Consider the following 144,179-nt stretch of genomic DNA (forward strand, 5'->3'; position numbering starts at 1 on the left):
TGTTTCAATTCAGACAACTCTTTTTAATCTGTTTAAGCGATCCCGAAGGATTTTGGTATCAGTAAATGGGGTGTGTTCCTACCTAAACATGTGTGTGTGGCAGGGTGCAATCTTACCTTTGAAGCAGGAGAGGAGAGCACAGGTGTCCTTTAAGTTGTCCCAGTCCAAAAGGTGGGATCAGTTTATTTGAAGAAAAATAGGTCCAAACTAATACAGGGTTTTTTCCTTCTGTCTTTACAACATTATAATTATACTAAACAACACACAAAAATGATGCTGTGATCATGTTCACATATGAAACTTTAATTCACAGTCTTACATTTATTACCATGTCAGCCAGAGCTTGTTACAAAAAACATGACTGATAGTGTGTTTAACAAACTTAAACTAGCTTTATTAAATGTCAGGTCTTTGGCAGGAAAAACATTTTTAATCAATGATTTTATCACTGAGCACAATCTTGATTTTATGTTTTTAACAGAAACTTGGATTGAACAAAATAACAGTGCAGCTGTTCTTATCGAATCAACCCCTCCCAACTTTAGTTTTATGAGTCAGGAAAGAATGCATAAGAAAGGGGGTGGAGTTGCTATTCTGTTCAATGATTCCCTTCAATGCAGGAAGACATCTTATGGGAACTTTGCTTCTTTTGAATATGTGGCCCTTCAGCTGAAATGCTCCTCTCGAGCTCTGTTCCTAAATATCTATAGGCCACCCAAATACTGTGCAAGCTTTTTTGATGACTTTACTGAACTGCTGTCTATAGTGTGTATTGACTTTGACCGTCTAGTCATTGTTGGTGATTTTAACATCCATGTTGACAACCCCCAGGACAGAGGGGCTAAAGAACTGTTTTGTGTTCTTGATAGCTATGGACTGACTCAGCATGTGACGGAGCCCACGCACAATAAGGGGCACACTCTGGACTTAATTATCTCAAAGGGTCTGAATATCTCTAAGGTTGTGGTGACTGATGTTGCACTGTCTGACCATTCCTGTGTTTTCTTTGAGAGCTCTATTTCTGTTCACACAAGTGTTCAAAAAGAGGTAACCACAAAGCGATATTTAACTGAAAATACTAGGGAAATGTTTACTCAGAATTTTTCTTCCACACTTGCCCCTGCTAACATCTCAGTAGATGAGCTAGTAGATCATTTTAATTCAAAAATTAAAAATGTTATAGATGCCATTGCTCCAATTAAGGTAAAGGAAGTGACTGGGAAGAAAATATCTCCATGGAGAAAGGCCATGACCGTTAAAACAGAAAAAAGAGAATGTCGAAAAGCTGAACGCAGGTGGCGAAAAACAAATCTCCAGGTTCACTTTGAAATTTATAAAGAGAGACTTGGCCTTTATAATTTGGAATTGAAAAACGCACGACAATCATTCTTCTCTGACATCATTACCAAAAACAAAAACAACGCACGTGCCTTGTTTGCTACCGTCGACAGACTAACTAACCCCCCAGTGTCAGTAGCCTCTGAATTTCTAACCACCACGGCGTGCAATGATTTTGCCTCCTTTTTCACTGACAAAATTCAGAAAATCAGACAAGCAGTCAGTGCCTCTGCATCAGGAACAGCAAATGTGCTGTCTCTGTGTCCACTTAACATCAATTCAGACATCATGACACAATTCCATCAGATTAATGATAAAAACCTAGAGGACATTATACAACTTCTGAAGTCCTCCTCCTGCTGCCTTGATATTATTCCAACAGGATTTTTCAAAGATGTTTTGCCTTGCATGGCCTCAGAACTACTTCATATAGTAAACAAATCTCTTCACTCAGGTATTCTTCCACAGGCCCTGAAAACTGCAGTCATTAAACCGCTCTTAAAAAAGAATAATCTAGATGCATCAGTAATGAACAATTACAGGCCCATATCAAACCTGCCATTTCTAGGTAAGATCATTGAAAAAGTTGTTTTTCAACAGTTGAGTAATTTCTTGCATTTAAATGGTTGTTTCGATGTGTTCCAGTCAGGCTTTCGTCCAAACCACAGCACTGAGACTGCTCTTGTAAAGGTCTTTAACGACATCCACTTAAACACAGACAGTGGCAGAACTTCAGTGTTAGTATTATTAGATCTCAGTGCTGCGTTTGACACTGTCGACCACAACATATTACTAGACCGACTGGAAAACTGGGTGGGACTTTCGGAAACAGTTCTAAATTGGTTTCAATCCTACTTAAAGGATAGAAACAACTTTGTTTCTATAGGTAAATACACATCTGAGTTGACAAATATGACATGTGGGGTTCCTCAAGGCTCCATCTTGGGGCCTCTTCTCTTTAACATCTACATGCTACCACTGGCTCAGATAATGAAGAACAACAAAATAAGTTACCATAGCTATGCAGATGACACACAAATTTACGTAACAATTTCACCAGGAGACTATGCTCCAATTCAAACACTGAGTAAGTGCATTGAACAAATCAATGACTGGATGTGTCAGAACTTTCTCCAATTAAACAAAGATAAAACTGAGGTAATGGTCTTTGGAGCCAAGGCAGAACGTTTAAAAGTTAGCGCTGAGCTTCAGTCTGCAATGTTCAAACCAACAGATAAAGCCAGGAATCTAGGTGTAGTCATGGACTCTGACCTGAGTTTCAACAGTCACATTAAAACAGTTACTAAATCAGCCTACTATCACCTAAAGAATATATCTAGGATTAAAAGACTAATGTCACAGCAGGATTTGGAAAAACTTGTCCATGCCTTTATCTTCAGTAGACTCGACTACTGCAATGGTGTCTTCACAGGTCTCACTAAAAAATCTATTAGAAAGCTGCAGCTGATTCAGAACGCCGCTGCTCGAGTCCTCACTAACACTAAGAAAGTGGACCACATCACTCCTGTTCTGAAGTCTTTACACTGGCTTCCTGTGTGTCAAAGAATAGATTTCAAAATATTGATGCTGGTTTATAAAGCACTGAATGGTTTAGGCCCAAAATACATTACTGACCTCCTGCTAAACTATGAACCATCCAGATCTCTCAGGTCTTCAGGGACTGGTCAGCTTTCTGTCCCCAGAGTCAGAACTAAACATGGTAAAGCAGCGTTCAGTTATTATGCTCCAAATATCTGGAACAAACTCCCAGAAACCTGCAGGTCCGCTGCAACTCTTACTACTTTTAAATCCAGGCTGAAGACTTTTCTTTTTGTCGCTGCTTTTAATTGAACTTTTCATATCTTAAACTGCACTGTAACTTTTATCCATGTACTTTTTCTAAACGTAATTAAACTCCATGACATTTATGAGAGGGACTGCTCGAAAACAGAGATATTTGGAATATCTGGCATCGACGGATGAAAAATAGTGTTTTGGTAACACGGAGTGTTTTGGTAACACTTTAAAGACTTTGTTATGGAAGCAAAGCAGGGGAGGGGGTGTGTACAGCCTCCTGAGGGTCCGATTGTGGATGTCATGCGAGCAAAATATGGTGAAGAAAGTCTGTCTAAATTAAATCATATTTTAGACTGCACTGTAACTTTTATCCATGTATTTTTCCTTAATGTTTATTTTATTAGCACTGTAACTTTTATCCATGTACTTTTTCTTGTATTCATATTTTTATTTTATTAGCTTTTCTTTTTTAATGCTTAATGTCTTTCATTTCTTTTTTGTAAAGCACTTTGAATTACCCTGCGTCGAAAAGTGCTATATAAATAAACTTGCCTTGCCTTGCCTTGCCTTACCAAAATGTTTCCCTTTACCTGGACAATTCAGTTGTGACATTCTCTCATACAAAGACTGGTGATAATAAAAACCCATTCAAAATCCCGCAATGATTCGGAGGGATTTCCTCACGTGGGCAGGTGTCACTAAACCATCAAAATCCCGCAATGATTCGGAGGGATTTCCTCACGTGGGCAGGTGTCACTAAACCATCAAAATCCCGCAATGATTCGGAGGGATTTCCTCACGTGGGCAGGTTTCACTAAACCATCAAAATCCCGCAATGATTCGGAGGGATTTCCTCACGTGGGCAGGTTTCACTAAACCATCAAAATCCCGCAATGATTCGGAGGGATTTCCTCACGTGGGCAGGTATCACTAAACCATCAAAATCCCGCAATGATTCGGAGGGATTTCCTCACGTGGGCAGGTTTCACTAAACCATCAAAATCCCGCAATGATTCGGAGGGATTTCCTCACGTGGGCAGGTTTCACTAAACCATCAAAATCCCGCAATGATTCGGAGGGATTTCCTCACGTGGGCAGGTATCACTAAACCATCAAAATCCCGCAATGATTCGGAGGGATTTCCTCACGTGGGCAGGTGTCACTAAACCATCAAAATCCCGCAGTGATTCGGAGGGATTTCCTCACGTGGGCGGGTGTCACTAAACCATCAAAATCCCGCAATGATTCGGAGGGATTTCCTCACGTGGGCAGGTGTCACTAAACCATCAAAATCCCGCAATGATTCGGAGGGATTTCCTCACGTGGGCGGGTGTCACTAAACCATCAAAATCCCGCAATGATTCGGAGGGATTTCCTCACGTGGGCAGGTGTCACTAAACCATCAAAATCCCGCAATGATTCGGAGGGATTTCCTCACGTGGGCAGGTTTCACTAAACACTCAAAATCCCCTTCATTCCATGCAGCAATCACTCAGCATTCCAACCAAGAAATTCAAGAGATATTCACCAAGTTTGAGAGAACCTTACCGAGAGCTATTAACCCAGCTCTGAAAGACAGAGCCTACCGGGAGAGAGTATACCAGGGGTTTCCCCCCCTCTCCCCGACGAAATCCAAAAAAGCCAGTCTTTTTATGCTAAAAAAACCGGATAGAAAACCCACAACCACCTCCTCTATACCCAACCAACATATTCTATTGGCTCTGGCATAAGACACACCTTCCCAAGTTTGTGTAAAACAAAACATGACTAGACATATTCTATGACTATGACATAACCACCTTTTTGAGGCCTCAATGTGTTTCTGCTTAAGTCTGGAGCCCCCCTCCCTGCTGTGAGAGGAGAGGAAAGAACCTGCCTCCTCTCTTATCAGAGATTAGGGCATAAATCATTTTTAGGCCTTACACTCAACTAAACAAACCACTTTGTTTTGTTTATGCTGTAAATATAGAAAAACCTAAAATATGAAGCATTTTCATTGTGGGTTATACAAGAATATAATTGATTATATTTAATTATAACTAACTTTCGTTTTAAGTATTCAACATACTATGAAGCTGTCAACACCCTGTTTTTAAAACGCAAAGTTATCAAACAGCACCAACTAAAATTGTAAGCATACATACATATTCAAAAACCATCAAGAAGCATTCTCATTATGGGTTCATACAAGAATATGATTGATCATATATGATTTATAATTAACTGTCGTTTTAAGTATTTACTTCATACTATGAAGTTCTCAACAAGAGGGATTTACGGATAAAGGTTTTCCGACCGTGCCTCCTCTGGAGCAGAACCTCACAAAGTTTTTTGGAGCTAAGCAGGCCAGCACGGTTGTCGGACGGTGACCCATGTTGACTGCCTCCAGGGATCAGTTTGTCGCCCGACAGACCGACAGGATGCACCAGTGTGCTTACCAGGCGTCAGCGGTGGAAAACAATATTGCATTGCTGGTAAAGGGGCCCAAGGGGTTGTTATACGCTTTCCCACCAGTCCCTCTGATCCCTCGGTTACTGGACCGAGTGCAGGAGGAGAGACTGACAGCAATCTTAATAGCACCGGAACGCACGGGAGCGTCCTGGTTTCCATGCCTACAGCGGATGCTGTCAGGGAGACCGTGTGTGTGGAAATGCCGTGGCGCAGGGACGCTCTCTCCCAGGTGGAGGGAGCGATCAGCAGTCACCCAGTATTGGGCCAACGTTTGTGGGCATGGCCCCTGAACGGGAACATTTAGAGGGGCTGGGCCTCTCTAAAAATGTTATCAGTACCATTCAGGGTTCAAGAGCGGCGTCCACCAGGGCATCCTACACAGCCAAATGGACAGCGTTCCAGCGTTGGTGTGTAGGGAAAAGCCTGGACCCCGTTAGGTGCCCCCTGCCTCACGTACTGTCGTTCCTCCAGACATTACTGGACATGAATTTGGCTTATAGGACGGTAAAATCGTACGCTGCTGCCATCTCATCTTGCCACGTAGGATTTGGTGTCAGCATGGTGTTTAGTCACCCTCTGACAACACGGTTTCTACGGGGAGTACAGAGACTCAGACAAGTGTCACGCGCTTTGGTGCCTCAATGGGATTTGGCGTTGGTGTTATGCGCACTAAATAAAGCTCCATTCGAACCTTTGGATCAGGTTCCCCTAAAGTTTCTGTCAGCCAAAGTAGCTCTGCTCTTGGCTCTGACATCAGCTAAAAGGGTGAGTGATTTGTCTGCTCTCTCTGTGGCTCCGTCATGTCTACAGATCCAAGGAGATGGCAGCTCAGCTGTTTTGCGCCTTAAAGGGGAAAGGAAACACCAATTACAGTTATAATATTCCGGTAGTTTATTCATTTTACAATGGATATTGATCGTAATATTTATTGCATATGATATTACTCGCCAAAAGAAAATTAATTATCTGCCGGCCGGGTGGGGAATTCCGGGACCAGGCCGTCGCCATTAGGGGAGTCCCAAATGGTGACGTCACTGGATGGGTCTTCGCTCCGGGTATCCATACCGGAAGTCAACACAACGTAGCAGATATGGCAGCGATGGAGGAATTTTCCAATGAGATCGACGTTTTGAACGATGAATTTGACTATTCGTCGGGAGATGACATTGATGTGGAAGCATCTACAGTTACCAGGCATCCCATGGCCTATGCTTATGAACCGATTCGGTCGAATAGAGTGGCATACGATCCGGAATAAAAAAAAACAAAAAACACAATGCTAACAGTGAGCCTCTGAATTAGCCCCGAGCGAAAAATGCTAACCTATTACTGCACCGAAAATCACTCCTAGCTCCCTTATTAATTATCCTAGCTGCACATCCAACACATCGTTTATGATCGCAAGGAGACACAGAATCTAACGGTGCCCACCTCAACACTGAAAGATACAAACTCTAACGCTAGGTACTAACATACGCCAGGCTAATCGCTTACCTTCCTCATTGTCTGGTCTAAACTGGTCTTCAATGGCATTACAACGATAAAAACGATGATGTAGTTAATTTATAGGTTAATATCCAATGGGGCTGTGTCCCCTTTGAAATGTTCTGATAATCTATAAGCAATACAACTGCAATTCCGTTATCTGCTGTCCGTTCTGTGCTCCGTGCGCTCTGGGTCCTTCAATACCATCCATTGAACACCTAGTCCAGCAATACTAGCCTTTTTAGGGCTGTTTTCGACAGATGAGCGTGTGTAGTGCTGCGTACCTGGACTCACATTCAGGTTCAGGTCCGGACTCAAGTCCAGAGGTTCAGGTTCAGGTCCGGACTTATAAGTCCGGACCTGAACCCATGGCTTGTGTCAAGTTGTGTGAGTAACTAAAGTGAACTTATTGTGAGCTAATTATCAATTGAAAATTAACTCATAATCAACTCAAATTCAAACTCGTCAGGTTTATTGTGCTCCCTTCCAACTTGTGTCTACATTTCTCTACAAAGTACAAATGTGCCACTTAGTCTACAAATGACTTATGACAGCAACTACAGTGAACTACTACAAAGTTCAAACATTTATTTCATTTACCAAACTAAAGTAACCAAACAGTCCCTGAGCTGACTGAGCCTAAATCCCTAAAACGTTGCTGAAAGGTAGAGTGTAGAGTAGACTATACGCATCACACTGTTACACACCTAATATACAGTATAGGCTACACTCTAGTGACTGTACAGTCAGAGTGTACTGTACTGTCTGTGCACCATGTATTTTCTACAACTCTACAATACATACTGTTAGAAATTAAAATCAATGTTGATATGGCGTAATTTTGAATTAAAAACACTAATTTAAATCACTTTTATTCTGAAAAAACCGAAAGTTCACACTATTAACTTAAAACTTTTATTCTGAAAATTCTTCACTTCCGGTTAGCATTAGCATGTGGCGAAATTCTACATTTTCAAACCGTAAATCGAAGGTGAAATGACATGTGATGTTGTACACTGAGCACACTGGGATTAGCACTCATTTATTGACGCTGAATAACGTTTATCAGGGAATGTTTAAATAACCACAGACACCAGAATATACGTAAGTGCTAGTTTTTTTGCGAGTCCAAGTACCGGTTCCTGACGTTCCGGTTTTAACCGGACTTGAACCGAAACTTTTTACAAGTCCAGTACCGGTTCGGCGTACCGGTACGCAGCACTAAGCGTGTGTATGCCAGTTTAATTAGTTGAGCTATAGAACACCCCCGAGTCTCTATTGTACGTCATAATAATAGCTATCTGGTAGTGCTGCAATATTTACCTCTCTCTCGGCAGCTGAAGCAGCTCGTTTGGTGGCTCGAACTTCACGTTTGTTGACACTGTCATTGTCTTGCGCGGCCGACGTGCTGGGACGGTCGGTGTACCCGACTGCATACGTTGAGAAATCGAATATTGTGGGAACAGATCCTGGCTTCAAATCCGATGTTTTGTATTGAACCAGGCATCCAGACTGGACTTTGAGCAGCTTCTCATCCTTTAGTGGCAGCCTATGGAAATGTACTTCTTCCTTCTTCGTATAAAATCCATTTGTGCAGCCTGGGGCAATACAATAAACTCCTGACGACGACCGTTTTCTTGTAATGTAAACTACTGGTGCATTGCACGCCATGTTGTTTGTTATTGAGCTTTGGCCCAGGAAGCCATACCCACTCAGTGACGTCACTGGAAAAGTCCCGGAGCAATGGAAGCGCCCATGGTCATTAGGCACGTATTTCAAAAAGTAAATTCGCGTATCTTGATCGTTTACATTGGAAATAGACTAGATAAATACATTTCCTAATGGGAATATTGTCGCATGGAAAGCAGTTTGAAAAGTGTTTCCATTTCCCTTTAACCCGGCTTTTATGCCAAAGGTGATCACAAGCTCTTTTAGATCGAGAGTGATACCTTTGGATGGTTTCTTCCCTCCTCCTCACACATCGGAGGAAGAAGCCACATCTCATCTCCTCTGTCCCGTACGTGCGATGTCATGCTATATTGCACGCACAGCCACGTTGCGCAGGTCCCAGCGCCTGTTTGTGCATTACAGAGAGCACTCAATAGGGCAGCCTCTGTCTGCAAAGTGCCTGTCACACTGGTTGTGTGAGGCTGTGTCACAGGCGTATGTTTACTCTGGGGTGGATCACCCAGAAAACATCAAGGCACACAGCACCAGAGGAATTTCAACCTCTATGGCGTTGCACGGAGGAATGACAGTAGAAGACATTTGCAATGCTGCATCTTGGTCTTCCCCCTGTTCTTTTATTGGTTTTTATTTGAGGGATGTCTCCCATTCCTCTCTTACACATTCAGTATTGAGTGTTCTGTCAGATTGAGTAATGTCAGGGACTAAACGGCGTGCCCTCTCTCCTGCCTATCGGCATTCAGAGAGCTGCCCCTTTCCCCCCTCTTTTATTGTTTTAACAAGTGGGATTTGTTTATCTCTACTTTTTTTAAACGACGGGTATTCACCTTCATTCCCTTAAAGAGAATATTCATTTGGAATAATGGTATGTTTCCAGGGACTGTGATGCTCCTTTCTTTTTCGCATGGGTTATTAATTGAGTAGATGTGTTTTGGTACTTCTGGTTACGGACGGACCAGTGGGGCGTGGACTACATCCTGCTTCGCCCTTAACCCAATAGCGATAGCCTTAGAGGGTGAAGCCTTATACGAAATAGAACTGGTGTTACGTACTGTAACCCAGCTTCTATGAGTATAGGCGCAGCCCTCTAATGGCGCATTTCCACTGCAGCGGGTAGCCCCGTTTAAGCGTCCTGGACCGTCCTCAAGCGGCCAGGCCAGTTTTTGGTGGCATTTCCATATAGCCTAGTACCGGCTAGCGGGTACTTTTTCTCTCTTTTTCCGGCCCCATAAAATCGTGGTTCTATCAGACCAGGCCAGGGCTGTGACGTCAACACTCGACTGCTGATTGGTCAGAGAGAATCGTCACAAGATCGCGCGCGAGATCATCCCTCGCGTCACATATATATCAAGAAGCAAGCTTGCAGCATTTTGTAAACGGAGGAGCTACAAAAATGGCAACGTCGAAGAAAAGCACACCGTGGTCGACCGAGGAGGTGACGACGTTCCTACATCTCATTGGGGATGATAAAATCCAGCGGGAGCTCGACGGAACAACGCGAAATGTGAAAGTGTTCCAGGATGTCTCTGCACAGATGTCCGAGCGCGGATTTTCGAGGACTTTCCTGCGATGTAGGGAAAACGGCAACGGCTTTACTGGAGTCCCTGCAAGGTACGCTCACTTCTAACAAAGAAGTCTATTTTATCCTTACATTAATGTTCGACAACCCGTGCTTTTATGGAGCCCCGAAGAGCTACATAGCTAGCTAAGGCAGATAGCCTAGGCAGATAGCCTTAGCTAGAGCTATTGTTTGCTAACACCATATGTGCCATTGTTTACGTTCAGTTTTTCTTTTCTATAGTTGTTGTTGCTATTTAGTATTGTGCTGCAGTAGTTTGTGGAATTAACAAGTCATTTTGCTGTTCTAGATGATTACATTGCGACTCGTGAGGAGGAACATTCCAGAACAACGGTTGATGGCAGTGTTCCGTCCACATCGTCATCGAATCCAGAACGGACCCCAGCTGAAGAATCGACACCAACTCAACCACCAACACCGAGTGCCATCACGACACCGCAGCGTGTGGTTCTAGGTAAGAAATAGAAATGGCAAAACGACTGGAATTGTTTTTTTGTTTTTTTAAACCGTGGATCATCCATCGTCAGTAATTAAAATAAGCTATATCACTGTGTGGAAATGCTCTGTTACAAGTAAAGTCTTAGCTAGTAAGCAGCTAGTACAGTTGTGTGTGACATCCTATCATATACATATATTTATATTCATTATCAACAGGCTGGACATAATGTAATTCACTTTCACAATCACTGTAAACATCTAGGGCCAGAACTTTCTTTAGTTCACCTTACTGTTGTTCTGTTTATACATGTTATTCTTATATCCTTGTGTGACCTGTACCTGTCCTGTGTGTTTTCCTTATTGCTAATTATTATCTTATTGTCACCCAGGCAAGAGGAAACGAGGAGGAGAGGATCGGGCCCAGCAGGAACGGCACCATGACTGGGCAGCCGACGTGGCCCGTCTCCTCCCTGATACTTCAAAAAACCTTAATAGTTATTGTACATATTATATATTTTTTATCTAGTTAATTTTTAAATGCAACATTTGTACTTCCTTGTTTATTTATTTTCTTTAAAATGTTTATTTTATATTTACAATTCCATGTATATTTATGCCGGCTGCAATACAGTTTTACATTTTTTATTTGTATTGTTTAATGGCATGCCTTTTTGATACAACATTTGTATTTTTATACTGCCATCAATAAAGTACTTCTTTGACTTATCTTATCTCTTGTTGATAATGAATGGCACCCAACATAAAAAATCATAAACATACATGAATGTATAAAGCAATAACAAACACCATCAGTTAGGAAAAAGCCCCTTACTTTTAAGAGATTTAAAGCAAGAAATTGAGTTTGCTAGCTTGAGGTCCTCCTCTAAAACATTATTACATGTTTATTTTGTAATGGTATTAAGAATACATGATAAATACATAATACATGTAGAAATTGCTCAATTGTAATACCCTCGTTCTACTAGACTCAAACAACACATTCCTTATATATTTCAAAGACGAGAGAACAAAATAAACCTATAACCCATTCAAGCAAGCTTTTAACATGTCTAGAAGAAATATTGAGGTTATATTTAATATATTTTATGTTGTGGATACTTTAGCCTCCATCCATGTTTACAATTGTCCACACTATTTTACACTTGCATTTATGAATATAGTTTTGCTGTGTTTTACACTTTAGTATTTATGTTTATAGTTAGCTTTGATATTTGCTTAATTGATTAGAAAGATTTTCTTTTCATGATCTGATATTTCCTCAAATGTTATTATGGGGCAGTACTTACTGGTGCTTGAATTTCAAATATTCAATTCAGATAATATTTGTTTAAAACATTTGACAAACACATGTATATGAAAAAAAAAGGATGTATTTATGTTCAATACAATGAATACAATACAATGCTTGCTGTGATCACTTTCCTTCTTGCTGTGATAACAAGCCACACACCAAGAAACAAGTAAACGATCGCTTCCACATCCTCCATTGTTGTGTGTGTTTTGTGAGTTGTGTCGCATTGAAGATGACGCCACTGCAGTTTTACCCAGCGTCGCTCCGACCAAAAAGCTGATCGCCCCGCCTACACTGCGTTGCTACCCCAGGTCCTAAACTGTAATGGAAATGCGCCACGGCCTCGGCCGGCCAGCGAGGCAGCCCGAGGCCTGAGCGAGGACGCTTAGGGACGCTTAAACGGGGCTACCCCGTTGCAGTGGAAATGCGCCATAAGGTTCGGGCCCCACTGGCTCTGCGAATAGCTGAAGAAAAGCTGTTTGTGTGGGAGCAGTTGGACGGGCCTACTTCCTATTTATACGGAATTGAGGCCGGAGGTGGGGCCCACGTCATAGGTGGGCGTGGATTAAGTCTGTCAGTGCTGCACACGTGCAGTGGGATTACCCAATAGCGATAGCCTTAGAGGGCTGCGCCTATTCTCATAGAAACTGGGTTAGAGTAGGTAACCCCAGTTTTGTAGTGTTTATATAGCTGTTGTGGAGGATATCATGAAGCCTTGTTCAGATTAAAAAAACTGGAGCGTAGTTATAATATAATTTTAACTTGAAAAGGGTCACGGGAGAACCCGAACATAACATAAGGGCTAAGAAGTACAATACAAGACTAGCAAAAGTTTCATCTGTGGGCCGTACTGCATTATACTTTTTGAATTTGCTGCGCTGGCAGCACTGGGAGGGAAAAAAATATTTTTGACCGTTGGTGCTCATCCTCATTTTCGGCCTTAATGTAACACTTTTCATTTGCCCTGTACGATGGGCGCTGCAAGTGATGAAAGTGGGGGATGTTGGCTTATCTGGCGCCCGCAGCTCATAGCCAAAGTACAAGTGAGCGTGGGAGAGAGCAAGGGAGAGATAGAGGACGCACCGGTACCGGCGCTGTTGTTATTAGCATCTGGTGCTAGCTGCGCTAACGGATATAAGAAGAAGATGTTTCTACAACAAGGGTGGAGGCTGAGAGGCTCAGTGAGGTAAAGGACTCTGAGTGTTTAGATAGTTCCCTTTAGTCTAAGTTATCTCAGTGGGTCTCAAACGTTTTGTTCACAATTTATGTAAGCAAATATTTCCAAGGCACTCCTTTATAATTATTGGGATAAACAGGTTTGAAATCATTTCAATGTATACTATAGGACAGTAAACCAGCTAAAATCTCGCCTAGGGCAGCTAATTGGCTAGAACCGGCCCTGTTTATTGATATCCATTTAATCATATTTTGCATCTTGGTTCTCTCTTCGGACGTTGGAATATTATTAATACAGAATTGCTCATTTGCAAAAGTCACATTAGATTGAATTGTATTACATGTTATGACTACTGAGCCAAGTATCTAAAAGAGTTATTTCTAAATCAAATGGAAGTTCTAGATTGTCACCGATGCATTTAATGTTATTAATATCATTTTCACCATTCTTTCACCTCAAGAGTTTCCTTGTGCAAAATTATTTTGTGATATTATGAGGAAGAGAGAAAGTCTAAAGGTTATTTGGTACAATTTAAGTTCATTTTCTCTGTAAAAGATGTAAAATGTGTTTACCATGGGGGTCTGGACGGGGGGGGGGGGAAGTATAAATACATAGAAAATGGTGAAAGGAAAATATTAAATATATGGTAATGATTAAATTATTATACAAAAATCAAGATGATAATTAAAAGTAAGAATATATATTTATTTAATATATTTAAAATATGAGTTTAACTTCCTTTATATATTTATTTAAGTATTCATTTTATTTATTATTCATGCATTTTTTTATTTAGTCTTTCATTATTTATTTCCCTATTTATACATTTATTCCTGAATTTAATATATATATATATATATATATACATATATATACATATATGTATTCATGCATTTATTTATACCTGTGTCAATTTCTTTCCTCCATAACATTCCTGTGGCCCTGGTGAGATAAAGATGATTTAATAGAGGTTACTTCTGCAGGGTTGCATCAGGTTGTATCTGCAGGTCAACAAAGCGCCTCTAGAGGGCTCTGAACCACAAGGAAATCTAGCTTTGCAGGTTAAAGTGGAGCAGCAGAAGTCATGCAACGTGGCATATAAAGTTTAGAGATAATCTGATGCTTATCATCTGTTTTCATGGTTCGTTGTTCGAGGGGTATGATTCTCGCTTAGGGTGCGAGAGTTCCCGGTTTCAAATCCCGGACGAGCCCTCCTTATTGCAAAAGTTGCACCTCAGATGGGTTTGATGCCAATTTATCATAAAATCATTTTAGTTTTACAGTTTCTCAGCCCACAGGTGTTGGTGTTTAACAAAACAGAATAGCACATTTTAGTCTACAATGCATTATAATATTATATTACATCGTTAAATGTATTATCAGCACTATGGGAGTTTCCCTGTGCAACCATGTTTTGTGATATATATATATTTAGGTGATGAATGGAGAGAGTCTACTGGTCAAATGTAAGTCAATTATGTGCTCACTTACCCATGGAGGTTTGAAAATGACATGATATATTAAATACAAAAATAAATGATTAAATAAGATAAGGGAATAAAACAAGAATGTTTGACATTACAGGTTACTTGTTAGTCGCTTTTATCCAAAGGGACTGTCATACTCAATACTGTGGACAATCCCCGGAGCAATTTGGGGTGAAGTGTCTTGCACAGGAACACAATGACTTACTGACTATAGTGGGGTTTGAACCTGTGACCCCCTGAACCCAACACCGACGCAGTAGTCCACTGCACCACACCCCTCTTTATATAAATGCATTAGACGAAATGTCCAAAGGGTGGAAGTAAATACAGAATAAATACATTTTAGTCTACAACACATTATAATAATAAATTACATTTAAAGAATACAATGCAAGAATTGAACCGAGTATCAAAGATATTTATTTATGAATAAATCTCAGCTCCAGAATAACATCCAGTCTATCCAACGTGGTCATGACTATCAATTACACCTTTTTATCCTGTGGTAGGAGGATGCAGAGAGAGGAAGAACCTGTGTTTCAACCGATCAAAGAAACAAACATGGGTAAGAAGCGTTTACCATCAAACATTATTCACAATTGTAAATGTATTATCTCTGCCCAGGTGTTGGGTATTTGTTGTTGTCAGTCCTGAAATATTAAAATAACGTGTTATATCAGAAAGTTTAATACAGCGTATTTCTGGTATATTCATCTTTATGTCACCTGATATATAGTGTAGGAGCCAATTAACTGTGGGTATAAAGGTAGGAACCGTACATGTGTTGGGGAGAGGTTCCGCCGGAAGGCCCATACAGTGTTTGACCACACACACACACACACACACACACACACACACACACACACACACACACACACACACACACACACACACACACACACACACACACACACACACACCACGCACGCACGCACGCACGCACGGGATTACAAGCAACGCAAAGGTATTGTGTAAATGGTAATATCGTGTGGTGAATATGGAAAGAAGCAAGTAAATGTTTCTGATCTTTATTCGGCAGCAAACTTGTGTGCGTCAATTACACCCACCCAGCGGATCCTCAGAGGCTTAAAGCGTTAGCTTAGCCTCTACATATAGTCAAAAGCTAGCCTTTTTTGCAGTAACACAAGAAGAATTTTTTTAGTTGCGTTTATCGAACGCTGAGAGCGGCAACAACTCGTTTGCTCATCTGCCGCACAGGAAGGCGACAGGAGCAACGCGCTGAATGGTACCGGGAAGCTTTTCGTAATTCCAATGCATTGTGAAAGGGATGAACAATAAGCGCTTGTGTTGTACTGATTGATTTGTGACAATCCGTTTGACTTTAAGACATTCAAATATGGAGGAGCGCGCTGCCGACATACCAGCAGCTGGCAGCGCGTCAGATTACGCGCTGCCAGCAGCTGGCATGCTGGATAGCGTGGCCAGCTGTAGTGATGCGCAAAGCACTAAGTGGTAGTTAAACTCTCTGCCAAAGCACTTGCGGAAAAACTTGAGAGGTTGCAAAATGGCAGAAAGGCTAAGCTAAATAAAGCTAGCAAATTAAGAACAAATATAAAATATTTGATGTTAAGTGGTGAACATGCTAAGGTTCAAAATGCTCTTGATGGTTATATTGAATTGTGTGTTGAAGCCAGGTCAATGCATGACACTTTATTGGGTTTATTGCCACATGATGAAAGGGAAAGACATGAAACATGGTTTAAAGCCAAAATGATGTTCAATGATGAATTTATTGTCCAAATCAAGGTGTGGGTTGGTCAAACCAAAGGTACTGGTGATAATAATGATGATATCAATCCTGATGACAGTGTTTCTAATGTTGGTAAATGTTCAAACAAAAGTGACAGCAGTACAAAGTCAAGTACAACTTTATCTGCACAAATTATAGCAGCAGCAGAAAAGGCTGCAATTGTTGCTCGCATGGCAGGTTTAACTGAGAGGCATGCACTGGAGGAACAGGAGCTACAATTAAAGCGGAGAAAGGAACAGCTTGATTTGGAAACTGAGCTAGCTGTATCTACTGCTAGGCTATCAGTTTTACAGGGTTCACATTCACGACGTTCCTCTCTTTCACCAACAAATGGAATGAACTCATACCTGGAAAAGGAAAAAAGGAAACTGGCATCGTTAAACATACTTAACCCCCTGGCAAAGGAGTATGATTCCACATCATGGGAAATATCCTCCAACAAACCAACAAAGATGGACATGGGACCAAAGCAAGCTGAAAGGCAGTTTGCATTTAAGGAAGATGTGTATGTACAAAATCAACATTATCTGGGAATATCACATGGGTTGATAACTGGTGAATCAACTGCATGGGAAAGTCAACAGGAAAATCACCATCAGCAAATCAATCGAATTCCACCTGAAGGTTTATTCACGATAATGAAAAAGCAAAATGAAATAACAGCTGCACTGGTTCACCAGCAACGTTTACTGTCTCTACCAGCAAGAGACATTCCTATCTTTGATGGAGACCTGTTTCAGTACAAGGCTTTCATTAAAGCATTTGAACAAGGAGTGAAAAACAAAGCCAGCAAAGCCGACTGGTTTTACTATTTAGAACAGTTCACAAAAGGACAGGAACTGGTTCGTAGCTGCCAGCACATGGCTCCAGAACGTGGCTACATAGTGGCAAAAGGCCTTTTGCAAGAACATTTTGGGAATGAGTACAAGATGCTGCTTACAGGAAAGGCTCTAGCTTGGCCAAGAATAACAAAGGCAGAAGACATTAAAGCACTACAAAAGCAACATCCTACTGCGCTCCACATAAATACATCTAATGTAGAATTGGGACAAACCGCTAAATCACAAACCCCCCTCAGACATGTGGACGTACAGGGGCCGGAAATGATGGCTGCATTCTTTCAATTATTCCAGTGCAGGTCAAGTCCACAAAAGGAAGTGAGATTATACAGACCTATGCATTTTTAGATCCTGGAAGCACAGCCACATTCTGCTCAGAAGATCTCATGCACAGATTAAACATCACAGGAAAAATAACTAATTTTCTTTTGAAGACTATGGGACAGAAAAAGGTCGTTCCAGCTTACTCCTTATTTGGTCTTGAGGAAAATAACTTTTATCCTCTTCCAGAAGTCCTCACACAGAAGCAAATGCCAGTAACCAAAGAAAACATTGCTACAGCCGCAGATGTGAAGAGGTGGAATCATTTGTCAAAAGTTCATATCCCCAGCATAAATGCCAATGTTGACATGTTGATTGGAACCAACGCTCCCAAGATATTGGAACCTTGGGAAATTGTCAACAGTTGTGGAAATGGCCCATACGCTATAAGAACAGTGTTGGGATGGGCCATCAATGGTCCTTTACATGGAAGCAGCAATGGCAGTGATTTTGACATGGAGCTTTCTTTCTGTTGTGGTGAATAGGATTTCTATTTCCAAATTGGAGCTCATGCTTAGCAGTCAGTATAATCATGACTTTAATGAAAAGCCCTCAGAGGAATAAGAGATGTCAAGGGAAGACCAAAAATGTATGGAAATCATGAATACATCTGCAACACTACAGGACAACAGGTACAGCCTGAAGTTGCCCCTTAAGACACCTGACGTCCTTCTTCCAAACAACTTTGCAGTGGCAAAGCAAAGGCTACTTGGATTGAGGAAAAGATTTGTGAGTAACCCAATATTGCATAAGGAATATGCCAGCTTTCTGAATGGAGTGATTGAAAAGGGTTATGCTGAACAGGTACCAACACAGCAGCACTGTGGCAGTGGAAAATTATGGTACATCCCACACCACAGTGTTTACCATCCACGAAAAGGTTCTCTCCGAGTGGTGTTTGATTGTGGTGCCACATTTAAAGGAACATCATTAAACAATGTACTTTATCAAGGTCCCAATCTCACCAGTTCACTGCTTGGAGTTCTCACTCGTTTCAGGCAGGAACCTGTGGCATTCATGGGCGACATACAGGCTATGTTTCACCAGGTCAAAGTCACAGAAGAAGACCGAGACTTCCTTCGTTTTCTCTGGTGGCCAGAGGGAGACTTCACCAGAGAGATCCAGGAATACAGAATGACGGTGCATCTGTTTGGGGCTGTCTCTTCTCCCAGTTGCGCTAGCTATGCGCTAAGGAAAACTGCTGACGACAACAAGTCTGACTTTTCTGCTGAGACTGTTGAAGCAGTTAAGCGAAATTTCTATGTGGACGACTGTTTGATGGGTTTGGGCTCAGAGAAGGCAGCAATACAAATGGTTGAAGATCTTAATGCTCTCTGTAAAAGAGGAGGTTTTGTGCTGGAAAAATGGATCAGCAATAGTCGGGCAGTTTTGGAGACAATCGCAGAAGAGCAGAAGGCTAAAGAGCTAAAGGACCTGGATCTGGATAGAGACAATCTTCCTCTTGAGAGAGCTTTGGGACTACTCTGGTGCGTCGAGTCAGATTCCTTTAAATTCAAGATGGAAGTGAAACAGCAGGCTCTAACCAGACGTGGCATGCTATCCACAACAAGCTCGGTGTATGATCCTTTGGGTATTTTGGCACCAGTCACTTTGCCAGCCAAGATAATGCAACAAGAGCTTTGCAGGAGAAGCTGTGGATGGGATGATGCCATTCCACCAGATATCGTACACCAGTGGAGACGGTGGTTGGAGGACATTAAGTTGTTGGCATCACTTAAAGTGGACAGGTGTATGAAGCCAAAGGACTTCGGTGAACCCATACACTCTCAACTACATCACTTTGCTGATGCCAGTGGCTACGGGACTGTAACTTGCATCAGGCTAATGAAATGCAAAGGTGATGTTCATGTTGCTTTCCTATTAGGAAAGGCTAGAGTTACACCCATAAAAATGGTGACCATTCCACGACTGGAACTAACAGCTGCTGTTCTGGCTGCCAGAGTGGATATGATGTTAAAATCAGAGCTTCAACTTCATTTGGATGAGTCTGTGTTTTGGACAGACAGTACTTCAGTTCTGAAGTACATTAACAACGAGGACAAGCGTTTCCACACATTTGTGGCAAATAGGATCACAACCATAAGAGAGGTTTCAAGACCATGTCAATGGAAGCATGTAGGAACCAAAGACAACCCAGCTGATGCTGCATCCAGAGGAATGAAGATCCCTGACTTTCTGAAAAGCCGCAGTTGGCTTGAGGGTCCCACGTTTCTTGTCAAATCTGAAGAGGAATGGCCTACATATTATGGCGGTGATGTCATATTGGATTTGGTTGACCCAGAAGTCAGAAAAGATACCTCGGTTAATATCATAGTCAATGGATCACTTGATGCAACAGACCAGCTCATGACTTACTTCTCAGACTGGAAAAAGCTCAAAGTGTCGGTGGCCTGGTTTCTCAGGCTGAAGACAATTCTGTTGGAGTTGAGTCGTAAAAGAAAGGATTTGAATCCCTCTGCACAAGCTGGTCAAGTGAAAAGACTGAAACCCAAAGTCAACCCGGAGAGTCACATCTTGACACCTAAAGATCTCTTGGAAGCTGAGTTGGCTATAATACGCTACGGTCAGCAGCATAGGTTTAAGGATGAAATCACTTCTTTAACATCTGAAACAGGAACAGTGAGCAGACACAGTTCCATCTACAAGCTGGATCCGATTCTGGAAGATGGACTACTAAGAGTTGGAGGCAGGCTAAGCAAAGGAGCAATGCCTTTGGAGGTGAAACATCCACTGATCCTCTCCAAAGAGCAGCATATTTCCACACTCATCCTCAAGGACATTCATCAACTACTATGGCACAGCGGTAGAAACCATACACTGTCTGCTTTGAGAAGAAAATATTGGATAACAAGTGCTAACTCTGCCATAAGGAAGATCATATCATCATGCCACTTTTGCAGACGTTACAATGGAAGAGCTATAGAGCAAAAAATGGCAGATCTTCCAAAGGAGAGAATTATTCCAGATCTACCTCCATTCACCAATGTTGGAGTGGATTATTTTGGACCTGTGGAAATCAGAAGGGGCAGATCTACTTGCAAGCTTTATGGAGTGATATTTACCTGCTTAACAAGTAGAGCAGTTCACTTGGAGGTTGCACCCTCTCTTGACACTGACGCATGCCTAAATGCTATAAGACGTTTCATCAGTAGAAGAGGTCAAGTTGTTCATATGAGGTCAGACAATGGAACCAACTTCATTGGAGCAGAAAGAGAACTAAGAGAGGCCCTCGCTGCATTGAATAATGAGAAGATTCAAGGAGCTCTAATTTCAGCTGAAGTTGAATGGAGTTTTAATCCACCAGCAGGATCTCATCATGGTGGTGTTTGGGAGCGCTTGATATGCATGGTAAAGCGCGTCCTCAATTCAGTTGTGCAGCAACAGATGTTGAATGATGATGGACTCCATACAGTCATGTGTGAAATTGAAGCCATTTTTAACGATCGGCCAATCACCAAGGCGTCTGACGATCCAAATGATTTGGAGCCTGTAACACCAAATCATCTTCTTCTTTTGAAAGGGAAACCAGCTCTGCCACCTGGATTGTTTGAACCATCTGACATGTATGTGAAACGTCGCTGGAGACAAGTTCAGTACATTTCTGATCTATTTTGGAAGCGTTGGGTGCGAGAATACCTGGTGCGCTCTGTAAAGCTACAGACCAAGACCAACATTATTGTGCGACCTATTACTAAACTATGTTTAGTACAGGAAGTGTAGGATGTGCATTTCTATGTATTGAAAAATGATTTTTACATTTGGCTCCTTAATTGTTTTCAATTGATACCTGTACTATCAATTAGGGGCTGGTGTGTAGGAGCCAATTGACTGTGGGTATAAAGGTAGGAACCTGTGTGTGTTGGTGAGAGGTTCCGCCGGAAGGCCCATACAGTTTTTGAGCACACACACACACACACACACACACACACACACACACACACACACACACACACACACACACACACACACACACACACACACACACACACACACACACACACACACACACACACACACACACACACACACACACACACACACACACACACACACACACACACACACACACACAAGGAGCACGCACACAAACACGGGAATAAAAACAAAGCAAAAGGTATTGTGTAAACCATAAATATCGTGTGGTGAATGAAACAAAGAAACCAGTAAAAAAGGGAAATAAATGGACTATTTCTAACTGGAAACGTTGGTTCTGACTTTTATTTGGCAGCAAACAAGGTGTGCGTCAATTACACCCACCAAGCAGATCCTCAGAGGCTTAAAGCGTTGGCTTAGCCTCGACACAGTCATTAAGAAAAAAGGGATGGAGATCTGGCAGAAAAGGTGGGAGAAAGACCAGAAAGGCAAGGACTATCACAAAGTACAATTACAATTACAATTAATATTCATAAAGAGAGAAACAGAAGGGAGGAAATCACGATGGCTAGACTCAGAATAAATCACACGGCTTTGAATAGTACGCTGTATATCATGGGGAAAAGTGACAGTAACAAGTGTGGGAACTGTGCAGTAAAAGCAGATGTAGAACATATCTTGTTACATTGTGACATCTATAAAGCGGAAAGAGAACAATTAAAGGCTAAAGTTTTAGAGGCAGAGAGGGAATGGAGTGTGGTTGGTGTTTTGGGAACAAAAGGAGAGGGAGTAAGGGCTACCAGAAAGGCACTGTTTAAATTATTGAGTGAAACTGGGGTAGGAAAAATAATTTAACATTAGGTCAGGAAAGAACATAGATTTGTATTTTTGTTTTATTTATTTCATGGTTTTATTGATTTATTTTATAAATAATATTATCAGATCATAGGTTAAAGAGTTGGAATGATGTGATGATTCATACTCATGTACAGTAGGTGGCGGTAGGCACCTTTTTAAGTTGTTTGCATTCCGCCAAAAACAAGAGAAGAAGAAGATATCACCAGTTGTTCGTCCCACATTTTATTCCGTAACGGCGTCTCGTCGCTACGGTTCTCTCTCTCTGTGTTCCTGAGAAAGTGTGTGTGAGCTCCAGCACTACTGATCCATCATCTGTGTGTTTGGATAAACCTCTGAATGGACTGTGTGCTATTTTTTCTGGAGCGTTTACCTCGGACTATAGGAGCTAGCTTAGCATGCTAGCTGGAAACACGTTAGCAACGCCAGTTAGATTGAGAGTTTGATGGAGAGAGAAACGGTGTGTTTAACGGAGCTTGATCTAGTAAACATGAGTAAAGTCCAAATGCTGCTCTCGTTGAAGAAGCAGCGACTCACTGCTGCTGCTGAAGAGATATTTGCTTTGTTTGAAAAAACGATAGCCGAGTACGAGGAGGAGCTGTCTCTTTCCAAAGAGGAGAACAAGAGACTCCAGAAACTTCTGGACGCTGTTTTACAGCCTCAGCTTCGGATACCCAGAGCAGGTCTGTTCCCTTTACCCTTAATTAACACTTTACACTCTTCAGTAGCACTTTATTATCACATTAATAACACTTTAGACCCTTTATCAGCACTTGCTGCAGGTAGTAGATCCTGAAGTAAAAGTACAAACACCACACTGTGAAAATACTCCATTATTGTTTTCAAAGCCCTAAATGGGCTGGCTCCGGCCTATATAGCTGAACTCCTCCAGCGCTACAACCCAGCCAGAGCTGCTGATAGTGCCCAAGACCAGGGTCAAAACCCGAGGGCACCGAGCCTTCGCAGCATCTGGCCCTAGGCTCTGGAACACTCTGCCCCTCCATGTGAGGTCGGCCCAGAGCCTAGAGGTGTTTAAATCTACTCTTAAAACACACTTCTTCTCCCTGGCCTTTTAGTCAGAGCGGAGCACGACTCCTGACTTTTCCCTGTGTTTTTTATATATCGGTTGTAATTTATTGTCTTTAATTGTGATTGTAGTAATGTGTTTTTATGTGATTGTAGTATTTATTACATGTACAGCACGTTGGCCCGACCAAAAATCGCTTTTAAATGTGCTTTATAAATAAACTTTGATTGGATTTACAAGTTAAAGTACTGTATGTAAGTATTATTAGACAATGTACTTTATTATGATAATTAAGATGTATTACGGAAGAGCAAACCTACCAAAATAAATATATTTATAAAAATACATACATTGAATAATGTCATTTAATTTACTGATTTAAATATTACCCATACATGTAGGCACTAGTTGGTTAAATGTGACATCATTTGATAATTTAGTTTTAATGTGCTTCTTTATTCACCAAACCAAATACAAATAAATACTTTGGATTAATTCAAATTGCTTGAGGATTATTCATAAAGAAATCAATGAATAAATATGTTCAATAATAAATTAAACACATCTAAAATGTTACTTGTTAAAGAATAGGAGAACTAGTACAAAGGTCATTAAGTAATTAAAATGTTAATATAAATTGATGTAAAATCTCATCAATCAATTATTGCCAACATGTATTTATAATATATTCTCTATATATATATATATATATATATATTAGGGCTGTCAAACGATTAAACATTTTAATCAGATTAATCGCAGCTTAAAAATTAATTAATCATGATTAATCACCATTCGAACTATGTCCAAAATATGCCATTTATTTATGTATATTGTTGTGGGAATGGAAAGATAAATGAAAGAAGGCGGAAATATCCATTTAACATACAGTATCTGTTTATTATAAAAAATTTCTGCGTGTCAAAATGAAAGACAACCCACACACCTATCAATCATCAAACCGTGGGGTCTTAATTCATTACGTGTTGATTTCTATCAACGGGGGAGTACTTCAGGAAAGTCGACAGAGGGGGGGGGGGGGGGGTGGCGGCTAGTGGAGTACTTCGTGACCACAGAAGAGGCTTCTCAATTCTTAAATGTCCCCTCCTCGACTCCCCTCCTCGACTCCCCTCCTCGATACTTAGTCCCGCCCACAGGAGATGCGAGCAGAGGACCGAGGAGGGGAACCGAGGAGAGAGGAGGGGAAGCAGCAGACGTTTAAAGAAATGAGAACTCCTCTCCTCTGAGCGGTCATATTAAAGCGACGTCCGTTCATTATTACATGGCAACAGCTGCATCAGCTGTCGAGTGTTTTGTCATATTTTATAATCTCTGTTAGATCAGCTGAACATTGTTCCCCCACATATTTACTTTGAATTCATTGAGAGTGCGGTATAATGAGACAATACCAGGCTACAGATGCGGAAACACAGACACAAATATATTTATATAAATATATGCAATTTAAAGTATGAGAGCACTCTCATAATAACGTAACACAATCAGAGACTGGATATATCCCCCCCTCTCTCTGGTCGCTGAAATGGGGAATTGAAATTACGGGCCAAAAGTTGTATTTACAAATATTAAAAGTAAGGACATCAAACCAACTGAGACCCATCTGTCCGCCGCATCTACGCACTGTACCACACACACCTACAGCTCCTAAAGCATAATCAGGCTACAGCCGTTGTGTATTTTATTATGTGAAGCACTAAATGGTTTTAGAAAAATATCGACTCTTTGTTTGTAGATATCTACTAAACTAAAGCAAATAAAGAGAGTAGGCATGTTATACTGAGTGATATATATTTTACACACTGCTCTGCTTTCTGCACCTCACAGCTGTTATCACTGTAAACATCGCGTTGCGATGAGAGCAGGTTCTAAAATAATATCCAGGGGTTGCATGCAGAGCTGTCATTGGCTGAGATAAGTCCGGCCGTGCGTCACGCCTCCACCGTTCCCGGAAATGCATCCGCGGAGGAGCCGTGGAGGAACCATCAGTGTATCCTCGGTTATAGCTCCTCCAGAGAGCCTCCTCGACGCTCGATCCTCGGTCCTCGGTGTGCATTTAGAGAAATGAGACGTCCTTCAAAATGGCGCGCTGAAATTCATTTCCGGGTCACTACCGGAGGACCGAGGAGTCGAGGAGGGGAAATTTGAGTATTGAGAAGCCTCTAGAGTGTGAACGTTGTGATCAGCTGTTTTAGCGCAGTTCTCCAGTGAAGGGGGGAGTCTCCCTCCGCAGCCGGTTGGCGTAGTTTTGCCACAAGTCCGTTGTACAGACTGACTTTAACAGCAGCCCTGTCTGTGCACGGAGACCGACTCTGTCGTCCGGTGATCTAACCGCCTTCTGGAAAAGCTTCACAAGTACGTCAGTACGCAAATGCGCTTTGTGACACAAGTGACGGTAGCATTTCAGATTACGCACATAACCTGCGTACCAGTTATGTGCACCCCTGTACTACAGCAAAAGTATTCTCCGTCGGGACTTCCTGCAACAACACCACGCCGTTATCAAAGATGTTCTATTGAGAAGACGATCACTACGTGACAAAAGTTTTCAAAACCGTGGCTACTGAAATCAATCTTACGAACTGCTGTCTGTGCAATTTACTCCGCGAGTTGGCAGACTTTATTTTGCTTACTTTAACATAATTTTTCATGCTGGGGCTAAGCCATTTCTTGGTATGGGTGTAGCCCCAGCCATACCCTGGCGCTGCCACTGGTGGCACGGGGCGGGCCATTCTGCACATGCGTTAAATATTTTAACGCAATTAATTCAAAAAATTAATTACCGCCGTTAACGCGATAATTTTGACAGCACTAATATATATATATTAGGGCTGTCAGTCGATTAAAATATTTAATCGCATGATTGGCCATAGTTAATCGCGATTAATCGCAAATTAATCGCACATTTTATATCTGTTTTTAATACTCTTATCAACATATGAGTGGACACATATGCTTTATATGTGTGTTTATTATCATTTGAACAATGACAAATATTCTCATGAATATTAATACAACAACCTCTGAACATTACAAATATTCAACCTGGAACCTCTCATACTAGTGTGTGTGTGTGTGTGTGTGTGTGTGTGTGTGTGTGTGTGTGTGTGTGTGTGTGTGTGTGTGTGTGTGTGTGTGTGTGTGTGTGTGTGTGTGTGTGTGTGTGTGTATGTGTGTGTGTGTGTGTGTGTGTGTGTGTGTGTGTGTGTGTGTGTGTGTGTGTGTGTGTGTGTGTGTGTGTGTGTGTGTGTGTGTGTGTGTGTGTGTGTGTGTGTGTGTGTGTGTGTGTGTGTGTGTGTGTGTGTGTGTGTGTGTGTGTGTGTGTGTGTGTGTGTGTGTGTGTGTGTGTGTGTGTGTGGAGAGACACTGTGATGGATCGTTGGAGCTATGTGCAACTCAAGGCATATGCTCGAACGGGAGCTGCCTGGACGCTGCAATCATGTTGCATGCACTATCCGTGCTTAGTGTGCTGACTTTTCGTACAATGTCCCACTGTCTGGCTACCTGCATAAAGTCAGGTGCTCGGCGAAATGTCGCTCCTGTTTTCATTGAAACAGCTCCTTATATCCGTTAGCGCAGCTAGCACCAGATGCTAACAACAGCAATACACATACACACACCCTCCCGGTCCTCCCGATGGCCAGTCGGTGCCTGCCGGTGAGCGTGGAAGTGTGGTCTGCCACAAGCGGGCGGCAGGAGCGGGGCTGTCAGCATCAGCTTGTAGAATGTATTTTAAACTTGATGCTCTCTGAAACTACGGGGCGGCCGAGGACAAAAATACACATGCGTTAAAATAATTAGTGGCGTTATTTTTTTTGCGTTAAGGCGTTATTAACGCGTTAACTTGACAGCCCTAATATATATATATATATTATTTTTGTTTTGAGAGAGATATGCACTAGTATTAGACGCAGTCAAAAGTTTGGACACATCTTCTCATTCAAAGTTTTGTATTTATTTAAATTGGTTCTACTTTGTAGATTTATACTGTAGACATCAAAACTATAAAAGAACACATATGGAATTATCTAGTAAACAAAAAGTGTTAACAAATCCAGAATATGATTTATATTCTGCTGGCTACTGCAGAAGGCTGCGGTAGCCATGCTGGTTAAGGGTGCCTTGAATTCTGAATAAATCACCAACAGTGACACCAGCAAAGCCCCCCCCCCACCACCATCTCACCTCCTCCTCCATGCTTCACAGTGGGAACCACTCATGCAGAAACCATCCGCGCATGTTGTGTGCGTGTCACAAAGACTCGGAGGTTGGAACCAAAATTCTCTCATTTGGACCGATCAGACCAAAGTACAGATTTCCACTGGTCTAATGTCCAATTCTTGTGTTTCTTGGCCCAAACAATTCTCCTCTTCTCGTTGTTCATCTTCAGTAGTGGATCTTTGCAGCAATTGGACCATGAAGGCCTAATTAACGCTGTCTCCTCTGAACAGTGCATGTTAAAGGTCCCATGTCATGCTTTTCCTATTTATTACCCATCCCCTTGTGTGTTATGTAGCTTTTTCTGCAAACGGTCTGCAGAGTCACAAACCCTCAAAGTACACCCAGTAGATAGTAAAACTCTAACACAGAAAAAACAGGTCTATTGTTACGACCCCCCACTACTCCGTGGTCGTGGCTCATGGGGAGACCCGCAACATAAAATAATACACGCAAAAACCAGTACTTGATTACGATCATTTATTGAAGTACAGCCGTTTACTCACACAAGCAATCCGGCAAACGAAAAGAGGTCTGGAGGACTGGCCAAAACAAACAAACAGAAGGAGGTAACTAGAGCCAGCCACACCACGGGCCGTAGGACCCAGAGTTTCCCTCACCTAACCAGAAATCAAATAAATACCCTATGGGAAACAAAATAAAGCCATGAAAACTGGACCACCAGAGGCCTGTACTACGAAGCAGGATTTTCGCTTAGCGAGCTAACTTCAGGGAAAACTCTGTTTCCGGTCCTACGATGCTGGTTCTCTTTTTAGCAGGCTAGATCTCCATTAATTTGAATTAATCCAAAGTAGGGCTGAACGATATACCGTGTCATGGCGATAACCGCGATATGCGCATGCGCAATATTCACACCACATGGACGTGCGGTTTTATTCTTTTTTTTTTTTTTATTCTAATGCACTTTAGCACAGAATTCAAAATAAAGATACCCTTATTACTTATCGAAACTGCACATACAATATATCCAATTAAAGCTGAGACTTCACAGATTATTTAAGTATAGTATCTAAGCGATCCGATTTCGCGACAGGGGAAGCAAACACAGACATCACAACACGTACCTTTTACGGGAGATTGTCTCGGTTAATCCATCGGTTCATAATGTATCTGTGGCTTTGAAGCAATTGTTTATAATCCATAATTCCATTTTTATGCAAAAATCGGAGCACAAAAATTAGCTGCTAATGGTAGCCACCAGAGTGTATGCAGCTTCCGGTTTTGGCTACGCGTCACTCTCACTCCTTATTTGATGTGTGTGTGTTAGACTGCGCTGGACTGCCGCATAGCCAAGACCGGAAGCAGCAGCCACTCTGGTGGCTACCATTAGCAGCTAACTTTTGCTCTGCGATTTTTACATAACAATGGAATTATGGATTATAAATGAAATAATTTGTGTATACAGAGACGTTAAAAACCTATGTATTAACCGATTCAGCCGCGTTTTTTCTCGTTTTAATGCCATTGAACATGTCTTTTGATCAGATTGACAGCTACGGTGAGACGATCTCCCCTAGAAGCTCCGTAAAGGTATCTGTTGTGATGTCTGTGTTTGCTTCCCCTGTCGCGAGTTTGGATGACTCAGTGATGATACTATATACCTAAATAATCTGTGGAACCTCAGCTTTAATCGGATATCTTGTATGTGCAGCTACGATAAGTAATAAGGGTACTTTTATCTTGAGTTCTGTGCCAAAGTCCGTTGGCATTGTTCGCTCAGGGGTCATTGAGATGCTTCTTATGAGACTTGTGTTTTTGTTTTGGTAAAAATGGTTTGTATCGTCAGTTAGCTGAGATTATTTCCATTAATCTGGTATAACACATTAATAGGTTCTTAAATATTAAGATCCCCTGAGACACAGTGTCGTGAAAACAAAAGTAAAGTACCCGCCGGGACCTTGGGGCTTAACAGGTTAAAAAAAACGCTATATATATATATATATTAGGGCTGTCAAACGATTAAACATTTTAATCAGATTAATCACATCTTAAAAATGTATTAATCATGATTAATCACCATTCGAACTATGTCCAAAATATGCCATTTATTTATGTATATTGTTGTGGGAATGGAAAGATAAATGAAAGCAGGCGGATATATCCATTTAACATACAGTATGTATGTTTATTATAAATTTTTCTGCATGTCAAAATGAAAGACAACCCACACACCTATCAATCATCAAACCGTGGGGTCTTAATTCATTACGTGTTGATTTCTATCAACGGGGGAGTACTTCAGGAAAGTCGACAGAGGGGGGGGGGGGCTAGTGGAGTACTTCGTGACCACAGAGTGTGAACGTTGTGATCAGCTATTTTAGCGCAGTTCTCCAGTGATGGGGGAGTCTCCCTCCGCAGCCGGTTGGCGTAGTTTTGGCACAGTTCCGTTGTACAGACCGACGTTAACAGCAGCCCTGTCTGTGCACACGGAGACCGACTCTGTCGTCCGGTGATCTAACCGCCTTCTGGAAAAGCTTCACAAGTACGTCGGTACGCAAATACACTTTGTGACACAAGTGACGGTACGCATTTCAGATTACGCACATAACCTGCGTACCAGTTATGTGCACCCCTGTACCAGAGCCATATTATTATATGGCTCTGCCCTGTACTACAGCAAGAGTATTCTCCGTCGGGACTTCCTGCAACAACACCACGCCGTTATCAAAGATGTTCTATTGAGAAGACGATCACTACGTGACAAAAGTTTTCAAAACCGTGGCTACTGAAATCAATCTTACTAACTGCTGTCTGTGCAATTTACTCCGCGAGTTGGCAGACTTTATTTTGCTTACTTTAACATCATTTTTCATGGTGGGGCTAAGCCATTTCTTGGTATGGGTGTAGCCTACCCCAGCCATACCCTGGCGCTGCCACTGGTGGCACGTATGGGGCGGGCCATTCTGCACATGCGTTAAATGCGTTAAATATTTTAACGCAATTAATTCAAAAAATTAATTACCGCCATTAACGCGATCATTTTGACAGCACTACTATATATATATATCGCAGGGGAACAAAAAACCGCAATGTCAGTTTTTTTCAATAAAAACTAACTCCATGGTAATTTATGCTGTGCCTGCCCCGGAGCAGGTTAGGTTGCAGGCTAAGAGCTCAACTCAGTGAAAGCACTGCCTGCTGACCAATCATAGCTCAGTGTGTGGAGTTTAAAGCGATCAAGTCATATTACAGGAGAAAGGAAATACAGAAAAACTGCCGTTGAAGGAAAGACGGCAAATCAACTGACTGTGTGAACGTGAACATTAATAGAATATCACCTCCCATCTTCAGAGCAATCTGACTAATATAACATTAGCGTTTAGAAAGCTTAATTAAATATCTGCCACAACACAAGTAACCGGATCAAAGTAACAGTACAGTCCGCAGCATATCACATCATAATGTATCATATATTTCCTTATCTGAGTCAGCTGGAGCAGCAGGAGCTCCAACAAGGCGTGTAGGACAGAGAGTGAATACACATACTATACAGAGATGCTGTATGAGAAACCAATGTGGTTTTGGAACATTGAACAATGTAAATCTATTCTAGTAGACCTCAACAATGGAATTATGATCAGTAGAAATGGCCATGTCATGGGACCTTTAAGATTGTCTGCTCCTTGAGCTCTTTGATCATCTATGTGGGCTCTAATCTGAGGTGCTTTTAATTTGCGGTTTCTGAGGCTGGTAACTCTGATGTATTTATCCTCTGCAGCAGAGGTAACTCTTGCTCTTCCTTTCCCGGGGGGGTCCTCATGAGTCTCATCATAGCATTCGATGGTTTTTGCGACTGCACTTGAGGATACATTCAAAGTTCTTGACATTTTCCTGATCGACTGACCTTCATTTCTTAAAGTGATGATGGACGGTCGTTTCTCTTTACTGGGTTGAGTCGTTATTGCTATAATATGGATTAAAACAGCAGTCAAATAGGGCTTTCCACTGTGCACTAATTATACCTCTGCACAACACAACTGATGGTCTCAAGCACATTAAGAAGGCAAGTCATTCCACACATTGACTCTTGACAAGGCACACGTGTTCATTGAAAACCATTCCAGGTTTCTACCTCATGAAGCTGACTGAGAGAAGCCAAGAGGGTGCAAAGCTGTCATCAAGGCAAAAGGGAGCTACTTTGAAGAATCTAAAATAAAAATCATATTCTTGATTTTTTTTTAACACTTTTTTGTTAACTAGATAATTCCATGTGTTCTTTCATAGTTTTGATGTCTTCAGTATTAGAAACATATTAAAATAAACAAAAAACATTGAATGAGAAGGTGTGTCCACACTTTGACTGGTACTGTATATAAAACACACACATTTTAATATTTAGCAGGTTCCCTCATCTATAATCATTTATACAAGCGCAACTTTGAACATGGACAGCAGTAAAATGCAACATACAAATAATCAAGAAACATCATACATTAAACACCGACAGGGAATATTTTACTGCACCATCATTACTTTTACATAAGAAGGTGCCGTCAAATGTTCTGTTAACCTGTTAAGCCCCAAGGTCCCCCTCGTGGGGTACTTTTTTTTTTCACTACACTGTGTCTCAGGGGATCTTAATATTTAAGAACCTATTAATGTGTTCTACCAGATTAAAGGGAATAATCTCAGCTAACTGACGATACAAACCATTTTTACCAAAACAAAACACAAGTCTCATAAGAAGCATCTAAATGACTCCTGAGCGAAAAATGCTAACGCACTTTGGCACAGAACTCAAGATAAAAGATACCCTTATTACTTATCGTAGCTGCACATACAAGATATCCGATTAAAGCTGAGGTTTCACAGATTATTTAGGTATAGTATCATCACTGAGTGATCCAAACTCGTGACAGAGGAAGCAAACGCAGACATCACAACACGTACCTTTATGTAGCTTTTACGGGAGATCGTCTCACCTTAGCTGTCAATCTGATCAAAAGACTTGTTCAATGGCATTAAAACGAGAAAAAACGCGGCTGAATCGGTTAATCCATAGGTTGATAATGTTTCTGTGGAATTTTTTTTAATTTATAATCCATAATTCCATTTTTATGTAAAAATCGGAGAGTAAAAGTTAGCTGCTAATGGTAGCCACCAGAGTTATCGCAGCTTCCGGTTTTGGCTATGCGTCAGTCTCACAGAACACACATTACCAAAAAAGGAGTATGAGGGAGTTCCCATTCGGCGCATTCACACTGCGGTACTTTTCCCACAAAGGTTCATGCGAATTTAGTTCATGCAAACTCTTCGAGGTTCAAACTAGTTCGCATGAACTAAATACAGATCGCGTTCACACCGGAAAAAGTCCCTGGGGGTGGATTAGGTAAATGAAGCCGCTGACGTCACTTCTTCTTCTTCTGCTTTGGGCTTACTGGCAGGCCGCAAACCACTTCACGGCGTATACTGCCGCCCAAAGTCCCCGGCCGGAAGTCCCCGGAGTTGGGGACTGGCTTCAGTAGAAGCTGCTGGGACTCCCAGCAGCTTCTACTGAAGCCTTCCGAGTAAATCGCCAGAACGCCGACACCTCCTCATCTCCACCGCTCCCATGTTTTATTTTGTGTTGCCATAAGTTAGTATCTCTGCGTTTCTGCGCTGGGCTAATGCTAATAATGCTAATGCAAGGATAATAAAATGGCGGCTTCACAAAACTTTTTGGGAGTTTTACGGGGCGTGGTTTGCAATCCGCCCAGCCAATCCGAAATATAGCTCTTTTCTCACAAAAGAGCCGCTCGAAAGTCCCCGCTCTCTAGCAGGGACTTTCGAGGGGGTAAAAAGGTTCGCATGAACTAATTTTAGTACCGGCTCTTTTTGGTGTGAACGCGATAAAAGAGTTCTCATGAACTAAGTTCGCATGAACCTTTGTGGGAAAAGTACCGCAGTGTGAATGCGCCTCTTGATTCCAATGGAACTGATGGTTAGAAAGAGATGTCATTCAGCAAAATCGAGCAAGGGGGGCCAGAGATAGGTCAAATCCACCCAATTGACCCCAGAAGTGCGTTTTTTTTGCTAAATCTTTCTAAAAAGGTCAAATTTCACTTGTTTTGCATCAATCTTGATACAGGGTACTCATTATATGTTGTAGTTTGGATTCCTACAGCTTTTAGTCTACCATCCCATCATTCAAGGGTTGTTTTCACTAAGTAATTAATTTTTTTTGGACGGACACAATAATTACAATTATGTTTTACTGTGTTCAATCTGAATTTACTTTAAAATAAAATAAATCTATTGATTCTGACACTTCTACATCCAACTCACAGGTGTACCCTTGCTTTGGGAACAAAGATTATTAATTTAACCCTTTTAGAAGGGAAGATATGGTCATTTGTTCTGGGAATGTCATTTTTGAGCCTGAGACCTGAAAAACAGGCTAGGGGGTTAACAGGTTAATACTTGCATACTTTTACTTAAATAAGGTTTGAATGCAGGATTTTTATTTGTAACAGAGTATTGTAATTCTCTACTGTAGGCGTAGTGTATCTGTGAACGATCCCAAATACAATTCATTGTTTACATTGCAGCTAGTGCTACGCCGAAAACTTTTTCATTTTTAACTGGAAGTGGAAAGGGGCAGGCCTACATAAGGTGAATTGAGCCAACACAAATACACAATAGGTGGGACTAAGAAAGATAATGTGAAAATATAAAAACAAAGGCATTAATTAGGGCTGCAAAATGTCTCCCATTGTAATGGTGATTAGATTTTTAAATGCTAACACTTAACAGTTTGTTCTGACAGTGTGTTTCCTGTTTCCTGCAGATGTCCAGCTGCTGGTGGTGGTTAAAGAAGAGTTTCTCCCTGACCAGCAGGAGTGGAGCACCAGTCTGGACCCGGAGGACCCAGTGCCCCCCCCACACATTAAGCAGGAACAGGAGGAACTCAGGATCAGTCAGGAGGGAGAGCAGCTTCAGGAACTGGAGGAGGCTGAGATCACCGAGTCCACTTTCACTACTGACCCTGTGAAGAGTGAAGATGATAAAGAGAAACCTCAGTCCTCTCAGCCTGATCAAAGACAAACTGAACACATGGAAACAGAAGCTGATGGAGATGACTGTCGAGGACCAGAACCAGCCAGGAGCTCAGATCCAGAGAGCCGTTTACAACCAAAGACTGAGGACGACACTGGAGACTCTTCTGAACCTGGCACTGAAGACAGTGCTGATTGGAAGGAGGCCAGAGAACCTGCATCAGGCTCAAACTCACTGAAAAATAGACATGAATCTGTCAGTGATCCACAACCTAGTGCTGAAAATAAACCATTCAGCTGCACAGTCTGTAAGAAAGCTTTTTTACAGAGTGGGCATTTAAAGGCACACATGAGAGTCCACACAGTAGAGAAACCACACAGCTGCTCAGTCTGTAAGAAAGCTTTTTCACAGAGTGCACATTTAAAGGCACACATGAGAGTCCACACAGGAGAGAAACCACACGGCTGCTCAGTCTGTAAGAAAGCTTTTTCACATTATGGAGATTTAAAGAAACACATGAGAGTCCACACAGGAGAGAAAGCACACAGCTGCTCAGTCTGTAAGAAAGCTTTTTCAAGGAGTGATAGTTTAAAGAACCACATGAGATTCCACACAGGAGAGAAACTACACAGCTGCTCAGTCTGTAAGAAAGCTTTTTCACAGAGTGCAAATTTAAAGAAACACATGAGAGTCCACACAGGAGAGAAAGCACACAGCTGCTCAGTCTGTAAGAAAGCTTTTTCACGGAGTGATAATTTAAAGAACCACATGACATTCCACACAGGAGAGAAACTACACCGCTGCTCAGTCTGTAAGAAAGCTTTTTCACAGAGTGGAAATTTAAAGACACACATGAGAGTCCACACAGGAGAGAAAGCACACAGCTGCTCAGTCTGTAAGAAAGCTTTTTCACAGAGTGGAATTTAAAGACACACATGAGAGTCCACACAGGAGAGGAAAAATAGAGCTGCAATGTTTGTGAGAAAAGATTTAAATGGCATAATCGTTTTAAAAGACATAAGTGTGTTGGTCGTCAGCTGCTTCTGTAACGGTCAGGGAATACATTTGTCTATTTTGTATCCTGATGACCTAATGCCGTTACGTGTAATACGTAACTCCCTAAGCCTGATTTCACCCACCTGCAACCGATTCTCTAATAATCACAAATCTTCATTTTCTTTGACCCCTTGACTCGACTATTTCTTGTTTAATAATCGTTACATCTCCTCAGGACCAAGTTCCCGTGTCCTGCTGTTCACCGACTGCTCATTTAAGGTGGACTCACCTTTACAAGGGACCAGCTAGTCTTAGTGTCTTAATGCAAATGTTTTGTAAAGTGATGCTAGACCAAAAACGTGCTGTTGGGTAGTGTGCTCTCTGCAGGACGGTGTCTGTACTCAAATATTGTTTATGAAATGAGAGCTTCCTTCCGTTTTTGTTGTCTAAACAACGCCAACAGTGCGATATGTCTTCTTTCCAGCAGATGGCATACATGTTACATCATCCAGTTCAACTGTCATCCACATATTAATGATTCAAAACAGCAATGTGTAAGATATGGCTAGTAATTGACCATTTCAACAGAATGTGAAGAGGTTAGTCGATCGCGAGATGTGTCTAAAAATAGAACAACAATATTCTGTTTTATCGTTAATGTCCTGTAACATAATCTTCCTGTGACAGAATAATGCACTTGAACGCATCAAAGCTTTGTGATTGGCCGGCGTGACCCCATTTGTCGGGGCGTGGCTGGTGAGCAGTGGGCAGTGCACTAGTTCGCTAACGTTGTCCGTGTCAACAGGAGTGACAGTCCGCACACACACAAGACCCCAATTATGGCAGAAGCAAAACATATATAATTTTCACTCAGAGTGGGAAGATGATTATGTTTGTATCTATTCCAATTCAAAGTCCATCTGTCTCATCTGCAATGCGAGCGTGGCTTTATCGAAGAAGGGTAATTTAGGAGCGGCATTTCAAAACAGTGCACAAACGCTACGAGACGGAATTCCCTCCTAATTCTGCCCTACGCTCCCAAAAGGCGAGGGGCCTGAAAGGACAGCTAAATGCAGCACAGCAGTCCATTTTCACCAGGCCCAACAACAAGGCTGCTACCATAGCATCTTAACATGTCAGTCACGTTCTTGCGTAACACATGAAGTCTTTCAAAGACGGCGAAGTTGTGAAAGAAGCATTCCTGGAGGCTGCCGACGTGCTTTTGGTGGACAGTAAAAATAACAGTAGCATTAAAACAGGTTTTTGATATGATAAAAACTCAAGTTAGATACACATTATTAATCAGCTGTAAGTTTGAGTTTGTTTGAACTTATTCATTATAATTATTGTACAAAATAGTATAAGAATGCAAACTTAAATTGATTATATATCTATATGTCTATAATCAATTCAGGTTAATTAACTAGTGTTGCTTGCATCCTATTTTAAAGGCATTTCTTTTTATAATCTACTAAAATGCAACAAGATAAAGGATCTGCAGTATTTTATGAAGTATTAATCGTACAAAGGTCAGTTGTATACAACTAGAAGTGTGTATTTACCTGGTAGTAGGCTGTCAGTAATGGCTACGCCTCTCTATTTGGACTGGTAGATATCGGCAGACTGGCAACTTTAAAAGTAGCTCTCGGTTCAAAAAAGGTTGGGCACCCCTGGTATAGAGCCTTCAGGTTCTGATAATGATCAGGGACAGAGCTAGAAAAAACTCCAGAAACCTGAATAGAGCTAGAAGATAGCCAGTACAAAGCCAAGAAAGACCAAGTAGAAAGACAGGAAGGAGCCAAAAGAGTTTGTGTTTTTAATATTCAAGCTCTTCTCTTAAGATATTAGAACTTCCTATCTCAACATGTATCCTTTTATGTCAATTAAAAAAACCTTACATTTTTGCTGCCAATTATTGAGATTGTTTCACAGCTTTATCTTAAATATATAGACTTTTATCTTTACATATAGATTACATAGGATGAACAGCACGGTCCACTCTGCTGGATTCTGCCCAAATCTGCTCAAAATGCATGCACACATCTCGCTGTATCCATACTCCTGCAGTTGTATTGTTCTGGATTCATAGTAAAGTGTATTAGATGTAATGCACTCTTATTGTTATGTATTTAATATAAAGTGAAATACCCATAATGTCAGAAAAGAAAAGAGACTCACTTTAGGAAAAAGGTTCTGAACCAGTGAGAGTTCTTTATTTGCACATAAACAGGGTAACATATTTAAAGTTGTGACCAGATGGTGTCGCCGTAATCCGTGTACCTACGGTCCATTTGTTTTTATTTATTACACCAGTAAGCGGAAGAGCGTCTGAGAGGTCTGTTTTTGTACCTTTCTAAATGGTCTAATGATCATTGGAGCGAGGGGTGGGGCGAAACTCACGGAAGTGATTTAAAGGAGACATGTCATGGCCATTTCCACTGATCATTATTCCATTGTTGAGGTCTACTAGAATATATTTATATCGTGCAATTTTCCAAACTCACATTGGTTTCTCATACAGCATCTCTGTAAACTAGGTGTATTCACTGAATTTCACTCTCTGCCTTTAACGGCTCGTTGTAGTAGCTCCAATAGCTCCAGCCCCCACCCTCCCTGTGAGCACTGTGCTCTGATTGTTCGGGACATTGTGAATCGCGCTGAGCTCCGTGGAGGTGTTGTTTCCTTGTTTAGCGATACACATCGAAACACAGCCAAACTCATCCTGAGCACACACAAACTCACAGCCGAAGTAAAAACAATATGTGTGGCTTGATAATGAGTAAGAAAAAGGTTGATAAACGCTGTGAGAATGCGTCTGCAGAGAGAATGGGTCTGCAGAGAGAATTTCGCCGCGATCCCAACTGTCTGTTATCAGCCTGCAGCCAGGGCAGTAGAGCTGCCTGCACACAGTGTGTGTGTGTGTGTGTGTGTGTGTGTGTGTGTGTGTGTGTGTGTGTGTGTGTGTGTGTGTGTGTGTGTGTGTGTGTGTGTGTGTGTGTGTGTGTGTGTGTGTGTGTGTGTGTGTGTGTGTGTGTGTGTGTGTGTGTGTGTGTGTGTGTGTGTGTGTGTGTGGAAGTCCGTGGATTGGTTGATTTGGACCAATCAGCCTGGTCATAGCTCTGGGCGTGGCTACTTGGTGTTCAGAAGTCAGAATGTCCAGGAAGAACATGAGAAATCTCCAACGAGGCGTTTTGGGGAGGTTTTGTGTTAGAGTTGTACTCCCTACACTGCTACAGGGGGTACTTTGAGGGTTTTTGACTCTGCAGACCGTTTACAAGCATACAAACCTTCATAACACACAAGGGGACGGGTAATAACCGGAAAAGCATGACATATCTCCTTTAAAAACAAAAGCCCTCCTTTGCTTGGAACGGTGATATTATAAACAAGGGGAAACAAGGTGAATTTAGCAATCACACCGAAAACGGCCAAGACACATATTGAGCCCAGAAAATGAATGTTATCGAGAAAATACCCTTAGACTCAGGGGTCTCCAACACGTCGATCGCGAGCTACCGGTAGCTCGCGGGCAGCTTTTCAGTAGCTCGCCGCTCGATTATCGATTATAGCGTTGTAAGGTTGCATCTTGATTTTTCGACCGCGGCTGGACAATAACGTTTTTTGATTTTAGAATTACACGAATATCAAATTGGTCGGTGACGCAGAGATCAAGGAACAGATGTGACAGTGGCACAGCGACACCACACACGGAGCAGTCTGCTTTCTCCAGCAACACCAGTCCAGCAACACCAGTCCAGAACCAACAGCAGAATGACCCGCTCTGAACAACCTGATCTCACCAGATTGCGTGACTCCACCACGACTCCTTAACACCGCATTGCGTGGTGGAGTCACGAACTTTGTTACATTTACGTGTCGGCACCACGCAAACAACCCCAATGTAAAGTGAATGAGGCTCCTTTGTCGTGGTGCACACACGCATTTCTACCACATCCTGCAGTGAGCTTTTATTCTATAAAACGTTTTTAAAATCTACTTTATAGCTTGTAGTAACTCACGGGAGGCTTCTTTTATTTTATTTGTATTCATAATAATTTTTATTTTTTGTCAGAATGTATTATGGTGCATTAGTTACGAATTTTTGGTCTCAAAAAACAGTGCATTGTGTGTAATACAACTGTGATTTTTATTACATTAGTTTGTTTTTAAGGAAGTCCAGAGCTTCAGCTGTGTCCAATAGATTGTTCCCTTTAGTTAACGTTTTTTAAAAGAACATTATATTCCGATTTGATCATGTCTCCTTTATTGTATTACGGAGAGCAATGTGAGCGTCCATTCCCATTGGACAACGGAGGATTTTACACCCGGAAGTAAGTATACTCTTTACTGTAGATTTACAGTGATATCTGCATTACTCATCAACTCAAAAACACCAGATTATCCTTGTTGATTACACAACATTGATTGGTTTAAATTGTGTACAATGCTTTTGTAATTTTCCCCTTCGATTCGGAGAAACAAATATTTGTTCAGTTTAGGATGGCCGAAGACACTACACTACCCAGAATCCTCAGCTATTGTCTGCGTTGCCTCAAGCTCTGTGATTGGTTGACTGCATTCCATATGAAAAAAAACGTTTCGTAAAAGATAAATCATACTTTATTCAGCAGTGCTTGCTTTACTCTTTGAAAGTCATCACATGAATGCATTGTAATAAATGGTTTGGCTGCATTAAATATTACACATCTGTCGTAGTTCTGTATTTTTATTTATCTACAGAGATCTGTCTCAGAATAGACCGGAAACTATTCTTTTACCGTTCTGTTTTAATTTCACAATAAAGTTAGTAGTAATAATTTGTTTTGATATTATTGTTTTTTATTAACTACTCATGTTAAGACCATCTTTTCTGTGTTGCTGTGGAGTTTTTCCATCGCTTTTGTGTTACAAATATCAAAACAATAACTAAATATATCCGTCGTAAACTAAACCAGAAACAGCAGTATATTTTATTTTGTTAACACTGTAAACTTGACAGCTTTTTAACCCAAACCACCTACTGGTTAAAGCACGCTATTACACGTTTGGAGTAATATTGAAATCTTGAAAAGGGATGTCCAAAATAGCAATTATATACAGTTTTTAATTCACTATTTGTAGAGAATAACGAGTAGTGTATACACTTTATAGGGATCTGCAGATAAATATGTAGTCTTCTCAAGCACCAACAATCATTACATTGCATTTAGCTGACGCTTTTATCCAAAGCGACTTACAATAAGTACATTACAATACATACTTTTTTTTTTTTTTTATTGCTTTTTTTTATTAATTCTACCGTGTTGTGTAATGTTTATTTATACTGTTCATGCTCACTACTTGTAGCACTTCGGGATTTGCATTCAAATATGAAGTGCTTTATAAATGGAACTCATTATTATTATTCGACCTACAAAATACAAGCTTGAAGAAAACAGAATCATAAAGTACATCAGGTTTCATAGAGCCAAAACATTTCAAGTGCTTCTCAACTGGCTTTAGATAAGCCAGTCCTCCAATCAAATATCTCTCCTGATTGTTGGCACTTGACAATCACCTTCCCTGAATGTTACTCAGGTGTAACTAAAGTCTGCTTTAGGGGTTGTTTATATTTCACATCATTAATCAGAATTTGTAAAGTAACTAAAATAAATGTGGTGCAGTAAAAATACCAGGTTAACCTTAAAGAAAGCCCTCAGGATTATAAAAGACCCCCATCACCCCAGCCACAAACTGTTCTGTCTGCTGCCGTCTGGCACAACAGCCGCATTCCAGGAGAGGATGTGGCTGTTGTGGAGGACTACAAGTACCTGGGAGTGCACTTATGGGCTGAACTGGAGGATCAACACTGACGCTGTGTACAAGAAGGGGATGAGCAGACTCTATTTTCTGAGGAAGCTGAGATCCTTCCACGTGTGCAGCAAGATGCTGGAGATCTTCTAGTCTGTTGTGGCCAGTGCACTCTTCTTTGCTGCAGTCTGCTGGGGGGGGGGGGGGGGGGGGCAGCATCAGAGCCGGTGACACCAGCAGGATCAATAAAGTGATCAGGAAAGCTGGGTCTGTCATCGGCATCAAGCTGGACCCCTTTGAAGCTGTGGTGGAGAGGAGGACACTGAACAGGCTGTTGTCCATGATGGATAACCCCACCCATCCTCTCCACCTGCAGCTGGACAGTCAACGGAGCACCTTCTCCAACAGACTGCTGCAGCTCCGCTGTCACAAGGACCGATACAGGAACACATTCCTGCCCACTGCAATAACTCTGTACAATAAATCACCTCTGGCTGGAAGAGAACTCTCTGCTCCATAGTTTCTCTAATACAACCTCGCTGTACATTGTACACATATAATCTGTTCAATATTTGATATTCCATATTCCATTGTCATATATTTTTGAATATGTATATTTGCATATATAATATCTACATGTATGTTTTCTATTTCAACACGTATATTTTCTATTTTCTTTTTCTTTCTATTCTTGTTTATTTGTGGTTTTGTTTTATTCTGAAATGCCTTGTCTTTTATGCTGCTGCAACAAAAACAATGTCCCAAATTGGGATCAATAAAGTACCATCTTATCTTATCTTATCTTACATCCGGACTAAACCCACCAGACTCAGGGACAGTTTCATCTCACAGGCCATAAGACTATTAAACACCTGAACTTTGAAATAACATCCATAACATTCATCTGGCTGCTACTTAGAAATGATTTGTCTAATATATCATATATTCCAATCACTTGTATAGACTCTTATTGCACTATTTCACTTTTTACTATTTTTCTTTTTGTATTGACTTGCACTATTTTTTCTGTTTATCTGTTTTATTGTGTTGCACTGTTGGAGGAGCCTGTGACCGGGGGGAGGAGACGTTCGATTCCTGTTTTGAATAGTGTGCCGTCGATGGGTTTCATTCCATTTCAAAATGCTGTTTGTCGCTCAGCGTAAACTTCAGCATTGTCAAGCAAAGCACATGGTGTAGTCCCAAACGATAGCTGAGGATTCTGGGTAGTGTAGTGTCTTCGGCCATCCTAAACTGAACAAATGTTTGTTTCTCCGAATCGAAGGGGAAAATTACAAAAGCATTGCATACAATTTAAACCAATCAATGTTGTGTAATCAACAAGGATAATCTGGTGTTTTTAAGTTGATCAGTAATGCAGATATCACTGTAAAATCAATCGACAGTAAAGAGTATACTTACTTCCGGGTGTAAAATCCTCCGTTGTCCAATGGGAATGGACGCTCACATTGCTCTCCATAATACAATAAAGGGGACATGATCAAATCGGAATATAATGTTCTTTTAAAAAACGTTAACTAAAACGGAACAATCTATTTGCCACAGCTGAAGCTCTGGCCTTCCTTAAAAACTAACTAATGTAATACAAATCACAGTTGTATTACACACAATGCACTGTTTTTTGAGAACAAAAATTCGTAACTAATGCACCATAATACATTCTGACGAAAAATAAAAATTATTATGAATACAAATAAAATAAAAGAAGCCTGCTGTCATTCTGCTGTTGGTTCTGGACTGGTGTTGCTGGACTGGTGTTGCTGGAGAAAGCAGACTGCTCCGTGTGTGGTGTCGCTGTGCCGCTGTCACGTCTGTTCCTTGATCTCTGCGTCACCGACCAATTTGATATTCGTGTAATTCTAAAATCCATCCATCCATCCATCTTCTCCCGCTTATCCGTGGTCGGGTCGCGGGGGTAGCAGTTCTAGCAGAGAGCCCCAAACTTTCTTTTCCCTGGCGACATCAACCAGCTCTGACTGGGGGATCCCAAGGCGCTCCCAGGCCAGCGAAGAGATATAATCCCTCCACCTGGTCCTAGGTCTACCCCTTGGTCTCTTCCCAGCTGGACATGCCTGGAACACCTCCCTAGGGAGGCGCCCAGGTGGCATCCTAACTAGGTGCCCGAACCACCTCAACTGGCTTCTTTCGACGCGAAGGAGGAGCGGCTCAACTCCGAGTCCCTCCCTGATGACCGAACTTCTCACCTTATCTCTAAGGGAGACACCAGCCACCCGGCGGAGGAAACCCATCTCGGCCGCTTGTATCCGCGATCTCGTTCTTTCGGTCATGACCCATCCTTCATGACCATAGGTGAGGGTAGGAACGAAAATGGCCCGGTAGACAGAGAGCTTTGCCTTCTGGCTCAGCTCCCTTTTCGTCACAACGGTGCGGTAAAGCGACTGCAATACCGCTCCCGCTGCTCCGATTCTCCGGCCCATCTCACGCTCCATTGTTCCCTCACTCGAGAACAAGACCCCGAGATACTTGAACTCCTTCACTTGGGGTAAGGACTCATTCCCTACTTGGAGTGGACAGTCCATCGGTTTCCTGCTGAGAACCATGGCCTCAGATTTGGAGGTGCTGATCCTCATCCCAGCCGCTTCACACTCGGTTGCGAACCGATCCAGTGAGTGCTGAAGGTCGCAGACCGATGAAGCCATCAGAACCACATCATCTGCAAAAAGCAGTGGTGCAATCCTTAGTCCACCGAACTGCAGACCCCCCCCCCCACGACTACGCCTCGAAATCCGATCCATGTATATTACAAACAGGATTGGTGACAAAGCGCAGCCCTGGCGGAGGCCAACCCTCACCGGAAATGGGTCCGACTTACTGCCGAGGACCCGGACACAGCTCTCGCTTTGGGAGTACAGAGATTGGATGGCCCTGAGTAGAGACCCCCTCACCCCATACTCCCGCAGCACCTCCCACAGTAACTCCCTGGGAACCCGGTCATACGCCTTCTCCAAGTCTACAAAACACATGTAGACCGGATAAGCGTACTCCCAGGCCCCCTCCAGGATCCTTGCGAGAGTAAAAAGCTGATCCGTCGTTCCACGACCAGGACGGAATCCGCATTGTTCCTCCTCAATCTGAGGTTCGACAATCGGCCTGACCCTCCTTTCGAGTACCTTGGAGTAAACTTTCCCGGGGAGGCTGAGTAGCGTGATGCCTCTGTAATTGGCACACACCCTCTGATCCCCCTTTTTGAAAAGGGGGACCACCACCCCGGTCTGCCACTCCTTCGGTACTGTTTCCGACTTCCACGCAACGTTGATGAGACGTGTCAACCATGACAGTCCCTCAACACCCAGAGCCTTCAGCATTTCCGGGCGGATCTCATCCACCCCCGGGGCTTTGCCACTGTGGAGTTGTTTGACAACCTCAGTGACCTCCCCCCGGGAGATTGGTGTTGATCCCCCGTCATACTCCAGCTCTGCCTCTAACATAGAGGGCGGAGTTGTCGGGTTCAGGAGTTCCTCAAAGTGTTCCTTCCAACGTCCCAACACTCCATCAGTTGAGGTCAACAACGTCCCATCCTTACTGTACACAGCTTGGATGGTTCCCTGCTTCCCCCTCCTGAGGTGTCGGACAGTTTTCCAGAACAACTTTGGTGCCGCCCGAAAGTCCTTCTCCATGTCTTCTCCAAACTTCTCCCACACCCGCTGCTTTGCCTCGGCCACGGATGAGGCTGCTGCCCTTCGGGCCTGTCGGTACCTTGCACCTGCCTCGGGAGTCCCCCGGGATAACAAATCCCTGAAGGCCTCCTTCTTCAGTCGGACGGCTTCCCTGACCACCGGTGTCCACCAGGAGGTTCGAGGGTTACCTCCCCTTGAGGCACCTAGGACCTTGAGACCACAGCTCCCCACCGCGGCTTCGGCAATAGAGGCTTTGAACACCGACCACTCTGGTTCAATGTCCCCAACCTCCACAGGAATGCCCGAAAAGCTCCGCCGGAGGTGTGAGTTGAAGGCCTCCTGAACTTGGGCCTCCTCCAGACGTTCCCAGTTCACCCGAACTACACGTTTGGGCTTACCAGGTCTATCCAGAGGCTTCCCCGCCACTCGACCCAACTCACCACCAGATGGTGATCAGTTGACAACTCCGCCCCTCTCTTTACCCGAGTGTCCAAAACATACGGCCTCAGGTCCGATGATACGATAACGAAATCGATCATGGACCTTCTGCCTAGGGTGCTCTGGTACCACGTACACTTATGAGCATCCTTATGTTCGAACATGGTGTTTGTTATGGCCAATCCATGACTAGCACAGAAGTCCAGTAACAAACCACCACTCCGGTTCAGATCAGGGGGGCCGTTCCTCCCAATCACGCCCCTCCAAGTGTCTCCATCATTGCCCACATGTGCGTTGAAGTCTCCCAGCAAGACTAAGGAGTCCCCTTCAGGAGCCCCATACAGGACTCTTTCCAGGGTCTCCAAGAAGGCCGAATACTCTGAACTGCTGTTGGGTGCATAAGCACACACAACAGTCCGAGTTTTCCCCCCCATAACCCGCAGGCGTAGGGAGGCGACCCTCTCGTCCACTGGGGTAAACTCCAACAACGAAGCACCTAACCGGGGACTTGTGAGTATCCCCACACCCGCCCGGCGCCTCACACCTTGAGCAACTCCGGAGAAGAATAGAGTCCAACCCCTATCCAGAAGTAAGGTTCCAGAGCCGACGCTGTGCGTAGAGGTGAGCCCAACCAGATCCAACTGGTACCGCTCCACCTCCCGCACAAGCTCCGGCTCCTTCCCCCCAGAGAGGTGACGTTCCACGTCCCCAAAGCCAGCTTCTGCCGCCCGGGTCTGGTCCGTCGAGACCCTCCGCTTTCACTGCCACCCTTCTGGCAGCGCACCCGACCCCATCGATGTTTCCCGTAGGTGGTGGGCCCGCGGGACGGAGAAGCGGAGGTGTTGCCCACGTTGCCTTTTCGGGCTGGGCCCGGCCGGGCTCCGTGGCAAGCCCGGCCACCAGACGCTCGCCGACGAGTCCTCCTTCTGGGCCTGGCTCCAGAAGGGGACCCCGGGCTTCCTCCGGGCCGGGTATCCTCACTTCCTGTGTCGTCTTTCATGAGGTCTTTTGAACCAATCTTAGTCTGACCCCTTGCCTGAGATCAATTTGCCATGGGAGACCCTACCAGGAACACAAGGTTCCAGACAACACAGCCCCCAGGTTCATCAGGGCACACAAACCTCTCTACCACGGTAAGGTGCTGGTTCTTCAGAGAGGTAATTCTAAAATCAAAAAACGTTATTGTCCAGCCGCGGCCGAAAAATCAAGAAGCAACCTTACAACGCTATAATCGATAATCGAGCGGCGAGCTACTGAAAAGCTGTGATCGACGTGTTGGAGACCCCTGAGTCTAAGGGTATTTTCTCGATTTTCTCGATAACATTCATTTTCTGGGCTCAATATGTGTCTTGGCCGTTTTCGGTGTGATTGCTAAATTCACCTTGTTTCCCCTTGTTTATAATATCACCGTTCCGAGCAAAGGAGGGCTTTTGTTTTTAAAGGAGATATGTCATGCTTTTCCGGTTATTACCCGTCCCCTTGTGTGTTATGAAGGTTTGTTTGCTTGTAAACGGTCTGCAGAGTCAAAAACCCTCAAAGTACCCCCTGTAGCAGTGTAGGGAGTACAACTCTAACACAAAACCTCCCCAAAACGCCTCGTTGGAGATTTCTCATGTTCTTCCTGGACATTCTGACATCTGAACACACAGTAGCCACGCCCAGAGCTATGACCAGGCTGATTGGTCCAAATCAACCAATCCACGGACTTCCTCACACACACACACACACACACACACACACACACACACACACACACACACACACACACACACACACACACACACACACACACACACACACACACACACACACACACACACACACACACACACACACACACACACACACACGTGTGCAGGCAGCTCTACTGCCCTGGCTGCAGGCTGATAACAGACAGTTGGGATCGCGGCGAAATTCTCTCTGCAGACCCATTCTCTCTGCAGACGCATTCTCACAGCGTTTATCAACCTTTTTCTTACTCATTATCAAGCCACACATATTGTTTTTACTTCGGCTGTGAGTTTGTGTGTGCTCAGGATGAGTTTGGCTGTGTTTCGATGTGTATCGCTAAACAAGGAAACAACACCTCCACGGAGCTCAGCGCGATTCACAATGTCCCGACCAATCAGAGCACAGTGCTCACAGGGAGGGTGGGGGCTGGAGCTATTGGAGCTACTACAACGAGCCGTTAAAGGCAGAGAGTGAAATTCAGTAAATACACCTAGTTTACAGAGATGCTGTATGAGAAACCAATGTGAGTTTGGAAAATTGCACGATATAAATATATTCTAGTAGACCTCAACAATGGAATTATGATCAGTGGAAATGGCCATGACATGTCTCCTTTAAATCACTTCCGTGAGTTTCGCCCCGCCCCTCGCTCCAATGATCATTAGACCATTTAGTAAGGTAAAAAAACAGACCTCTCAGACGCTCTTCCGCTTACTGGTGTAATAAAAAAAACAAATGGACCGTAGGTACACGGATTAGGGCGACACCATCTGGTCACAACTTTAAATATGTTACCCTGTTTATGTGCAAATAAAGAACTCTCACTGGTTCAGAACCTTTTTCCTAAAGTGAGTCTCTTTTCTTTTCTGACATTATGGGTATTTCACTTTATATTAAATACATAACAATAAGAGTGCATTACATCTAATACACTTCACTATGAATCCAGAACAATACAACTGCAGGAGTATGGATACAGCGAGATGTGTGTATGCATTTTGAGCAGATTTGGGCAGAATCCAGCAGAGTGGACCGTGCTGTTCATCCTATGTAATCTATATGTAAAGATAAAAGTCTATATATTTAAGATAAAGCTGTGAAACAATCTCAATAATTGGCAGCAAAAATGTAAGGTTTTTTTAATTGAAATAAAAGGATACATGTTGAGATAGGAAGTTCTAATATCTTAAGAGAAGAGCTTGAATATTAAAAACACAAACTCTTTTGGCTCCTTCCTGTCTTTCTACTTGGTCTTTCTTGGCTTTGTACTGGCTATCTTCTAGCTCTATTCAGGTTTCTGGAATTTTTTTCTAGCCCTGTCCCTGATCATTATCAGAACCTGAAGGCTCTATACCAGGGGTGCCCAACCTTTTTTGAACCGAGAGCTACTTTTAAAGTTGCCAGTCTGCCGATATCTACCAGTCCAAATAGAGAGGCGTAGCCATTACTGACAGCCTACTGCCAGGTGAATACACACTTCTACTTGTATAAAACTGACCTTTGTACGATTAATACTTCATAAAATACTGCAGATCCTTTATCTTGTTGCATTTTAGTAGATTATAAAAAGAAATTCCTTTAAAATAGGATGCAAGCAACACTAGTTAATTAACCTGAATTGATTATAGTCTATAATCAATTTAAGTTTGCATTCTTATACTATTTTGTACAATAATTATAATGAATAAATTCAAACAAACTCAAACTTACAGCTGATTAATAATGGTACTTGAGTTGTTACCATATCAAAAACCTGTTGAAATGCTACTGTTATTTTTACTGTCCACAGAAATGCTTCTTTCACAACTTCGCAGTCTTTGAAAGACTTCATGTGTTACGCAAGAACGTGACTGACACGTTAAGATGCTATGGTAGCAGCCTTGTTGTTGGGCCTGGTGAAAATGGACTGCTGTGCATTTAGCCGTCTTTCAGGCCCTCGTCTTTTGGGAGTGTAGGGCAGAATTACGAGGGAATTCCGTCTCGTAGCATTTGTGCACTGTTTTGAAATGCCGCTCCTAAATTACCCTTCTTCGATAAAGCCACGCTCGCATTGCAGATGAGACAGATGGACTTTGAATTGGAATAGATACAAAAATAATCATCTTCCCACTCGGAGTGAAAATTATATATGTTTTGCTTCTGCCATAATTGCGGTCTTGTGTGTGTGCGGACTGTCACTCCTGTTGACACGGACAACGTTAGCGAACTAGTGCACTGCCCACTGCTCACCAGCCACGCCCCGACAAATGGGGTCACGCCGGCCAATCACAAAGCTTTGATGCGTTCAAGTGCATTATTCTGTCACAGGAAGATTATGTTACAGGACATTAACGATAAAACAGAATATTGTTGTTCTATTTTTAGACACATCTCGCGATCGACTGGTTGGGCACCCCTGCTCTATACGGACTATCTTCTGGTTCTTTTCGGGATCCATCCACTATCTCTTGTCTCTGTCCAGTGAATTACACTTTTGTTAGTGGAGCAGGTAAAGCATACAACAGATACTTTCAGCATTATCGGAGCACGAAGTGGAAGCTTGGAGGAAACACAGCGGACTTCTAAACAATGAACACCCGCAACTTGGAAGAAATAAAGTTGGGTTTTATGTGTTCTAATATTGCAATGCAAACCCATGATGTAATGACAGTAATTAAGAATAATTGAGTCATTGAATGCTCATTTCAGTAGATTTAATCAAACAAAACATAAACATATTGGACATGGCCTCAAGACTGTAACCTCTTCACATTCTGTTGAAATGGTCAATTACTAGCCATATCTTACACATGACTGTTTTGAATCATTAATATCTGGATGACAGTTGAACTGGATGAGGTAACATGTATGCCATCTGCTGGAAAGAAGACGTATCACACTGTTGGCGTGTGATACGGAATGAAGCTCTCATTTCATAAACAATATTTGAGTACAGACACCGTCCTGCAGAGCACACTCCCCAACAGCACGTTTTTGGTCTAGCATCACTTTACAAAACATTTGCATTAAGACACTAAGACTAGCTGGTCCCTTGTAAAGGTGAGTCCACCTTTAATGAGCAGTCGGTGAACAGCAGGTGAAAGGCAGGACACAGGAACTTGGTCCTGAGGAGATGTAACGATTATTAAACAAGAAATAGTCGAGTCAAGAGGTCAAAGAAAATGAAGATTTGTGATTATTAGCGAATCGGTTGCAGGTGGGTGAAATCAGGCTTAGGGAGTTACGTATTACATGTAACGGCATTAGGTCATCAGGATACAAAATAGACAAATGTATTCCCTGACAGTTACAGAAAAAGCTGACGACCAACACACTTATGTCTTTTGAAACGATTATGCCATTTAAATCTTTTATCACAAACATTGCAGCTCTATTTTTGCTCTCCTGTGTGGACTCTCATGTGTGTCTTTACATTTCCACTCAGTGAAAAAGCTTTCTTACAGACTGAGCAGCTGTGTGCTTTCTCTCCTGTGTGGACTCTCGTGTGTGCCTTTAAATGTGCACTCTGTGAAAAAGCTTTCTTACAGACTGAGCAGCTGTGTGGTTTCTCTCCTGTGTGGACTCTCGTGTGTACCTTTAAATGTGCACTCTGTGAAAAAGCTTTCTTACAGACTGAGCAGCTAAATGGTTTCTCTCCTGCGTGGACTCTTGTGTGTTCCTTTAAATCTGCCCTCTGTGAAAAACCTTTCTTACAGACTGAGCAGCTGTGTGCATTCTCTCCTGTGTGGACTCTCATGTGTTTCTTTAAATATCCACTCTGTGAAAAAGCTTTCTTACAGACTGAGCAGCTGTGTGCTTTCTCTCCTGTGTGGACTCTCATGTGTGTCTTTAAATTTGCACTATGTGAAAAAGCTTTCTTACAGACTGAGCAGCTGTGTGGTTTCTCTCCTGTGTGGACTCTCGTGTGTGCCTTTAAATGTGCACTCTGTGAAAAAGCTTCTTACAGACTGAGCAGCTGAATGGTTTCTCTCCTGCGTGGACACTCATGTGTGTCTTTAAATTTGCACTCTGTGAAAAAGCTTTCTTACAGACTGAGCAGCTGTGTGGTTTCTCTCCTGTGTGGACTCTCCTGTGTGCCTTTAAATGTGCACTCTGTGAAAAAGCTTTATTACAGACTGAGCAGCTGAATGGTTTCTCTCCTGAGTGGACTCTCGTGTGTTCCTTTAAATGTGCACTCCGTGAAAAGGCTTTCTTACAGACTGTGCAGCTGAATGGTTTATTTTCAGCACTATGTTGTGGATCACTGACAGATTCATGTCTATTTTTCAGTGAGTTTGAGCCTGATGCATGTTCTCTGGCCTCCTTCCAATCAGCACTGTCTTCAGTTCCAGGTTCAGAAGAGCCTCCAGTGTCGTCCTCAGTCTTTGGTTGTAAACTGCTCTCTGGATCTGAGCTCCCATCAGCTTCTGTTTCCATGTGTTCAGTTTGTCTTTGATGAGGCTGAGAGGACTGAGGTTTCTCTTTATCATCTTCACTCTTCACAGGGTCAGTAGTGAAAGTGGACTTGGTGATCTCAGCCTCCTCCAGTTCCTGAAGCTGCTCTCCCTCCAGACTGATCCTGAGTTCCTCCTGTTCCTGCTTAATGTGTGGGGGGGGCACTGGGTCCTCCGGGTCCAGACTGGTGCTCCACTCCTGCTGGTCAGGGAGAAACTCTTCTTTAACCACCACCAGCAGCTGGACATCTGCAGGAAACAGGAAACACACTGTCAGAACAAACTGTTAAGTGTTAGCATTTAAAAATCTAATCACCATTACAATGAGACATTTTGCAGCCCTAATGAATGCCTTTGTTTTTATATTTTCACATTATCTTTCTTAGTCCCACCTATTGTGTATTTGTGTTGGCTCAATTTACCTTATGTAGGCCTGCCCCTTTCCCACTTCCAGTTAAAAATGAAAACGTTTTTTTTCTTCCGGCGTAGCACTAGCTGCAATGTAAACAATGAATTGTATTTGGGATCGTTCACAGATACACTACAGTAGAGAATTACAATACTCTGTTACAAATAAAAATCCTGCATTCAAACCTTATTTAAGTAAAAGTATGCAAGTATTAACCTGTTAAGCCCCGAGCCTGTTTTTCAGGTCTCAGGCTCGAAAATGACATTCCCAGAACAAATGACCATATCTTCCCTTCTAAAAAGGGTTACATTAATAATCTTTGTTCCCAAAGCAAGGGTACACCTGTGAGTTGGATAGAGAAGTGTCAGAATCAATAGACTTTTTTATTTTAAAGTAAATTCAGATTGAACACAGTAAAAATAAATTAAATTATTGTGTCCGTCCAAAAAACATAAAATTACTTATAGTGAAAACCACCCTTGAATGATGGGATGGTAGACTAAAAGCTTTAGGAATCCAAACTATAACATATAATGAGTACCCTGTATCAAGATTGATGCAAAACAAGTGAAATTTGACCTTTTTAGAAAGATTTAGCAAAAAAAACGCACTTCTGGGGTCAATTGGGTGGATTTGACCTATCTCTGGCCCCCCTTTCTCGATTTTGCTGAATGACATCTCTTTCTAACCGTCAGTGCCATTGGAATCAAGAGGAACTCCCACATACTTTTGGTAATGTGTGTTCTGTGAGACTGACGCACAGCCAAAACTGGAAGCTGCAATAACTCTGGTGGCTACCATTAGCAGCTAACTTTTACTCTCCGATTTTTACATAAAAATGGAATTATGGATTATAAATAAAAAAAAATATTCCACAGAAACATTATCAACCTATGGATTAACCGATTCAGCCGTGTTTTTTCTCGTTTTAATGCAATTGAACAAGTCTTTTGATCAGATTGACAGCTAAGGTGAGACGATCTCCCGTAAAAGCTACGTAAAGGTACGTGTTGTGATGTCTGTGTTTGCTTCCTCTGTCACGAGTTTGGATTACTCAGTGATGATACTATACCTAAATAATCTGTGAAACCTCAGCTTTAATCGGATATCTTGTATGTGCAGCTACGATAAGTAATAAGGGTATCTTTTATCTTGAGTTCTGTGCCAAAGTGCGTTAGCATTTTTCGCTCAGGAGTCATTTAGATGCTTCTTATGAGACTTGTGTTTTGTTTTGATAAAAATGGTTTATATCGTCAGTTAGCTGAGATTATTCCCTTTAATCTGGTAGAACACATTAATAGGTTCTTAAATATTAAGATCCCCTGAGACACAGTGTAGTGAAAAAAAAAGTACCCCACGAGGGGGACCTTGGGGCTTAACAGGTTAACAGAACATTTGACGGCACCTTCTTATGTAAAAGTAATGATGGTGCAGTAAAATGTTCCCTGTCTGTGTTTAATGTATGATGTTTCTTGATTATTTCGTATGTTGCATTTTACTGCTGTCCATGTTCAAAGTTGCGCTTGTATAAATGATTATAGATGAGGGAACCTGCTAAATATTAAAATGTGTGTTTTATATACAGTACCAGTCAAAGTTTGGACACACCTTCTCATTCAATGTTTTTTGTTTATTTTAATATGTTTCTACTTTGTAGATTAATACTGAAGACATCAAAACTATGAAAGAACACATGGAATTATCTAGTTAACAAAAAAGTGTTGAAAAAAATCAAGAATATGATTTTTATTTTAGATTCTTCAAAGTAGCTCCTTTTTGCCTTGATGACAGCTTTGCACCCTCTTGGCTTCTCTCAGTCAGCTTCATGAGGTAGAAACCTGGAATGGTTTTCAATGAACACGTGTGCCTTGTCAAGAGTCAATGTGTGGAATGACTTGCCTTCTTAATGTGCTTGAGACCATCAGTTGTGTTGTGCAGAGGTAGAATTAGTGCACAGTGGAAAGCCCTATTTGACTGCTGTTTTCATCCATATTATAGCAAGAACGACTCAACCCAGTAAAGAGAAACGACCGTCCATCATCACTTTAAGAAATGAAGGTCAGTCGATCCGGAAAATGTCAAGAACTTTGAATGTATCCTCAAGTGCAGTCGCAAAAACCATCGAATGCTATGATGAGACTGGCTCTCATGAGGACCCCCCCGGGAAAGGAAGAGCAAGAGTTACCTCTGCTGCAGAGGATAAATACATCAGAGTTACCAGCCTCAGAAACCGCAAATTAAAAGCACCTCAGATTAGAGCCCACATAGATGATCAAAGAGCTCAAGGAGCAGACAATCTTAAAGGTCCCATGACATGGCCATTTCTACTGATCATAATTCCATTGTTGAGGTCTACTAGAATAGATTTACATTGTTCAATGTTCCAAAACCACATTGGTTTCTCATACAGCATCTCTGTATAGTATGTGTATTCACTCTCTGTCCTACACGCCTTGTTGGAGCTCCTGCTGCTCCAGCTGACTCAGATAAGGAAATATATGATACATTATGATGTGATATGCTGCGGACTGTACTGTTACTTTGATCCGGTTACTTATGTTGTGGCAGATATTTAATTAAGCTTTCTAAACGCTAATGTTATATTAGTCAGATTGCTCTGAAGATGGGAGGTGATATTCTATTAATGTTCACGTTCACAGTCAGTTGATTTGCCGTCTTTCCTGCAACGGCAGTTTTTCTGTATTTCCTTTCTCCTGTAATATGACTTGATCGCTTTAAACTCCACACACTGAGCTATGATTGGTCAGCAGGCAGTGCTTTCACTGAGTTGAGCTCTTAGCCTGCAACCTAACCTGCTCCGGGGCAGGCACAGCATAAGTTACCATGGAGATTAGGGCTGCACGATATTGAAAAAAACTGACATTGCGGTTTTTTGTTCCCCTGCGATATATATATATTGCGTTTTTTTTAACCTGTTAAGCCCCAAGGTCCCGGCGGGTACTTTATTTTTGTTTTCACGACACTGTGTCTCAGGGGATCTTAATATTTAAGAACCTATTAATGTGTTATACCAGATTAACGGAAAGAATCTCAGCTAACTGACGATACAAACCATTTTTACCAAAACAAAAACACAAGTCTCATAAGAAGCATCTCAATGACCCCTGAGCGAACAATGCCAACGGACTTTGGCACAGAACTTAAGATAAAAGTACCCTTATTACTTATCGTAGCTGCACATACAAGATATCCGATTAAAGCTGAGGTTCCACAGATTATTTAGGTATATAGTATCATCACCGAGTCATCTGAACTCGCGACAGGGGAAGCAAACACAGACATCACAACACGTACCTTTACGGATCTCACGGGACGCTTCTTTTATTTTATTTGTATTCATAATTATTTTTCGTCAGAATGTAAAAATTACATTAGTTACGAATTTGTGTTCTCAGCGACACTGCATTGTGTGTAATGCAACTGTGATTTTTATTAAATTAGTTAGTTTTTAAGGAAGGCCAGAGCTTCAGCTGTGTCAAATAGATTGTTCCCTTTAGTTAACGTTATTTAAAAGATAAAGATTATGTCCCCTGTATTTTATTACGAGCGTCCATTCCCATTGGATAACGGAGAATTTTACACCCGGAAGTAAGTAGCCTATTCTCCTTACTGTCGATTGATTTTACAGTGATATCTGCACTACTCATCGACTAAAAAACACCAAATTGTCCTTGTTAATTACACAACATTGATAGGTTTGAATTGTGTACAATGCTTTTGTATTTTCCCCCTTCGATTCGGAGAAACAAATATTTTTTCGGAGTTTTTGGACGGCAGAAGACACTACACTACCCAGAATCCTCAGCTATACATATAGTAATGACCAAAATTGTCCATTGAAACCCATATCAAAAGATGTTGGAATAGCAACTAATTTGATGAGTTTTGAATTTGCTGCCGTGAAATCCGCAGTTGACCTCCGCCTTCGTGGGCGTGGCTTGCGAGCTACTGCGTGACGTCACAAGATGGTCGCCTCCGAAGTGTTTACATTCATCACAGTGTATTGTTTCTCTGTTTCAAAGTCGAATTTATCAAAGTTTTTGAGCGAGTATTTTACTGGAAAGTGTGTCGGAGTCGACTGGAAGTGATTGCCAATCGAGAAAACCTGACAATGGAGGCGACAGTGAAGAAAAAGGGAGGAAAAACACACGGGAAGCGATGCATTGCCGCTGGCTGTAGTAATGTCAAGTCTGCCGAAGTGGCGATGTTTCTGTTCCCAAAAGATGAAGGTGAGTCTGGCTGGTGTCATTGTTTCGTAGATTCGTTGATTGTTCATGACAAATAAAGGCCACTGGTCGATTCGAGAGAGAGAGAAAGAGAGACTGAGAGAGTTACAGGGTTGTTGTTAGCATCTAGTGCTAGCTCGGAGCTAACGGAGATTAGCTGTTTCAAGAGGGAGAGTCCTCTCCTGTTGGACTAAGAGAGATAACGTCAGCTCAGGGAGGTAAAGGACTCTGAGTGATTAGATTGTACACTGTAGCCTAAGTTATCTCAGTTGGTTTGGTCATCTATGTAAACAAATATTTCCATCTATGTTAGTTGTATAAAATAGGTTAAGAAATCCTTCCAATGTTTTTTGATTATTGAAATATATGTTTGATATGAGTGTTGAGAGCTGTATCCATACATCTCTTAATGTTGCCCTCAAAGTGCACCAGATTGATGCCTTTAACTTAAATTTAAAGAAAAACATCTTCCCGGGTGAGGGTGTGAGGTCATCACAAATAAAACAGGTTCACATGGATAGGATACTAGATAAGTGTGCACACTCATTATGTACATTACACATTTTTCTTGGATTTGTTAACACTATAGTCCCTAATATATTTGTAGAAAGGCAGGAAATGGAATTAAATCGAGAAAAACTGTCAAAATCAATCATTTCTCTCACACTTGTATCACTTTCCAAAGTCTCCGCCATGTTTACAATCACAACTGGGCCCATCTTGTGACGTCACCGCCGCTATCGTCTGCAACTTCCGGTAGGCTCAGACGGCCGTTATTATTAAAAATATTTTTTAATTTTTCATAATTAATTAATCAATAATTAAAATTATTTTAGCCATGAACAGGCACAATGATATGTAAGGAATGAAACTGCCATTTCATTTTGGCGCAAAAAAATGCACTTCACTGGCACTTTAAAGTCATCACATGAATGCATTGTAATAAATGGTTTGGCTGAATTAAATATTACACATCCGTCGTAGTTATTTATTTATCTACAGAGATCGGGCTTAGAATAGACCGGAAACTATTCTTTTATACCGTTCTGTTTTAATTTCACAATAAAGTTAGTAGTAATATTTTGTTTTGATATTATTGTTTTTTATTAACTTCTAGACCGCTGATTCATGTTAAGACCATCTTTTCTGTATTGCTGTGGGGTTTTTCCATCGCTTTTGTGTTACAAATATCAAAACAATTAAATATATCTGTCGTAAACTAAACCAGAAACAGCAGTATATTTTATTTTGTTAACACTGTAAACTTGACAGCCTTTTAACCTATGCTTTTAACCCAAACCACCTACTGGTTAAAGCACGGTATTACACGTTTAGAGTAATTGCAATGCAGGAAGATTGTGTTGCTTTTTAATGACTGTTTAAAATGCCTTTTTCTTAATGTCTTTCATTTTTGTAAAGCACTTTTGAATGTGTTATATTTTATGAAAACATTTAAATATTAAGAGTACATACAAAATAGTGGGAAAGTAGAAGGTCAATTATATAAATATAGAATAGAAAATATCAAGAAGATACTCAAATGATATCTAGAGTAAAACAGTTTAGTGCCTGATAGGAGGATGTGCTAACTAATAAGGCTTTATTTAAAGAAATGTGCAGAATACGACAGTGTAATGGTGGAAGTATACACACATTGATAGATGTCTTGTAATGCACTGTTGATGAACCTGTGACCCAAGTTTTTCATTCATTGCATAACTACACTGTTGTGTATAAGATATGTCAATAAACCTTAGAAAATCTTGAAAGGGATGTACAAAATAGCAATTATATACAGTCTTTAATGAACTATTAGAGAATAACGAGTAATGAATATGCTTTAAATGGATCTGCAGATAAATGCTTAGTCTTCTCAAGCACCAACTATCAAATATCTCTCCTGATTGTTGGCACTTGACAATCACCTTCACTGAATTTCACTCAGGTGTAACTAAAGTCTGATTTAAGGGTTGTTTATATATCACATCATTAATCCAAATCTGTAAAGTAACTCAAATAAATGTAGTGGAGTAAAAATACCAGGTTAACCTTAAAGAAAGCCCTCAGGATTATAAAAGACCCCATCACCCCAGCCACAAACTGTTCTGTCTGCTGACATCTGGCAGGCAGTACCGCAGCATCCGGACTAAAACCACCAGACACAGAGACAGCTTCATCCCACAGGCTATACGATTATTAAACACCTGAATTTAGAAATAACATTCATCTGGCTGCTACTTATAAATTATTTATCTAATATATCATATTCCAATCACTTGTATATAGATTCTTATTGCACTATTTCACTATTGTTTCTGTGTATCTGTTTTATTGCGTAGCACTGTTGGAGGAGCCTGTGACCTAAGGGGGGGGGGGGGGGGTAGGACACGTTCGATTCCTGTTTTGAATAGTGTGCCGTCGATGGGTTTCATTCCATTTCAAAGTCTTTTTTGACGCTCTGTGTAAACGTCGCGCATCCAATCACAGAGGTTGAGGACTGATCACGGGGTTTGTCAAGCTAAGTACATGGTGTAGTCCCAAACGATAGCTGAGGATTCTGGGTAGTGTAGTGTTTTCGGCCATCCTAAAACTCCGAAAAAACATTTGTTTCTCCGAATCGAAGGGGGAAAATACAAAAGCATTGTACACAATTCAAACCAATCAATGTTGTGTAATTAACAAGGATAATCTGGTGTTTTCTAGTCGATGAGTAGTGCAGATATCACTGTAAAATCAATCGACAGTAAGGAGAATAAGCTACTTACTTCCGGGTGTAAAATTCTCCGTTATCCAATGGGAATGTACGCTCGTAATACAATACAGGGGACATCATCATTATCTTTTAAATAACGTTAACTAAAAGGGAACAATCTATTTGACACAGCTGAAGCTCTGGCCTTCCTTAAAAACTAAATCATTTAATAAAAATCACACTTGCATTACACACAATGCACTGTTTTTTGAGAACACAAATTCGTAACTAATGTAATTTTTACATTCTGACGAAAAATAAAAATAATTATGAATACAAATAAAATAAAAGAAGCCTCCCGTGAGTTACTACAAGCTATAAAGTAGATTTAAAAAACGTTGTATAGAATAAAAGCTCACTGCGGGACGTTGTAGAAATGCGTGTGTGCACCACGACAAAGGAGCCTCATTCACTTTACATTGGGGTTGTTTGCGTGGTGCCGACACGTAAATGTAACAAAGTTCGTGACTCCACCACGCATTGTGGTGTAAAGGAGTCGTGGTGGAGTCACGCATTCTGGTGAGATCAGGTTGGAGTGGCTGCTGCTTCCGGTCTTGGCTATGCAGCAGTCCAGCGCAGTCTAACACACACACATCAAATGAGGAGTGAGAGTGACGCGTAGCCAAAACCGGAAGCTGCATACACTCTGGTGGCTACCATTAGCAGCTAACTTTTGTGCTCCGATTTTTGCATAAAAATGGAATTATGGATTATATACAATTGCTTCAAAGCCACAGATACATTATTAACCGATGGATTAACCGAGACAATCTCCCGTAAAAAGGTACGTGTTGTGATGTCTGTGTTTGCTTCCCCTGTCGCGAGATCGGATCGCTTAGATACTATACTTAAATAATCTGTGAAGTCTCAGCTTTAATTGGATATATTTTATGTGCAGTTTCGATAAGTAATAAGGGTATCTTTATTTTGAATTCTGTGCTAAAGTGCATTAGCATTTAAAAAAATAAATGAAAAAAAACGCACGTCCCTGCGGTGTGAATATTGCGCATGCGCATATCGCGGTTATCGCCATGACACGGTATATCGTTCAGCCCTACTTTGGATTAATTCAAATTGATGGAGATCTAGCCTGCTAAAAAGAGAACCAGCATCGTAGGACCGGAAACACCGAGTTTTCCCTGAAGTTAGCACGCCAAGCGAAAATCCTGCTTCGTAGTACAGGCCTCTGGTGGTCCAGTTTTCATGGCTTTATTTTGTTTCCCATAGGGTATTTATTTGATTTCTGGTTAGGGGAGGGAAACTCTGGGTCCTACGGCCCGTGGTGTGGCTGGCTCTAGTTACCTCCTTTTGTTTGTTTCTTTTGGCCAGTCCTCCAGACCTCTTTTTGTTTGCCGGATTGCTTGTGTGAGTAAACGGCTGTACTTCAATAAATGATCGTAATCAAGTACTGGTTTTTGCATGTATTATTTTATGTTGTGGGTCTCCCCATGAGCCACGACCACGGAGTAGAGGGTGGGTCGTAACAATAGACACGTTTTTTCTGTGTTAGAGTTTTACTCTCTACTGGGTGTACTTTGAGGGTTTGTGACTCTGCAGACCGTTTGCAGAAAAAGCTACATAACACACAAGGGGACGGGTAATAAATAGGAAAAGCATGACATGGGACCTTTAACATGCACTGTTCAGAGGAGACAGCGTTAATTAGGCCTTCCTGGTCCAATTGCTGCAAAGATCCACTGCTGAAGATGAACAACAAGAAGAGGAGAATTGTTTGGGCCAAGAAACACAAGGATTGGACATCAGACCAGTGGAAATCTGTATTTTGGTCTGATCTGTCCAAATTAGAGATTTTTGGTTCCAACCTCCGAGTCTTTGTGAGACGCACAGAAGATGAGCGGATGGTTTCTGCATGAGTGGTTCCCACTGTGAAGCATGGAGGAGGAGGTGAGATGGTGGTGGGGGGGGCTTTGCTGGTGTCACTGTTGGTGATTTATTCAGAATTCAAGGCACCCTTAACCAGCATGGCTACCGCAGCCTTCTGCAGTAGCCAGCAGAATATAAATCATATTCTGGATTTTTTAACACTTGTTTACTAGATAATTCCATATGTGTTCTTTTATAGTTTTGATGTCTACAGTATAAATCTATAAAGTAGAACCAATTTAAATAAATACAAAACTTTGAATGAGAAGATGTGTCCAAACTTTTGACTGCGTCTAATACTAGTGTACATCTCTCTCAAAATATATATATATATATATATATTAGGGCTGTCAAGTTAACGCGTTAATAACGCCTTCATGCAAAAAAAATTATCACTAATTATTTTAACGCGATTAACGCATGTGTATTTTTTGAGAGCATCAAGTTTAAAATACATTCTACAAGCTGATGCTGACAGCCCCGCTCCTGACGCCCGCTTGTGGCAGACCCGGCAGACCACACTTCCACGCCACATTTCCACGCTCGCCGGCAGGCACGAACTGGCCATCGGGAGGACCGGGAGGGTGTGTGTATGTGAGGACCGGGAGGGTGTGTGTATGTGTGGCACGAGCGAGCGAGCCATACCTTATGTGTATTGCTGTTGTTAGCATCTGATGCTAGCTAGCTGCGCTAACGGATATAAGGAGCTGTTTCAATGAAAACAGGAGCGATATTTCGCCGAGCACTTGACTTTATGCAGGTAGCCAGACAGTGGGACATTGTACGAAAAAAGTCAGCAACATGATTGCAGCGTCCAGGCAGCTCCCGTTCGAGCATATGCCTTGCTCCAACGATCCATCACAGTGTGTGTGTGTCTCTCTCTCTCCACACACACACACACACACACACACACACACACACACACACACACAAATAAAGCATATTTGTCCACTCATATGTTGATAAGAGTATTAAAAACTTGAAAAATATCTCTCTAAGGAACATTTAGAACAGATAAAAAAATGTCGATTAATTTGCGATTAAAGATCAAATGCAAAGCTTCCAAATATGCTACATTTTTATAGAGATGTTGTTTTTAAGACTTCCTGTATTTTTTATTTTATTTAAATCGAGATAATACACCCGAAAAAAAGCTTTTTATTTATACAAAACTCGACCCAAAGCCGTCTGAATTTCTGACATGACATTCCCAGCAGCCTCCGCGCGCGTGACGTCATTGTTGCCAAACAGTCTCTGGACCAAATATCCCAACTCGGCAATCTCGGTCACATGTTTTTCGAAAAGAAAACTGAATTAACATGGGTTATTGTTGTGCTTTTTGTTGTACGAACGGTGCGGGATCTAGGAGAGTTTTCCATGCATTTCCCAAAGACCAAATCATCCGCCAAAAATTGATTATTTTAGTGAATCGTGTTGGCTGGCAACCGACAAAATGGAGCAAGTTGTGTTCTGACCACTTTGCGTGTGATGCATACGACGTTGATCCTGCTATCATCAAGGCTGTTGGGGCAGAAGCATTAATAGTACATCGGAGGCTGAAACCCGGAGCCGTCCCCTCCATATTTCAGCACAAGAAACCACTGAAAGAGCCGGGCGATGGCGAAACGCCAAAGAATTGAGGTAAACAACTTTTGATTAGATTTCAAAGCGCACGGAGCACAGCAGATAACGCAGATAACGGAATTGCAGTTTTATTAAGTTTTATCGCTTATAAAGGTGGGCACCGTTAGATTCTGTGTCTTTACGATCATATGTTGGATGTGGAGCTAGGATAAGTAATAAGGAACTAGGAGTGATTTGGTGCAGTAATAGGTTAGCATTTTTCGCTCGGGGCTAATTCACTGTTAGCATTGAAGTTTATCTGCAGCTCATTCATCGCTCCTCCACTCATAACGGAAAAGTGTGAACAATTAATTAATTTACCCCTTTTACAAGTGAAGATAGTCTTTGTTGTGTTAGTGGCATTTTCGAGCCTGAAACCTGACAAACAGGCTCAGGGCTTAATAGGTTAAAATATTCCTTCAAACAGGTGGTGAAAAGTTTGATGCAGGACGCCAGCACAGACACTGAGGATCCTGACATTGAGGGAGATACTGAAGTCGAGGAGATTGGGACAGAGGAGCCACAGTCTTCTGGAGCCATGCAAACCGAAGTAGAGGTAAACAAAAGAATAAAGAACAAATCATCATGATGTAGTTGTTGTTCACATATATATATATATACTAGTACCAATATCAGCCTTTTTGAATGGACACATGCCCTCTAATTTTACTGCTGTTGTAAAACACAATCAAGATTGTTCATCTTGTAAATGTTCAATTTGTTATTTTCCAATTTTATTACAGCTGCAAAACCGTGCCACTCAAATGTACGAGAGAGAAAAAAGCATCAAGGTCAAGGGGAACCTGTACTTTGGGCCTCAAATATGGTTCGGACTTCGGACAACAGACTGCACTCCTCACCACAACGATCGGGACATCGTACCAGCCTCCTCCCATAGATCTCGATGAAGACAGTGATCATTCCGAAGATCAGTCTGATGATGAGTCAGATGATGATCCTGACTGGCATTTTTCATGTGAAGATGCAACAACAGACCAGGATGATGGAGACACAGATGATGACAATACTGTGTAAGTACATGTAGATGTTCAGCAAATATCGTGTTATGTCTTATACATTGAGATCTTATTGGGATATAAACCCCATGGGGTGATATCAGATATTTAACGGCGCTGATATTGCTACTTATATTATAGCTACATTCACGGGATTTATGACGGATAATACACTGATGACGTTCTGTGTGAGATCACTATTAGATCGAGGCGTAGATCTAATAGTGATATCTATATAATAGTGTAACTGTCCAGTGTCCAGTCTCATTTCCGACGATGCCCTATTTCCACGTTTACAAATTTCAAATCTTATTTCAGGAAGAAAGAACTTTATGCATGCCTCGCCTCTGGAAGACCAAAAGTTCCTGGTCTATGGCAGTTGCCTGCTGAAGTTGCTGGCCATCTGCTCTGTGTGTTTCGCCACTTGTCGGGTCCAGCTCAAGCGCGTCATTGGGAGCATGGTGGTGTTTGAACAGTTGTCTGCACATGGCCACTCTAAGGTATGGGACTCCCAACCATGCTATGGAACATATTAACATTGCTTTTTATTTCAATTAAAGAAATAATATTTCACATCAAAAGAAACAAGAATGTTTTAACAAATGGTATTAAATAATCTGATGACAGAATTGTAAACAGAATAGCTGAAACTTTTACAAAATAAATAACTCAGTTTCCTCTAATCATTAACCCATGTTTGCATAATGTAGTTAACTCTGTGTGTTGCTGCTAGCATACATAACACCTGACGTGGAAACGTTACTCGTGGATGGGGCTGCATATGTCAGACCGACAATGTCCAGTAAATTGACGATGAAAATATTTTTTCCCAAACCCGGCTCCTGGGCTGCAACAAAAAGCAGGGAGGCGAGACGAAGGGTAAGAGAATAACAAGTGTTTATTCTCTTATTTACAATATAATGACAAAAACCAGCCACAGGCTGGCACCGAGAAAGTGCCCAGAGGAGTGAGACCGACGCAACCGCCTGGGCTCCTCCTTTACCCCGCTTCACCAGGTGCAGCTCATCAGATAGCCATCCGCCCACAGGTGTGGCTCATCAGCACCTGCAACAACCTGAACAAACCACACACACGGCACCCCACGTGGTACGGAGGGGTCGTCACAGGATTTATTTTGGTGAATTGTCCTACACAATTTATATTATTATTTTTTGATGCAGAGTACAATTAGCCGGAATACACTTCAATGCAAATTCTGCACGGGCTCAAGCTATGACGCAGACTGGGAAACACATGTGGGGCGTGTCGTTTCCGAAGGCCAGGAGGGGAGAGCCAGTCATCAAAGCAGTCAAAGTTACACCAACTTTCGGTGAGTGTCTGCTCAATGTGCCTATCGCTAAGCTTTCAACAGGGCCCGAATGTGTTGTTTTTGGAATAATATTTTCCCCCTTGTTTGTCTTTTCAGTTTATGTGCAAGAACTGATGGGAGAGGTTGTTGAGCTGCGGAATACTTACCCTACCTACAAGAAGGCCGAAGCTCTGAGGTCAAACAGACAAGTCCCACCCCCAATTGCGTCAGCATTTGTAAAACCTAACAAGCTTGTACTTGTTGGAGTACAGAGGAGCAGGAGTCGCTATAATAAATAAATGGTGACATCTGTGGTGACCACACACACACATACACTGGGTTACATAATCCACACATGGAACTACAGTGGGGGGTTTTGTTTCCACATGGACATGTATGTGGTAGGGATGTCCCGATCACCTTTTTTTGCTCCCGATCCGATTCCGATCATTTGATTTTGACAATCTGCCGATACCGATTTTTCCCGATCCGATCTTTATGCAATGCATTAAGAGAAAAAAAAGGTAACAGATAACGGCTGGTCATCCAATGCGATGAATTCAGCTATCTTGGCTGTTATTGTGTTGGCCTTTTCACTGTTCTGGGGCAGTTTCTCTTTCCTTTTGAAAGTCTCTGAAAGTGTCGGTTGTTTCAGTGCCGTTACCTGAGTGGCCGCTGTGTACTCGCCGTGTTGTTGTTGGTGTTTGTTTCTCAGGTAGCGTATTAGATTGGTCGTGTTGAACGTAGCTCTGTTCTTTCCACCACGCGGAACCTCTGCCTTGCAAACATTGCATCTGGCTGTTGCACTGCCTTCGCTTTCAATTTCATAATACTTCCAAACTCCTGACATTTTCTCTGTCCCGACTCCCGACTCACCAGCTGAACGTAGCCTCTCCTTAGCTTACTGCTACTATTAGACACTGCGCCCACTCTGTTGCCAGATTTCAGAGAAATAAGCAACCAGGTCTATGAAAACAAGCCCAAAGAAAGCAACACATACATGATGTTGTGTAATTTTAAACCAAAACTAAGTCCTCAGGATGACTTTAAGACGTGAACATGGTCATTTTTGTTTTGTAACATTAAATAAAAAAATATATTTTATAAAAAAAAAAAAAAATCCCGATCCCCGATTTTTTTCTCCCGATCCCCGATTTTTTGAAAATCACGTGATCGGCTCCGATCCCCGATCACGTGATCGGCTCCGATCCCCGATCACGTGATCGGATCGGGACATCTCTAGTATGTGGATCTCTCTATATTGTGTGCCCTCCTGTCTTCTCTCTCTTTCTTCTCGGACTGCAACCGGACAACATGTAACAAATAAAGTCAACTTTTGTACCTCCATTGCACCGCCTGCGACTCCCTATCTCTCGGCACTACACATCTTTCTTTTTTGTACTGGTGCTCAAAATCAATTCATTTCATGTTGATCTTGGTTATACTTATGAGGGTTACCAGGGGGATACAATTACAATACAAAGTTTATTTTTGAGAAGACTGCTGTGGTCATGTTAGGTTTGAGGTCTGATATGAGTTATGCATTTAAATCCAGATGATTCAAAAACACTCTTCCGTTGAGCAGCTGGTCACTGGACAATAACTCTGGGGTGTGTTAAGAATTTCTGCTGTGTTTCTTTCAGAGTTCATATGGTGGTAAGCTACAGAGCCCTTGGCACTATTTTGTTCTTATAATAATAATAAATTAATTAAACACTATGTACACTATTTTGTTTGTTTTTATACTTTTGACCATACTGCACATAATGTTTTTCTTCATTGTATGCACAACTATAACAATAAGACAACCATACACAAGTACCTTAAAGTAATTCATGTAATTTATTTTTACTGAATTTCGTGTTACACATTCACTTATTATTATTCACATATAGATAATTGAAACCGTACACAGATCATTCACTGACGGCTGGTTTAAATCCTGTGTAGGCAGCGCTTTCAGGATTAGGAAATGCTTTCCTGATGGCCAGTACAGCGCAACTCGGAATAACACGTCTATTCCCACGGCCAAGTTTTTGCCAAATCAGGAAGCAAAATCGCCGGTACACCAGATGTCTGTAGACTTCATGTTCCGGTTCTTCGTCACCATACGGCCCATTGTGGTGGGCGTACTCATACCGGGACACACGCAGCACATCACGGTCCAGACAGTTTATGTCGAACGTCCTACAGTCGGTGATGCAGACTTCTTCTCCCATCTCTTCCTTCACTTTCCCATAGTTGTGGCAGCACTTGTTTTCTCGGCTTGTAGGCATGGTCTGGCAGTTTCCACATCTACACCAATTCTCAGCACCCTCTGCCTCTTCCTCAGATGGCGAACTTGAATCATCGCCATCAGCACTTTCATCGGTGATATCAGGTGACGTTTTCTTATATTTCCTCTTCGACATCAAAGGCTCGTATAAATATGGTTGGATGTCGACAACATACTCCAGATATTGGGTGGCCTCCGACTCAGAATCAGACATGATAGACGAAACTAAGTTGTACTATCGGCGGGAGCCGCTGTGAGCGATTAGCCAGGGTTTGTTTGTTTGGCAACTCTGACGTCACGCGACGCCATCTTGCGGAGGAGCGGCTGAGAAAATAAATCGTCGGACTTGGTGTTGGGGGTTGAACAAAATAATAAGCGGTAATTAATTTTTTGAATTTATTGCGTTAAAATATTTAACGCATTTAACGCATGTGCAGAATGGCCCGCCCCGTGCCACCAGTGGCAGCGCCAGGGTATGGCTGGGGCTACACCCATACCAAGAAATGGCTTAGCCCCAGCATGAAAAATGATGTTAAAGTCTGCCAACTTGCGCGGAGTAAATTGCACAGACAGCAGTTAGTAAGATTGATTTCAGTAGCCACGGTTTTTAAAACTCTTGTCACGTAGTGATCGTCTTCTCAATAGAACATCTTTGATAACGGCGTGGTGTTGTTGCAGGAAGTCCCGACGGAGAATACTTTTGCTGTAGTACAGGGGTGCACATAACTGGTACACAGGTTATGTGCGTAATCTGAAATGCGTACCGTCACTTGTGTCACTAAGCGCATTCGCATACCGACGTACTTGTGAAGCTTTTCCAGAAGGCGGTTAGATCACCGGACGACAGAGTCGGTCTCCGTGTGCACAGACAGGGCTGCTGTTAACGTCGGTCTGTACAACGGACTTGTGGCAAAACTACGCCAACCGGCTGCGGAGGGAGACTCCCCCTTCACTGGAGAACTGCGCTAAAACAGCTGATCACAACGTTCACACTCTGTGGTCACGAAGTACTCCACTAGCCCCCCCCCCTCTGTCGACTTTCCTGAAGTACTCCCCCGTTGATAGAAATCAACACGTAATGAATTAAGACCCCACGGTTTGATGATTGATAGGTGTGTGGGTTGTCTTTCATTTTGACACGCAGAAAAATGTTATAATAAACATAGATACTGTATGTTAAATGGATATTTCCGCCTTCTTTCATTTATCTTTCTATTCCCACAACAATATACATAAATAAATGGCATATTTTGGACATAGTTCGAATGGTGATTAATCATGATTAATTAATTTTTAAACTGTGATTAATCTGATTAAAAATGTTAATCGTTTGACAGCCCTAATATATATATATATATATAGAGAATATATTATAAATACATGTTGGCAATAATTGATTGATGAGATTTTACATTAATTTATATTAACATTTTAATTACTTAATGACCTTTGTACTAGTTCCCCTATTCTTTAACAAGTAACATTTTAGATGTGTTTAATTTATTATTGAACATATTTATTCATTGATTTCTTTATGAATTATCCTCGAGCAATTTGAATTAATCCAAAGTATTTATTTGTATTTGGTTTGGTGAATAAAGAAGCACATTCAAACTAAATTATCAAATGATGTCACATTTAACCAACTAGTGCCTACATGTATGGGTAATATTTAAATCAGTAAATTAAATGGCATATTATTCAATGTATGTATTTTTATAAATATATTTATTTTGGTAGGTTTGCTCATCCGTAATACATCTTAATTATCATAATAAAGTACATGTGTCTAATAATACTTACATACAGTACTTTAACTTGTAAATCCAATCAAAGTTTATTTATAAAGCACATTTAAAAGCGATTTTTGGTCGGGCCAACGTGCTGTACATGTAATAAATACTAAAATCACAATAAAAGAGAATAAATTACAACCGATATATAAAAAACACAGGGAAAAGTCAGGAGTCGTGCACCGCTCTGACTAAAAGACCAGGGAGAAGAAGTGTGTTTTAAGAGTAGATTTAAAAACCCCTAGGGTCTGGGCCGACATCACATGGAGGGGCAGAGTGTTCCAGAGCCTGGGGCCAGCTGCTGCGAAGGCTCGGTGCCCTCGGGTTTTGACCCTGGTCTTGGGCAATATCAGCAGCTCTGGCTGGGTTGTAGCGCTGGAGGAGTGCAGCTATATAGGCCGGAGCCAGCCCATTTAGGGCTTTGAAAACAATAATGGAGTGTTTGAATTTCACAGTATGGTGTTTGTACTTTTAATTCAGGATCTACTACCTGCAGCAAGTGCTGATAAAGGGTCTAAAGTGTTATTAATGTGATAATAAAGTGCTACTGAAGAGTGTAAAGTGTTAATTAAGGGTAAAGGGAACAGACCTGCTCTGGGTATCCGAAGCTGAGGCTGTAAAACAGCGTCCAGAAGTTTATGGAGTCTCTTGTTCTCCTCTTTGGAAAGAGACAGCTCCTCCTCGTACTCGGCTATCGTTTTTTCAAACAAAGCAAATATCTCTTCAGCAGCAGCAGTGAGTCGCTGCTTCTTCAACGAGAGCAGCATTTGGACTTTACTCATGTTTACTAGATCAAGCTCCGTTAAACACACCGTTTCTCTCTCCATCAAACTCTCAATCTAACTGGCGTTGCTAACGTGTTTCCAGCTAGCATGCTAAGCTAGCTCCTATAGTCCGAGGTAAACGCTCCAGAAAAAATAGCATACAGTCCATTCAGAGGTTTATCCAAACACACAGATGATGGATCAGTAGTGCTGGAGCTCACACACACTTTCTCAGGAACACACAGAGAGAGAGAGAACCATAGCGACGAGACGCCGTTACCGAATAAAATGTGGGACGAACAACTGATGATATCTTCTTCTTCTCTTGTTTTTGGCGGAATGCAAACAACTTAAAAAGGTGCCTACCGCCACCTACTGTGGTAGGCTCATGTACATGAGTATGAATCATCACATCATTCCAACTCTTTAACCTATGATCTGATCTAAATATCAATAAATCAATAAAACCATGAAATAAATAAAACAAAAATACAAATCTATGTTCTTTCCTGACCTAATGTTAAATTATTTTTCCTACCCCAGTTTCAATCAATAATTTAAACAGTGCCTTTCTGGTAGCTCCTACTCCCTCTCCTTTTGTTCCCAAAACACCAACCACACTCCATTCCCTCTCTGCCTCTAACACGTTAGCCTTTAATTGTTCTCTTTCCGCTTTATAGATGTCACAATGTAACAAGATATGTTCTACATCTGCTTTTACTGCACAGTTCCCACACTTGTTACTGTCACTTTTCCCCATGATAGACAGCGTACTATACAAAGCCGTGTGATTTATTCTGAGTCTAGCCATCATGATTTCCTCCCTTCTGTTTCTCTCTTTATGAATATTAATTGTAATTGTACTTTGTGATAGTCCTTGCCTTTCTGGTCTTTCTCCCACCTTTTCTGCCATATCTCCATCCCTTTTTTCTTAATGACAAGAGGCGCGTTCACACTGCGGTACTTTTCCCACAAAGGTTCATGCGAACTTAGTTCATGCGAACTCTTTAGTTCGCATGAACTAAGTACAGATCGCGTTCACACCAGAAAAAGTCCCCGGGGGTGGATTAGGCAAATGAAGCCGCTGACGTCACTTCTTCTTCTTCTGCTTTGGGTTTATTGGCAGGCCGCAAACCACTTCACGGCGAGTACAGTGGTGGCGGTATGCACCTTAAAGTTGCAATCCGCCAAAAACCGAGAGAAGAAGAACCAAGATAAGAACAACAACACACACTTCCGACCGCAGACCTCAAACATGATGGAGTTGACTGATGTTGTGGTTTTTGTGCTCGTGTTATACAGCGTTGTAACTGAGTTATTTAAGCCACAAAAGCAGATCTACACCACCTCAATTGAAATAGCAACGCTGCTTCGGAAGCGAAGACGGTTAAGAAGCGATAGCAAAAGGATTGGACGACGGAATGCACGCTCTCTGGCCTTGTTTGACCGTAGGGCGGCTGAGGATGATGAGCGTTATCACGCCATAAGAACAGCAATGGTAAGTTATCAGTAAATCATAATACTATCTAATGTAGGATTTGTGGAGTTATGTGGGTCATTCCAGAATTGTAGGACATTTCATGTCCCCCATATAAAAAATCTTGGTGACCAACTTGCAAGTCAAATATAACATTTGAAATAGGGATTTTATTTACTTTTTTGGTATTATTCTATTGATATATGTCTCTTGTAATGGTAAAATCAATTTGTTAAATCATAAACATATTTTAAATAACAGTAATTTTGCACAGAAGGTGTGTCCCTCAACATGCGTTTACAATCTTTTCAGTCTTAAAAGAGTGTGGCACTCTGACCCACTCCACCCTGTTACTGATATTTTCAGAATAAAGCATATTAATTTCAAAGTTATCTTTCTTGCATTAGATATCCAAGTTTGTCCTTGCCTTGAAAGTAGCATTACATGCTACATCTAGCAATAATTCCTGAGGTTAAAGCTCAAATTAGCATTGATTTTCAACCCTGTTGCTTTCAACCCTGTTACTATAATTAGAGTAACCGGGGTAATTCTTCATTGGAAAATATACATTTGATGCCTAGCTGGGCAAATCACTTTTTTTGATGGTTTATTATCTGTTTTTCCTAAATACATAACCATTTTTTATCAAATTTTAAAGGTTCATTTTTCAAAAATGTTGGTGTCTAAATTGTCCTCCAATTCTGGAATGACCCATGTTGAGCTAATTTGTGCCTTTGTATGTGTTCCAGATATGCGAATACTACGGTGCGCGCCGTATCCCACGCTCTCTCTGGGTGAACAATAGAACCTCGGCCTGGTGGGAGACGGTGGTGCCAACGTACACCGATGAGCAGTGGATTAAAGATTTCCGAATGTCCAAGCAGTCTTTTCAATACCTCTGTTCTCGCCTGGGAGCAACGTTGGGGAGAAGCGACACAAACTTCCGGGAGTGTGTACCTGTATGTAAAAAAATCGCCATAGCACTGTGGAAACTTGCGACCAACTCTGAGTACAGGACCATCTCTCATTTGTTTGGAGTCGGCAGATCTACGGTGTGTTGCTGTGTGCACGAGTTCTGCTCCTCTGTTGTGACGCTACTCCTTCCTGAGTTTATGCCATGGCCGAACTCTGAGAAGTTAAAGGAGATGGCGTTATTTTTTGAGCGCAGATGGGGTGTGCCACAGTGTGTAGGTGCAGTAGATGGATCACACATCCCCATTCTGAGACCAGAGGAACACCACAACGAGTATTTCAACCGCAAAGGCTGGCACTCGCTCGTCCTGCAGGGTGTTGTGGATGGCAAGGGCCTCTTTTGGAGTGTTTTTGTTGGCTTACCAGGTAGCATGCATGATAGCAGAGTGTTAGGCTTGTCATCACTGGGTAGTTTTGTGGATAGGGGTGGTCTACTTCCTCATGTGACAAGGGATATTGGTGGACATGATGTGGGTTACTATATCCTTGGTGACTCAGCCTACCCCCTGCAAAGATGGCTGATGAAACCGTTCCAAGATAATGGAAGGCTCACACCCGAGCAACATGTGTACAACTTCAAGACAAGCCGAGCACGAGTGGTGGTGGAGAACGCTTTTGGCAGACTGAAGGGCAGATGGAGGTGCTTGATGAAGCGAAACGACTGCAAGATTGACAAGATAAAAATCCAGGTGGCAGCATGTTGCATACTACATAACCTTTGTGAGAGTAATGGCGATGAGTACAGGGCCGAATGGACTGCCTTACCGGCGACCCAGCTTGATGGGCCAGCGCCAGCCATTGGCGAGGCTGGGGGGCAGCCTCCCCAAGACACGCGCACAGCCCTTATGAGGCATCTCAACAGTGTTGACATTTTTTAATTGACAATAAAACTGATATTTCTACAGTGCTTTTGGTTCTCTTTTATTTACCAGTCAAGACAGACACAATTACAATAGTGCAGACACACCAGTTATACGGGTACTTTACAACTATGTACATTTATTTATATAGTGTCCTATAGGATATTAACCCTTGTATTTTCATTATTTATCTCAATGATATGATAAATTATTTGTGTGTATGCGTAAGACTAAGAGAAATAAGCAAGATACAGGATCTGTTTAATCGCTATGTAGGTTCTCTTTTATTTAGCACAGTCAAGACATAATAACGGCATCACGCTGTCCCAGGTGTCGTTAAAGTTTTAGTACCAAAACAATATAGTAACAGTGGCAATATATATATATATATATATAATAACAATACAAAATAAACTGTCCCAGGTGTAGGGATAGGCTCCGCAGCAGACACACACTAGTGCAAAAGTTAAGTGTCAGTATCAAAACAGTGGCAATATATATAACAACAATACAAAATAAACTGTCCCAGGTGTAGGGATAGGCTCCGCAGCAGACACACACTAGTGCAAGTAAAGTGTCAGTATCAAAACAGTGGCAATTACATTACATGTCATTTGTTAGACGCTTTTATCCAAAGCGACTTACATACTCAATACCGTGGACAACCACAGGAGCAATTTGGGGTGAAGTGTCTTGCCCAGGGACACAACGACATGCTGACTGCAGTAGGACTCGAACCGGCTACCCCCCGATTCAAAGTACAGCATAATATCCACTGAGCCACAGCCCCCCCCCCTATATATACACACTACAGCGAAGAAGGCCTGTTGGATTTAACCAGCTCAGAAAGCACTGCCAGAAGCCCAACCTGGAAGGCCTGTTGTTGCTGCGCAGACACCTCAGCCTGGCGCGCCGATGCCTCAGCCTGGCGCGACATCGCGTCAGCCTGGCGCAACATCACCATGACCAGATTGTTGTCCGTTTCCTGGGACTTATGAACAGACAACATCTGTTCGTCGTGCATCTCCCTGCTGGCCATGGCACGTCGGTCCTTGCTGGCCATGGCACGCCGGTCCTCCATCGCCGCGATGGTGTCAAGGAAGCTCTCATCCCGAGCCCGCTTTCCTAAGAGGACAAATAAGCAAGATACAAGATCAGTTTATTCTCCATGTAGTTTTACAACATACAAGGAATTTGTTTACTAGTAGGTTTTTCACGGAGACAACATTGGACAGGGTGCAGGCAGGGACAGTGTAAAAAATGCAGGTGTAAAGTAGAAGGTAAGATAGGATCAAATAGCATAATATATACACACACACACACTTTGTGTGTACATACATACATATATATATACACACTTTGTGTGTACATACATGCATACATACATACATACATACATACATATATATATATATATATATACACTTTGTGTGTACATACATACATATATATATATATACACACACACATACACTGTGTGTGTACATATATATATATATACACACTTTGTGTGTACATACATACAATATATATATATATATATATATACACACACACATACACTGTGTGCAGTGATGTACCTGAACGCGTTCAATGAACGATCGTTCATGAACGCGTTCATATTTTGGGCGAACGTGAACTGAACGTACTGTATTTCCGCTAGATGAACGTAATTGAGAACGCGTTCATTCTCAGCGCTGTATAACGGCGTTCAAAAGTGCGTTCATTCTCAGCACTGTATTATAACGGCGTTCAAAAGTGTGCCAGATTTCATATGCCTTTCAGCCGAAAACCCAGTTAAAACACACCGTAAACAGGATTCAAATAATGCGGAAAACCACCCAATCTGGCAACAGCAAGCTGCCTGTGACGCGCGCCTGTCACCCCTGGCTGTCGCACTATAATATACGTCATCAGACTCCTCACAACAAACAATGTGGAACCGCGGAACCGGCAAGCATTGAATGAATGAATTAGTATGGACGAAGCCGAGAGCAGCTGGAGCAGCACTCGCTCAGAGTGAGACTCTACGGCAGGGGTGGTGAACCTCCGGCCTCCGGGCCGTATACGGCCCGCGAGACAATTTGGTACGGCCCTCGAGGTAATTTATAAACACACGCAAAGAATAAAAAAATGAAAGAAATCTAGACCGCAAAAAAATTAAACAAGCTAGTGCCTGTTTTTCCTGGCCAAGGTCAGGGTCCTTGAACACAACACGAGCCTAACGTGTCATCACGTGGTATATGTCTCGACTGACAGGGGTGCAGTTCTGACTGAGAGCACCAGAACGCCACTCCAGCACTTCAGAAATTGCAGTACCGATAAGTCCATACACATGCCGCAGTTTCTGCGTGTCTGTGTCATTAGTTGAAAGCCCAGTGGCGATCTGCTCATCTGTCATACTGCTCAGACAGTCAATAACTGCTATCATTAGCATCTGGTTAGCTAGCTATGCTAACGAATATAAGAAGCTTTGTCTACAACCAGTGAGGTAAAGGCACATCTTTATATGATCATTATAGTTATAAAAAAAACAAGAGAATAAAGTAAACAGGTATAAAATACTATATGACAGTTATTAATAAAGAAGAATACAGTTTGAAGGGGAGTGATTTGTCAAATATCCATAAATTAAAAGAAAATCTGCTTACAGCTGTGTTTGGGTGTTGAGCGCTGTGTCCATAGATCTCCTAATGTTGCTCTCCAAGTGCAAACAATCTTGCCAGGGGAGCATGCCCCCGGACCCCCCTAGAGGAGGTTAGTTCCCCCCACTTAAATCATGTTCACATGGATAGGAAACTAAATACATTTGCACACATCTTGTGTCCATATCTTTCTGTGTTGGTGGTCACGCCACACCGTGCACGTGCATGCATACGCGAGTCATGGTGAGATATCTGGATTAAGAGGTTGCTTTTTCTTTGCACAGCATGAAATGAATGAGCTGTGATTTTAGTTTTTTTAAGCAGAGGTCAATAACTTGTACGGCCCTCTGAGGATATTGTAAACATTGAAATGGCGCATTAACATCGTACAGGAAACAAATAATAGCTCGCAACAACGTATTGAAAAAAGAACTATGAACTATAAATTAGTTCATTTTTGAAACCATGAACTTTAGTTCAAAATTTTGAATTATGACCTATGAACTGAACTAGTTCATTTTAAAATGTGTGAACTGTGAACTGAACTAGTTCATGTAGAAAGTGAACTTTCCCAACACTGACTGTGTGTGTATATATATATATATACACACACACACACACATACACTGTGTGTGTGTGTGTGTGTGTGTGTGTGTGTGTGTGTGTGTGTGTGTGTGTGTGTGTGTGTGTGTGTGTGTGTGTGTGTGTGTGTGTGTGTGTGTGTGTGTGTGTGTGTGTGTGTGTGTGTGTGTGTGTGTGTGTGTGTGGTGCCCTTATTTATTGTTTTGTATTTGTGAAGAGTGCTTAATGTATGCTTGAACTTAGTTTTTTGTCAAAAAATCTTAGGAGTTTTCTTACCGGAAGTCATGCGACCTCTAGCCCGGAAGTTTACGTTTGTGAGAGAGTGAAAAAAGGCGCTAAAAGTGTAAACGATGTATTTTCACGGTGTTTCATAATTGTACCAAGACGGAAATAAACCTGATTAGTGGACATCAGTTCGATGCATAACGTTCTTTTCAAGACCAGAGTAGTAAATGTGTTTGTATGTACCTTTGCGTTTGGTTGGTGGAAAGGGAGACGAGCGAGGACTGCTGTCCCGATCTGGAGGGGAAAGCTCACTCGTTTCTAGAAAGAGTTGTCCCATCTCTGCCCCTGAAAACACACGATTAGTTAGTGAAGCAAATTACAGAAACATTGCACACTTATTCACAAGTCAAAACGTTTTCACAGTGGACGAGAATAGCTAGCCAGCTAGCTGTTATTAGCCTGCTCGGGGTCGGCAGGCTAACAGTGTTAAGGCCCTGACACACCAAGCAGTCACCAGAGGACTAGCCGACGCTGAAGTCGGCTGTTGCCTGGCCGTGTTCTCCTGCGTTTTGGCCATGTGTCGCACGGGAACACACCGCACCGACTTCAGTGCGTGAGTGGCAATAACTCTCCTTACCAGCAGGCGGCGGTAGTGTGTATTCGTCATTCAAAAGAGGCAACAACCGGAAGACAGAGAAGAAGAAGAGTATATTTTCTCCGTAATATCATACAGAGCTGGCCTCTCCTGGATCAAGGTGATGAGCAGGTCTTCGTTTGCATCATTCCAGATCGCCATGATGAGATGAAAATGAATAGCAGTCTGTGTGTGCCTTCTTAAATCGTTTGTTTACGTCCCTCATTTCCGCTTCGCTTCTCATGCACTGATTTGCTAGCTGAACAGCCAATCAGAGTGATTATTTGGTCTGGCAGTCCAAATAAGGCGTGTCACGGTCGACGGTGCGGGACACACCAACCTGACTACGGCGCCGCGAATGCCCGACAGCCTCTGACGGCCTCTGACTCCCAAAATCGGGTTGGTGTGTCAGGGCCTTTAGCCAGTTCAGCCTAGCATGGCCAGCTCGATCTACTGAGCAAATAAAGTTACATATGAGACCAGTATTGTGCAGATTAAAACAGTGCAGTGCATGTAGTTTATTTTTACCTGCTTCGTCGTCGTCGTCGTTGAACACTGAATCCGCCATTTCAGTGGCCTCCCACACCAGCGCGCCCGAATCGATTGTCGACGCTGTGCCGGAGAATGAGGGCCTGTGGCCGAGCAGAGCATCTAATATATCGTACCATTTGCTCGTCCTCCGGTCGTTACCACTTTTATTATTGTGGTCCTTTATTTTTTTGTAGTCCTGCCTGAGCTTCTTTATTTTGTCCCTACATGAGTTAGCGCTGTGGAAGATTCCCAGGTCGCGTAACTTCAGTGAACAACGGTCGTACAACTTGGCATTGGAAACTGCCTTTAGCAGAAGCCGCTGGGTCGCGTCCTCGGAATAAATCGACAGAAGCGCCGACACATCCTCATCACTCCACCGCTCCGATGACTTCTTTGCAATAACTGCTGCCATAACTGCTTTCAAAAACAGTACTCTCTCCGTTGGTGCGCTGGGCAATAATGCGAGGAAATAAAAATGGCATTCTCAGAGTTTCACGGGGCGTGGTTTGCAATCCGCCCAGCCAATCAGAAATATAGCTCTTTTCTCAAAAAAGAGCCGTTCGAAAGTCCCTGCTCTCTAGCAGGGACTTTCGAGGGGATTAAAAGGTTCGCATTAACTACTTTTAGTACCGGCTCTTTTTGGTGTGAACGCGAGCATGAACTAAGTTCGCATGAACCTTTGTGGGAAAAGTACCGCAGTGTGAACGCGGCTTATGTCGAGGCTAAGCCAACGCTTTAAGCCTCTGAGGATCTGCTTGGTGGGTGTAATTGACGCACCCCTTGTTTGCTGCCAAATAAAAGTCAGTACCAACGTTTCCAGTTTGAAATAGTCCATTTATTTCCCTATTTTACTGGTTTCTTTGTTTCATTCACCACACGATATTTATGGTTTACACAATACCTTTTGCTTTGTTTTTATTCCCGTGTTTGTGTGCGTGCTCCGTGTGTGCTCCTTGTGTGTAGAGGCTTCTCAATACTCAAATTTCCCCTCCTCGACTCCTCGACTCCTCGGTCCTCCGGTAGTGACCCGGAAATGAATTTCAGCGCGCCATTTTGAAGGACGTCTCATTTCTCTAAATGCACACCGAGGACCGAGGATCGAGCGTCGAGGAGGCTCTCTGGAGGAGCTATAACCGAGGATACACTGATGGTTCCTCCACGGCTCCTCCGCGGATGCATTTCCGGGAACGGTGGAGGCGTGACGCACGGCCGGACTTATCTCAGCCAATGACAGCTCTGCATGCATCCCCTGGATATTATTTTAGAAACTGCTCTCATCGCAACGCGATGTTTACAGTGAGAACAGCTGTGAGGTCCTGCAGAAAGCAGAGCAGTGTGTAAAATATATATCACTCAGTATAACAGGCCTACTCTCTTTATTTGCTTTAGTTTAGTAGATATTTACAAACAAAGAGTCGATATTTTTCTAAAACCATTTAGTGCTTCACATAATAAAATACACAACGGCTGTAGCCTGATTATGCTTTAGGAGCTGTATGTGTGTGTGGTACAGTGTGTAGGTGTGTGTGTGGTACAGTGTGTAGGTGTGTGTTGTACAGTGCGTAGATGCGGCGGACAGACAGGTCTCAGTTGGTTTGGTGTCCTCTGCTTACTTTTAATACTTGCAAATACAACTTTTGGCCCGTAATTTCAATTCCCCATTTCAGCGACCAGAGAGAGGGGGGGATATATCCAGTCTCTGATTGTGTTACGTTTTTATTATGAGAGTGCTCTCATACTTTAAATTGCATATATTTATATAAATATATTTGTGTCTGTGTGTCCGCATCTGTAGCCTGTTATTGTCTCATTATACCGCACTCTCAATGAATTCAAAGTAAATATGTGGGGGAACAATGTTCAGATGATCTAACAGAGATTATAAAATATGACAAAACACTCGACAGCTGATGCAGCTGTTGCCACGTAATAATGAACGGACGTCTCTTTAAAATGACCGCTCAGAGGAGAGGAGTTCTCATTTCTTTAAACGTCTGCTGCTTCCCCTCCTCTCTCCTCGGTTCCCATCCTCGGTCCTCCGGTCGCATCTCCTGTGGGCGGGACTAAGTCTCGAGGAGGGGAGTCGAGGAGGGGAAATTTAAGAATTGAGAAGCCTCTTGTGTGTTCCGTGTGTGTGTGCTCAAAAACTGTATGGGCCTTCCGGCGGAACCTCTCACCAACACACACAGGTTCCTACCTTTATACCCACAGTCAATTGGCTCCTACACACCAGCCCCTAATTGATAGTAAATAGAGGCTTCTCAATACTCAAATTTCCCCTCCTCGACTCCCCTCCTCGACTCCCCTCCTCGAGACTTAGACCCGCCCACAGGAGATGCGAGCGGAGGACCGAGGAGGGGAACCGAGGAGAGAGGAGGGGAAGCAGCAGACGTTTAAAGAAATGAGAACTCCTCTCCTCTGAGCGGTCATATTAAAGCGACGTCCGTTCATTATTACGTGGCAACAGCTGCATCAGCTGTCGAGTGTTGTGTCATATTTTATAATCTCTGTTAGATCAGCTGAACATTGTTCCCCCACATATGTACTTTTAATTCATTGAGAGTGTGGTATAATGAGACAATAACAGGCTACAGATGCACACACACACACACACACACACACACACAAATATATTTATATAAATATATACAATTTAAAGTATGAGAGCACTCTCATAATAACGTAACACAATCAGAGACTGGATATATCCCCCCCCCCTCTCTCTGGTCGCATGGGGAATTGAAATTACGGGCCAAAAGTTGTATTTGCAAGTATTAAAAGTAAGGACATCAAACCAACTGAGACCCGTCTGTCCGCGGCATCTGCGCACTGTACAACACACACACCTACACACTGTACAACACACACCTACACACTGTACAACACACACCTACATACTGTACCACACACACACCTACAGCTGCTAAAGCATAATCAGGCTACAGCCGTTGTGTATTTTATTATGTGAAGCACTAAATGGTTTTAGAAAAATATGGACTCTTTGTAGATATCTACTAAACTAAAGCAAATAAAGAGAGTAGGCCTGTTATACTGAGTGATATATATTATACACACTGCTCTGCTTTCTGCACGGACCTCACAGCTGTTCTCACTGTAAACATCGCGTTGCGATGAGAGCAGGTTCTGAAATAATATCCAGGGGATGCATGCAGAGCTGTCATTGGCTGAGATAAGTCCGGCCGTGCGTCCCGCCTCCACCGTTCCCGGAAATGCAACCGCGGAGGAGCCGTGGAGGAACCATCAGTGTATCCTCGGTTATAGCTCCTCCAGAGAGCCTCCTCGATGCTCGATCCTCGGTCCTCGGTGTGCATTTAGAGAAATGAGACGTCCTTCAAAATGGCGCGCTGAAATTCATTTCCGGGTCACTACCGGAGGACCGAGGAGTCGAGGAGTCGAGGAGGGGAAATTTGAGTATTGAGAAGCCTCTCAGGTATCAATTGAAAACAATTAAGGAGCCAAATGTAAAAATCATTTTTCAATACATAGAAATGCACATCCTACACTTCCTGTACTAAACATAGTTTAGTAATAGGTCGCACAATAATGTTGGTCTTGGTCTGTAGCTTGACAGAGCGCACCAGTCCTCCTTTGTCAGGAAAAACCTCCAATACTTTGCCAAGAGGCCAGGAACCGCGGGGAGCTGAGGAATCCATGATGACTACAATATCACCAGCGACTATATTCCTTTTCCTTTGGATCCACTTTTGCCTCTCTTGTAGCAACGGCAGGTATTCTCGCACCCAACGCTTCCAAAATAGATCAGAAATGTACTGAACTTGTCTCCAGCGACGTTTCACATACATGTCAGATGGTTCAAACAATCCAGGTGGCAGAGCTGGTTTCCCTTTCAAAAGAAGAAGATGATTTGGTGTTAGAGGCTCCAAATCATTTGGATCGTCAGACAGCTTGGTGATTGGCCGATCGTTAAGAATGGCTTCAATTTCACACATGACTGTATGGAGTCCATCATCATTCAACATCTGTTGCTGCACAACTGAATTGAGGACGCGCTTTACCATGCGTATCAAGCGCTCCCAAACACCACCATGATGAGATCCTGCTGGTGGATTAAAACTCCATTCAACTCCAGCTGAAATTAGAGCTCCTTGAATCTTCTCATTATTCAATGCAGCGAGGGCCTCTCTTAGTTCTCTTTCTGCTCCAATGAAGTTGGTTCCATTGTCTGACCTCATATGAACAACTTGACCTCTTCTACTGATGAAACGTCTTATAGCATTTATGCATGCGTCAGTGTCAAGAGAGGGTGCAACCTCCAAGTGAACTGCTCTACTTGTTAAGCAGGTAAATATCACTCCATAACGCTTGCAAGTAGATCTGCCCCTTCTGATTTCCACAGGTCCAAAATAATCCACTCCAACATTGGTGAATGGAGGTAGATCTGGAATAATTCTCTCCTTTGGAAGATCTGCCATTTTTTGCTCCATAGCTCTTCCATTGTAACGTCTGCAAAAGTGGCATGACGATATGATCTTCCTTATGGCAGAGTTAGCACTTGTTATCCAATATTTTCTTCTCAAAGCAGACAGTGTATGGTTTCTACCGCTGTGCCCTAGTAGTTGATGAATGTCCTTGAGGATGAGTGTGGAAATATGCTGCTCTTTGGAGAGGATCAGTGGATGTTTCACCTCCAAAGGCATTGCTCCTTTGCTTAGCCTGCCACCAACTCTTAGTAGTCCATCTTCCAGAATCGGATCCAGCTTGTAGATGGAACTGTGTCTGCTAACTGTTCCTGTTTCAGATGTTAAAGAAGTGATTTCATCCTTAAACCTATGCTGCTGACCGTAGCGTATTATAGCCAACTCAGCTTCCAAGAGATCTTTAGGTGTCAAGATGTGACTCTCCGGGTTGACTTTGGGTTTCAGTCTTTTCACTTGACCAGCTTGTGCAGAGGGATTCAAATCCTTTCTTTTACGACACAACTCCAACAGAATTGTCTTCAGCCTGATAAACCAGGCCACCGACACTTTGAGCTTTTTCCAGTCTGAGAAGTAAGTCATGAGCTGGTCTGTTGCATCAAGTGATCCATTGACTATGATATTAACCGAGGTATCTTTTCTGACTTCTGGGTCAACCAAATCCAATATGACATCACCGCCATAATATGTAGGCCATTCCTCTTCAGATTTGACAAGAAACGTGGGACCCTCAAGCCAACTGCGGCTCTTCAGAAAGTCAGGGATCTTCATTCCTCTGGATGCAGCATCAGCTGGGTTGTCTTTGGTTCCTACATGCTTCCATTGACATGGTCTTGAAACCTCTCTTATGGTTGTGATCCTATTTGCCACAAATGTGTGGAAACGCTTGTCCTCGTTGTTAATGTACTTCAGAACTGAAGTACTGTCTGTCCAAAACACAGACTCATCCAAATGAAGTTGAAGCTCTGATTTTAACATCATATCCACTCTGGCAGCCAGAACAGCAGCTGTTAGTTCCAGTCGTGGAATGGTCACCATTTTTATGGGTGTAACTCTAGCCTTTCCTAATAGGAAAGCAACATGAACATCACCTTTGCAGTTCATTAGCCTGATGTAAGTTACAGTCCCGTAGCCACTGGCATCAGCAAAGTGATGTAGTTGAGAGTGTATGGGTTCACCGAAGTCCTTTGGCTTCATACACCTGTCCACTTTGAGTGATGCCAACAGCTTAATGTCCTCCAACCACCGTCTCCACTGGTGTACGATATCTGGTGGAATGGCATCATCCCATCCACAGCTTCTCCTGCAAAGCTCTTGTTGCATTATCTTGGCTGGCAAAGTGACTGGTGCCAAAATACCCAAAGGATCATACACCGAGCTTGTTGTGGATAGCATGCCACGTCTGGTTAGAGCCTGCTGTTTCACTTCCATCTTGAATTTAAAGGAATCTGACTCGACGCACCAGAGTAGTCCCAAAGCTCTCTCAAGAGGAAGATTGTCTCTATCCAGATCCAGGTCCTTTAGCTCTTTAGCCTTCTGCTCTTCCGAGATTGTCTCCAAAACTGCCCGACTATTGCTGATCCATTTTTCCAGCACAAAACCTCCTCTTTTACAGAGAGCATTAAGATCTTCAACCATTTGTATTGCTGCCTTCTCTGAGCCCAAACCCATCAAACAGTCGTCCACATAGAAATTTCGCTTAACTGCTTCAACAGTCTCAGCAGAAAAGTCAGACTTGTTGTCGTCAGCAGTTTTCCTTAGCGCATAGCTAGCGCAACTGGGAGAAGAGACAGCCCCAAACAGATGCACCGTCATTCTGTATTCCTGGATCTCTCTGGTGAAGTCTCCCTCTGGCCACCAGAGAAAACGAAGGAAGTCTCGGTCTTCTTCTGTGACTTTGACCTGGTGAAACATAGCCTGTATGTCGCCCATGAATGCCACAGGTTCCTGCCTGAAACGAGTGAGAACTCCAAGCAGTGAACTGGTGAGATTGGGACCTTGATAAAGTACATTGTTTAATGATGTTCCTTTAAATGTGGCACCACAATCAAACACCACTCGGAGAGAACCTTTTCGTGGATGGTAAACACTGTGGTGTGGGATGTACCATAATTTTCCACTGCCACAGTGCTGCTGTGTTGGTACCTGTTCAGCATAACCCTTTTCAATCACTCCATTCAGAAAGCTGGCATATTCCTTATGCAATATTGGGTTACTCACAAATCTTTTCCTCAATCCAAGTAGCCTTTGCTTTGCCACTGCAAAGTTGTTTGGAAGAAGGACGTCAGGTGTCTTAAGGGGCAACTTCAGGCTGTACCTGTTGTCCTGTAGTGTTGCAGATGTATTCATGATTTCCATAAATGTTTGGTCTTCCCTTGACATCTCTTTTTCCTCTGAGGGCTTTTCATTAAAGTCATGATTATACTGACTGCTAAGCATGAGCTCCAATTTGGAAATAGAAATCCTATTCACCACAACAGAAAGAAAGCTCCATGTCAAAATCGCTGCCATTGCTGCTTCCATGTAAAGGACCATTGATGGCCCATCCCAACACTGTTCTTATAGCGTATGGGCCATTTCCACAACTGTTGACAATTTCCCAAGGTTCCAATATCTTGGGAGCGTTGGTTCCAATCAACATGTCAACATTGGCATTTATGCTGGGGATATGAACTTTTGACAAATGATTCCACCTCTTCACATCTGCGGCTGTAGCATGTTTTCTTTGGTTACTGGCATTTGCTTCTGTGTGAGGACTTCTGGAAGAGAATAAAAGTTATTTCCCTCAAGACCAAATAAGGAGTAAGCTGGAACGACCTTTTTCTGTCCCATAGTCTTCAAAAGAAAATTAGTTATTTTTCCTGTGATGTTTAATCTGTGCATGAGATCTTCTGAGCAGAATGTGGCTGTGCTTCCAGGATCTAAAAATGCATAGGTCTGTATAATCTCACTTCCCTTTGTGGACTTGACCTGCACTGGAATAATTGAAAGAATGCAGCCATCATTTCCGGCCCCTGTACGTCCACATGTCTGAGGGGGGGTTTGTGATTTAGCGGTTTGTCCCAATTCCACATTAGATGTATTTATGTGGAGCGCAGTAGGATGTTGCTTTTGTAGTGCTTTAATGTCTTCTGCCTTTGTTATTCTTGGCCAAGCTAGAGCCTTTCCTGTAAGCAGCATCTTGTACTCATTCCCAAAATGTTCTTGCAAAAGGCCTTTTGCCACAATGTAAACCAGTTCCTGTCCTTTTGTGAACTGTTCTAAATAGTACAAGCAGTCGGCTTTGCTGGCTTTGTTTTTCACTCCTTGTTCAAATGCTTTAATGAAAGCCTTGTACTGAAACAGGTCTCCATCAAAGATAGGAATGTCTCTTGCTGGTAGAGACAGTAAACGTTGCTGGTGAACCAGTGCAGCTGTTATTTCATTTTGATTTTTCATTATCGTGAATAAACCTTCAGGTGGAATTCGATTGATTTGCTGATGGTGATTTTCCTGTTGACTTTCCCATGCAGTTGATTCACCAGTTATCAACCCATGTGATATTCCCAGATAATGTTGATTTTGTACATACACATCTTCCTTAAATGCAAACTGCCTTTCAGCTTGCTTTGGTCCCATGTCCATCTTTGTTGGTTTGTTGGAGGATATTTTCCATGATGTGGAATCATACTCCTTTGCCAGGGGGTTAAGTATGTTTAACGATGCCAGTTTCCTTTTTTCCTTTTCCAGGTATGAGTTCATTCCATTTGTTGGTGAAAGAGAGGAACGTCGTGAATGTGAACCCTGTAAAACTGATAGCCTAGCAGTAGATACAGCTAGCTCAGTTTCCAAATCAAGCTGTTCCTTTCTCCGCTTTAATTGTAGCTCCTGTTCCTCCAGTGCATGCCTCTCAGTTAAACCTGCCATGCGAGCAACAATTGCAGCCTTTTCTGCTGCTGCTATAATTTGTGCAGATGAAGTTGTACTTGACTTTGTACTGCTGTCACTTTTGTTTGAACATTTACCAACATTAGAAACACTGTCATCAGGATTGATATCATCATTGTTATCACCAGTACCTTTGGTTTGACCAACCCACACCTTGATTTGGACAATAAATTCATCATTGAACATCATTTTGGCTTTAAACCATGTTTCATGTCTTTCCCTTTCATCATGTGGCAATAAACCCAATAAAGTGTCATGCATTGACCTGGCTTCAACACACAATTCAATATAACCATCAAGAGCATTTTGAACCTTAGCATTTTCACCACTTAACATCAAATATTTTATATTTGTTCTTAATTTGCTAGCTTTATTTAGCTTAGCCTTTCTGCCATTTTGCAACCTCTCAAGTTTTTCCGCAAGTGCTTTGGCAGAGAGTTTAACTACCCGCTTAGTGCTTTGCGCATCACAGCTGGCCACGCTATCCAGCATGCCAGCTGCTGGCAGCGCGTAATCTGACGCGCTGCCAGCTGCTGGTATGTCCGCAGCGCGCTCCTCCATATTTGAATGTCTTAAAGTCAAACGGATTGTCACAAATCAATCAGTACAACACAAGCGCTTATTGTTCACCCCTTTCACAATGCATTGGAATTACGAAAAGCTTCCCGGTAACATTCAGCGCGTTGCTCCTGTCGCCTTCCTGTGCGGCAGATGAGCAAACGAGTTGTAGCCGCTCTCAGCGTTCGATAAACGCAACTAAAAAAATTCTTCTTGTGTTACTCCAAAAAAGGCTAGCTTTTGACTATATGTAATTGACTTACATTTGACCAGTAGACTCTCTCCATTCATCACCTAAATATATATATATCACAAAACATGGTTGCACAGGGAAACTCCCATAGTGCTGATAATACATTTAAGGATGTAATATAATATTATAATGCATTGTAGACTAAAATGTGCTATTCTGTTTTGTTAAACACCAACACCTGTGGGCTGAGAAACTGTAAAACTAAAATGATTTTATGATAAGTTGGTATCAAACCCATCTGAGGTGCAACTTTTGCAATAAGGAGGGCTCGTCTGGGATTTGAACCCGGGACCTCTCGCACCCTAAGCGAGAATCATACCCCTAGACCAACGAACCATGGAAATACACGATAACCATCAGGTTATCTCTGAACTTTATATGCCACGTTGCATGACTTCTGCTGCTCCCCTTTAACCTGCAAAGCTAGATTTCCTGGTGGTTCAGAGCCCTCTAGAGGCGCTTTGTTGACCTGCAGATACAACCTGATGCAACCCTGCAGAAGTAACCTCTATTAAATCATCTTTATCTCACCAGGGCCACAGGAATGTTATGGAGGAAAGAAATTGACACAGGTATAAATAAATGCATAAATACATATATATATATATATCTATATATATATATATATATATTAAATTCAGGAATAAATGTATAAATAGGGAAATAAATAATGACTAAATAAAAAAATGCATGAATAATAAATAAAATGAATACTTAAATAAATACATAAAGGAAATGAAACTCACATTTTAAATATATTAAATAAATATATATTCTTACTTTTAATTATCATCTTGATTTTTGTATAATAATGTAATCATTACCATATATTTAATATTTTCCTTTCACCATTTTCTATGTATTTATACTCCCCCCCCATCCAGACCCCCATGGTAAACACATTCTACATATTTTAAAGAAAAAAATGAACTTAAATTGTACCAAATAACCTTTAGACTTTCTCTCTTCCTCATAATATCCCAAAATAATTTTGCACAAGGAAACTCCTGAGGTGAAAGAATCGTGAAAATGATATTAACAACATTAAACGCATCAGTGACAATCTAGAGCTTCCATTTGATTTAGAAATAACTCTTTTAGATACTTGGCTCAGTAGTCATAACATGTAATACAATTCAATCTAATGTGACTTTTGCAAATGAGCAATTCTGTATTAATAATATTCCAACGTCCGAAGAGAGAACCAAGATGTAAAATATGATTAAATGGATATCAATAAACAGGGCCGGTTCTTGCCAATTAGCTGCCCTAGGCGAGATTTTAGCTGGTTTACTGTCCTATAGTATAAGCCAATGTCCCCCACTGTCATCACTTGCAGCGCCCATCGTACAGGGCAAATGAAAAGTGTAACTGGGATGAAAAGGGTGTTACATTTATTTAATTATGAATGTTGTTACATCAAAGCCGAAAATGAGGATGAGCACCAACGGTCAAAAATGTTTTTTTCCCTCCCAGAGCTGCCAGCGCAGCGACCCCCCCCCCCCCAGATCTGGCGCCCTAGGTGACCGCCTATGCCGCCTATGACAAAGACCGGCCCTGTCAGGAGTTACCCATATATATATATATTTATGTAGCATTGTTGAGATTTTCATTGCCATATCTACACTGTAGCTATAAGACAATAACGCCTCTTGAACCCTCGAGTATCTAAACCAGGGGTGTCCAAACTATGGCTCGGGGGCCATTTTGAATCGGCCTTCAACAAATTCAAATGCAGTACGGCCCACAGATGAAACTTTTGCTAGTCTTGTGTTGTACTTCTTAACCCTTATGTTGTGTTCGGGTTCTCTCGTGACCCGTTTCAAGTTAAAATTATATAATAACTACGCTCTAGTTTTTTAATCTGAACAAGGCTTCATGATATCCTCCACAACAGCTATATAAACACTACAATACCGATTTTGACAATTCTAGCCAAGTCTGAAGGTCTCTAAAAAATGTGGTGTTCGGGAAGACCCAGCAGAATTGTTTTGGGTGAGTCGAGGTAAAATTTGGCCCAATCAAGATTCATCTTTGACTTTAGATAAAGCCCAGCCCCACCCCCTTCATACACTGTACACAGCAAATTCTGTAGTGTGAAATAGTGTTAATGTTTCAGTGTCAATTATTTCGAGTTGATAAGTGTTGATTTGGGTGTTCTTTTAGACTTGCAGTGCTGACAAAGCTCTAAGGCCGTGTTATTTAAGGCAGTTGATTGCATGCACTCTAGTTGGAGTTAATTACACTTCCGGTTTTAGTGCGCCTTTTTTCTTTATCTCATGGCGGAGAACAACCTGTGTCTGGAAGGGGAGCCTACATTATTTCAAAAAGGTGTTACGACCCTGGGTCGTTATGTTGTTTGTGTGCAGGTATTTTCTTCCTCCTCCTGTGTCTGTGGCTGCGTATGAGTGAACAGGTGGTGCCCGGTAGCTGATTGGAGGCCCTCGACAGGCTGATTGGTCCACCTGGGGAGACGGGAGGATATTTAACTGCAGCCGTGCAGTTCCTCGGCCGCTCTCACTGACTCCACTTCTCCTACTCAGCGCTTTTTGATATTTTGTTCTATGGTACTGTGAGCGCACCTTGGTATTGTTTTGTCCTTCTCCTCTGGCTGCGGGCCAGTGTCACTTTACCTGTCTTTGCAAGACAGATTTACGTTCTCAGGAGTGCTAACCCTTTTGTTTTCTTTTCCCTTTTAGATTGATAATTTTCTCCTGTTTAAGTTAGTGTAGGTAAGAAGCCTGTATATTTATTTTCTCGGTTAGGTAAGATTTTGAGTTGTAAGGTTTGTTTATTTTTTGTTGGTTTTGCTACTCCCGTTTATATTTTTGGTAAATACATTTACAAAACGCTTTCTCTGACTCGGTGTCTGTGTTCTTGGGTGTGGGAAGAGTGGGGAGAGCGCAAATGGTCCTGCTCCTAGGTAAAATAATGCCCCTAGACCTGTGCGTAACAAAGGTAAGGACCACGTATATTCAATCATTTATGCTGATAATTTTTGTATTAAAAGTATGTGTAAACATCACGTAGGGTGTGACTCAAACGTGTCAAGGCTGGTGTGGAGGCTTTGCTGGTATGACTCTCACTAGTATTACATTGCGCAAAGTCATGTGTATTTTCCATGCAGCCAGCGGGAAATCAGGTGGAAATGAGTGTTAGCCAAAACGTTCCAAAAACTCCATTGAGTTCAGTCAGCACGAGTGACTAAGGTAAAGATAGGTAGCTACTGATGTTGGAAAGGTTATTATCATTTTCAATAATATTCGTTTTACTTTGTCTTCTCTGGTTATTACCACTCATGGTCTAGCTGCTATCGTTAGCTCTATGATAATGCTAGCTTTATGCTAACATTATGCTAAATTAGCATATAATGGAAATACTCGAGTAAAGTACAAGTACCACAACAACTCAAATCCAAAGTGAGCCACAGACGCTTCACTTTCACATTAAAGAACAAAGAATTCACTTTTGTCTTCCTGTTATCCTCAAGTTCACTTTACACCTTTGATCCTTGGGGGTCATATTGATTAACGAACGAACTAGCGGCAGAGGAATAATTATATATTAAAAGACAGCAGCATCATAAGAGGGCAACCAGAGTCACTTTGCTGAATGACCAGCTATCCAGGCCAGACTCTAAAGACTTTCCATGAGGTAAATGCTGCTGCTGGAGTACTGACTGGAAATATTGCTGATATCATGTCCAATATCCTCTTAAAATACTCTGTCCAACAATATCAGTCTCAGGAAGAAATGTTTTTTAACGCTTATTAAAAGAAAAACATGCATTCTTGTACTCAGGAGGGGACATTGACAGACGATTACTGGAAAAGTACACAGTAAGTAGTACTTCATAGTAGCCTACTTGTGGGGGTAGTTTCACTGAGTCCGACAGGATCAATCTCACGAAGAACTAATGGCAACAAAAAATAATTCCTTCATCAAACTTAGCAGAAGTGGCTTGATTTTGTTCTCAGCAGGGGACTTTGACAGAGGATTGCTCAATGAATACACAGTAAAAGTACTTCAATGTATTGTTAGTAGTAGGCTAACTAATACAAAGTCAAACAGTATCAAGAACTAATGGTAAAATTGTATTTTTATCACTCATCAAAGATGGCAGAAAACATGCATTCTGTACTATGGAGGGGACTCACAAAGTACACAGTAAAAGTACTTCATTTCATTTATGGTAGCAGTCAAACTAGTACCGAGTCCAACAGTGTCAGTTTTATTAAGAACTTGTGGTAAACTCATTACCACACTCATTGAATATAGCAGGGGAAAAAACAAACTCGAGAGACGGCTGAGTTGACCGCAGTGCAGAATCGCTTTAAATCTCCTAACAATATTGTCCATTTTAGACATAAGCCGATTATACTTACAGCCCTTAACCCTCTGGAGTCTAAGGGTATTTCCTCGATAACATTCATTTTCTGGGCTCAATATGTGTCTTGGCCGTTTTCGTTGTGATCGCTAAATTCACCTTGTTTCCCCTTGTTTATAATATCACCGTTCCAAGCAAAGGAGGGCTTTTGTTTTGAAAGGAGACATGTCATGCTTTTCCGGTTATTACCCGGTCCCCTTGTGTGTTATGAAGGTTGTTATGCTTGTAAACGGTCTGCAGAGTCAAAAACCCTCAAAGTACACTCTGTAGCAGTGTAGGGAGTACAACTCTAACACAAAACCTCCCCAAAACGCCTCGTTGGAGATTTCTCATGATCTTCCTGGACATTCTGACTTCTGAACACCAAGTAGCCACGCCCAGAGCTATGACCAGGCTGATTGGTCCAAATCAACCAATCCACGGACTCACGCACACGTGTGCAGGCAGCTCGACTGCCCTGGCTGCAGGCTGATAGCAGACAGTTGGGATCGCGGCGAAATTCTCTCTGAAGACCCATTCTCACAGCGTTTATCACCTTTCTCTTACTCAATATCAAGCCACACTTATTTTTTTTACTTCGGCCGTGAGTTTGTGTGTTTCGCTGTGTATCGCTAAACAAGGAAACAACATCTCCACGGAGCTCAGCGCGATTCACAATGTTCCGACCAATCAGAGCACACTGTGCTCACAGGGAGGGTGGGGGCTGGAGCTATTGGAGCTACTACAACGAGCCGTTAAAGGCAGAGAGTGAAATTCAGTAAATACACCTAGTTTACAGAGATGCTGTATGAGAAACCAATGTGAGTTTGGAAAATTGCACAATATAAATATATTCTAGTAGACCTCAACAATGGAATTATGGTCAGTGGAAATGGCCATGACATGTCTCTTTTAAATCACTTCTGTGAGTTTCGCCCCGCCCCTCGCTCCAATGATCATTAGACCATTTAATAAGGTAAAAAAACAGACCTCTCAGACGCTCTTCCGCTTACTGGTGTAATAAATAAAAACAAATGGACCGTAGGTACACGGATTAGGGCGACACCATCTGGTCACAACTTTAAATATGTTACCCTGTTTATGTGCAAATAAAGAACTCTCACTGGTTCAGAACCTTTTTCCTAAAGTGAGTCTCTTTTCTTTTCTGACATTATGGGTATTTCACTTTATATTAAATACATAACAATAAGAGTGCATTACATCTAATACACTTTACTATGAATCCAGAACAATACAACTGCAGGAGTATGGATACAGCGAGATGTGTGCATGCATTTTGAGCAGATTTGGGCAGAATCCAGCAGAGTGGACCGTGCTGTTCATCCTATGTAATCTATATGTAAAGATAAAAGTCTATATATTTAAGATAAAGCTGTGAAACAATCTCAATAATTGGCAGCAAAAATGTAAGGTTTTTTTAATTGACATAAAAGGATACATGTTGAGATAGGAAGTTCTAATATCTTAAGAGAAGAGCTTGAATATTAAAAACACAAACTCTTTTGGCTCCTTCCTGTCTTTCTACTTGGTCTTTCTTGGCTTTGTACTGGCTATCTTCTAGCTCTATTCAGGTTTCTGGAGTTTTTTTCTAGCTCTGTCCCTGATCATTATCAGAACCTGAAGGCTCTATACCAGGGGTGCCCAACCTTTTTTGAACCGAGAGCTACTTTTAAAGTTGCCAGTCTGCCGATATCTACCAGTCCAAATAGAGAGGCGTAGCCATTACTGACAGCCTACTACCAGGTAAATACACACTTCTACTTGTATAAAACTGACCTTTGTACGATTAATACTTCATAAAATACTGCAGATCCTTTATCTTGTTGCATTTTAGTAGATTATAAAAAGAAATGCCTTTAAAATAGGATGCAAGCAACACTAGTTAATTAACCTGAATTGATTATAGACTATAATCAATTTAAGTTTGCATTCTTATACTATTTTGTACAATAATTATAATGAATAAGTTCAAACAAACTCAAACTTACAGCTGATTAATAATGGTATCTAACTTGAGTTTTTATCATATCAAAAACCTGTTGAAATGCTACTGTTATTTTTACTGTCCACCAAAAGCACGTCGGCAGCCTCCAGGAATGCTTCTTTCACAACTTCGCCGTCTTTGAAAGACTTCATGTGTTACGCAAGAACGTGACTGACATGTTAAGATGCTATGGTAGCAGCCTTGTTGTTGGGCCTGGTGAAAATGGACTGCTGTGCATTTAGCTGTCCTTTCAGGCCCCTCGCCTTTTGGGAGCGTAGGGCAGAATTAGGAGGGAATTCCGTCTCGTAGCGTTTGTGCACTGTTTTGAAATGCCGCTCCTAAATTACCCTTCTTCGATAAAGCCACGCTCATTGCACATGAGACAGATGGACTTTGAATTGGAATAGATACAAACATAATCATCTTCCCACTCTGAGTGAAAATTATATATGTTTTGCTTCTGCCATAATTGGGGTCTTGTGTGTGCGGACTGTCACTCCTGTTGACACGGACAACGTTAGCGAACTAGTGCACTGCCCACTGCTCACCAGCCACGCCCCGACAAATGGGGTCACGCCGGCCAATCACAAAGCTTTGATGCGTTCAAGTGCATTATTCTGTCACAGGAAGATTATGTTACAGGACATTAACGATAAAACAGAATATTGTTGTTCTATTTTTAGACACATCTCGCGATCGACTAACCTCTTCACATTCTGTTGAAATGGTCAATTACTAGCCATATCTTACACATTGCTGTTTTGAATCATTAATATGTGGACGACAGTTGAACTGGATGATGTAACATGTATGCCATCTGCTGGAAAGAAGACATATCGCACTGTTGGCGTTGTTTAGACAACAAAAACGGAAGGAAGCTCTCATTTCATAAACAATATTTGAGTACAGACACCGTCCTGCAGAGAGCACCCTACCCAACAGCACGTTTTTGGTCTAGCATCACTTTACAAAACATTTGCATTAAGACACTAAGACTAGCTGGTCCCTTGTAAAGGTGAGTCCACCTTAAAGAGCCTGTGACACCATCCCAACAACTGTTGTGCAATGAAATATTGGGCTACTAGTAATCTCGAACCGTCAGTTTAAAAAAGAAAAAGCGATACCGTTTCGTTAAATATCAATAATTTCGAACATCGCGGGGAAATTCCTTCACTCATTTTGAAGTTTTGGGGGAAGCCGGAAGTGACGTCAATGCGGGAACGCTTCGAGAGCCAAACACAGACAAAGTGTGTTGTGTCATGCGTAGAAATGGTGAATTACTGAGTTTAGGCACGTTAATAACGTTTTAATGAAGTTGACTACAGTATATTCATATTTGTCAGTGCTTTCATGTCAATTCGGCGACATAAACATAAATGATCGTGGTGAAGATGATGATTACATTAGGATTAAAAATCGGGAGTGAGAGCTGCTGAATTTCCTCCCGTCGGATGTGATATAAAAACAAATCGATTATTTTTGTGGTTATAAACTCAAGTGGATGAAACTACATTTATTAGTGCTTTCATGTCAATTCGGCGAACATATGATACACTAAATGATGAGTGAGGATGATGATTAAAAATCGTTTGTTTGAGCCGGTCTGCATTTCCTGATGAGAAAACAAACCGATGCTTTTTGTAGTTGTAGTACACCAACAACATGGATTAAACGTGTGTTTTTTTTACCACAATGTTGGGGAAATTAATGGATAAAATGCACGGATTATTATTATTATTCCCACTCCGATCGGGACACTAGGTCCACCGTTTCCCCGCAGCGAGGCTCCCCCCGTTGACAGTTTACGTGGGCTGGGTGCAGTGGCGGACTGGCCATCGGGACGAATCCCGATGGGCCGGTACCGAAGTGGGCCGGTCGGATAAGTAACTAGCACATCCCCCATAGGCGGCGCGTGAGGCTCAGGTTTGAGAAGGCTAAATAACTTATTTTACCTGACGCTGCCCGCCTCCGGCGTCTATAGAAAAGAGATCCACTCAGTGTGCGGAGTTTAAATCTCTCAAGTCATATTACAGGATAAAGAAAATACAGTTTAAACTGCCGTATGCAGAGAAGACGCCGACGTGTCGCACTTATCATTCATATTACATCATCAATCAGATCATCGATCATATAATATCATAATATATCATATATTTCCTTATCTGAGTCAGCTTCTCCAGCCTCATCTGGCCGTGCAACACTCAGTGTCACAGACTGGATGCAGAAGTATTATTTAACACATTATGTTGACGAAACACTCGAGACAAATGTAATTAAAGTCAGATCCACTCGTGTCTTAGACGTGAACGCGCTCTCAGCTGGAGAGAGAAACCCTGGCTTGATTTACCGAGTTGATAACCAGCGTCGTAGGACCGCTTAGCGCAGCATTTCTCAAAGTGTGGGGCGCGCCCCACTGGTGGGGCGCAGAGATGTGATAGTTGATCGCGAAAAAAAAAAAAAAAAAAAAAAAATTAAAAAAAAAAAAGTACATTTTTTTTTCACATTTATTTATTATTTATACACTGGTGGAATATCAAAACAACGGCCCGCCCGGGGTGCAAAACGTATCAATGAAAAGCGACCCTCTACCACACAAAACAACACCTGTAGAGAACCCAATTTGTGTTCTTTAAAATTGAAAAGGATATTGCATTGTGTTTGTTACTTTCGTTGCAGTTGTATGTCTTAAGTGTAATTTGGCATGCTTTTATTTTGAAGGCAAGTTTACGCTGTTGACAGTTGTCGTTGCTATGGAAACAAGAAACGTTTCACAGCGGGCGGAACTTGTCATAAAGTCCGCGATAATAAAGCCCACCCATTTAGACGGAAGATATGATTGGTCAATTGTACTGTCATTTGACATTACTCTCGTTCAGTTACTATAGCTGGCCCTCTGTGAATTCACAGCTGGACGTCCAATCAGCTCCTGTCTTCACAGACTCGCAGAGAGGAGCTTCTTTCATTTAACCCTTCACATTCAAACAGAAACTGAATAGGCAGATTCAAAGGATTTATTTCTTTGGAAATGTTATTTTAAAAACAATTTAATCAAGTTATTTTTGGTAAAACTAATGACAAATATTACTAAAAACATATTTAAAAAAAATATATAAAGAAAAATATAATTTGTTTTAATGTTTTTAAATATTATTTTGTAGAATATCTTAGGCCCTCAGAGACAGGCTCGCCACTGGTAAAAATCTCTCACACACACACGTGTGAAACGCTCTCACAGACACACACAACAGCGTTGCAGTCGGGAAGAAAAGCAATGTGGAGCGAGAGAGCAAGAGAGAGAGAGCACACCTTTATCTATTTAATAAAGTTGTACAAAATAAAGTAAGAAATCATTCCAATGTGTACTAGAGGACAGTAAAACGTTTAAAAGGGGAGTGATTAGTCAAATATGCATAAATAAAAAGAAAGAATGCTAATAGGTAACATAAGATTAGAATAAACAAGTTTAAATGATTTGTTGTGATCACATTCTAAAGATGTTTGGATTATTGAAAAGTAGACAGCTCCCTTTCATCTGAGTGTTGAGAGCTGTATCCATAAATTCATGTTGGGCTCAAAGTAGGGCTGCTCGATTATGGCAAAAATCATAATCTCGATTATTTGGGTCAATAATTTATATCACGATTATTAAAAACGATTAACCATTTACTTTGAAAAACATCAATTTATTGAAGAAAATAATTTGAAAAGTATGTTTTTAACAGTTGATTACCCTGAACTTTAAGTATAATTCAACAATTTAAAAAATAAATAAAATCGTTTTATTTCGATTATGTTGTTTTCATAATCGTTGCAAGCCAAAATCGTAATTGCAATTAAAATACGATTTAATTGAGCAGCCCTAGTTCAAAGTGCACCAGATTGATGCATTCAACTTCAACATTTAAAAAAAATCTTCCTGGGGGTGCATGCCCCCGGACCCTCGAGGATGTGACGTCCACCACCAAATAAAGCAGGTTAAAATAATTAAATTGCATACATTTTATTTTAGTAAACACTGCAAATGGGTCCCACAGACCCAAACAGCACTCAAAGGTTAAAGGTAGCATATAATAATGTTAAAATGTGCTAAATATATACACTGCAAAAAAACAAAAAAGAGGAGTAAAAGTAGCTCACGACTTGTTTTATTTTTTGAAAGTAACCCTCATCCTAAAAAAAGTTGGAGACCCCTGTTATAGAACGATACATTTGACAATTTTAAGCTTGGCCTACCATTTTATTGGAGCGATGAGGAACAGGTGGGGCTTGAAAAGGCCCACCTGTTCAAAGTGGGGAATGACAGAAAAAGTTTGAGAACCACTGGCGAGATCTCGTTTGTTAGTTTGTTGTTGTTAGTTTGTTTGTTACTCAAACATATCCAGGGTCTGTTGAACTGGCTTCGTAGTACAGGGCACAGGTGGCTAGCAGCGCTAATGTCAAAGACACAGACATTATACATTATATTTGTATTTTACATCCCCCACTCCCCCCGTTGACAGCTTACTAGCAGTACCGAAGTGGGCCGGTCGAGAGTCCCGGGATGATTTGTAGTCCCATTCCACCACTGGCTACATGACCATATGATCGCCCATATTGACGCACCTCATTCCTAAACTTCTAACAGATACAACATAAACCGATCCTTCAGCCTCATATGAGCTCTCAGACACGTTCAACATTAACCTGTCATCGCTGTCTGAGCTTGCTGCTGTGTGCGCCGTCGTGCGTTTACATCTGACTGTATATATATAAAGGTTTACATGCAGATGCTGGGATCCTGGACAGTGCAGCTGGAGCGCTGTGCCCGCAATGACGTCACCCATCATTTGGCGGGACTTGAAGAATCCGAGAGAAGATCCAGAAAATTGTCAATATTGAAGGCAGATTAATGGTTATCAAAGTACAAATATCCAAAATCAGTTCAGTAACGGTTTTCAAGGGGACAATATGTACTCAAATTGATGGGTTTGGATGATGGGGGAAAACCGTGTCACAGGCTCTTTAAATGAGCAGTCGGTGAACAGCAGGACACGGGAACTTGGTCCTGAGGAGATGTAACGATTATTAAGAAATAGTCGAGTCAAGGGGTCAAAGAAAATGAAGATTTGTGATTATTAGCGAATCGGTTGCAGGTGGGTGAAATCAGGCTTAGGGAGTTACGTATTACACGTAACGGCATTAGGTCATCAGGATACAAAATAGACAAATGTATTCCCTGACCCTTACAGAAGCAGCTGACGACCAACACACTTATGCCATTTAAATCTTTTCTCTAAACATTGCAGCTCTATTTTTCCTCTCCTGTGTGGACTCTCATGTGTGTCTTTAAATGTCCATTCTGTGAAAAAGCTTTCTTACAGACTGAGCAGCTGTGTGCTTTCTCTCCTGTGTGGACTCTCATGTGTGTCTTTAAATTTCCCCTATGTGAAAAAGCTTTCTTACAGACTGAGCAGCGGTGTAGTTTCTCTCCTGTGTGGACTCTCATGTGTTTCTTTAAATCTCCATTCTGTGAAAAAGCTTTCTTACAGACTGAGCAGCTGTGTGCTTTCTCTCCTGTGTGGACTCTCATGTGTTTCTTTAAATTTGCACTCTGTGAAAAAGCTTTCTTACAGACTGAGCAGCTGTGTAGTTTCTCTCCTGTGTGGAATCTCATGTGGTTCTTTAAACTATCACTCCTTGAAAAAGCTTTCTTACAGACTGAGCAGCTGTGTGCTTTCTCTCCTGTGTGGACTCTCATGTGTTTCTTTAAATCTCCATAATGTGAAAAAGCTTTCTTACAGACTGAGCAGCCGTGTGGTTTCTCTCCTGTGTGGACTCTCATGTGTGCCTTTAAATGTGCACTCTGTGAAAAAGCTTTCTTACAGACTGAGCAGCTGTGTGGTTTATCTACTGTGTGGACTCTCATGTGTGCCTTTAAATGCCCACTCTGTAAAAAAGCTTTCTTACAGACTGTGCAGCTGAATGGTTTATTTTCAGCACTAGGTTGTGGATCACTGACAGATTCATGTCTATTTTTCAGTGAGTTTGAGCCTGATGCAGGTTCTCTGGCCTCCTTCCAATCAGCACTGTCTTCAGTGCCAGGTTCAGAAGAGTCTCCAGTGTCGTCCTCAGTCTTTGGTTGTAAACGGCTCTCTGGATCTGAGCTCCTGGCTGGTTCTGGTCCTCGACAGTCATCTCCATCAGCTTCTGTTTCCATGTGTTCAGTTTGTCTTTGATCAGGCTGAGAGGACTGAGGTTTCTCTTTATCATCTTCACTCTTCACAGGGTCAGTAGTGAAAGTGGACTCGGTGATCTCAGCCTCCTCCAGTTCCTGAAGCTGCTCTCCCTCCTGACTGATCCTGAGTTCCTCCTGTTCCTGCTTAATGTGTGGGGGGGGCACTGGGTCCTCCGGGTCCAGACTGGTGCTCCACTCCTGCTGGTCAGGGAGAAACTCTTCTTTAACCACCACCAGCAGCTGGACATCTGCAGGAAACAGGAAACACACTGTCAGAACAAACTGTTAAGTGTTAGCATTTAAAAATCTAATCACCATTACAATGGGAGACATTTTGCAGCCCTAATTAATGCCTTTGTTTTTATATTTTCACATTATCTTTCTTAGTCCCACCTATTGTGTATTTGTGTTGGCTCAATTCACCCTATGTAGGCCTGCCCCTTTCCACTTCCAGTTAAAAATGAAAAAGTTTTCGGCGTAGCACTAGCTGCAATGTAAACAATGAATTGTATTTGGGATCGTTCACAGATACACTACGCCTACAGTAGAGAATTACAATACTCTGTTACAAATAAAAATCCTGCATTCAAACCTTATTTAAGTAAAAGTATGCAAGTATTAACCTGTTAACCCCCTAGCCTGTTTTTCAGGTCTCAGGCTCAAAAATGACATTCCCAGAACAAATGACCATATCTTCCCTTCTAAAAGGGTTAAATTAATAATCTTTGTTCCCAAAGCAAGGGTACACCTGTGAGTTGGATGTAGAAGTGTCAGAATCAATAGATTTATTTTTATTTTAAAGTAAATTTAGATTGAACACAGTAAAAAATCAATTTAATTATTGTGTCCGTCCAAAAAAAAAAAAAGATTACTTAGTGAAAACAACCCTTGAATGATGGGATGGTAGACTAAAAGCTGTAGGAATCCAAACTACAACATATAATGAGTACCCTGTATCAAGATTGATGCAAAACAAGTGAAATTTGACCTTTTTAGAAAGATTTAGCAAAAAAAACGCACTTCTGGGGTCAATTGGGTGGATTTGACCTATCTCTGGCCCCCCTTGCTCGATTTTGCTGAATGACATCTCTTTCTAACCATCAGTTCCATTGGAATCAAGAGGCGCATTCACACTGCGGTACTTTTCCCACAAAGGTTCATGCGAACTTAGTTCATGAGAACTCTTTTATCGCGTTCACACCAAAAAGAGCCGGTACTAAAATTAGTTCATGCGAACCTTTTTACCCCCTCGAAAGTCCCTGCTAGAGAGCGGGGACTTTCGAGCGGCTCTTTTGTGAGAAAAGAGCTATATTTCGGATTGGCTGGGCGGATTGCAAACCACGCCCCGTAAAACTCCCAAAAAGTTTTGTGAAGCCGCCATTTTATTATCCTTGCATTAGCATTATTAGCATTAGCATTAGCCCAGCGCAGAAACGCAGAGATACTAACTTATGGCAACACAAAATAAAACATGGGAGCGGTGGAGATGAGGAGGTGTCGGCGTTCTGGCGATTTACTCGGAAGGCTTCAGTAGAAGCTGCTGGGAGTCCCAGCAGCTTCTACTGAAGCCAGTCCCCAACTCCGGGGACTTCCGGCCGGGGACTTTGGGCGGCAGTATACGCCGTGAAGTGGTTTGCGGCCTGCCAGTAAGCCCAAAGCAGAAGAAGAAGTGACGTCAGCAGCTTCATTTACCTAATCCACCCCCAGGGACTTTTTCCGGTGTGAACGCGATCTGTATTTAGTTCATGCGAACTAAAGAGTTTGCATGAACTAAGTTCGCATGAACCTTTGTGGGAAAAGTACCGCAGTGTGAATGCGCCGAATGGGAACTCCCTCATACTCCTTTTTTGGTAATGTGTGTTCTGTGAGACTGACGCATAGCCAAAACCGGAAGCTGCGATAACTCTGGTGGCTACCATTAGCAGCTAACTTTTACTCTCCGATTTTTACATAAAAATGGAATTATGGATTATAAATTAAAAAAAATTCCACAGAAACATTATCAACCTATGGATTAACCGATTCAGCCGCGTTTTTTCTCGTTTTAATGCCATTGAACAAGTCTTTTGATCAGATTGACAGCTAAGGTGAGACGATCTCCCGTAAAAGCTACATAAAGGTACGTGTTGTGATGTCTGCGTTTGCTTCCTCTGTCACGAGTTTGGATCACTCAGTGATGATACTATACCTAAATAATCTGTGAAACCTCAGCTTTAATCGGATATCTTGTATGTGCAGCTACGATAAGTAATAAGGGTATCTTTTATCTTGAGTTCTGTGCCAAAGTGCGTTAGCATTTTTCGCTCAGGAGTCATTTAGATGCTTCTTATGAGACTTGTGTTTTGTTTTGGTAAAAATGGTTTGTATCGTCAGTTAGCTGAGATTATTCCCTTTAATCTGGTAGAACACATTAATAGGTTCTTAAATATTAAGATCCCCTGAGACACAGTGTAGTGAAAAAAAAAAGTACCCCACGAGGGGGACCTTGGGGCTTAACAGGTTAACAGAACATTTGACGGCACCTTCTTATGTAAAAGTAATGATGGTGCAGTAAAATATTCCCTGTCGGTGTTTAATGTATGATGTTTCTTGATTATTTGTATGTTGCATTTTACTGCTGTCCATGTTCAAAGTTGCGCTTGTATAAATGATTATAGATGAGGGAACCTGCTAAATATTAAAATGTGTGTGTTTTATATACAGTACCAGTCAAAGTGTGGACACACCTTCTCATTCAATGTTTTTTGTTTATTTTAATATGTTTCTACTTTGTAGATGAATACTGAAGACATCAAAACTATGAAAGAACACATGGAATTATCTAGTTAACAAAAAAGTGTTAAAAAAAAATCAAGAATATGATTTTTATTTTAGATTCTTCAAAGTAGCTCCCTTTTGCCTTGATGACAGCTTTGCACCCTCTTGGCTTCTCTCAGTCAGCTTCATGAGGTAGAAACCTGGAATGGTTTTCAATGAACACGTGTGCCTTGTCAAGAGTCAATGTGTGGAATGACTTGCCTTCTTAATGTGCTTGAGACCATCAGTTGTGTTGTGCAGAGGTATAATTAGTGCACAGTGGAAAGCCCTATTTGACTGCTGTTTTAATCCATATTATAGCAATAACGACTCAACCCAGTAAAGAGAAACGACCGTCCATCATCACTTTAAGAAATGAAGGTCAGTCGATCCGGAAAATGTCAAGAACTTTGAATGTATCCTCAAGTGCAGTCGCAAAACCCATCGAATGCTATGATGAGACTGGCTCTCATGAGGACCCCCCCGGGAAAGGAAGAGCAAGAGTTACCTCTGCTGCAGAGGATAAATACAGAGTTACCAGCCTCAGAAACCGCAAATTAAAAGCACCTCAGATTAGAGCCCACATAGATGATCAAAGAGCTCAAGGAGCAGACAATCTTAAAGGTCCCATGACATGGCCATTTCTACTGATCATAATTCCATTGTTGAGGTCTACTAGAATAGATTTACATTGTTCAATGTTCCAAAACCACATTGGTTTCTCATACAGCATCTCTGTATAGTATGTGTATTCACTCTCTGTCCTACACGCCTTGTTGGAGCTCCTGCTGCTCCAGCTGACTCAGATAAGGAAATATATGATACATTATGATGTGATATGCTGCGGACTGTACTGTTGCTTTGATCCGGTTACTTGTGTTGTGGCAGATATTTAATTAAGCTTTCTAAACGCTAATGTTATATTAGTCAGATTGCTCTGAAGATGGGAGGTGATATTCTATTAATGTTCACGTTCACACAGTCAGTTGATTTGCCGTCTTTCCTTCAACGGCAGTTTTTCTGTATTTCCTTTCTCCTGTAATATGACTTGATCGCTTTAAACTCCACACACTGAGCTATGATTGGTCAGCAGGCAGTGCTTTCACTGAGTTGAGCTCTTAGCCTGCAACCTAACCTGCTCCGGGGCAGGCACAGCATAAATTACCATGGAGTTAGTTTTTATTGAAAAAAACTGACATTGCGGTTTTTTGTTCCCCTGCGATATATATATATATAGTGCTGTCAAAATTATCGCGTTAACGGCGGTAATTAATTTTTTGAATTAATTGCGTTAAAATATTTAACGCATTTAACGCATGTGCAGAATGGCCCGCCCCATACGTGCCACCAGTGGCAGCGCCAGGGTATGGCTGGGGTAGGCTACACCCATACCAAGAAATGGCTTAGCCCCACCATGAAAAATGATGTTAAAGTAAGCAAAATAAAGTCTGCCAACTCGCGGAGTAAATTGCACAGACAGCAGTTAGTAAGATTGATTTCAGTAGCCACGGTTTTGAAAACTTTTGTCACGTAGTGATCGTCTTCTCAATAGAACATCTTTGATAACGGCGTGGTGTTGTTGCAGGAAGTCCCGACGGAGAATACTCTTGCTGTAGTACAGGGCAGAGCCATATACTAGTAATAATATGGCTCTGGTACAGGGGTGCACATAACTGGTACGCAGGTTATGTGCGTAATCTGAAATGCGTACCGTCACTTGTGTCACAAAGCGCATTTGCGTACCGACGTACTTGTGAAGCTTTTCCAGAAGGCGGTTAGATCACCGGACGACAGATTCGGTCTCCGTGTGCACAGACAGGGCTGCTGTTAACGTCGGTCTGTACAACGGAACTGTGCCAAAACTACGCCAACCGGCTGCGGAGGGAGACTCCCCCCATCACTGGAGAACCGCGCTAAAACAGCTGATCACAACGTTCACACTCTGTGGTCACGAAGTACTCCACTAGCCCCCCCCCCCCTCTGTCGACTTTCCTGAAGTACTCCCCCGTTGATAGAAATCAACACGTAATGAATTAAGACCCCACGGTTTGATGATTGATAGGTGTGTGGGTTGTCTTTCATTTTGACATGCAGAACAATTTTATAATAAACATACATACTGTATGTTAAATGGATATATCCGCCTGCTTTCATTTATCTTTCCATTCCCACAACAATATACATAAATAAATGGCATATTTTGGACATAGTTCGAATGGTGATTAATCATGATTAATTAATTTTTAAGCTGTGATTAATCTGATTAAAATGTTTAATCGTTTGACTGCCCTATATATATATATATATATAGCGTTTTTTTTTAACCTGTTAAGCCCCAAGGTCCCGGCGGGTACTTTACTTTTGTTTTCACGACACTGTGTCTCAGGGGATCTTAATATTTAAGAACCTATTAATGTGTTATACCAGATTAATGGAAATAATCTCAGCTAACTGACGATACAAACCATTTTTACCAAAACAAAAACACAAGTCTCATAAGAAGCATCTCAATGACCCCTGAGCGAACAATGCCAACGGACTTTGGCACAGAACTCAAGATAAAAGTACCCTTATTACGTATCGTAGCTGCACATACAAGATATCCGATTAAAGCTGAGGTTCCACAGATTATTTAGGTATATAGTATCATCACTGAGTCATCCAAACTCGCGACAGGGGAAGCAAACACAGACATCACAACAGATACCTTTACGGAGCTTCTAGGGGAGATCGTCTCACCGTAGCTGTCAATCTGATCAAAAGACATGTTCAATGGCATTAAAACGAGAAAAAACGCGGCTGAATCGGTTAATACATAGGTTTTTAACGTCTCTGTATACACAAATTATTTCATTTATAATCCATAATTCCATTGTTATGTAAAAATCGCAGAGCAAAAGTTAGCTGCTAATGGTAGCCACCAGAGTGGCTGCTGCTTCCGGTCTTGGCTATGCGGCAGTCCAGCGCAGTCTAACACACACACATCAAATAAGGAGTGAGAGTGACGCGTAGCCAAAACCGGAAGCTGCATACACTCTGGTGGCTACCATTAACAGCTAACTTTTGTGCTCCGATTTTTGCATAAAAATGGAATTATGGATTATAAACAATTGCTTCAAAGCCACAGATACATTATTAACCGATGGATTAACCGAGACAATCTCCCGTAAAAGCTCCGTAAAAGGTACGTGTTGTGATGTCTGTGTTTGCTTCCCCTGTCGCGATATCGGATCGCTTAGATACTATACTTAAATAATCTGTGAAGTCTCAGCTTTAATTGGATATATTGTATGTGCAGTTTCGATAAGTAATAAGGGTATCTTTATTTTGAATTCTGTGCTAAAGTGCATTAGAATAAAAAAAAAAAAGAATAAAACCGCACGTCCATGCGGTGTGAATATTGCGCATGCGCATATCGCGGTTATCGCCATGACACGGTATATCGTTCAGCCCTACTTTGGATTAATTCAAATTAATGGAGATCTAGCCTGCTAAAAAGAGAACCAGCATCGTAGGACCGGAAACACAGAGTTTTCCCTATAGTTAGCTCGCTAAGCGAAAATCCTGCTTCGTAGTACAGGCCTCTGGTGGTCCAGTTTTCATGGCTTTATTTTGTTTCCCATAGGGTATTTATTTTATTTCTGGTTAGGGAAGGGAAACTCTGGGTCCTACGGCCTGTGGTGTGGCTGGCTCTAGTTACCTCCTTCTGTTTGTTTCTTTTGGCCAGTCCTCCAGACCGCTTTTCGTTTGCCGGATTGCTTGTGTGAGTAAACGGCTGTACTTCAATAAATGATCGTAATCAAGTACTGGTTTTTGCGTGTATTATTTTATGTTGCGGGTCTCCCCATGAGCCACGACCACAGAGTAGAGGGTGGGTCATAACAATAGACCTGTTTTTTCTGTGTTAGAGTTTTACTATCTACTGGGTGTACTTTGAGGGTTTGTGACTCTGCAGACCGTTTGCAGAAAAACCTACATAACACACAAGGGGACAGGTAATAAATAGGAAAAGCATGACATGGGACCTTTAACATGCACTGTTCAGAGGAGACAGCGTTAATTAGGCCTTCATGGTCCAATTGCTGCAAAGATCCACTACTGAAGATGAACAACAAGAAGAGGAGAATTGTTTGGGCCAAGAAACACAAGAATTGGACATTAGACCAGTGGAAATCTGTACTTTGGTCTGATCGGTCCAAATGAGAGAATTTTGGTTCCAACCTCCGAGTCTTTGTGAGACACACAGAAGATGAGCGGATGGTTTCTGCATGAGTGGATCCCACTGTGAATCATGGAGGAGGAGGTGAGATGGTGGTGGGGGGGGGGGGGGGGGGGGGCTTTACTGGTGTTACTGTTGGTGATTTATTCAGAATTCAAGGCACCCTTAACCAGCATGGCTACCGCAGCCTTCTGCAGTAGCCAGCAGAATATAAATCATATTCTGGATTTGTTAACACTTTTTTGTTTACTAGATAATTCCATATGTGTTCTTTTATAGTTTTGATGTCTACAGTATAAATCTACAAAGTAGAACCAATTTAAATAAATACAAAACTTTGAATGAGAAGATGTGTCCAAACTTTTGACTGCGTCTAATACTAGTGCATATCTCTCTCAAAAAATAAATAATATATATATATATTAGGGCTGTCAAGTTAACGCGTTAATAACGCCTTAACGCAAAAAAAAATAACGCCACTAATTATTTTAACGCATGTGTATTTTTTGTCCTCGGCCGCCCCGTAGTTTCAGAGAGCATCAAGTTTAAAATACATTCTACAAGCTGATGCTGACAGCCCCGCTCCTGCCGCCCGCTTGTGGCAGACCACACTTCCACGCTCACCGGCAGGCACCGACTGGCCATCGGGAGGACCGGGAGGGTGTGTGTATGTGTATTGCTGTTGTTAGCATCTGGTGCTAGCTGCGCTAACGGATATAAGGAGCTGTTTCAATGAAAACAGGAGCGACATTTCGCCGAGCACCTGACTTTATGCAGGTAGCCAGACAGTGGGACATTGTACGAAAAGTCAGCACACTAAGCACGGATAGTGCATGCAACATGATTGCAGCGTCCAGGCAGCTCCCGTTCGAGCATATGCCTTGAGTTGCACATAGCTCCAACGATCCATCACAGTCTCTCTCTCCACACACACACACACACACACACACACACACACACACACACACACACACACACACACACACACACACACACACACACACACACACACACACACACACACACACACACACACACACACACACACACACACACACACACACACACACACACAGTCACACGCACACACACACACACACACACACACACACACACACACACACACACACACACACACACACACACACACACACACACACACACACACACACACACACACACACACACACACACACGTATGAGAGGTTCCAGGTTGAATATTTGTAATGTTCAGAGGTTGTTGTGTTTAATATTCATGAGAATATTTGTCATTGTTCAAATGATAATAAACACACATATAAAGCATATGTGTCCACTCATATGTTGATAAGAGTATTATAAAACAGATATAAAATGTGCGATTAATTTGCGATTAATCGCGATTAACTATGGACAATCATGCGATTAAATATTTGTAATCGACTGACAGCCCTGACTGTCAAAATTATCGCGTTAACGGCGGTAATTAATTTTTTGAATTAATTGCGTTAAAATATTTAACGCATGTGCAGAATGGCCTGCCCCGTGCCACCAGTGGCAGCGCCAGGGGATGGCTGGGGCTACACCCATACCAAGAAATGGCTTAGCCCCAGCATGAAAAATGATGTTAAAGTGAGCAAAATAAAGTCTGCCAACTCGCGGAGTAAATTGCACAGACAGCAGTTCGTAAGATTGATTTCAGTAGCCACGGTTTTGAAAACTTTTGTCACGTAGTGATCGTCTTCTCAATAGAACATCTTTGATAACGGCGTGGTGTTGTTGCAGGAAGTCCCGACGGAGAATACTTTTGCTGTAGTACAGGGGTGCACATAACTGGTACGCAGGTTATGTGCGTAATCTGAAATGCTACCGTCACTTGTGTCACAAAGCGCATTTGCGTACTGACGTACTTGTGAAGCTTTTCCAGAAGGCGGTTAGATCACCGGACGACAGAGTCGGTCTCCGTGCACAGACAGGGCTGCTGTTAACGTCGGTCTGTACAACGGACTTGTGGCAAAACTACGCCAACCGGCTGCGGAGGGAGACTCCCCCCTTCACTGGAGAACTGCGCTAAAACAGCTGATCACAACGTTCACACTCTAGAGGCTTCTCAATACTCAAATTTCCCCTCCTCGACTCCTTGGTCCTCCGGTAGTGACCCGGAAATGAATTTCAGCGCGCCATTTTGAAGGACGTCTCATTTCTCTAAATGCACACAGAGGACCGAGGATCGAGCGTCGAGGAGGCTCTCTGGAGGAGCTATAACCGAGGATTCACTGATGGTTCCTCCACGGCTCCTCCGCGGATGCATTTCCGGGAACGGTGGAGGGGTGACGCACGGCCGGACTTATCTCAGCCAATGACAGCTCTGCATGCAACCCCTGGATATTATTTTAGAACCTGCTCTCATCGCAACGCGATGTTTACAGTGATAACAGCTGTGAGGTGCAGAAAGCAGAGCAGTGTGTAAAATATATATCACTCAGTATAACATGCCTACTCTCTTTATTTGCTTTAGTTTAGTAGATATCTACAAACAAAGAGTCGATATTTTTCTAAAACCATTTAGTGCTTCACATAATAAAATACACAACGGCTGTAGCCTGATTATGCTTTAGGAGCTGTAGGTGTGTGTGGTACAGTGTGTAGGTGTGTGTGGTACAGTGCGTAGATGCGGCGGACAGACGGGTCTCAGTTGGTTTGATGTCCTTACTTTTAATACTTGTAAATAAAACTTTTGGCCCGTAATTTCAATTCCCCATTTCAGCGACTAGAGAGAGGGGGGGGGGATATATCCAGTCTCTGATTGTGTTACGTTATTATGAGAGTGCTCTCATACTTTAAATTGCATATATTTATATAAATATATTTGTGTCTGTGTTTCCGCATCTGTAGCCTGGTATTGTCTCATTATACCGCACTCTCAATGAATTCAAAGTAAATATGTGGGGGAACAATGTTCAGCTGATCTAACAGAGATTATAAAATATGACAAAACACTCAACAGATGATGCAGCTGTTGCCACGTAATAATGAACGGACGTCGCTTTAATAAGACCGCTCAGAGGAGAGGAGTTCTCATTTCTTTAAACGTCTGCTGCTTCCCCTCCTCTCTCCTCGGTTCCCCTCCTCGGTCCTCCGCTCGCATCTCCTGTGGGCGGGACTAAGTCTCGAGGAGGGGAGCCGAGGAGGGGACATTTAAGAATTGAGAAGCCTCTTCTGTGGTCACGAAGTACTCCACTAGCCGCCACCCGGGGGGGGTGGCGGCTAGTGGAGGGGGGCCAGAGGGGCAGAGGGGCCCCCCCCCTCTGTCGACTTTCCTGAAGTACTCCCCCGTTGATAGAAATCAACACGTAATGAATTAAGACCCCACGGTTTGATGATTGATAGGTGTGTGGGTTGTCTTTCATTTTGACACGCAGAAAAATGTTATAATAAACATAGATACTGTATGTTAAATGGATATTTCCGCCTTCTTTCATTTATCTTTCCATTCCCACAACAATATACATAAATAAATGGCATATTTTGGACATAGTTCGAATGGTGATTAATCATGATTAATTAATTTTTAAGCTGCGATTAATCTGATTAAAATGTTTAATCGTTTGACAGCCCTAATATGTATATATATATATATATATATAGAGAGAATATATTATAAATACATGTTGGCAATAATTGATTGATGAGATTTTACATCAATTTATATTAACATTTTAATTACTTAATGACCTTTGTACTAGTTCTCCTATTCTTTAACAAGTAACATTTTAGATGTGTTTAATTTATTATTGAACATATTTATTCATTGATTTCTTTATGAATAATCCTCAAGCAATTTGAATTAATCCAAAGTATTTATTTGTATTTGGATTGGTGAATAAAGAAGCACATTAAAACTAAATTATCAAATTATGTCACATTTAACCAACTAGTGCCTACATGTATGGGTAATATTTAAATCAGTAAATTAAATGACATTATTCAATGTATGTATTTTTATAAATATATTTATTTTGGTAGGTTTGCTCTTCCGTAATACATCTTAATTATCATAATAAAGTACGTGTGTCTAATAATACTTACATACAGTACTTTAACTTGTAAATCCAATCAAAGTTTATTTATAAAGCACATTTAAAAGCGATTTTTGGTCGGGCCAACGTGCTGTACATGTAATAAATACTACAATCACATAAAAACACATTACTACAATCACAATAAAGAACAATAAATTACAACCGATATATAAAAAACACAGGGAAAAGTCAGGAGTCGTGCTCCGCTCTGACTAAAAGGCCAGGGAGAAGAAGTGTGTTTTAAGAGTAGATTTAAACACCTCTAGGCTCTGGGCCGACATCACATGGAGGGGCAGAGTGTTCCAGAGCCTAGGGCCAGATGCTGCGAAGGCTCGGTGCCCTCGGGTTTTGACCCTGGTCTTGGGCACTATCAGCAGCTCTGGCTGGGTTGTAGCGCTGGAGGAGTTCAGCTATATAGGCCGGAGCCAGCCCATTTAGGGCTTTGAAAACAATAATGGAGTATTTTCACAGTGTGGTGTTTGTACTTTTACTTCAGGATCTACTACCTGCAGCAAGTGCTGATAAAGGGTCTAAAGTGTTATTAATGTGATAATAAAGTGCTACTGAAGAGTGTAAAGTGTTAATTAAGGGTAAAGGGAACAGACCTGCTCTGGGTATCCGAAGCTGAGGCTGTAAAACAGCGTCCAGAAGTTTCTGGAGTCTCTTGTTCTCCTCTTTGGAAAGAGACAGCTCCTCCTCGTACTCGGCTATCGTTTTTTCAAACAAAGCAAATATCTCTTCAGCAGCAGCAGTGAGTCGCTGCTTCTTCAACGAGAGCAGCATTTGGACTTTACTCATGTTTACAAGATCAAGCTCCGTTAAACACACCGTTTCTCTCTCAATCTAACTGGCGTTGCTAACGTGTTTCCAGCTAGCATGCTAAGCTAGCTCCTATAGTCCTAGGTAAACGCTCCAGAGAAAATAGCACCCAGTCCATTCAGAGGTTTATCCAAACACACAGATGATGGATCAGTAGTGCTGGAGCTCACACACACTTTCCCAGGAACACAGAGAGAGAGAGAACCGTAGCGACGAGACGCCGTTACCGAACAAAATGTGGGACGAACAACTGGTGATATCTTCTTCTTCTCTTGTTTTTGGCGGAATGCAAACAACTTAAAAAGGTGCCTACCGCCACCTACTGAGTATGAGTATGAATCATCACATCATTCCAACTCTTTAACCTATGATCTGATAATATTATTTATAAAATAAATCAATAAATCAATAAAACCATGAAATAAATAAAACAAAAATACAAATCTATGTTCTTTCCTGACCTAATGTTAAATTATTTTTCCTACCCCAGTTTCACTCAATAATTTAAACAGTGCCTTTCTGGTAGCCCTTACTCCCTCTCCTTTTGTTCCCAAAACACCAACCACACTCCATTCCCTCTCTGCCTCTAAAACTTTAGCCTTTAATTGTTCTCTTTCCGCTTTATAGATGTCACAATGTAACAAGATATGTTCTACATCTGCTTTTACTGCACAGTTCCCACACTTGTTACTGTCACTTTTCCCCATGATATACAGCGTACTATTCAAAGCCGTGTGATTTATTCTGAGTCTAGCCATCGTGATTTCCTCCCTTCTGTTTCTCTCTTTATGAATATTAATTGTAATTGTACTTTGTGATAGTCCTTGCCTTTCTGGTCTTTCTCCCACCTTTTCTGCCAGATCTCCATCCCTTTTTTCTTAATGACTGTGTCGAGGCTAAGCCAACGCTTTAAGCCTCTGAGGATCTGCTTGGTGGGTGTAATTGACGCACACCTTGTTTGCTGCCAAATAAAAGTCAGAACCAACGTTTCCAGTTAGAAATAGTCCATTTATTTCCCTTTTTTACTGGTTTCTTTGTTTCATTCACCACACGATATTTATGGTTTACACAATACCTTTTGCTTTGTTTTTATTCCCGTGTTTGTGTGCGTGCTCCGTGTGTGCATGTTCTCCGTGTGTGCTCCTTGTGTGTGTGTGTGTGTGTGTGTGTGTGTGTGTGTGTGTGTGTGTGTGTGTGTGTGTGTGTGTGTGTGTGTGTGTGTGTGTGTGTGTGTGTGTGTGTGTGTGTGTGTGTGTGTGTGTGTGTGTGTGTGTGTGTGTGTGTGTGTGTGTGTGTGTGTGTGTGTGTGTGCTCAAAAACTGTATGGGCCTTCCGGCGGAACCTCTCACCAACACACACAGGTTCCTACCTTTATACCCACAGTCAATTGGCTCCTACACACCAGCCCCTAATTGATAGTACAGGTATCAATTGAAAACAATTAAGGAGCCAAATGTAAAAATCATTTTTCAATACATAGAAATGCACATCCTACACTTCCTGTACTAAACATAGTTTAGTAATAGGTCGCACAATAATGTTGGTCTTGGTCTGTAGCTTTACAGAGCGCACCAGGTATTCTCGCACCCAACGCTTCCAAAATAGATCAGAAATGTACTGAACTTGTCTCCAGCGACGTTTCACATACATGTCAGATGGTTCAAACAATCCAGGTGGCAGAGCTGGTTTCCCTTTCAAAAGAAGAAGATGATTTGGTGTTACAGGCTCCAAATCATTTGGATCGTCGGCTTGGTGATTGGCCGATCGTTAAAAATGGCTTCAATTTCACACATGACTGTATGAAGTCCATCATCATTCAACATCTGTTGCTGCACAACTGAATTGAGGACGCGCTTTACCATGCATATCAAGCGCTCCCAAACACCACCATGATGAGATCCTGCTGGTGGATTAAAACTCCATTCAACTTCAGCTGAAATTAGAGCTCCTTGAATCTTCTCATTATTCAATGCAGCGAGGGCCTCTCTTAGTTCTCTTTCTGCTCCAATGAAGTTGGTTCCATTGTCTGACCTCATATGAACAACTTGACCTCTTCTACTGATGAAACGTCTTATAGCATTTAGGCATGCGTCAGTGTCAAGAGAGGGTGCAACCTCCAAGTGAACTGCTCTACTTGTTAAGCAGGTAAATATCACTCCATAACGCTTGCATGTAGATCTGCCCCTTCTGATTTCCACAGGTCCAAAATAATCCACTCCAACATTGGTGAATGGAGGTAGATCTGGAATAATTCTCTCCTTTGGAAGATCTGCCATTTTTTGCTCTATAGGTCTTCCATTGTAACGTCTGCAAAAGTGGCATGATGATATGATCTTCCTTATGGCAGAGTTAGCACTTGTTATCCAATATTTTTTTCTCAAAGCAGACAGTGTATGGTTTCTACCGCTGTGCCATAGTAGTTGATGAATGTCCTTGAGGATGAGTGTGGAAATATGCTGCTCTGTGGAGAGGATCAGTGGATGTTTCACCTCCAAAGGCATTGCTCCTTTGCTTAGCCTGCCTCCAACTCTTAGTAGTCCATCTTCCAGAATCGGATCCAGCTTGTAGATGGAACTGTGTCTGCTCACTGTTTCTGTTTCAGATGTTAAAGAAGTGATTTCATCCTTAAACCTATGCTGCTGACCGTAGCGTATTATAGCCAACTCAGCTTCCAAGAGATCTTTAGGTGTCAAGATGTGACTCTCCGGGTTGACTTTGGGTTTCAGTCTTTTCACTTGACCAGCTTGTGCAGAGGGATTCAAATCCTTTCTTTTACGACTCAACTCCAACAGAATTGTCTTCAGCCTGAGAAACCAGGCCACCGACACTTTGAGCTTTTTCCAGTCTGAGAAGTAAGTCATGAGCTGGTCTGTTGCATCAAGTGATTCATTGACTATGATATTAACCGAGGTATCTTTTCTGACTTCTGGGTCAACCAAATCCAATATGACATCACCGCCATAATATGTAGGCTATTCCTCTTCAGATTTGACAAGAAATGTGGGACCCTCAAGCCAACTGCGGCTTTTCAGAAAGTCAGGGATCTTCATTCCTCTGGATGCAGCATCAGCTGGGTTGTCTTTGGTTCCTACATGCTTCCATTGACATGGTCTTGAAACCTCTCTTATGGTTGTGATCCTATTTGCCACAAATGTGTGGAAACGCTTGTCATCGTTGTTAATGTACTTCAGAACTGAAGTACTGTCTGTCCAAAACACAGACTCATCCAAATGAAGTTGAAGCTCTGATTTTAACATCATATCCACTCTGGCAGCCAGAACAGCAGCTGTTAGTTCCAGTCGTGGAATGGTGACCATTTTTATGGGTGTAACTCTAGCCTTTCCTAATAGGAAAGCAACATGAACATCACCTTTGCATTTCATTAGCCTAATGCAAGTTACAGTCCCGTAGCCACTGGCATCAGCAAAGTGATGTAGTTGAGAGTGTATGGGTTCACCGAAGTCCTTTGGCTTCATACACCTGTCCACTTTAAGTGATGCCAACAACTTAATGTCCTCCAACCACCGTCTCCACTGGTGTACGATATCTGGTGGAATGGCATCATCCCATCCACAGCTTCTCCTGCAAAGCTCTTGTTGCATTATCTTGGCTGGGAAAGTGACTGGTGCCAAAATACCCAAAGGATCATACACCGAGCTTGTTGTGGATAGCATGCCACGTCTGGTTAGAGCCTGCTGTTTCACTTCCATCTTGAATTTAAAGGAATCTGACTCGACGCACCAGAGTAGTCCCAAAGCTCTCTCAAGAGGAAGATTGTCTCTATCCAGATCCAGGTCCTTTAGCTCTTTAGCCTTATGCTCAAGTTCTGCGATTGTCTGCAAAACTGCCCGACTATTGCTGATCCATTTTTCCAGCACAAAACCTCCTCTTGTACAGAGAGCATTAAGATCTTCAACCATTTGTATTGCTGTCTTCTCTGAGCCCAAACCCATCAAACAGTCATCCACATAGAAATTTCGCTTAACTGCTTAGTAGTGATACAAATGCCATATCAATCTCATTAGTATGCAGAAAAAGTGACAGGTCGCCCCGCCCCCTTTTGGCCGGAAGTCCCGCCTTATTTGACCGGAAGTCCCGCCTTTTTATTTTGAAAACCGGAAGTCCCGCCTCGTTCGACCGGATGTCCCGCCCCCGCTTCCGGCGGATGTCCCGCCCCCACTTCCGGTTTACAAAATTAAATTTAAATTTAAATTTAAAAAATGAGAAAAATAAAATGCCGTTGTTTTCAATCAATTAATATGTCTAGGATATATATATCCCGCCTCCTAACCACTTCCTGTGTGGTTAATCCTTTATATAGTATCGAATGTAACTTACAAATACTTGCAAAATAACATGAAATTAATCAAAAGTAAAGCATCTAAAAAAACATATATTTAAACCTCTCTGTTTTTGCAAACAGGACATGACAGGACATGAGGGGAGAGAACATATGGTGGAGGAGGGGGGAACACACACACACACACACACACACACACACACACCCCACACACACACACACACACACACACACTTTCCCCGCCCCTCACCCCTCTCGCTTTAGGGCTGTCTAAATAAAAAGCCAGCGTCACTCATTTTTCAAGTCGAGAGAAAATGGCCAAGAGACGTCTTGATATGAATTTAATCAGCGAGACACCGGTGACAACTTACAGCCATCCGTTGGGTGCTCCAATCAAGAAACGAATGCAATTTGTATGCCGGGTTCAGACACCTACAGCCGAAGATATGCTTCAGTCTCCTCTGTCTTGAAGGCAGTGGTTAATCCTGTATACAGTATCGAATGTAACTTACAAATACTTGCAAATAACATGAAATTAATCAAAAGTAAAGCATCTAAAAACATATATTTAAACCTCTCTGTTTTTGCAAACAGGACATGACAGGACATGAGGGGAGAAAACATATGGTGAGGAGGGGGAACACACACACACACACACACACACACACACACTTTCCCCGCCCCTCACCCCTCTCGCTTTAGAGGCTGTCTAAATAAAAAAGCCAGCGTCACTCTTAAATATTTTTCAAGTCGAGAGAAAATGGCCAAGAGACGTCTTGATATGAGTTTAATCAGCGAGACACCGGTGACAACTTACAGCCATCCGTTGGGTGCTCCAATCCAGAAACGAATGCAGTTTGTATGCCGGGTTCAGACACCTACAGCCGAAGATATGCTTCAGTCTCCTCTGTCTTGAAGGCATTCTTAAGCACATAAATGTAACATTAGGCTATGCATAAAATAACCAAACGATTATTACATTAACTAATTTGAACAGTAATTCAATCATCATCATCTCATAACAAAATAAGCTAAGGCAACTACTTGCATTCAGTGACTTGATTTTTTAAATGAAAACCAGGGATATCTTTTGTTTTGCGGTCCATATCTCATTAAAAATATCTAATGTTAGTAACTATTAAAGAAAGAATGGGGACAATTCTGTGTTAATGTAGTTTGACCATTGTAACTGCTGTGCAGACATACTGATAAAATAGGGCTTCTAACTAATTACCTTAAATAAAATCACTAATTAATTAAACCAGTTCAATACGCATTATTCTTATTCTTATCATTCTTTATGAGCGCAGTAACGGTAAGGTATCTAATTACTTATTTATCTAGTATTCCATCACATAATAACAGAGATGGTCAAACTGAAGTAGAGACATGGCAGAAATCCTACAATGAAGCAGGACAGTGAAGGGGAAGTCTCTTTTGAAGAGGGTTTTAATAGTTTAAAGATCTTAATGCCCCCTTGATCATATCTTTTTTTTAAAAGACTGTTTCTCTAAAAGGCAGGTTTTGTGATTTTTAAGACTTTTTACAGACACTCGGCAGATTTGTGTGTAATTCTCTCACAAAGGAACAGTAAGTCTCTTACTTTTTTGATAGCGTTTTTTATGTATGACAACTTTACAACTGGTAGAAAGTTAAGTACTTTTTCTGAGCAGATTTTCTTTAAGACTGTGACTCTTAACACACCAACCCCCCGAGAGCCAGACATACTCATCCCCTTTTCAACGTATTTTGTTTTTGTCTTTCTCGCTTTTTTTTCCATTATATTTTTGAAAAAACTACATAGTGATTGCTAGCAAAAATACAACATGCAACTAATACATTATACAATATTACGACTTTTGGCGATATTTTCAACACAATATACTTGTACCCTTTTTTTTTTTTTGTAGGACTTCAAGATATGTTGCATGTCATGCATAAACACGGTGTCATCTTTCTTGAAACTGACGTGCTGTCCGTTTTACAAACAAGTTATGTTTATGCTTCTTCATCCTCTGAATGTTCCTCCCCCGTCCCTCTTCACAATAACAATCAAGGTGGATCTGTGAAATGAAACACCTCTTCCCAAAGCGTGACTACCCTATTGAGGGCATGCGTCTAGGGCAGTAGGGTCTAAATCGATGGGCCAGATATACTAACATGCAGAACGTACGGTATGTTTGAAAAAGACTAACCATTTATCCAGTTCAAGCTGTCTTTAAGATGTGACATCGCGCTCTGACTATTTCCCGTAAAATCGTGACAAACTATTACTTGTTCTTACATTTGACCTCTTGCTGCTTGGTTGAAAATGATAGATGAAAAAGAACTTTTTTAAAAAGAGTCAAACCACAAATGTTTTAAGATTGTTACAAAATGTAAAAAATAAAAAAGGTCTGGAGACAAAATTAATTCAGGTGACTCTGGCTTTATTAGGACAACAAACATATAATACAAATGGGTTAGGGGTTAAATATAACCATCGTGGACTTAATAGTCTAACAAAATACTTTTATCTGAATACATTTGTTCTTTTTAAGAGCACTTTTTGAAATTATTTATTTATTATTTCAGTGGAACAATCCAGTGTTTGTTAACATTAACGCTTTCTTCTCTTTTTCTTGTGTTACTAAGATACTTTTAAACACACTTTGGTGTATGCAACACTTGTTCAGATAAACAAGGTTTTTTCTTTTCTGATAAACTTACATATTTTAGTTATTTTATGTTACCAAGATACTTTGAGATACACCCTGATGTACGCAACACTTAACAAAGGGTATAATATGAAGTAGTTGGTAAGGAAGGGGTTTTTCTTTAAGGGTGCAAAACTTTAGAACAGGGTAAAATATTCATTAATTTGTATTGAATTGAGTTTTCTTTTTTTGATTTTCAACATACTATATGACTTTTACATATTTCTGACGTACTATACTTTTTTGACTTTTTTCTGTAGAATCTTGACAAAACTATTACTTGTTCTTAAATGATGACCTATTGCTGGAGATGAGATGAAAAAGCTACAACGCTTAAAGAACTTTTTTCTAAAAACTCTCAATTCTACACTGACTCCCCCCACTCAACGCAATAAGTCCCACCCCACTCAGCAAATCATCTAAAACGAAGGACCCCACCAAGACGACCGTTGAAAACTAGCCATGGATCTGAGAAAAACCAAGTCTGATGTAGCCTACCCTTATTATCACCAGGATAATGGATATGGGCTTAATGACTGGATGGTACAAAGTAGGGGAGAGGATGTTCCCGAAGAAGAGCTCTCCTCTATATGTAATAGTATTGTAAACGAAACATTTAAAGTGGTCCTGGAATCTTCATTTTTCAGAAACATTCTGTAACATTACCGAAGAAATTACACTTACTCTTTTTCTTGTGTTACCAAGATACTTTTAGATACAGTTTGGTGTCTGAAAACTGAAACTGGTTGAATATGAAGTACTTTATAAGGAATTCGGATTCTTTTAAAGGCAGATTTTGGCTTTTTTTCTCTTGCCAAGATACTTTTAGACACACTTTGAGGGATGCAAAACCTTAAAACTAGAAAATGAAGTACAGTCTGATTAGATTTTTTCTTAAAGACTGTTTCTCTAAAAGGTAAGTTTGTGATTTTAACAATTTTCCCTGACACTTGGCAGATTTGTGTGTAATTCTCTCACAAAGGAACTGTAAGATACACTTTTTATGTATGCAAAACCTTAAACTTTTTTTTTTTTTTTGAAAATAAAATACTTTGTCTGAATACATTTTCTTTAAAGGCACTTTTTTATTTTAACTCTATTTCAGTGGAAAAATACAGTTTTGTTGACATCAAGTCTTTTTTCTCTTTTCTTGTGTTACTAAGATACTTTTAGACACACTTCAAGGAGAGACTTGAAAATATCCTTACCGAGTTGTATGGAGAAGAAGAAGACTAATAACCAGCCGGGGGATTTTTTTTTCCGATACTTCGACTTTTCTTTAAAGTAAAATAAAAATGGGAAACTACTATGCAAAACGCTCTGTATATATTGATCATAATGTAGTCAATACCCTTTTAATAAGTGTGGTGATGAGGACGATTGAAAACAGAATGAGTAGTGACCCCCGTGTAAGCAGAATGGCTGAAGTTTGTAAACTAGAAGACATTTTGGATATCGTTCGTTCTGGCAGTACTATTCCGGGTCATTGGGAAACCATTGTAAACGAAACATTTAAAGTGGTCCTGGAATCTTCATTTTCCGAAACATTCTGTAACATTATCTCAGAAATGAAACAAACATCAAAAGTGTATCATGTGCTCTCATTGTATGCTCTGTTTGTAGATGTAATGCATCTGTGTGTTGAAAACAGCATACACGTGAATATTTTGACTGAAGTGAAAAACTTCCATCACGATATCTCCAGTAATATGGGGAATTCTATGCTGGAGACTGTCCTGGGGATGCTACAATCAGTATAACTATTGATTTTGTGTGTGAAAAAAATAAAAAAAGTGTTTTTTTACATCTAAAAACTGTTGTCATCATTATAGCAAGGGGGGCGTGTCTGATACATGTGTATTACAGTCCTTCTTGTTGTGTTTTTCAGTGTTTTCTGTGTGTCTGTACACACAAAGCACACTTCATTATCTACTTTTCAGCTTTTTTAAAAAGAAAAGTGTATCTTTCGGTAACTTTCTCAGAGAATTTAAGCATAAATCTGTCAAATGTTCAAAACAGCCTTGTTTCACTGAAATACCCTCAAAATGACAAACTGCCATTAAGAGTCAGATTCTTAACCAAATCTACTGACACAAAGTACTTCATTATCTACTTTTCAGCTTTTAAATACAAAAGTGTATCTTTCGGTAACCTTCTTGAGAGAATTAAGCATAAATCTGTCAAAGATTCTTAACGAAATCTACTGACACAAAGTACTTCATTATCTACTTTTCAGCTTTTATACACAAAGTGTATCTTTCAGTAACTTTCCCAGAGAATTTAAGCATAAATCTGTCAAATGTTCAAAACAGCCTTGTTTCACTGAAATACCCTCAAAATGACAAACTACCATTATTACGAAATCTCCTCAAACAGAGTACTTTCTACAGATGAAGCCTCCCACTCAACGCAATAAGTCCCACCCCACTCAGCAAATCATCTAAAACGAAGGACGACCGTTAAAAACTAGCCATGGATCTGAGAAAAACCAAGTCTGATGTAGCCTGCCCTTATTATAACCAGGATAATGGATATGGGCTTAATGACTGGATGTTACAAAGTAGGGGAGAGGATGTTCCCGAAGAAGAGCTCTCCTCTATAACATATCCATGTAAGGTCTTTAGGACAAAAGAGGACCATGATAACATGACATATGAAGAATATCTTTCTTTAAAAGATGGTATTATAGATAACCTTTATAGAAACAGTATATCTCATGCCACTCGCCAAGATCGCAAACGACAATTAGCAGAAAAGAATAGAAAAAGTAAAGAAAAACGAAGAAAAAGAAAAAGCAACATGAAAAGGAGAAGAAAAATTAAAAGCAAACGCAGAATGCGAATGAAAAGAAAAGGGACCATAGGACGGAAAACTAAAAAGACAAAAAGAAGGAAGGTGAAAAGAAAAAGAAACAAAGTGAACAAATTTAAACTAGAGGATGATGTTGTAGAGCCATTACCGGATCATAATAATCTTATAGATCATCTCCCGCTAACCGACTGCTGCGAATGTGTTGAACAAATACCAAAAGCAATGTCAAAAAACAGAGCATACAATGAAAGCACATGATACACTATAAATGTTTCGTTTACAATACTATTACTATATATGAAAGCAAAAAAAAAATAAAACACATTTTCATTTTGTAATGGTTGTTTAATTGAAAAAACACAACATTCAACACATTTTCATAGAAAACATATTACATTTGACCAACTTAATGCATCCCTCAAAGTGTGTCTAAAAGTATCTTGGCAAGAGAAAAAAAGCCAAAATCTGCCTTTAAAAGAATCCGAATTCCTTATAAAGTACTTCATATTCAACCAGTTTCAGTTTTCAGACACCAAACTGTATCTAAAAGTATCTTGGTAACACAAGAAAAAGAGTAAGTGTAATTTCTTCGGTAATGTTACAGAATGTTTCTGAAAATGAAGATTCCAGGACCACTTTAAATGTTTCGTTTACAATACTATTACATATAGAGGAGAGCTCTTCTTCGGGAACATCCTCTCCCCTACTTTGTACCATCCAGTCATTAAGCCCATATCCATTATCCTGGTGATAATAAGGGTAGGCTACATCAGACTTGGTTTTTCTCAGATCCATGGCTAGTTTTCAACGGTCGTCTTGGTGGGGTCCTTCGTTTTAGATGATTTGCTGAGTGGGGTGGGACTTATTGCGTTGAGTGGGGGGAGTCAGTGTAGAATTGAGAGTTTTTAGAAAAAAGTTCTTTAAGCGTTGTAGCTTTTTCATCTCATCTCCAGCAATAGGTCATCATTTCAGAACAAGTAATAGTTTTGTCAAGATTCTACAGAAAAAAGTCAAAAAAGTATAGTACGTCAGAAATATGTAAAAGTCATATAGTATGTTGAAAATCAAAAAAAGAAAACTCAATTCATAACATATACACCGCATTTTATACACGCACCGTGACATAAAGATGAATATACCAGAAATACGCTGTATTAAACTTTCTGATATAACACGTTATTTTAATATTTCAGGACTGACAACAACAAATACCCAACACCTGGGCAGAGATAATACATTTACAATTGTGAATAATGTTTGATGGTAAACGCTTCTTACCCATGTTTGTTTCTTTGATCGGTTGAAACACAGGTTCTTCCTCTCTCTGCATCCTCCTACCACAGGATAAAAAGGTGTAATTGATAGTCATGACCACGTTGGATAAACTGGGTGTTATTCTGGAGCTGAGATTTATTCATAAATAAATATCTTTGATACTCGGTTCAATTCTTGCATTGTATTCTTTAAATGTAATTTATTATTATAATGTGTTGTAGACTAAAATGTATTTATTCTGTATTTACTTCCACCCTTTGGACATTTCGTCTAATGCATTTATATAAAGAGGGGTGTGGTGCAGTGGACTACTGCGTCGGTGTTGGGTTCAGGGGGTCACAGGTTCAAACCCCACTATAGTCAGTAAGTCATTGTGTTCCTGTGCAAGACACTTCACCCCAAATTGCTCCGGGGATTGTCCACAGTATTGAGTATGACAGTCCCTTTGGATAAAAGCGTCTAACAAGTAACCTGTAATGTCAAACATTCTTGTTTTATTCCCTTATCTTATTTAATCATTTATTTTTGTATTTAATATATCATGTCATTTTCAAACCTCCATGGGTAAGTGAGCACATAATTGACTTACATTTGACCAGTAGACTCTCTCCATTCATCACCTAAATATATATATCACAAAACATGGTTGCACAGGGAAACTCCCATAGTGCTGATAATACATTTAACGATGTAATATAATATTATAATGCATTGTAGACTAAAATGTGCTATTCTGTTTTGTTAAACACCAACACCTGTGGGCTGAGAAACTGTAAAACTAAAATGATTTTATGATAAATTGGCATCAAACCCATCTGAGGTGTAACTTTTGCAATAAGGAGGGCTCGTCCGGGATTTGACCTCTCGCACCCTAAGCGAGAATCATACCCCTAGACCAGGGGTGCCCAACCAGTCGATCGCGATCGACCGGTCGATCGCAGCGAGATTCCCAGTCGATCGCGAGATGTGTCTAAAAATAGAACAACAATATTCTGTTTTATCGTTAATGTCCAAAACATAATCTTCCCGTTCCAGAATAATGCACTTGAACGCACCAAAGCTTTGTGATTGGCCGGCGTGATCCCATGTGTGGGGGCGTGGCTGGTGGGCAGTGGGCACTATTTCGCTGACGTTCTCCGTGTCAACAGGAGTGACAGTCTGCACACAAACAAACCCGCAATTATGGCAGAAGCAAAAAAGCCCAACATATATAATTTTCACTCTGAGTGGGAGGATGATCATTTTTGTATCTATTCCAATTCAAAGTCCATCTGTCTCATCTGCAATGCGAGCGTGGCTTTATCGAAGAAGGGTCTTTTAGGAGCGGCATTTCAAAACAGTGCACAAACGCTACGAGACGGAATTCCCTCCTAATTCTGCCCTACGCTCCAAAAGGGGAGGGGCCTGAGAGGACAGCTAAATGCACAGCAGTCCATTTTCACCAGGCCCAACAACAAGAGCGAGGCTGCTACCAGAGCATCTTAACGTGTCAGTCACGTTCTTGCGAAACACATGAAGTCTTTCAAAGACAGCGAAGTTGTGAAAGAAGCGTTCCTGGAGGCTGCCCACACGCTTTTTGGGGGACAGTAAAAATAACAGTAGCATTTCAACAGGTTTTGATATAATAAAAACTCAAGTTAGATACCGTTATTAATCAGCTGTAAGTTTTAATTTGTTTGAACTTATTCATTATAATTATTGTACAAAATGGTATAAGAATGCAAACTTAAATTGATTATAGTCTATTAACAATTCAGGTTAAGAAACTAGTGTTGCTTGCATCCTATTTTAAAAGGCATTTCTTTTTATACTCGACTAAAATGCAACAAAAAAAGGGTTTGATTCTATTAATTTTGTCTTTTTTATTGCACTTTGGCAGCAGATTCCTGTGTAGCTTCAGATCTGAGTTGTCTTATTAGTAAGCCTAATTTATACTTTTGTAGCAACACTATTTTTATATAATGGCAAAGAAAGGGTTCAGTCTTTTCTTTTTTTCCTGTGTCATATGTGGCAGCACTGTTCAATGTTTCTTAAACATTACCCACTGTAGTATGTGACGTGTGAATAAACTCCAACTCTGTATCAACAACACTGCTGTGTAACTTCAGTTAAATACTTGTATGTGTGTAGATTAGAAAGAGGTAAAATAAAGGACCTGCAGTATTTTATGGAGTATTAAAGGTCAGTTTTATACAAGTAGTGTGTATTTACCTGGCAGTAGGCTGTCAGTAATGGCTACGCCTCTCTATTTGGACTGGTAGATCTCGGCAGACTGGCAACTTTAAAAGTAGCTCTCGGTTCAAAAAAGGTTGGGCACCCCTGCCCTAGACCAACGAACCATGAAAACAGATGATAACCATCAGATTATCTCTAAACTTTATATGCCACGTTGCATGACTTCTGCTGCTCCCCTTTAACCTGCAAAGCTAGATTTCCTGGTGGTTCAGAGCCCTCTAGAGGCGCTTTGTTGACCTGCAGATACAACCTGATGCAACCCTGCAGAAGTAACCTCTATTAAATCATCTTTATCTCACCAGGGCCACAGGAATGTTATGGAGGAAATAAATTGACACAGGTATAAATAAATGCATGAATACATATATGTATATATATATATGTATATACATATATATATATATATATTAAATTCAGGAATAAATGTATAAATAGGGAAATAAATAATGAAAGACTAAATAAAAAAATGCATGAATAATAAATAAAATGAATACTTAAATAAATATATAAAGGAAGTTAAACTCATATTTTAAATATATTAAATAAATATATATTCTTACTTTTAATTATCATCTTGATTTTTGTATAATAATTTAATCATTACCATATATTTAATATTTTCCTTTCACAATTTTCTATGTATTTATACTTCCCCCCATCCAGACCCCCATGGTAAACACATTTTACATCTTTTACAGAGAAAATGAACTTAAATTGTACCAAATAACCTTTAGACTTTCTCTCTTCCTCATAATATCACAAAATAATTTTGCACAAGGAAACTCCTGAGGTGAAAGAATGGTGAAAATGATATTAATAACATTAAATGCATCGGTGACAATCTAGAACTTCCATTTGATTTAGAAATAACTCTTTTAGATACTTGGCTCAGTAGTCATAACATGTAATACAATTCAATCTAATGTGACTTTTGCAAATGAGCAATTCTGTATTAATAATATTCCAACGTCCGAAGAGAGAACCAAGATGCAAAATATGATTAAATGGATATCAATAAACAGGGCCGGTTCTAGCCAATTAGCTGCCCTAGGCGAGATTTTAGCTGGTTTACTGTCCTATAGTATACATTGAAATGATTTCAAACCTGTTTATCCCAATAATTATAAAGGAGTGCCTTGGAAATATTTGTTTACATAAATTGTGAACAAAACGTTTGAGACCCACTGAGATAACTTAGACTAAAGGGAACTATCTAAACACTCAGAGTCCTTTACCTCACTGAGCCTCTCAGCCTCCACCCTTGTTGTAGAAACATCTTCTTCTTATATCCGTTAGCGCAGCTAGCACCAGATGCTAATAACAACAGCGCCGGTACCGGTGCGTCCTCTATCTCTCCCTTGCTCTCTCCCACGCTCACTTGTACTTTGGCTATGAGCTGCGGGCGCCAGATAAGCCAACATCCCCCACTTTCATCACTTGCAGCGCCCATCGTACAGGGCAAATGAAAAGTGTTACATTAAGGCCGAAAATGAGGATGAGCACCAACGGTCAAAAATATTTTTTTCCCTCCCAGTGCTGCCAGCGCAGCAAATTCAAAAAGTATAATGCAGTACGGCCCACAGATGAAACTTTTGCTAGTCTTGTATTGTACTTCTTAGCCCTTATGTTATGTTCGGGTTCTCCCGTGACCCTTTTCAAGTTAAAATTATATTATAACTACGCTCCAGTTTTTTAAATCTGAACAAGGCTTCATGATATCCTCCACAACAGCTATATAAACACTACAAAACTGGGGTTACCTACTCTAACCCAGCTTCTATGAGAATAGGCGCAGCCCTCTAAGGCTATCGCTATTGGGTAATCCCACTGCACGTGTGCAGCACTGACAGACTTAATCTACGCCCACCTATGACGTGGGCCCCACCTCCGGCCTCAATTCCGTATAAATAGGAAGTAGGCCCGTCCAACTGCTCCCACACAAACAGCTTTTCTTCAGCTATTCGCAGAGCCAGTGGGGCCCGAACCTTAGAGGGCTGCGCCTATACTCATAGAAGCTGGGTTACAGTACGTAACACCAGTTCCATTTCGTATAAGGCTTCACCCTCTAAGGCTATCGCTATTGGGTTAAGGGCGAAGCAGGATGTAGTCCACGCCCCACTGGTCCGTCCGTAACCAGAAGTACCAAAACACATCTACTCAATTAATAACCCATGCGAAAAAGAAAGGAGCATCACAGTCCCTGGAAACATACCATTATTCCAAATGAATATTCTCTTTAAGGGAATGAAGGTGAATACCCGTCGTTTAAAAAAAGTAGAGATAAACAAATCCCACTTGTTAAAACAATAAAAGAGGGGGGAAAGGGGCAGCTCTCTGAATGCCGATAGGCAGGAGAGAGGGCACGCCGTTTAGTCCCTGACATTACTCAATCTGACAGAACACTCAATACTGAATGTGTAAGAGAGGAATGGGAGACATCCCTCAAATAAAAACCAATAAAAGAACAGGGGGAAGACCAAGATGCAGCATTGCAAATGTCTTCTACTGTCATTCCTCCGTGCAACGCCATAGAGGTTGAAATTCCTCTGGTGCTGTGTGCCTTGATGTTTTCTGGGTGATCCACCCCAGAGTAAACATACGCCTGTGACACAGCCTCACACAACCAGTGTGACAGGCACTTTGCAGACAGAGGCTGCCCTATTGAGTGCTCTCTGTAATGCACAAACAGGCGCTGGGACCTACGCAACGTGGCTGTGCGTGCAATATAGCATGACATCGCACGTACGGGACAGAGGAGATGAGATGTGGCTTCTTCCTCCGATGTGTGAGGAGGAAGGAAGAAACCATCCAAAGGTATCACTCTCGATCTAAAAGAGCTTGTGATCACCTTTGGCATAAAAGCCGGGTTAAAGGGAAATGGAAACACTTTTCAAACTGCTTTCCATGCGACAATATTCCCATTAGGAAATGTATTTATCTAGTCTATTTCCAATGTAAATGATCAAGATACGCGAATTTACTTTTTGAAATACGTGCCTAATGACCATGGGCGCTTCCATTGCTCCGGGACTTTTCCAGTGACGTCACTGAGTGGGTACGGCTTCCTGGGCCAAAGCTCAATAACAAACAACATGGCGTGCAATGCACCAGTAGTTTACATTACAAGAAAACGGTCGTCGTCAGGAGTTTATTGTATTGCCCCAGGCTGCACAAATGGATTTTATACGAAGAAGGAAGAAGTACATTTCCATAGGCTGCCACTAAAGGATGAGAAGCTGCTCAAAGTCCAGTCTGGATGCCTGGTTCAATACAAAACATCGGATTTGAAGCCAGGATCTGTTCCCACAATATTCGATTTCTCAACGTATGCAGTCGGGAACACCGACCGTCCCAGCACGTCGGCCGCGCAAGACAATGACAGTGTCAACAAACGTGAAGTTCGAGCCACCAAACGAGCTGCTTCAGCTGCCGAGAGAGAGGTAAATATGGCAGCACTACCAGATTACTAGCTCACACATGTATTTACTGACACAGTGTGACCTTATTAATTAACGCAATCGCGTCCAAACTAAATGGTAGCTATTATTATGACGTACAATAGAGAATTGGGGGTGTTCTATAGCTCAACTAATTAAACTGGCATACACACGCTCATCTGTCGAAAACAGCCCTAAAAAGGCTAGTATTGCTGGACTAGGTGTTCAATGGATGGTATTGAAGGACGCAGAGCGCACGGAGCACAGAACGGACAGCAGATAACGGAATTGCAGTTGTATTGCTTATAGATTATCAGAACATTTCAAAGGGGACACAGCCCCATTGGATATTAACCTATAAATTAACTACATCATCGTTTTTATCGTTGTAATGCCATTGAAGACCAGTTTAGACCAGACAATGAGGAAGGTAAGCCGTTAGCCTGGCGTATGTTAGTACCTAGCGTTAGAGTTTGTATCTTTCAGTGTTGAGGTGGGCACCGTTAGATTCTGTGTCTCCTTGCGATCATAAACGATGTGTTGGATGTGCAGCTAGGATAAGTAATAAGGAAGCTAGGAGTGATTTTCGGTGCAGAAATAGGTTAGCATTTTTCGCTCAGGGCTAATTCAGAGGCTCACTGTTAGCATTGTGTTTTTTTTTTTTTTTTTATTCCGGATCGTATGCCACTCTATTCGACCGAATCCGTTCATAAGCATAGGCCATGGGATGCCTGGTAACTGTAGATGCTTCCACATCAATGTCATCTCCCGACGAATAGTCAAATTCATCGTTCAAAACTTCGATCTCATTGGAAAATTCCTCCATCGCTGCCATATCTGCTACGTTGTGTTGACTTCCGGTATGGATACCCGGAGCGAAGACCCATCCAGTGACGTCACCATTTGGGACTCCCCTAATGGCGACGGCCTGGTCCCGGAATTCCCCACCCGGCCGGCAGATAATTAATTTTCTTTTGGCGAGTAATATCATGTACAATAAATATTACGATCAATATCCATTGTAAAATGAATAAACTACCGGAATATTATAACTGTAATTGGTGTTTCCTTTCCCCTTTAAGGCGCAAAACAGCTGAGCTGCCATCTCCTTGGATCTGTAGACATGACGGAGCCACAGAGAGAGCAGACAAATCACTCACCCTTTTAGCTGATGTCAGAGCCAAGAGCAGAGCTACTTTGGCTGACAGAAACTTTAGGGGAACCTGATCCAAAGGTTCGAATGGAGCTTTATTTAGTGCGCATAACACCAACGCCAAATCCCATTGAGGCACCAAAGCGCGTGACACTTGTCTGAGTCTCTGTACTCCCCGTAGAAACCGTGTTGTCAGAGGGTGACTAAACACCATGCTGACACCAAATCCTACGTGGCAAGATGAGATGGCAGCAGCGTACGATTTTACCGTCCTATAAGCCAAATTCCTGTCCAGTAATGTCTGGAGGAACGACAGTACGTGAGGCAGGGGGCACCTAACGGGGTCCAGGCTTTTCCCTACACACCAACGCTGGAACTCTGTCCATTTGGCTGTGTAGGATGCCCTGGTGGACGCCGCTCTTGAACCCTGAATGGTACTGATAACATTTTTAGAGAGGCCCAGCCCCTCTAAATGTTCCCGTTCGGAGGCCATGCCCACAAACGTTGGCCCAATACTGGGTGACTGCTGATCGCTCCCTCTACCTGGGAGAGAGCGTCCCTGCGCCACGGCATTTCCACACACACGGTCTCCCTGACAGCATCCGCTGTAGGCATGGAAACCAGGACGCTGGCAGAAATGAGCAGTCACTCCTCTCAGTTACAAATGGTCATTTTAAATTAATCAAGAATGTGTTATATTTTCCGACATGGCGCATTGTTTGAGGCGTGCTGACAGTGAGATCTAACACGGGGAATTGTGAATGAGGAGAAGAGAACTGAGGAGGAGGAGGAGGAGGAGGAGGAGGAGGAGGAGGAGGAGGAGGCCAGAGAGGAGGAAAAGTGCTTAATTTAGGCAATGTTGTTGGTGGGAGTTAGGGAGAGACCGCCCCTTCCAGGTGTGTGTGTGTGTGTGTATGTGTGTGCGTTTTCCGGTGTGTGTTACGTGAAAGTCATGAGTGTTACACTATTGATTGGTTCTGTAAATAAAGAGAACGTTTTCGAAATTTGAAGGCTTGAGTGATCTTGAATAGCGGTGAACGCTACAATATGAACAGGCTCGTGCTTGGCCCACTGGTATTGTTTGTTTATTTTGAAAATTAACTAGCAACGCCGTGCTGTCATATAGCAACTGCTAAGCTACTGCAGCAAAAAAATCCTGGCGCCGCCCATGGTCATGGTTTGGTTCATGTGTGTTGGAGGAGGGGCTCTGTGAGGAAATACGCTCAATCTAAATCTTTGTCCGAAGGAATCAAACTCGTCCTTATTGGGACTTTGGGAGGGGTCTTATTCTTTTTCGTTTAATGGGTGATCTGTCAAAGGGTATGCTGTCAATCATTCTTAAATCTCTTGAACTAGGAATCTTAGAAATGCGTCTTAATCCTCCCAATCCTAGCTCTTCCTCCTCCTCCTCCTCCTCCTCCTCCTCCTCCTCCTCCTCCTCCTCCTCCTCCTCCTCCTCCTCCTCCTCCTCCTCCTCCTCATCGTCATCATCCCACTCAGCATGACTCCGCCTCCCCCTCAACATAACAAGTCCCCGCCCTCCTCACAGATCATTTAAAAGTAAGGGGGTGGAAATAGATGAAAAAAAAAGAATTACGCTCAAACTAAATAACAAGCCAGTCATTTCCACTCGCCAAGTCACCTTTCAAAAACGAAAAATGGCCAAGAGACGCCTCGATATGGGTTTAATCAGCGAGATGCCTGTGACAACATACAGCCATCAGTCCGGAGCGCCAATCAAGAAACGAATGCAAAATCTGTGCCGGATTCAGACGCCTCCAGCCGAAGAACTTCATGAAGAATGGACTCTGAAAAATGGCGATGTTTGGGGTTATGTATTCAACTATATGGGGAATGAACTGCATTTCTACAATCTGAAGAATGGAGAAACGTATGGACCCCGTAGTGTTGAAGCGACACTGACCTCAACAGATTGGGCTGTATTAACTATGGTGTCTTCCAGAGATCTCCACACAACCACTGTATCGGAAGAAGTAGTGCATCAACAAACCATAGTGGAACCATCGGTGTACAAGATATTTGCAAAGAAAAGCAAAGAAACACAGACAGCATGCGAGATCAAAGAAGAGTTTTCACCGCCGCCCCTCAATGTGGAGGAAGAAGGAGTTATTCCCCCGCTGCCAGAAGTGAGAAGAGTCCTGGCAAGCAGCGTCTGGGAAACTAAAAGCGGACCATCGGGGCGATGGTATTACCGTGCAAGCCGTCTGGTGACGCTGGGGAAGGACCCCTCTGATGATTTTGTTTTGGAGTATTTCAACTCTACATGCGGGGTTTTTCAGACATCCTTGCAGGTGCCTCTGACTGCTTGGCTGAAAATGATTGATGGAAAAGCTACAAAGCTTAAAGAACTTTTTAAACAGAGTCAGACATCGATGGACATTATACTGGTGAAAAAGACCCTCACTTTTGCAGAGGACTCCGCCTCCCACTCAACATAACTAAGGACCCCTCAAAGAAAAACATTGTGCATTCTGTAAAAAAGAGAGTCTGGGTTGTCTTACGAAAATGTGTTATCTCTGTATCAAGACGATGTGTTTGAAAATGAATTTTGTGAAAAATACCAACGGTGTGAGAGACGTCATAAAGACACTCATTTTAACCACAGTGTTTGATCTCTACAAATGTTTAAAGATTGTTACAAAATGTAAAAAAAATAAAAAGGTATGGAGACAAAATTAATTCAGGTGACTCTGTCTTTATTAGGAAAACAAAAATATAATACAAATGGGTTAGGGGGTAAATATAACCATCTTGGACTTAATAGTCTAACAAAATATTTTATCTGAATACATTTTCTTTTTTAAACGCACTTTCTGAAGTTATTTATTTATTATTTCAGTGGAACAATCCAGTTTTTACTAACATCAACGCTTTCTTCTCTTTTCTTGTGTTACTAAGATACTTTTAGACACACTTTGGCGTATGCAACACTCGTTCAGTTAAACAAGGTTTTTTATTTTCTGATAACCTTACATATTTTTTGTTATTTTTCTGCTACCAAGATACTTTAAGATACACCTTGATGTAAGCAACACTTAACAACAGGGTATAATATGAAGTACTTGGTAAGGAAGGGGTTTTTCTTTAAGGGGTGCAGAACTTTAGAACAGGGTAAAATATTCATTAATTTGTATTGAATTGAGTTTTCTTTTTCTTTTGATTTTCAGCATACTATTTGTACACAACGACTTTTCCATATTTCTGACAAACTATACTTTTTTCGACTTTTTTCCGTAGAATCTTGACAAACTATTACTTGTTCTTAAATGATGACCTATTGCTGGAGATGAGATGAAAAAGCTACAACGCTTAAAGAACTTTTTTCTAAAAACTCTCAATTCTTTAAATGACTCAAAGCAATAAGCCCCACCCTCCACTCAGCAAATCATCTACAACGAAAGACCCCACTAAGACGACAGTTGTAAACTAGCCATGGATCTGAGAAAAACCAAGACTCCCCCCGCGAGTTGCATCCAGGAACAGACTCTTGGACTACGATCAACACCACCATTTGGGACACCCGAATCTTGCAGTACTACTGCTGCTGATGCTACTCCTCGGGTCAATACATCTCTGTTTAGGGACACAGTGAAATCGGAGTTGTTTCATATTCTGGAGAGGGTGATGTATCGGTACAGAGAAGAAATCTGCAAAGGATGCCGAGGCAGTCACCCCTACCAGAGGCAACACAATTTTCGGAATGACATGCCCGATTTCTTCTTCAGAAACAATTACAAAGCGTTAATGAAAATACTTTGGCTCGCCAACTTTATTACAGTGATTGACCAGAGTCTTATTGAAAAAGGCATTTGCGAGGATGAACTGAGGATCGGACGCGCTTCGGAAGCTTTTCTGCACAAGCTTTTCTGCACAAGCTTTTCTGCACAAGCTTATAAAATGCAGATGCCTCAAGGAGAGACTTGAAAGATCCATGCCGAGTTGGATGGAGAAGAAGAAGACTAACAACCAGCAGTTGACTGAAGCCAGGGACTTGTTCAATACACTGACTTTTTTCTTTAAGTAAAATAAAAATGGGAAACTACTTTGCAAAACGCTCTATATATATTGATCAGGATGTAGTCAATACCCTTTTAATAAGTGTGGTGATGAGGACGATTGAAAACAGAACGAGTAGTGACCCCCGTGTAAAAAGAATGGCTGAAGTTTGTAAACTGGAAGACATTTTGGATATCGTTCGTTCAGGCAGTACTATTCCGGGTCATTGGGAAACGATTGTAAAAGAAACATTTAAAGTGGTCATGGCATCTTCATTTTCCGAAACATTCTGTAACATTATCTCAGAAATGAAACAAACATCAAAAGTGTATCATGTGCTCTCATTGTATGCTCTGTTTGTAGATGTAATGCATCTTTATGTTGAAAACAGCATACACGTGAATATTTTGACTGAAGTGAAAAAACTCCATCAGGATATCTCCAGTAATATGGGGAATTCTAAGTTGGAGATGGCCCTGGGGATGCTACAATCAGTATAACTATTGATGTTGTGTGTGAAAAATAAAAAAAGTAGTTTTTTAAAAAACTGTTGTCTTCATTATAGCAAGGGGAGCGTGTCTGATACATGTGTATTACAGTCCTTTTTTTGTGTTTTTCAGTGTTTTCTTTGTGTCTGTACACACAAAGCACAAATAATTTAAAACAAACCCTGAATCAAATTTAGAGAGGACCATTAAGAGTCAGATGCTTGACGAAATCTACTAAAACAAAGTACTTCATTATCTACTTTTCAGCTTTTATACACAAAAGTGTATCTTTTCAGTAACTTTTCTCAGAGAATTTAAGCTTAAATCTGTCAAATGTTCAAAAACAGCCTTGTTTCACTGAAATAGCCTCAAAATCACAAACAGCCATTAAGAGTCAGAATCCTAATTAAATCTACTAAAACAAAGTACTTCATGGTAGTGGTCAGCTTTTAAACACAAAAGTGTATCTTTCGGTAACTTGTGTAACTATGTGTAAACATCACGTAGGGTGTGACTCAAAAGTGTCAAGGCTGGTGTGGAGGCTTTGCTGGTATGACTCTCACTAGTATTACATTGCGCAAAGTCATGTGTATTTTCCATGCAGCCATGACCATAAGCGGGAAATCAGGTGGAGATGAGTTGCAGCTGTGTTAGCCAAAACGTTCCAAAAACGCCATTGAGTTCAGTCAGCGCGAGTGACTAAGGTAAAGAGAGGTAGCTACTGATGTTGGAACGGTTATTATCATTTTCAATAATATTTGTTTTACGTTGTCTTCTCTGGTTCTTACCACTCATGGTCTAGCTGCTAGTTAGCTCTATGCTAATGCTAGCTTTATGCTAACGTTATGCTAAAGTAGCATATAATGGAAATACTCGAGTAAAGTACAAGTACCACAATAACTCAAATCCAAAGTGACGGACAGCCAGAGACGCTTCACTTTCAGATTAAAGAACAAATAATTCACTTTTGTCTTCCTGTTATCCTCAAGTTTACTTTACAACTTTGATCCTTGGGGGTCATTTTGATTAACGAACGAACTAGCGGCAGAGGAATAATTATATATTAAAAGACAGCAGCATCATAAGAGGGCAACCATGTGACAGAGTGTGTCACTTTGCTGAATGACCAGCTATCCAGGCCAGACTCTAAAGACTTTCCATGAGGTAAATGCTGCTGCTGGAGTACTGACTGGAAATATTGCTGATATCATGTATAATATCCTAAAAGTTTCATGTATATCCTCTTAAATACTCTGTCCAACAATATCAGTCTCAGGAAGAAATGTTTTTTAACGCTTATTGAAAGAAAAACATGCATTCTTGTACTCAGGAGGGGACATTGACAGACGATTACTGGAAAAGTACACAGTAAGTACTTCATAGTACTTGTGGGGGTAGTTTCACTAGTACTGAGTCCGACAGGATCAATCTCACGAAGACCTAATGGCAACAAAAAATAATTCCCTCATCAAACTTAGCAGAAGTGGCTTGATTTTGTTCTCAGCAGGGGACTTTGACAGAGGATTGCTCAATGAATACACAGTAAAAGTACTTCAATGTATTGTTAGTAGTAGGCTAACTAATACAAAGTCAAACAGTATCAAGAACTAATGGTAAAATTGTATTTTTATCACTCATCAAAGACGGCAGAAAACATGCATTATGTACTATGGAGGGGATTCACAAAGTACACAGTAAAAGTACTTCATTTCATTTATGGTAGCAGTCAAACTAGTACCGAGTCCAACGGTGTCAGTTTTATTAAGAACTTGTGGTAAAAAATATGTGTATCACTCATTGAATATAGCAGGGGGAAAAATGAAGAGCAGCTGATTTGAAAAAACAAACTCGAGAGACGGCTGAGTTGACCGCAGTGCAGAATCGCTGTCTAGTTTAAATCTCCTAACAATGTTGTCCATTTTAGACATAGGCCGATTATATTTACAGCCGTTAATAACATTCATTTTCTGGGCTCCATATGTGTCGTGGCCGTTTTCGTTGTGATCGCTAAATTCACCTTGTTTCCCCTTGTTTATAATATCACGTTCCAACCAAAGGAGGGCTTTTGTTTTAAACTAGACATATCATGCTTTTCCGGTTATTACCCGTCCCCTTGCGTGTTATGAAGGTTGTTATGCTTGTAAACGGTCTGCAGAGTCAAAAACCCTCAAAGTACACCCTGTAGCAGTGTAGGGAGTACAACTCTAACACAAAACGTCCCCAAAACCCCTCATTGGAGATTTATCATGTTCTACCTGGACATTCTGACTTCTGAACACCAAGTAGCCACGCCCAGAGCTATGACCAGGCTGATTGGTCCAAATCAACCAATCCACGGACTCAAGCACACGCGCACGCACGCGCACGCACGCACACACACACACACACACACACACACACACACACACACACGTGTGCAGGCAGCTCTACTGCCCTGGCTGCAGGCTGATAGCAGACAGTTGGGATCGCGGCGAAATTCTCTCTGAAGACCCATTCTCACAGCGTTTATCACCTTTCTCTTACTCAATATCAAGCCACACTTATTTTTTTTACTTCGGCCGTGAGTTTGTGTGTTTCGCTGTGTATCGCTAAACAAGGAAACAACACCTCCACGGAGCTCAGCGCGATTCACAATGTTCCGACCAATCAGAGCACACTGTGCTCACAGGGAGGGTGGGGGCTGGAGCTATTGGAGCTACTACAACGAGCCGTTAAAGGCAGAGAGTGAAATTCAGTAAATACACCTAGTTTACAGAGATGCTGTATGAGAAACCAATGTGAGTTTGGAAAATTGCACGATATAAATATATTCTAGTAGACCTCAACAATGGAATTATGATCAGTGGAAATGGCCATGACATGTCTCCTTTAAATCACTTCCGTGAGTCTCGCCCCGCCCCTCGCTCCAATGATCATTGGACCATTTAGAAAAGTAAAAAAACAGACCTCTCAGACGCTCTTCCGCTTAGTGGTGTAATAAATAAAAACAAATGGACCGTAGGTACACGGATTAGGGCGACACCATCTGGTCACAACTTTAAATATGTTACCCTGTTTATGTGCAAATAAAGAACTCTCACTGGTTCAGAACCTTTTTCCTAAAGTGAGTCTCTTTTCTTTTCTGACATTATGGGTATTTCACTTTATATTAAATACATAACAATAAGAGTGCATTACATCTAATACACTTTACTATGAATCCAGAACAATACAACTGCAGGAGTATGGATACAGCGAGATGTGTGCATGCATTTTGAGCAGATTTGGGCAGAATCCAGCAGAGTGGACCGTGCTGTTCATCCTATGTAATATATATGTAAAGATAAAAGTCTATATATTTAAGATAAAGCTGTGAAACAATCTCAATAATTGGCAGCAAAAATGTAAGGTTTTTTTAATTGACATAAAAGGATACATGTTGAGATAGGAAGTTCTAATATCTTAAGAGAAGAGCTTGAATATTAAAAACACAAACTCTTTTGGCTCCTTCCTGTCTTTCTACTTGGTCTTTCTTGGCTTTGTACTGGCTATCTTCTAGCTCTATTCAGGTTTCTGGAGTTTTTTTCTAGCTCTGTCCCTGATCATTATCAGAACCTGAAGGCTCTATACCAGGGGTGCCCAACCTTTTTTGAACCGAGAGCTACTTTTAAAGTTGCCAGTCTGCCGATATCTACCAGTCCAAATAGAGAGGCGTAGCCATTACTGACAGCCTACTACCAGGTAAATACACACTTCTACTTGTATAAAACTGACCTTTGTACGATTAATACTTCATAAAATACTGCAGATCCTTTATCTTGTTGCATTTTAGTAGATTATAAAAAGAAATGCCTTTAAAATAGGATGCAAGCAACACTAGTTAATTAACCTGAATTGATTATAGACTATAATCAATTTAAGTTTGCATTCTTATACTATTTTGTACAATAATTATAATGAATAAGTTCAAACAAACTCAAACTTACAGCTGATTAATAATGGTATCTAACTTGAGTTTTTATCATATCAAAAACCTGTTTTAATGCTACTGTTATTTTTACTGTCCACCAAAAGCACGTCGGCAGCCTCCAGGAATGCTTCTTTCACAACTTCGCCGTCTTTGAAAGACTTCATGTGTTACGCAAGAACGTGACTGACATGTTAAGATGCTATGGTAGCAGCCTTGTTGTTGGGCCTGGTGAAAATGGACTGCTGTCCTTTCAGGCCCCTCACCTTTTGGGAGCGTAGGGCAGAATTAGGAGGGAATTCCGTCTCGTAGCGTTTGTGCACTGTTTTGAAATGCCGCTCCTAAATTACCCTTCTTCGATAAAGCCCGCAATGCAGATGAGACAGATGGACTTTGAATTGGAATAGATACAAACATAATCATCTTCCGAGTGAAAATTATATATGTTTTGCTTCTGCCATAATTGGGGTCTTGTGTGTGTGCGGACTGTCACTCCTGTTGACACGGACAACGTTAGCGAACTAGTGCACTGCCCACTGCTCACCAGCCACGCCCCGACAAATGGGGTCACGCCGGCCAATCACAAAGCTTTGATGCGTTCAAGTGCATTATTCTGTCACAGGAAGATTATGTTACAGGACATTAACGATAAAACAGAATATTGTTGTTCTATTTTTAGACACATCTCGCGATCGACTAACCTCTTCACATTCTGTTGAAATGGTCAATTACTAGCCATATCTTACACATTGCTGTTTTGAATCATTAATATGTGGATGACAGTTGAACTGGATGATGTAACATGTATGCCATCTGCTGGAAAGAAGACATATCGCACTGTTGGCGTTGTTTAGACAACAAAAACGGAAGGAAGCTCTCATTTCATAAACAATATTTGAGTACAGACACCGTCCTGCAGAGAGCACCCTACCCAACAGCACGTTTTTGGTCTAGCATCACTTTACAAAACATTTGCATTAAGACACTAAGACTAGCTGGTCCCTTGTAAAGGTGAGTCCACCTTAAATGAGCAGTCGGTGAACAGCAGGACACGGGAACTTGGTCCTGAGGAGATGTAACGATTATTAAACAAGAAATAGTCGAGTCAAGGGGTCAAAGAAAATGAAGATTTGTGATTATTAGCGAATCGGTTGCAGGTGGGTGAAATCAGGCTTAGGGAGTTACGTATTACACGTAACGGCATTAGGTCATCAGGATACAAAATAGACAAATGTATTCCCTGACCTTTACAGAAGCAGCTGACGACCAACACACTTATGTCTTTTAAAACGATTATGCCATTTAAATCTTTTCTCACAAACATTGCAGCTCTATTTTTCCTCTCCTGTGTGGACTCTCATGTGTGTCTTTAAATGTCCATTCTGTGAAAAAGCTTTCTTACAGACTGAGCAGCTGTGTGCTTTCTCTCCTGTGTGGACTCTCATGTGTGTCTTTAATTTCCCCTATGTGAAAAAGCTTTCTTACAGACTGAGCAGCTGTGTAGTTTCTCTCCTGTGTGGAATCTCATGTGGTTCTTTAAACTATCACTCCTTGAAAAAGCTTTCTTACAGACTGAGCAGCTGTGTGCTTTCTCTCCTGTGTGGACTCTCATGTGTTTCTTTAAATCTCATCTGTGAAAAAGCTTTCTTACAGACTGAGCAGCGTGTGGTTTCTCTCCTGTGTGGACTCTCATGTGTGCCTTTAAATGCCCACTCTGTAAAAAGCTTTCTTACAGACTGTGCAGCTGAATGGTTTATTTTCAGCACTAGGTTGTTGCTGAGAGGACTGAGGTTTCTCTTTATCATCTTCACTCTTCACAGGGTCAGTAGTGAAAGTGGACTCGGTGATCTCAGCCTCCTCCAGTTCCTGAAGCTGCTCTCCCTCCTGACTGATCCTGAGTTCCTCCTGTTCCTGCTTAATGTGTGGGGGGGGCACTGGGTCCTCCGGGTCCAGACTGGTGCTCCACTCCTGCTGGTCAGGGAGAAACTCTTCTTTAACCACCACCAGCAGCTGGACATCTGCAGGAAACAGGAAACACACTGTCAGAACAAACTGTTAAGTGTTAGCATTTAAAAATCTAATCACCATTACAATGGGAGACATTTTGCAGCCCTAATTAATGCCTTTGTTTTTATATTTTCACATTATCTTTCTTAGTCCCACCTATTGTGTATTTGTGTTGGCTCAATTCACCTTATGTAGGCCTGCCCCTTTCCACTTCCAGTTAAAAATGAAAAAGTTTTCGGCGTAGCACTAGCTGCAATGTAAACAATGAATTGTATTTGGGATCGTTCACAGATACACTACGCCTACAGTAGAGAATTACAATACTCTGTTACAAATAAAAATCCTGCATTCAAACCTTATTTAAGTAAAAGTATGCAAGTATTAACCTGTTAACCCCCTAGCCTGTTTTTCAGGTCTCAGGCTCAAAAATGACATTCCCAGAACAAATGACCATATCTTCCCTTCTAAAAGGGTTAAATTAATAATCTTTGTTCCCAAAGCAAGGGTACACCTGTGAGTTGGATGTAGAAGTGTCAGAATCAATAGATTTATTTTATTTTAAAGTAAATTTAGATTGAACACAGTAAAAAATAAATGTAATTATTGTGTACGTCCAAAAAAAATAAAATTACTTAGTGAAAACAACCCTTGAATGATGGGATGGTAGACTAAAAGCTGTAGGAATCCAAACTACAACATATAATGAGTACCCTGTATCAAGATTGATGCAAAACAAGTGAAATTTGACCTTTTTAGAAAGATTTAGCAAAAAAAACGCACTTCTGGGGTCAATTGGGTGGATTTGACCTATCTCTGGCCCCCCTTGCTCGATTTTGCTGAATGACATCTCTTTCTAACCATCAGTTCCATTGGAATCAAGAGGCGCATTCACACTGCGGTACTTTTCCCACAAAGGTTCATGCGAACTTAGTTCATGAGAACTCTTTTATCGCGTTCACACCAAAAAGAGCCGGTACTAAAATTAGTTCATGCGAACCTTTTTACCCCCTCGAAAGTCCCTGCTAGAGAGCGGGGACTTTCGAGCGGCTCTTTTGTGAGAAAAGAGCTATATTTCGGATTGGCTGGGCGGATTGCAAACCACGCCCCGTAAAACTCCCAAAAAGTTTTGTGAAGCCGCCATTTTATTATCCTTGCATTAGCATTATTAGCATTAGCATTAGCCCAGCGCAGAAACGCAGAGATACTAACTTATGGCAACACAAAATAAAACATGGGAGCGGTGGAGATGAGGAGGTGTCGGCGTTCTGGCGATTTACTCGGAAGGCTTCAGTAGAAGCTGCTGGGAGTCCCAGCAGCTTCTACTGAAGCCAGTCCCCAACTCCGGGGACTTCCGGCCGGGGACTTTGGGCGGCAGTATACGCCGTGAAGTGGTTTGCGGCCTGCCAGTAAGCCCAAAGCAGAAGAAGAAGAAGTGACGTCAGCGGCTTCATTTACCTAATCCACCCCCAGGGACTTTTTCCGGTGTGAACGCGATCTGTATTTAGTTCATGCGAACTAAAGAGTTTGCATGAACTAAGTTCGCATGAACCTTTGTGGGAAAAGTACCGCAGTGTGAATGCGCCGAATGGGAACTCCCTCATACTCCTTTTTTGGTAATGTGTGTTCTGTGAGACTGACGCATAGCCAAAACCGGAAGCTGCGATAACTCTGGTGGCTACCATTAGCAGCTAACTTTTACTCTCCGATTTTTACATAAAAATGGAATTATGGATTATAAATGAAAAAAAATTCCACAGAAACATTATCAACCTATGGATTAACCGATTCAGCCGCGTTTTTTCTCGTTTTAATGCCATTGAACAAGTCTTTTGATCAGATTGACAGCTAAGGTGAGACGATCTCCCGTAAAAGCTACATAAAGGTACGTGTTGTGATGTCTGCGTTTGCTTCCTCTGTCACGAGTTTGGATCACTCAGTGATGATACTATACCTAAATAATCTGTGAAACCTCAGCTTTAATCGGATATCTTGTATGTGCAGCTACGATAAGTAATAAGGGTATCTTTTATCTTGAGTTCTGTGCCAAAGTGCGTTAGCATTTTTCGCTCAGGAGTCATTTAGATGCTTCTTATGAGACTTGTGTTTTGTTTTGGTAAAAATGGTTTGTATCGTCAGTTAGCTGAGATTATTCCCTTTAATCTGGTAGAACACATTAATAGGTTCTTAAATATTAAGATCCCCTGAGACACAGTGTAGTGAAAAAAAAAAGTACCCCACGAGGGGGACCTTGGGGCTTAACAGGTTAACAGAACATTTGACGGCACCTTCTTATGTAAAAGTAATGATGGTGCAGTAAAATGTTCCCTGTCGGTGTTTAATGTATGATGTTTCTTGATTATTTCGTATGTTGCATTTTACTGCTGTCCATGTTCAAAGTTGCGCTTGTATAAATGATTATAGATGAGGGAACCTGCTAAATATTCAAATGTGTGTGTTTTATATACAGTACCAGTCAAAGTTTGGACACACCTTCTCATTCAATGTTTTTTGTTTATTTTAATATGTTTCTACTTTGTAGATGAATACTGAAGACATCAAAACTATGAAAGAACACATGGAATTATCTAGTTAACAAAAAGGTGTTGAAAAAATCAAGAATATGATTTTTATTTTAGCAGTCGCAAAAACCATCGAATGCTATGATGAGACTGGCTCTCATGAGGACCCCCCGGGAAAGGAAGAGCAAGAGTTACCTCTGCTGCAGAGGATAAATACATCAGAGTTACCAGCCTCAGAAACCGCAAATTAAAAGCACCTCAGATTAGAGCCCACATAGATGATCAAAGAGCTCAAGGAGCAGACAATCTTAAAGGTCCCATGACATGGCCATTTCTACTGATCATAATTCCATTGTTGAGGTCTACTAGAATAGATTTACATTGTTCAATGTTCCAAAACCACATTGGTTTCTCATACAGCATCTCTGTATAGTATGTGTATTCACTCTCTGTCCTACACGCCTTGTTGGAGCTCCTGCTGCTCCAGCTGACTCAGATAAGGAAATATATGATACATTATGATGTGATATGCTGCGGACTGTACTGTTACTTTGATCCGGTTACTTGTGTTGTGGCAGATATTTAATTAAGCTTTCTAAACGCTAATGTTATATTAGTCAGATTGCTCTGAAGATGGGAGGTGATATTCTATTAATGTTCACGTTCACACAGTCAGTTGATTTGCCGTCTTTCCTTCAACGGCAGTTTTTCTGTATTTCCTTTCTCCTGTAATATGACTTGATCGCTTAAAACTCCACACACTGAGCTATGATTGGTCAGCAGGCAGTGCTTTCACTGAGTTGAGCTCTTAGCCTGCAACCTAACCTGCTCCGGGGCAGGCACAGCATAAGTTACCATGGAGTTAGTTTTTATTGAAAAAAACTGACATTGCGGTTTTTTGTTCCCCTGCGCGATATATATATAGCGGTTTTTTTAACCTGGTAAGCCCCAAGGTCCCGGCGGGTACTTTACTTTTGTTTTCACGACACTGTGTCTTAGGGGATCTTAATATTTAAGAACCTATTAATGTGTTATACCAGATTAATGGAAATAATCTCAGCTAACTGACGATACAAACCATTTTTACCAAAACAAAAACACAAGTCTCATAAGAAGCATCTCAATGACCCCTGAGCGAACAATGCCAACGGACTTTGGCACAGAACTCAAGATAAAAGTACCCTTATTACTTATCGTAGCTGCACATTCAAGATATCCGATTAAAGCTGAGGTTCCACAGATTATTTAGGTATATAGTATCATCACTGAGTCATCCAAACTCGCGACAGGGGATGCAAACACAGACATCACAACAGATACCTTTACGGAGCTTCTAGGGGAGATCGTCTCACCGTAGCTGTCAATCTGATCAAAAGACGTGTTCAATGGCATTAAAACGAGAAAAAACGCGGCTGAATCGGTTGATACATAGGTTTTTAACGTCTCTGTATACACAAATTATTTCATTTATAATCCATAATTCCATTGTTATGTAAAAATCGCAGAGCAAAAGTTAGCTGCTAATGGTAGCCACCAGAGTGGCTGCTGCTTCCGGTCTTGGCTATGCGGCAGTCCAGCGCAGTCTAACACACACACATCAAATAAGGAGTGAGAGTGACGCGTAGCCAAAACCGGTAGCTGCATACACTCTGGTGGCTACCATTAGCAGCTAACTTTTGTGCTCCGATTTTTGCATAAAAATGGAATTATGGATTATAAACAATTGCTTCAAAGCCACAGATACATTATTAACCGATGGATTAACCGAGACAATCTCCCGTAAAAGCTCCGTAAAAGGTACGTGTTGTGATGTCTGTGTTTGCTTCCCCTGTCGCGAGATCGGATCGCTTAGATACTATACTTAAATAATCTGTGAAGTCTCAGCTTTA

At 41.5% G+C, this 144,179-nt stretch overlaps 4 protein-coding genes and 1 non-coding gene across 6 annotated transcripts; 2 read left to right on the plus strand and 3 right to left on the minus strand.

Annotated features, from left to right (window-relative positions):
- Positions 1-22,631: 22,631 nt before the first annotated feature.
- On the plus strand, positions 22,632-36,938 carry LOC117460727 (zinc finger protein 696-like). The gene is given in 3 exon segments (XM_034102269.2): positions 22,632-23,113; positions 34,481-35,605; positions 35,608-36,938. Coding segments are annotated over 3 exon segments (1,410 nt in total). The 5' UTR covers positions 22,632-22,875; the 3' UTR covers positions 35,655-36,938.
- A 14,234-nt stretch (positions 36,939-51,172) lies between these two features.
- On the minus strand, positions 51,173-70,112 carry LOC139435523 (zinc finger and SCAN domain-containing protein 31-like). Of its 2 annotated transcripts, none has more exons than XM_071206196.1 (2): positions 69,631-70,112; positions 51,173-51,982 (listed from the first exon to the last, which is right to left on the minus strand). In XM_071206196.1, the coding sequence occupies exons 1-2, from the start codon at positions 69,866-69,868 to the stop codon at positions 51,213-51,215; spliced, it is 1,008 nt and encodes a 335-aa protein (XP_071062297.1). In that variant the 5' UTR covers positions 69,869-70,112; the 3' UTR covers positions 51,173-51,212. The 2 variants fall into 2 exon arrangements, 1 of the variants encoding a protein (XP_071062297.1); XR_011644772.1 differs by lacking the exon at positions 51,173-51,982 and adding an exon at positions 64,613-64,739 and having other exon boundaries at positions 69,631-69,719.
- Positions 70,113-70,943: 831 nt separating this feature from the next.
- Positions 70,944-73,158, plus strand: LOC139435524 (uncharacterized). Its single transcript, XM_071206197.1, has 2 exons — positions 70,944-71,303; positions 72,032-73,158. Exons 1-2 carry the CDS (start codon positions 71,061-71,063, stop codon positions 73,130-73,132), a joined length of 1,344 nt encoding a protein of 447 aa, XP_071062298.1. The 5' UTR covers positions 70,944-71,060; the 3' UTR covers positions 73,133-73,158.
- A 14,032-nt stretch (positions 73,159-87,190) lies between these two features.
- On the minus strand, positions 87,191-87,262 carry trnap-agg (transfer RNA proline (anticodon AGG)). Its single transcript has one exon. It is a non-coding gene; the product is annotated as a tRNA-Pro (tRNA).
- Positions 87,263-97,396: 10,134 nt separating this feature from the next.
- LOC139435525 (zinc finger protein 696-like) lies at positions 97,397-111,622 on the minus strand. The gene is made up of 2 exons (XM_071206198.1): positions 111,193-111,622; positions 97,397-99,759 (listed from the first exon to the last, which is right to left on the minus strand). Exons 1-2 carry the CDS (start codon positions 111,383-111,385, stop codon positions 98,585-98,587), a joined length of 1,368 nt encoding a protein of 455 aa, XP_071062299.1. The 5' UTR covers positions 111,386-111,622; the 3' UTR covers positions 97,397-98,584.
- Between the last annotated feature and the right edge of the window lie 32,557 nt (positions 111,623-144,179).

Source organism: Pseudochaenichthys georgianus, chromosome 16 (assembly GCF_902827115.2).
Source record: "Pseudochaenichthys georgianus chromosome 16, fPseGeo1.2, whole genome shotgun sequence".
Classification (NCBI taxonomy): domain Eukaryota; kingdom Metazoa; phylum Chordata; class Actinopteri; order Perciformes; family Channichthyidae; genus Pseudochaenichthys; species Pseudochaenichthys georgianus.

Excerpts from the sequence above, each read along its gene's own strand:
- LOC139435524 (XM_071206197.1), top strand. The coding sequence starts at position 71,061 with ATGATGGAGTTGACTGATGTTGTGGTTTTTGTGCTCGTGTTATACAGC. Across the intron at positions 71,304-72,031 it reads ACGCCATAAGAACAGCAATG|ATATGCGAATACTACGGTGC; the intron begins GTAAGTTATCAG and ends TATGTGTTCCAG.
- LOC139435525 (XM_071206198.1), bottom strand. The coding sequence starts at position 111,385 with ATGAGTAAAGTCCAAATGCTGCTCTCGTTGAAGAAGCAGCGACTCACT. Across the intron at positions 99,760-111,192 it reads GCTTCGGATACCCAGAGCAG|ATGTCCAGCTGCTGGTGGTG; the intron begins GTCTGTTCCCTT and ends TGTTTCCTGCAG.
- LOC139435523 (XM_071206196.1), bottom strand. The coding sequence starts at position 69,868 with ATGGAGAGAGAAACGGTGTGTTTAACGGAGCTTGATCTAGTAAACATG. Across the intron at positions 51,983-69,630 it reads GCTTCGGATACCCAGAGCAG|ATGTCCAGCTGCTGGTGGTG; the intron begins GTCTGTTCCCTT and ends TGTTTCCTGCAG.